This window comes from Typha angustifolia, chromosome 14, assembly GCF_048772165.1.
Source record: "Typha angustifolia cultivar Huaian chromosome 14, ASM4877216v1, whole genome shotgun sequence".
Lineage (NCBI taxonomy): Eukaryota > Viridiplantae > Streptophyta > Magnoliopsida > Poales > Typhaceae > Typha > Typha angustifolia.
The window spans coordinates 3,529,054-3,646,113 of NC_133252.1; the positions used below are offsets into that span (position 1 = coordinate 3,529,054).

Genomic DNA, 117,060 nt, shown 5'->3' on the forward strand with positions numbered 1-117,060 from the left:
AGTGCTTACCATTTCACTTTAGCTGCCAAAGCGCTCAACCTTTGTGAGGCACTTTACTTCCTCCACCGGCACAATATATCTCGCCTCATCATCGAAATTGATTCTCTTTTGCTTGTCAACATTTTGAAGGGTCACCATCCGACTCCTTAGGCTAAACTGTAATTATGGGTGATTGTTTGTACCCTTTTATCTTTCTTTTCTTTTTTGTTTATCAACTGTATCTACCAGAGATACACGAGACTATTTAGCTTGCTAACTATGATAAAAATATGACTCTAAGTTGTACCTGTGAGGGTTCTTTCCTTTGCTTATTTTGGCTGTTGATGTTGGCGACAATTACTGTACCAAGGGACTTTTCTTTTTTAAAACAAAAAAAACTATAAAAACCATTTTAGTCATTTGGTAAAAAAGCTTCTTAGATTTATTACTTTTTCATGTCACAATATATTATACACCTATACTAAGATTACAACCAAACACAATAATATTTTAAATCAGGATAATCTTTTTTTTACCAATGTAAGAAATGAGTATAATAAAATAATTTAAAAGTTATTCCACAATCAAAGGCCGTTTCAAGATTTTATTTTATTTTTTATTTTTATTATTTGACAAAAGTCGCGTTTTAAATGCAGCATGTTAAATGAGAAATCGATGCAACTAAATTTGTTTATATCTTTCTGTTTTTCTTTCCATTAAATGTTGAGAATCAATTTTGACAGCCACTGAATTGAAGCAAATATTAAAATAATGCATATGAGTCTAACTTAGCCTTTAAAAGAAATTTTTATGAGATCTATAAACTGAGGACCAATTTTTATAAATACAGTTATCTTAAATACATGAAACCAAAAGGCACCTCAGAGTTCAAAATATGTTTTGATGGTTTTGCAACCAATCACAGGCTTTATCAAATGCCCCAACACTACTAAATCCCAATATTTGGGCATCATGGGATCTCTCAGAACACAAGGCTTGCAAATTTTGTTCAGAACTCAGCTTTTTGCTTAAAAGAAAAAATCGAGGTTCATATTGAGATATGGATTTTTATTTACCCAAATGCACATATACACAAACAGAGCGAGTCCAATATAAATTTTGAATTGTTCGGGCCAAAATCAATCTCTAGCACACGATAATTCCACATTCCAATTTCCAAACAAAGCAAACCCAAATCAATAAGGATGCTTCTAAGACGAGGTATATCTGAATAATAGATTCACAGGATAAATATTGCATTGCGAGAAAAACAAAGCATATTATTAATAGGCTTTCATGTCAAATTGACCAGGCCTACAACCAAAGGAGAGGACAAAAAGATTTTCCCGCATGATCCAAGGCCAATATGGCCGACCAAGGCCTGAATAGACTGCATACAACTTGAATCACACTGGCCACCATCACCACCAAATCTCACGTGCTACCAAGACACAAGCTGACAGTGCGAGTGAAAAAATGACTACGCACAAGGATTAGATGGAGGCACCACAATGTGAGGTTTTTTATGAGAGTATATCAAGAATTTTGTGGAGTGGAAGGGAACTAATTGTAATGCAGCCCAACAAGAGAGAGAGAGAGAGTACTACACCTAAAAAAAAGAGTAATATAGTACTAACTAGTCATGTCATGGAGAAGGTAGGATAAGGGTAATAGGAAATAATCTCAGGGGTCTTAAGAACACAAGGTTTCATTATAGCCGCTGCGAAATGATCAGTGCTTGATCGACCGAGTCTTTTCGGCTCACTTATAAAATCCCCAGGCCCACATATGCCAATTCTAGCACTTATTTGGACAGCCTAAAAGGTCTGAGAGTGCCCCAAGCTTGGCTCTCCAACCTACATAATCAAAACAGAAACAGCAATTTTAAGTTCAGCATGAACTATTGAGATAGAACTATTTCGGTAGATTCACCAGCAGTGACCTACATTGCATTTTACAAGCACACCGTATGCTTCAAGAAGCTTAATTTACAGTTATCACTACACTTTCCGCTGTCTAAGACCTTATACTTTTAAGCTGAAGCTAAAGAGAGAACATTTTGTAATCTACTGAATCACATTCAGGTTGGCATGTAAAGTATAATATTAAGTGGCACAAGCAAAAGCAATTCATGACTAAAGAACATGCAAAAATGCATTTACTGCAATAGAATGATCAAAACATGAAGTTGTATGTAACATGTGAATAATAGGAGAGGTCATGCAAATCAGTGAAAATTCAAGAAAGAGCAGAACTCACCTGGAAATCTCAAACCTACCAGCAATTTTTCAAGATTATATCCACCTGCCTCCAGGAAAACATTGACATAATTCAAATCAATTTCAGGTTTAAGGAACCAACACTCATCAAGTCCCAGGAAGAAGAGAGTAAAGCTCCCTAGGGGAATATGGCCAGCCTACCTTAAGCTCCTCTATGATTACAACTTTGATGAATAGGAATAGTAACAGATTCTCATAGATCAAACTCTTAAGTGCAAATAACGAACATCTTTTCAGTATGGACGTGAGCGCTGCCCCCCTCCATAGTTTCTATCAGGCCCTGATCCTCCACCATCATTGAAACTGTCCCTGCGCCTGCCACCACCACCACCACCACCATAGCCACCTCTCCCGCCCCTGTTCCAGAACAATCAGATTAAACAAAGAAGACCAACAATCAGTATCGAGCATTAATGTGATAAAAATATAAAATGAGCAATACCATAAACAGTGAGATTCATAAATATATAGCTAATCACTAGAATCAAGACATAGCATAAAAAGAAAAGTGTGCAGTCGGGGGCAGGCAAATAAATAATGCTCTGAGACACCAAAAGAACAATCAGATGAAAATATCAGCATTTTCTGTGGAAGAGACAACACTCTGTCTGCTACATAAATGATTTTTTAGATGTGGTACAATAGGCTTTTTTATTTACTAGAGCTCATAAGCTAAATGGGTTAAGACAATACAAGGTTATCTCTCTCCTAATACAAGTTCTAAATGGGCTGCACCATCCATTCAACACCACCACCACATCCTGCAATTTCCACAGTCCACATAAACCCCCAAGCACACTTGTTGCAGGAGAGAATTTGAACACATGGTTGGGGCTACCCAGAACTCATGCTTTGCTATTAAGACGCCACCCTGGTGGTAAACATGACATAATACTTTATCTGACAAAATAATATTTAAGTTTTTAGAGACAAGACATCCAACAAATCTTCCTTAATTAGATCGTCAAACCATAACCAAAATTAATATAAAAACTAAACACAAAGTAAAGAACACTTTGCTACAACATTAGAGAGAATAACTTGCTCATTTAAAAGGATAAGACACTCATTGCCATAGTACCAAGTAAACTTATTCTTTTGACTAGTGGAAGAGATACCTGTGAGAAAAAGGTGGGGGAGCTTTAGGTGCAGATTTTGCGGCCATTGCAACACCTATCTTATGGCCCCTCAAATCATAATCTAAACAAAAATAACCATTTGTATACATCAAACTGAAATTTAATGAAAATGATTGGCAAGTAAAACATAACTACAGTCATAACAAAGATTACTGTTGTAAAATCCGCCAGCTGAATGTGCTGCAGAGGGATCCTCATAAGACAGTACAGCATCTCCTTTATTTCTTCCAGATTCATCGGTATATATTTTTATATTCCAAGGCCACTGATCCTTGTAGCCACGTTTCTGCTTGATCCTTCCAACCTTAGAAAGAATATGAATTTACTCAAAACCCATGATCAATCTAATCTGAAATAAAGTTCTGCCAAGATACAAAACAAAGTACCTTTAACAATAGTTTGTTTCTAGTTGTGGTAAATGTAACTAAATCCATATTCAGTGTAAGCATTACATATGCATTCTAATTCATATTTAGGAAAAGAACTCTATCAAAGCATTATGAGTAAATAAATAAGGGCTATGAACTGTGAAGGAAAATATTTAACAAAATGATCTTCAGACTTTAAATAAGATTCAATTTTATATATTTAATTTGATTCTACGAAGTGTAGACCACCCAAGATTAGATTTAAGCTGGATTCAAGCTTGATTTGAAATAAGCTTGAATTTATTTATCAAGCAGTTCGAAGTAGGCTCGAGCTCACTTGAACTTGAAATAGGCTCAAATTAAAATTAATCAATTCAAGCTTGATCTTTTGACTTAGGTTGAAATTAATTTCCAACAAAGCATGAACAAAGCTAGGCTTGATTCCCCCCCTAATTTTATATGAGACTATTACATCTGCAATTGACATTGGAGAAATTTTTCTTCAATTGACTTTCATAACAATGTCCATGTCAAGTGGCTCATAATTATAGTTCAAGTTCCAATTTCATTCTAAAATATGATTACAAAACCATCTAGTCCTGTAGAAAGTTTCAAGATTACTAGAAACTTCTAGTGCATGTTGTGATAGAGCAAAGCACCCTCACAAAAATTTCTAGTGAATGTTGTAATCATAGTTCCAAGTTTCGACAACCAGTCTACCGACTGATTTCGGCCAGATATCGGCCAATCCCACCCGATACGATCTCTCCCTCTCTCTTCTCTCACTCTATCTCTTTTCTCTCTCTAATTTTTTTTCATTTCTTCTCACTTATGCCCCATCTCTTTCATTTCTCTCTACTCTCTCCCTCTCTCTTATTCCTCTCTTTTCTCCAATCTCTTTCTCTTTCTGTTTGTTTCTCCTTTAATCTCTATTACTGCAACTAAAAATCAACTGCAGTAAGAGTGAGATAGAGAGACGAGAGAGAGTGGAGAGAGAGTGAGGAAAAGATTGAAAGGGAGTAAGAGAGAGAGAGGAATAGATTGAGAGGAAAAGAGAAAGGAGAGAAGAAATGAAAAAAATCGCAATAGTAAGAGAGAGGGAGGAAGAGAGATTAAGAGAGAAATAGAAGGGAGAGAAGAAATAAAAAAATTAAAATTTGTCTTATGACAATAAGAGAGAGCAGGTAGAGATAAGAAAGGAACAAAAATTAGAAAAAAGATAAATTTTTCTTCACATTAATTGAGAAAGGGAAGAAAAGAGAGAAGGGAAAAGAAGAAGGGAAAGCCAACAACTCGGTATTCATCAAAGTTTTAAATAAGTTAATATAATTTTTAACTTTTAGACTTCATATATAAATAATTATTATTTTTTTATCATTTTCTAAATTTTTAAAAAATTTCCCATATTTTTAAATAATATTTAGAATTTCTATGATTTAAAAATAGTCTGATTCAATATAGGCAGCCGATACCTATTGTTTTTCTGGATGACTGATTCCGATTCCGATACCGAGTTTTAAAACCTTGGTTATAATAGAGTAATATGACCTATTTACCTCTAATTATTTCAGTAACTACAATACAAGTAGCGATTGACTATAATACCAACTCAGAAAAAGGACAAGTAGAAAAGTTAATTTGACAAGAGAAATATGTTATACCGAATGTACCTGATATATAATTTATATTTCACTATATTAGGTAAACTAAAATATTAGAAGTCATTTTCAAAGGAGCTTCTAATCAAAAGGACATGATCATGCCAATAGGAATATAATGTCCAAAGAATGCCCCTACAAAAAAGGATGTAAAGTAAAGTGCCAATCACAAGGACACAATTTCCATATCATCAAACAGTATTTGTAAGGCAGCGGAATTATTATAAATTATTAAAGCATTGGATCCTAAAGCCTAAAATTATGAGACATGTTATATTCTAATTTCTAGATATAAGCTCATCAGGCCCAATCCTAACATAGAAAATATACAGCAGATCCTAGCTCCCCACATTAATCATTTTCTTAACCACAACAGAGAAATAACTTAAAACCTTTCAGAGATAAATTGAAGTCAATCATAATTCATTACCACATAAAGCTGAAGACCAGAACTAATACACAGGCAACCAATACTACAGTAGGAAAAGAAAGCCAAGAGATACCATACTTGTCCAATCCCTCCAAAAAGTTCATGCAGCTCCTCAATAGTCACATCTAGCGGCAAATTTGAAATGTAAATCCTTGAATTGTCACATGAGTCGTCACAATTTTCATCACACTGCTTAACCTTGACAGAGGGTTCAATAGAAGCATCTCCATAAGGAGCCGACGCACCACCACTGCCACCACCATCACGGGCACTAATTCCACGACCACCGTAACCTCCACGACCAATAGCAGCCTCACCACCATAAGAGTTTTGAGGTGGAGCACCATAGCTTGGAGGAAGAGAACTATTCCCACCATAAGAGTTTGGTGGAGGCGGATAGTTCCCAGCCGAAGGTGGAGGAACCTGCGAATAGCCCATGCCTTCCCTATCCGGATTCGCATAACCACGCTCTTCCCGCCCCTGGCTACTGTCGCCGTAACCCCCTCTTCCGCCGTACCCACCACTCCGACCACCACGGTTCTCATCATAACCCCGGCTTCCACCACGAGAATTATAATCTCCACCACCTCTATTATATCCACCACCGCCTCTGCCTCTATCGGAACCACCGCCATTGCCGCCCGGACTTGGAGCACCACACTTATTGCATTCTACTCTTCTAGCAAAGTTTACGTTCCCGCAACTGATCCAAGTACCAGACTTGGTTACAAAGCCGAAAGAAACTCTAAAACGCAAAGATCAAGACATATACAAAGATCAAGACATATTTAAAAGACTTGACCTCGAATTAGGGCAAACCCAGTCCCCATCACGGTCACCTCCACCGCTACGGCCGCCGCCACCGCCTCGATATCCGCCTCCACCTGTAGATTAATTTTTCTGAATCTACTTAGTTTGCCAAACCCTAATTCCAAGAGGAGAAGGGATTACGAAAGGTGGAGAAAGGCCGACGGACCCCGATTTCCGTAACCGCCGCCTCCACCTCCTCTGCCGTATCCGCCGCCTCCTCGCGGTGGCCCCGCGTAATCACCTCCTCCGCCGCCATACGCACCCGACATGGATTTTAGGGTTTTAACTTTTGAACTCCCGAAGAGAAAAAGAAGAAATTTTTAAGATCGAACAAGGAGCGGAGGGTTTTTGTATTAAGAGGAGTACTGTTTACATTATACACCCTAGAAAATTCCTATTTGCGTATGCATCCTTGTGGAAATTTGGTAATTAACCCTCGGATTACTGCATTCATATTTAGGTGCTTTAACATTCGTCCAAATATTACCTCAAATTTAATGAGATACACACTAATAAACATCCGTCCATTATCTCACCATGTAGATCATCAAACACACATCATGCACGTCCTTAACCATTACAAGCAAAAGGAAAAAAAAAAACCACTTGCAACTCCAAGAACACCAAGGATGTCAAATTTCAGTTCAGCAAATTCTTCTCAGTCCTGAGCCACCACCGGCAGCAGTTGACGAAGGCCCCAGTGCAACCGGCGGTACGCCGGAGTTGTTCACAGAGGAACCACAGTACCCTTGGAGTATGTCTCCTTCTTGGGCCGTGAGCCCAAGGCCCATGAACATGGCGTCAGCAGCTCAACAACGGTGTTGGATTACCTGAATGGCCCGACAGCAGCTCGGGCCGAGGTAGGTCTCGCCGTTGAGGAAGAAGAGGATCACCTCCCTCCATCAGAGCGTCCCAGCACTGCATCACACCGGCCGACTGGAGCCGGCCCACTAGGGTTTTTGGGCTGAGTCGGGCCACAGTTGGGGCGGCGCGGAAGAGAGAGTGCAAGCTAGCAGCAGTGATACAGAGAGGAATAGCTTGAGAGAAGCCATGAGAACAAGTGTGGGAAGAAATTGACCGAATGAGGTATATTTATAAGGTTTCAGAATTAATGATAATGTAAGAAGACTTGAGTTTAAGAATGTGGAAAGGTTAACAAGTAATAACCTGTTTAATTTTTTTCAGAGTGATATGAGAAGTGGCAGAGAAACCAATGGAACGAGTAATCCCATATGGAACATGAAAAGTTTCTATGCAGCATATCCAATAATGACTTGCCTTGTGAATCTAAAATGGTTTTTGGTTGGATATTTCAAAGAACAGAGGTTAATCTCAAGAAGATATATAAATGGTTCTCAATCCAAAGAATTCGAGAATATTAATTAGTCTATCTACATATGAATGGTAGAAAAAGAGAGGAGAACAAGCTTACAAACTCCACAAAACTAACAAGATTTGATCACACCTGCAGATATAAATCACAAATCATTAAGAAAAACCATTATGAAGTGAGAAGCAATACCCAGATCTCAAATTGGCCAAAAATTATCAAAATTTCTCTAGAGTGGAAATATTTCACACAAAACTTTGATGTATTTGTAGAAAGACAGGAAACCAATCGAGCAGAAATATATGAAATTCTTATTTCTGACTGTAACTGGAAAACAGATGTTGAAAATCCTAACCAAGAACAAGTCGCATATCGCAGCATGAATATCGTCTGTTAGTATATATCCAAGAAAGTCTTTTGCTTCTTCCAATAACAAATAGTTCAAGAGAAATGAAACTGATCATTAATCGAATCCCTTGGCATGACGATTCAAATGCTAAAATCTCTCACAACCAACTACAAGCAAGAAGCTTGAGAAAACGTAGTTGGGAGAATAAAAACAATCTGAAATGAAGTTGTAATACAGCTTCTACCAGTACAAAGGCTATAAAAAAGCTCTCGTTAGCAAATAACCCTGACGATCACAAGTAGTACTTGTCCAAGTCAAATCAGTATCATGAGAAAGTAAACAGATAAAGGGAAATAAAGGCACTTAAAATTATTGTAAAAAAAGGAAATTTCCCCTGAACAGAAGTAGATAAGGATGTGCGCAGTGTGATAGAAAACCTGCAGTCGCCTACAGATGGATCAACAGTAGTTATCAAACCTAACCCGCCAAAACTGCAGCTATCTTCACTTTGATCATGCTGCTGATAGTAGTTGTTGAATGCATAAGATACATTCTCAGGCCAACCTATCCCAAAGCAAGATCCTCCAGGTGACATAGCACTGCAGTCTGCCTTGGAGCATGCCTCTGAAGCACTAGCTGAAACATTTGACATATCCAAATTGTTGTTTACCACACACCATTTGGGAGCAAGATACTCCACATCATGAGCATTGACAAGACTTTTTGAACCCTGGCCCAAGTCCATATTATACTTTGCCTGGCCATCGAAGGTGAAGATGCCCCAGTGTCTCTCATAGTTTCCAGTTGCTATACTGCGCTGATCTTCATCTAAAAGACTGAAGAAATATGTTTCAATTGGAGGCCTTTTCGGCCTAAGTGGAGTACCAGATTTGCTCTGCAAATGATTGACTAAACCTTGCATAAAAGTCTGGGCAAAAGGAGACGTGGCATTTACTGCTCCATCTGTAGGCCATCCTACTCTCCCAACTATGATGTCCATGTTGCCAAACCCAACCTTAGACAAAGATGAGACTAATGCATCGATGCTTGCATCAAAATAGTTGTTATACTTATTATGACCATCAGTTATAGGACGTGACTTTAGTTGGAAGAGGACATAGTCCATGGAAATATTCTTCTTCTGTTGAAGGTTTGAAAAAGGATTGATGTCAACCACAAAGGGTGAACCATGTTTACTGAGAAAAGCAAGGAGCTCGATCATGGTCTTGTTAAGATCAGACCTGAAGTGACCCTTTGAAGGGAGATTAGATTCAGTCTGGTACACATCAGAACTGCAAGGTACAATAACTTTCATCTTGTCAGCTAACTTAGCAGCAGTCAAAGCTAGCTGAATGTTTGTTGCTGCACCAACTACAAAAGGTTGGAATTGTTGCCCATAGCTGAGGAAGAATGGCTCATCCCCGACAGCAATGTACCTGTAAATAGTTTGCTAGTCCACTGAAATGGTTCATTGTGTAGTAGTACTTTAAAGTTTGCATCCCTACCAGCGAGTGATGACATAATATGATACCTTCTATCAAACAGCATTTAACAAGATTATACTAGAAATGGAAATATGAGCAAACTGACAATGAACACATAACACTTCAACAGCAAAGATATATTGGTAATGGTCCCAATAGTGAATCATAAATAGCGCAAGCATAAGGTAACCACAACTATAAGCTGCTTAGAAACAAAATACATAAATCTGACATAACAATCATTCCAACAATGTCAACTGACAAACGTATATGCTGACAAGAGGATTTACATTTAATCAATACCATACAAGCTGAAACAGAATTACAGAAGAAAGAAGTTCCATAACATTAAAGCTATCTCCGGTCATTCGGTCTTACAAAAGATATACTACAATAATTCTGAGTTTGACATTGACTAGAAATTATATATACCAGAAGAAAATAGTTCATATAACACCTTCCAAATTTACGAATTTCAAAAACCCAGCCATATTCAGTTATAATAGCAGGTCCATGATCCAAGAGAAGTCTTTTATTTCCAACAAACTAGTAACAGAAACATTTGAATATCATTTTGCAGCAGTAATTGAAGTTTTACGGTGAATGAGAACAACATTGTCTAGCTATTAGATACTAAAAGCAGTGATGTTCAACTATGAAGAATTGTAATAAACCACGTTGACGTTTGGAGTGTCATATTTGCATCAAACTCTTAAAGGATGGCATAGATCTGGAGAGAAAGTCCTATCTATAACTGAGATACAAGTATATCGTGCAAACAAAAATCAAGAATAAACTTTTGAATATTCCATTAACATATCATTCTACATATATAACTAAGATCAAAAGCATAAGTCTCTTAGCCCAGAACTTTCTTGCATGAAGGATGTGTTTAGGAAGTGGGAGAAAACAAAGTAACAAGTAATTTTTTTCTGGAAAAATCGCACTTTTAACAACTGTAGAGCCATAAATACCAAAAGAGAAAATAAATAACCAAATTCTAAAGTGTCCTACTTCGCAGACATTTCAACATAAATTTAAATGACATAAATGCAAACAACGAAGGAATTTCTAAAGATCCAATCGAAACCACAAAGCCATTAAAATAACCCATAAATCTAACAAAGTGAAAACCGGAAAGGGTACAACCAAACAGGGAAGTAAAAAACCCACCTACCTTTTATCCCATTTCCCACCAAAAGCCCAAAACCTCACAAAAATCTTCAGAAGTTAAAAATAAAGAAAACTAAATGCCTTACTCGATCCGAACTCCTCCACCGGAGCCGCCGGGTGGTAAGTACCGGGTGACGTTATCGTGGACCCAGCTCGCGGCGGCCTTCTTGGACGCACTCAGTTCTCGGAGCACCTCGTTTCGGACCCCCACCGCGACTCCAATGCCCGAACCCGAGAGGCTCTCGAGAACGGCCGGGTCGGCGTCGGCGAGCTTGACACGAGCGATGCCGTTGGGGAGGAGGAGGCCGGAGACCACCTTCGAGGGGGGGAGGGGGTGCGAGGAGGCGGTTCCCCAGTTCACCCCCAGGACCGCGGATTCCGCGAGACGCCATGGGAATGGGGAAGAGAGAAGTAGGAGAATGCGGAGAAGGAGCACCGGGCGGTGAGCGGACCGCATTGAAGCCCTCCCCTTTCCGGCTTTAGACAGTGATGCTGCTGGTTTCAGACTTCCACCGATGTGCTCATGTGCAGTACTCTAGTAGACAGCAGTGAAAGGGTAAAAGCAACATTTGCATAGACGCTCCTGGAAATTTAAATATTACGATAAAGGGCTTTGTTTGTGAACCTAAGTTTTTTAACATAATTGCCACTGAAGAATGAATACTATTACAAAATTAAAGATAAATTTTATTACCTAAATAGGGCATAAAATAAAAGTACTTTAGTATCTCAATAAATACTTAAGCATCCTTTACTTCAGAAATAAAGTTAATTCAAAAATATATATTCTTCTTTGTTATTTTGAAAATAAAATTTTTATTTTAAGAACACGTATATGGTATAGAATATTTTTGATATGATATAAAGTGAATAAAAAGATTAAAAAATATATATTATTTTATTTTTTATGAAATTGGTATGAATAATTTTTGATTTGATATAAAGTAGATTGATAGAACTAATAAAGATAAAATAATAATAATAGTATTTATATTTAGAATATAATTATTATATTATTAAGTTGTTATTCTGAAATAAAGTGTTGTAGTTTAGAATAAGAAAAACTTATTTATGAGGCAAAAGAGAGATTAAGTATTTGAAGAAGAAAATGGTTGAATTTTTCACAGGGGAAAGCCAACCAAAATATTGATATGGATGTAAGCATCAGATCTAATCTTTGAATGGGAGATGATACTCAAGTGCAGGTACAAAGGTAAAGGAACTGTGTGCATCATTACAAAGTTTCACAAATATATCTAAGGACTCTTCTATCAATCCAGATAGAAGGTATGGTCATCTAAATTCTGGCAAATGATTTACCTTCAATATCAAATAGTAACAAATTGTGTGGAGTTTACACCTATGGATCTACAAAATGCACTTGGAGAACCCTTTTTAAGTTAGTAAATCATGGAGAGCAAAACAACTGCCAATGTTTTCAGTACATGCATGCAGACATATATGCACAGGCCCTCACTTGCTGGAAAAACTTATCTTTTATTATTCATTGAGATTATCTTCTTAAACATAATTTCGAAGCATTATTCTCTTACAGGAACCTCCTAAATTGGTTCAGTAATTAAATATTTTTTATTATTTTCATATCTAATAAAGTTTACTCTTTAAAAAATTAAAACTTAAAAAGTAAGATTAATTAATTAAGTTTGGAATTTAGTATCAAACCAAACAAACAAAGCCTAGGCTGGCAAATAAATAGAGTGCCAGAGTAAGAAAACATAGAACTATTGGAAACAACAAGATGCATGCTCAAAGACAAGAATTCCAAAGCCTATCTGTTAACTAGATTTGACACAAAGGCAATAGATGACAGAACTCCATATAAAGCATGGTATGGAAGAAAGCCTATGCTTATATACATGAAACAAAGGATATAGACTATATGATCCAACAAAAGAAAATGAATTCACTATTAGTCGAGATATTATTTTCAATGAAGATGATGCGTGGATCTGGAAAGACTATGATGCAGATAGTACTCATTTGATTATTAATAATGATGATGGTGATTTTATTCCTATGAATGAGCTTCAAGCACTGCCTTCACACAGAAAGTGATTCATCTAAATCACCTCCAAGGAGTGTAAGAAGCCTTTCTTGATGTTTATGAATCTATGTGGCTTTGTCTTGTTTTCTTAATATCCTCTTCTTTTTTTGAAGATGCAGCAAATAATACAGCATTGTATAAGACAAAGGAGGAGGAAATAAATGCCATTGAAACAAACAAAACATAGAGAATATATGATATATATACATGTACTTATTTGCATTATTTCCTGGGTATGCAAGTTAGTAGTGGCATATTTCTTTCTGAAGAAAAATTATTCTAAAGATCTTTTGGAAAAGATTGGTGTGTAACATTGCAACCTAGAGATAACCCTAATAGAAAAGCTCACTTTAGAAAATGACATAACAAAAGCAGATGGACAAGCCCACAGAAAATTAATTGGAGGATTAATTTACCTTATATACACAGGAGTAGTTGATATAATGTTTCTAATAAGCAATCTTATCTAGATTTATGCACAATCCAGCTAAACAACACTTGGGTCCAGTGAGAAGAGTCTTTCGATATATTTGTGAAACTTTGAATTATGGGATCAAGTAGATAGTAAAGTGAATGATTTTATTCTTGCCTATACTGATAGTAACTGAGCAGGTTGTTTAGATGATAGAAAAAGTACTCCAGGATATGATTTGAGATGATATCATGGGCAACCAGAATGTAAGATAATATTGCATTATTAATTTCTAAAGCTGAATAAATATATATATCTGCAAAGAGTATTGGATGACAAATAGTATGGCTAAAAAGACACCATCTTGTATGAAAGTGAACCAAGATCAACAATAGATCATATATCAAAGAACTATTAATATTTATATATATTATATGAAATGGTGTTGGGTCTGTGTATAAGTATTTCTTGTACGCGAACCAAAACACCATCTAAGATATCTTAGAAGTGTTGCAAAGCTTCACTCAAGGAACCAACCACCGTGACTATGATAATGTCCACAGTGATAGAGCAATAAAAGATCTTCTCTTAACATGCTATATATACCCTCTCCCTTTCAAGGTGGATATGACAAAGAAATAAACTAAAAGAATGGTTAAATATATTTTTACCTGGCCTCTTGTATTTTGAATGAAAATTATTTTATATTACTAATCCTCTTGAACTTTTTTATGACATTATAGCTACAAATTGCTACTAAGAGAGATGACAAAATGACTTCAATAATCTATGTCTTAAATGCTAACAATTTCCAAGATAGAAAAGCATAAACATTATTACTATCGTACCGCCAAGAGGCCACGGAAAAAGAGAGAAAAGAAAGAAGAGAAAGAAACTGTAACCAAGAATTAAAAGTCTTTTAGTCAAAAAGAATGCAGCGGTGCCATTTGGATGCTGCAGAATGTATGGTATATGCTGCACATTGCTGCTCAAGTACTTCATCTCAGACTCCAGTCAGTCTTCTTTTCTTCCTGTCATTAAACTGACTGTGCTTGTTGTCTGGAAAGACAAAAAATTCTGTTCGTATATCGCCGCCTACAGTCTTGATTTCTTTTAGTTTTAAGTGATAGAGATCCCATGAACTAATTCGATACATAAGTTAGAACATATAGATCAATCCTCCCAAAAAGATAAAAACATGGATGGATTACATTACTAACCACAACTAAAATAAACTCACAAACGTTTAATCTCGTAATCTCCTGTTATTGATGGATATGCTCTTGCCATTATACTGCAGTGGTCGTCGTTCCAGTCTAATCTTATATTTGTAAAATGGAAACAGCATTGAAAATTGATTCCTAAGTGTTTTTTTCTCATAAAGACTAGAAGGAAGAGGAAAAGAATATGACCTTAATGTTAGAAGAACTGAATATATATATATATATAGTAATTAAAAATACTTTATTGAAATATTAGTAGATAGCTTTTGACAAAACTAGACCTCCCAAATTTCTTTTACGTATCTAGTACACTTCAAAATGAAATACAAAACTAAATGTGTTTCGCTATGTTAGTAAAATCGTTGACCAGAATGATGACTTCTTGATATAAATCACTAATCAGGTTAGCTACTAAATAAAAATTAAAAACTATTAAAAAATTACTAAGTTGAAATTTCTTTCATACAATTCATTTTTCGATTCAACAACTTATATTTTAAAGCAGTTTAATAAAAAAAATGACATAGAAATTTCTTTTCTAAGACTTAGCATTTTTCTTAATAGTATTCATATTTTTATATAAACTACTCATTCGGTCAGCGGCTTATATTTAGAAGTTGCATCTCAAGAAGTAAAAGTTTGAAAAGAACGCTACTATAAAATAAGAAACTTATAAATAATATTTTGTTCGTATCATTATACATTCTAAGTCATGGGTCAAAGAAGTCAAATAAAAGACATAAAATATTATTTTTTGGTATTGTTAAAAATATTAACTAAGAGCGATATTTAATGATATATATGTAATTTAATCTTATAACGATCCAGTTATCTAACTTATATATTGACAGAGAATTAGACAGTAAAACTATAACAAACGAAGGCGACAAAAAAAGAAATATATAAATAAAACTCAAAAGAGCATAAGGTGAGCTAATGGAAGCAAGACAAGTATCCCAAAATCCAAAATGTCCAACCATGCCAAAGGACCTCAACAACCATAAACAAACTAGAAAATGGGTTGGATTCAGCAACTTAACAAACACCATTCCTCCCCAAACTTCCAAGTCGCCAATCATCCCAAGGACTTGAACTACACTTTAACAAAAGCCCTAACACCACGCCACACTTTGACACTTGGATCCAAGTATCACCTGCACACTTACATGTGGGGGACAAACCCCCCCTCGCCAAATCTAATACTCCAAATTCCAGACCAACCCCCCTCTTTCTTTGACTGTCATCCATCCCAAGAAACGAAAAGCCTACTTTCTTTAGGAATAATGTTTGGGGTACCCTAATCTACCCCCCAAAATGCTGCTATTCCTTTTGTACCCCCAAAGTTTTAGTTTTAATTTAAGGGTATTTTATAACTCACGGTACATTTTACCTAGTGTGATTTGCACCCTGCCTGCATTTGATCATTCTATAATTCTCGTTTAACACGCTGACGTTATTTTAACTAACTAATATATATCAAATTACTAGAATATCCTTAATAATATTTTTCATCGTCTTTGCCCATCTTCTAAGGAAGACATGTGTAATTAAGATATTTATAAATTATTTTATATATTATAATATAATATTTACTGATATTATTTAAATTAATAAAAAATATTAAATTATAATTATAAGAAAAAAAAAGTAGGCGTTAGGTTATAAAAACTTTAAAGACAGGATGCGAATAACAAAATAGATAAAATATATGGTGTGATTTATAAAATTCCTTGGATGCATTGAAAACTTATTCAATCATCTACAATTTTATTTAGATGGTTTATTTTTCTTCCGCTCTCTCCCTATTTCTTTTTCTTTTAAAGTTTTGTTAAATATAAAGGTTTATCTAAACAAAAGAAAATTATTCTTTTTATTAAAGAAAAAGTTAATATTCCAGAGCTGAACTTGTGGAGGAGTTTGCTTGGAGAATAATATGGGACTCCTTTTATTCATAGTTTGTAGTCATGCATAGTCTAAAATTTAGTATAAGGTCAACATCTAATTTATACCTATTTCACTATTCTACTCGGGCTATTCTACTTAGGCTTAGAATAAGAGAAAAATATTTAATCTTATTTCAGTTTAAAAATTACAAAAACAAATTGGTTTAATTTAATTCAGGATAGCTTGTGGACCTTGTGGTTGTTCCATTAATAATTTTTTATATTTAGTTCTATTTTTTAATTTAATAGTAAAAAATAAAAATATAAAAAGAAGTGGTACACTTTGGGGTATTCTAAGCTATATTAATCTTTTAGTCCAACGTTCCAAGGCCCATCTCCTCTCTGACCTTTCTCTAATTCCAAAGAGAGTCAAAACCCCGAGAGGGACAACCTGAGCTCCGCTACACTCGCGGAGCAACTTACCGCCCCCTTTCTCCTACTCCTCCTAAACTCTCTCTTTCCCTCACCTGTCTCGCAAACTACCCTTTTTTTACTCACTCCAATCACATCCCTACATCTTACCTTACCTTTCCCGATTCACATCGCCAACTTCTTCTTCTTCTTCTTCTTCTCCGATCACCTCGTGGGTTACCGTCGCCGACTTAGTGTTCCCCAACGTCGCCGGCGCCGATGAGCTGAGATGGGCTGCGTCCACGGGAGAGCCGCCTCTCCTCCTCTTCCCTCTCCTTCAGCTTCTTTAGATCGGAGGAAGGAGAAGCCGCATCGCCGCCGCGAGCCTCCGGCCGCCGTAGAAGCCCGCGTGGCGGATCCTGCCCCGGAGAAGGTACAGGATCCGGATCCGGAAAGCAAGGAGGTTGCGCAGCCTCCGAGGCGGCCGCGGCGGCGGGCGCCGAAAACCGACCCGAGACTCGGAAGCTTCGCAAACCATCTCCGCGGCGAGCAGGTAGCTGCCGGCTGGCCGGCCTGGCTCTCCGCCGTCGCCGGCGAGGCCATTAATGGATGGACTCCACGAAGGGCGGATAGCTTCGAGAAGCTCGATAAGGTAGAGCTTTCTCTTTTCCTGATACATTTCTGACTTCGTGATTTGGGCTTTGCTAAAGGTGGGATCTTGGTGACGTTTTCTTTTTGGTTTCTTTAGATCGGGCAAGGGACGTATAGTAATGTATATAAGGCCAGGGATATGTTGACCGATAAGATCGTGGCGTTAAAGAAGGTAAGATTCGACAATTTGGAGCAGGAGAGTGTGAAATTTATGGCCAGGGAGATCCTTATACTGCGGCGTCTGGATCACCCCAATGTGGTGAAGCTGGAGGGTTTGGTTACTTCTAGGTTGTCTTGTAGCTTGTATTTAGTGTTTGAGTATATGGAGCATGATCTAGCCGGGCTGGCCGCCAGCCCAGAGATCAAATTCACAGAGCCCCAGGTTAGATCGTACCATAATACACTATTTACATGGCATTTCTGGTTTTTAAGTTTTCATCTTGGAGTTGTTATACGAGCAGGTGAAGTGCTACATGCACCAGTTGCTGTCTGGCCTCGAGCATTGCCACAACCGTGGTGTGCTGCATCGGGACATCAAAGGTTCGAATCTTCTGCTTGACAATGCCGGTCTGCTGAAGATTGCAGATTTTGGGTTGGCAAATTTTTTTGATCCGAACCATAAGCAGCCGATGACTAGCCGGGTGGTCACTCTTTGGTATCGGCCTCCGGAGCTACTCCTGGGAGCAACTGATTATGGGGTGGGTGTGGATCTCTGGAGTGCAGGCTGCATTCTAGCAGAGTTATTGGCTGGGAAGCCTATAATGCCAGGCAGGACTGAGGTAAGCTGTAGCATGGCTCAGTTTTGCAATCAGCGAGTTTAAGATTCCTCAGGTAGCTGGCTTATAAAATCTTGCAGAGTCCAAATGATTGTAACTTTGCCGAGATATATCCTTCGATGACATATTGGATATTTTCTTCTTTCTTCTTCCAATTGTAGAACCTTATTTAGTGCGAGATAAGACTGAAGACAAATAAAATATTTGATGATAAGAACGTTATTAATTATAAGTTATTATCTAGATATTTTGTCAACAAAAAAGTTATCATTCTAGATCCTATGGTTGGGAATTATTTGACCGATGCTTGAGGAAGAAAAAATTGATTAAGGGAATTTAGTTTTGTAGGTTCTAGAAGTTTAAGAGGTTCATGTTCTCCGGGATAATCAATTTTTTTTATTCTCATTGGGGTAAATTTCCTTCACTGTTTGCAGACTGAAGGTAACACTCAGAAACAAATCAAATAGATATTACCTTCATTGTTGTATATTATCTCATCTACCTAGTGGTTACCTATGGAGAAGATAAAAGTTTTAATGGTGTTGGTATGAGATCCTCTTTCTCATTTTATTGATGTACAGTCTTTTATCATGGGATTTTATATAAGATAATGAGCAGCTTCTCTAATATTTTTTTTGTTATACATAGATTACCATGTCCTTGTGCTGAGAGAAAGCTTTGTAATATTTACTGAGTTATGAAAGAAGACCAGGCATAATAGGCTTCCAGGCATATTATGCTTCCAACTTGAATTAAGAAGTGCTTAAGTTAGGGTATATGGCAAAGAAAAAACAGAAACTGAAGATCTTTAGAATAAATAGCCCAAGTATTCATAAATGCAGCTTCAAAAACACTTCAGAATTAATATTTTCTCTGCAATTCACTGTTCCTCTCAAGCATTCTATTTGAGATCAAATACAAGCGATCTTGCAGAATTACTACTTTTCTTGTTTGGATCTATGTAGTGTTGTGGTCTCTTCTGCAGTTCAATTATGTGGTTCCACTCAGGCATTTTCCAATGATTCCAAAATACTCAAATCTTGTGACAGTCCCTGATTCAATTTAACTTTCGATGCTAAAGGCTGATAGTCAATAAAGTTCTTCATAATGGAATTTCTCTCATTACAAGTACATACATAAATTAACAAATCTATAGTATGTTTGTAACCATGTCTACCTCTATTAGGTGGAGCAGCTGCATAAAATTTTTAAGCTATGTGGCTCCCCTTCAGAAGAATACTGGAAGAAATCAAAATTGCCTCATGCGACAATATTTAAGCCCCAGCAGCCATACAGAAGGTGCATAGCGGAGACATTTAAAGACTTCCCTCCATCGTCACTTCAATTGATTGAAATTCTTCTCTCAATTGACCCAGCCGACCGTCAAACAGCCTCTTCTGCATTAAAAAGCGATGTAAGTTCTTTCTGATTCATCTTGATGTGTTCTTTCTATGTCTATAATCCATGAAATTAGGTGGAGTTGTGTAACTTTTGTAGAAAACGAGGTTTTACTTAGTTGTGGTCCAATGCAGTCATCTCTAAATTTCGTTCTTTGGGCTACTAGACAGTATAGGTTAACTTTAGAATAGGACCTCTTATGATTCTAAGTTATGAAACAACATTTAATATTCTATTCATGGCCTAAAAAGTTTTTTGTGGGCTGAAGTGGTTCATTTGAGTAGGAATAAGTTCATTTAATTATAGAAAATGTACAAAAAAGTTCTAATGAGCAATTGTCTGAGTTCTGACTGTCAAGTTCTGGTGGTTTCAAAAATTCATATTAAATAGATTTTAGTCTCAATACTTAGTAATATAGGCCTTATTTTGTAGTCTAGTTCATATTTTAACAGAACATGTGCAGCAATATTGAAGATAATGCTGGTGAGAAGAAGTTACCTTTTCTTGGTCGGTTTCATCATGTCTTCCAATTTCTTTTTTGTCCAATATTCTTCATATGTTCTTTTTCTTTCATGAATCTCCTTTTTCATGCTGAATCTTGCTTCACTCCCAACAAATCCTTCTCTCCCTTCCTATATCCCAAGTATCAGCTCTGAGTTATCAAGTATGAACATTTTTCATTCAATTCTCTTAATAATTGGGAAGTTTCACTTAATAACTCAACCTTTTGGACTCATTATAATCTAGGCCTTTCTTTTTCTCTTATCCAGAATGAGTAAACGACCATTTTTGTCTTATTTTAATTTCCAAAAAACATTTTGAGTTAAACTTTAACCACAATTGAGAAGGGCAGGTGATAAGAGAATATCGTGTCAACTTCAGAGGAGAAAGTAGGATTAGCCAACTGCAATTAGGTCTGTAAAAAACTACTGGTTGGGCAATCACAAGAGGATGAGGGTATACTTGACATTTCTCGTCCTGGTTAAATTAACACAACGTTTTAGTTAGCTTCAGTCTGATCTCTATGTCCCTCCCTTAGGCCTATGAGGGAGGGAAGGCATTGAACCAACCAAAAAACAACTAGCAGTAGCCACCGGCCACTGGCCATCAATCATTTAGGTTATATCAGTTTAGGAAGTACATTGTCAAATTTGGTTTTTGTAGCATGTTTTGGCACTATAAGTGAACCTGGGACTCTTCTTGTTAGTTTTGAGAGGATTGGCTTTTTGCATTTCATTAGATATATGCCATACTCTACTGAAAAATCTTTGGTTACTAGTGCTTCGGGTTACTTCTACATAAATCTAGTAGCAGTAGAAATAATAAATTTGGGGCAGTCAGGAGTCAATTCTTTTAGATTGCAATAAACCAGATTGTTTTTTAACCTACATGTTCTCTTCATAGAAGTATACAATTCATGTTTGCTTGCACTTCTTCACAAGAGCTTATTTTTCTCCAGATTTTTCTTTAGAAAACCACTCAACATGGATTGGGGTTGGTGAACACATTCCTAACTTTGATAGTGCCAACAGGTTAGGGTAGACCTATTAAAAAAGAATTTTACAAATAAAAGAGACAAGAGAAGAACCTCAAACCTATCATCCTATATATCCAGCAAACTGATAGATAGAAAATGGAGCCACCGACAATATAGTTCTTCACATCCACAAAAGACAGAAAATGTAATATTAGAATTAGAACATCTAGCATTCAGAGAAACAGATAAGCGACAATAAAATGTATTCCTCTTTGTATATTTGACCTTCGGATTAAAATGGAACTGTATCTGCATTGCTCGAAGACCTAAAAGCCTTGTCATGTTGTAGCACTAAGTGTTCTTCAACTTATCTGAATACGTAATACGCCAGTTCAAATTGTCAGTGGACTGAATAAATTCCTGTTACCAGTGAAAGCCCTGCTAATCCTTTCCTGTCACAACTTTCACTAAGTTGCCATTACTATTAAATGTTTTAAGTCTGATCTATCTTTTGTCTTTCCTACTCTCATCTCTCTCTAATTTGCTACAAATAGATGGACATCCTTTAATTTCAAAGTAGACATGAATGTTTTGAAACTATCTTAGCAAATTTAGGTCATCAATAAGACTTATAGATGTTCTGTGTAGATGAGCAGCCTAGAATAGTTCAGCATAAGTGCACATAAGCGGAAGGATAGTTAAGAAACTAGGCGGGATGGAAGTGATAAGGGAGGATATAATTTATTAATTGATTAAGGGGTTAATCATTTATTATATTAAAATTAAACAATTATGGACATATCAAGCTTGAAAGTGATTGTTCTGATTGAATGCTTATTGTCTGTTTACTACTACCACCCTTCTATTCTAAATCATTTACAGGACTTTCTCCATATTTGTGTGACTTTCTTCTTTTTAAATGCAGTTTTTCACAACCAAACCTTATGCGTGTGAACCATCAAGTCTGCCACAATATCCTCCAAGCAAGGAGATTGATGCTAAACGAAGGGATGAAGAAGCAAGAAGGTTCTCAACTGCTAACTTGTTTGGTTCTCTAATTGCATATTTACATGCTACTTTTGAAGTCTTGTTGGCTCTATCATGCTTTCTATATTTTATGCAACATCTTTAATAATCATCTATTAGCCATCTTGATGATTCAGGAAAATATATAATAAGGACAAAACATAGTATTATATTATAAGCTTAAGCAGTAGACTGTCTGACCACTTTTCTCTTGGGCATTTAGTTTTAATTTAATGGTTACGAACCATATACACCAAATATGTACATTTCTTACTACCCTTTAGTAGGGTACTTTGTTGTTTTGATTTATAGTACCTCTAGTAGGTCTTGACCCTTGTATATGTTTATTACTTGTAGACATGAATTTGCAAAATTTATAAGATTTTTACATGCTAGCCAGAAGAGTAAGCTGAGAACTTCAGAATAGAAAGATATTGGCATGTACTTATTGGGTATCTATATTTTTTATATTTGCAACAAATTATATGATTGTATCTGCTTAAAATGAATGTCATTGAATTATTTAGGTGTGTGAAAGGTAATTTCAAGGGTTTGAGAAGAATATATGCAGTTGTAAATTTAGGTGGGCTTGTATATAGTTTTGTCTTTAGAAGAATAAATAACTATTGAAAATTAAATATGCAAATATTTTTCTACTCAGAAGTTTGTTAACTTGGCTTAGTAAAACAAACAAGGGGAAAATGATAGTCAAGTGAAAAAAAGGACTGATCAAGTATAGAGTGGGGGCAGCAAAACGAATTACTGAAAGGAAATTGATGTAAAGGAAAAATAGAAACCCTGGATACATGCTTTGTACATAAGATTATAAGAAGTTAATCTACCTGATGATGAAAGATGGTACAAAGTTCAGAATATTGATACTCAAATTCAAGAAAGTAAATGATTAAAATATTAAATCGATATTATTCTCAATGTCTATGTTGAATGTCCACATTAAACCAGCCTAGGAAATTGCTGATTTATGTAATTTCTGAAGTTATTCTCTGTCTATCTATTGCATCCATGGCACTCGTTTAGTTGACTTCTATCAAAAGGAAGTGAGCTTCTCACTTATAGTAATAGCATGGTTCCAATTTTCAGCTGATCTCAATCCATAGCTAAAACTAGTCACTAGTTTTAGCCAGGTATTGGCCGATCCCGCCCAGGCTCTCCCTCGCTCTTCTCTCTTTTCTAACTTTTTTTTTTCATTTTTTCTTTCTCCATTGCCCCATCTCTCCAATTTCTCTCTGTAGCCTTTCTCTCTCTCTCTCTCTCTTTCTTCCTCTCTTTCTTTCTCTAGAGTTAGATAAAGAGATGAGAGAGATAGTGGAGAGAGAGGAGGAAGAGATTGAGAGGGAGTAATAGAGAGAGCGAGGAAAAGAGAGGGAAAGAGAAAGGAAAAAGGAGAAGGAGAAAAAATTGCCTTGCAGAGAGGGTGGGAGAGAGAGAGAAGAAGAGGAGGGAAAGAAGAAATAAAATAAAATAAAATTAGAAGTATGAGAGAGAGAGAGAGAGAGAGAGAGGAAGAGAAAGAAGAGGAAAAAATAGATTTTTTTTTTTTGTCTCGGCAGTAATAGAGAGAAAGAGAAGAAAAGAGGGGGGGGAGGGGGTAAAGAAGGGATAGCCAACTCAGTATTCATTAAAATTTTAAATAAGCTAATACATTTTTTAGTTTTTAGACTTTATATGTGAGTAATTATTATTTTCTTACTATTTTTATAAATTTTTCTGTATTTTTAAATAATATTTAGAATGTTACATAATTAAAAAATAGTCTAATTTTATACGGGCGCCTAGTACACCCGATATGTATTGTTTTTTTGAATGGCGGATTCTGATCCTGATATTGAGTTTTGGAACTTTGAATAAAAATTTATCCGGTTTTGAGAGATAATGATCACAGGATTGGAAATGATCTCAGTTTTGCGTAGTGAGAAGTGGGCGTTAGAGGCTTCAAAAAAAGAAGAAAACACTGGAAAAGGGTAAAAAGAGGTTAGAGACAAAAGGATGGAAAGATTTTCTTGTCTGATGTCTCACATCCAGCTCTCCAATACACTTCGGGTGATGAAATATGAGATAATAGGCATAATGAAGTTGCAGTTTTGTTTGTTCATCTTTCAGTTGCACCATTCTCTCCTTTATATAACCTATACGATCTAAAAAGGAGACAAAAATGACTAGGACAACAGAAATAAAAGAAAAGTAGCATGACAATCTTCATTAGCTCCTTGATATCTTCTGATTCTTCTTAAGGGTCTTTCTATGATCTTCTCTTTGTTTCTTTTCTCTTTTATCGACTAATTATTTTTCCTCTCATTTTGGGCATAACAATATTTGGTTGATCACAGCAGAACCTTTATCAACCTTATTCCACCATTTCCATCATCCCATTAAGCTCTGCTACGTGACAACATATTCTATGATGCAAGACCTCTCAATTAAATGATAAGCATAAATGTCAAGTAAGGACTCTAATAGATCAATTAATTTATGAATTATTCACCAATATATGGTATATATGGAAGGCACTCACTCCAGTTTAACTCAACGACTTCTTATTGCTAGAGTAATAATGGGAACAATAAATTTCTAGCAAATAAATGTTCAAACTAAGTAACTATCTTCTTGCTTAGCCTTGTTGAATTCATGCTAAGAGGATATCAAATATCTTATCTTTCTTGTGTGCCAATTCGGCGCTCACGGTTATGTCTGGTGTTGCTCTTGGGCTGTTCATGGTAGCAAGTGGCTTAAATGGTATATAGCATTAACTTAGAAAGAGTATGTCTAGATTTGTTACTTCCTTTCAATTAGATGACAAAGGATAGATAGGATCAAAAGGTTTAAGGATAAATATTTTCTTTATCATTCAATAGATTTGTTACTTCCTTTCTTGTCCACATTATAGGGATTATCTTTTGTCTGTTGGGAAAGAACTTGAATGACAAAGGATAAATAGGACGTCTCCTATAATGTGGAGAAATCTTGTTGTTTAAGGAACATGCCGGTAGGTCAAGGGCTATAGACATTGGGAGGCGTATAGACAATAAACAATTTTAAATTAGGTTTCTTTTTACTGGTATTTGACAGAAATTTAGATCATCTTGTTGTCATATAGTTGTGCAAAAATCATGTCATGTGATCAATTTGCTGTAGTTTGACCGTGTCATGCATACTCTTAATTTAGTCTTTGATATACTCCTATATTTTGTATTTATTAGCCATGAACTTTTTATCTGATTCTGAATGTCTTCTTGGAAGTGTGGTGTTTATGTTATCTGGGAGACATTTGTGCAAGAACCCTTAAGTTGCATATATATAGAAAATTAATATCTTGCAACACATGATATGTGCTTGTTGAGGTCATTATCAGATCAGAGAAATACTTATCAAAAAAATTATCGTTTCAGTTTCTTGCATTTTTGACGTGATTCTTACTTCTGATGGAGTTTGGCATATATAACATATATGAATGTACTAGGCTAATGTATCCTAGCAATGTAGGTTGAGAGCTGCTGGTGGAAGGGCTAATGGTGATGGAGCAAAGAAGACGCGGACACGCGATCGAGCTGCTAGAGGTGTTCCAGCTCCAGAGGCAAATGCTGAACTACAAGTGAACCTTGATGTATGCCAGATTAAACTTCTTTCCTTTTTTATGTTATTTGCTTTAATTTGCCGAGCAACTTACTAAGTCATTCCTTTGTTTTATACTTTTACGTGCATGAGCAGTTCTAGAGCTTTAGTTCTTATTTTCTTAAAACAGCAATCCTCATTAAGTACATTAGAGAAGGTCACAAAAAAAAAAGAACCACCTGAAGTAAAAGCTTACAAGTGGATCGGGCATCTAAAACCAAGATGCTTGCATGGCTCAATGGACTAATGGTTCTAGAAAGCAGTTGTTTATTATACACAAACATGCTAGATGCTTATTATACGAATGCAGGTACCATTTAATGTGATGGTAGGCTTTGCTACTGGGCAACCATGCAGGTTTAAGTCATGAAACTAGCTTCTCCAGCAATGCATGCACGTTGGCACACACCTTGACATTCCTAGACCCAGTATGGCCACATCATCGTCTGTTAAGACTTAAGATGTTCCTTCATGCAAGATTATGTGCACATGCTCTTAAGCTGGAGTATCCTCTTACCTGTCAGCTTCTACTAATAAAGATGATTGATTTCTTGCTTTTGTTAGTTGGATTTTAATGGAAAATTGATTGAGTGATCAATTAGAGTATGAAAATTTTCAAGGGCCCTGGTTGCAGTTTTGGGGGTTGGTGGGTGCTGTAGAGTGAAATTGTTTTTACTTCAGCTATATGAGAACTTGTGACTATTTTTGGTGTCAGTTGAATGGTTTGGATTATCTTGGCCCATTCTCTAGTATAGTTGATCATTTACGTTATGCCTTAGCTAACAGATGTATTCTTTTCCTTTCCCTTCCCTGAGCATATGCTGTTTTGTGTTAACTTCTTAATATCACTGTTTATTCATCCAGTGTATGATTTACACACTGACCTCGTTTCCTTTGTGTATCAACAGAGAAGGCGGTTAATCACACATGCAAACGCAAAGAGCAAGAGTGAAAAGTTTCCTCCGCCACACCAGGATGGCACCGCTCCAGTGGGTTCTTCTCATCATATGGACCCTACATTTGATCCCTCAGAAGGTCCATATAGCACAATATTCCCCTGCCACAAAGGCCCTGTGTCAACGTGGTCTGGACCATTGGTGGATCCAACGAAGCGGAAAAAATCTAATCGCTCATCGAAACAACCTGGTACTGCCCGTGTTCGATAAACGAAGCTATCTTTCAGTTGGCACAATTGACGTCAAATATATGCTCTGGAAGATGCCTTTCTTATGATATATTTCTCCATTTTCTCCATCCACACCCGGAAGCCTGTCAGCAGTTGGTGAGGTAAACATGATTTTTCAAGTAACTTCTTGTTTCCTTAACTTCCATGTACTATTTTTTGAACCGCAATGTATAGGCTGGATAAGAAGCTTAATTAAGTTATTATGTATATTAGATTCTCTTCTATATTCTTATAGGCAGTCCTCTAGGTGTTAGTTTGATTTCAATGTACAAACCCTTCGGATTATTTGTACTTGTGGACATCTTCCTGGTACCTTTCTGCAATTTAATTTTAATAACTGGTTAACATCATCCCTTTGTGTAAACAATTCCAACAAATTTGGAAATGGTTCTCTATTTGTCATGTTAGGGCTATGGAAAAGTCCCTTCTCTCAATTCACTCTTCTTAAAACACAAACAGGGTTACAAATGTCATTGACAGTATTATTTGTCTCCTTGATACGTATAAGACATAACTTGTGGTTTTCTTGTTGAGAAGAAGAGGGTTATGAGAATAGAATGTACAGAAGGAGAGAGTTGCAGAAGATAGGAGAGGAGAGTAAATTTCCACCTCCTCCTTAGATGTGCTAACACAGGGAAGAAACTTTTGGTATTCTATTGTGTTGCTTCTCTCTCTCTCTCTCTTCAAGTTTTCCATCAAATTACCGCTAATATCATGACATCACTTATGCTTAATATCTATGTAAAAGAAACTTTAAAAATCCTGCTACGAGCATTTCATGATTAATGTAACATGATTTTACTTAGACTCTCTAAACTATCAATATATTTTACATATATTTTATGAACAATATTTTATCACATATACTTTACGATTTAGAAAGGTTTTTGATGTAAATAACTATATAGTTTTTTTTTTCGTAGTATAAGATGTATATATGTATATTCTTTTTATTTAGAGATATATGTGGGTAATAAAAAGAGTGTATTTGTAAAATAGTGATAGTTTAGATGGTCTATATAGAATTATTTATTTTACCTTCAATTAACTTGTGTTTTGTATAGAAAATACTTGGGACCCTTTGTAATGCCCTTTAAACGGTGTCTTAAGTTGCAAGATTAAAACAATAAACATAGTCTTATTAACTCATGCACTGTACACTTGTAATCCAATTAAACTGATACCTATTGGATTTAAACTCGGATTGCTCAGCCTTTTAACTATCTAAGAATTGTCTCATTCATAGTAGACTCAGCCTCCTGTTTCACTTGGGCTGTTCACTCTGTGAAATAAGGGTGGAATTGATAACTATTCTAATTTTTAATACTAGAAAAAGAGAGCTAATATTAGTATAAGTTATTTTAATGTTTAGTTCAAAACTATTATAAAGAGTAATTATTATATTTAATGTGATATAATGTTGATATTAAAGTATTAAAGAATAATAAAATTGTATTATGAATTGGTTTTTAAATTAAATGATAAAATTACCTTGAATATATGTTAAAATAGTAATAGTATTTTTTTTAAAATAATATTATTTTTTATTAAAACTATAGAAATACTATGTATACTTACACTACGAAAAAATAACTATATGCTGCAAGATAATATAGGGTTATAAATCTGCACTATAAAAAAATATCCTCGCACTCTTTATACAAAAATAATCATGCATTAGATAAAGAGACACTACAGGGTAATACGGGGTTATAAGCCCACACTAAAATAACAATGCAATAGAGAACATAAAAATAAACTACGAGGTAATGTAGGATTATAACCCTACACTGTAGTGTTTTACAGGGTTATAAGCTCGCACTCTATGTAAAATAACTATATACTAAAGAAATAAATAGGCACTGCGGGTTAAAAAAGCATCATAAGCTCGCACTGCGATGTAATGTGAAGTTATAAGTCCGCACTTTATATAAAAGAACAATAAACTAGAAGAAATAAATATGCATTACAGGTTAATACAGTGTTATAAGCCCACACTACTATGAAATGCGAGGTTATAACACACTCGACGTAAAATAATCATACACTAAAAGAAATAAATAAACACTCTAGATTAACACAGTTTTATAAGCCGACATTATGGTGCAATGCGAGGTTATAAGTCTATACTCTGTAAACTAACTATGCACTAGAAGAAATAAATAGACGCTACAGGTTAATACAAGGTTATAAGCCCAAACTGTGGTGTAATGCGAGGTTATAAACCCGCACTGCGAGAAAAGTGTGCGCTTTTAATATTTTTTAATTTTTACTTTTGTAAAATTTACTAGTTCGAAAAAATATAAAAATCTCGAGTATAAGTAAGATGACTAATATCTAAAATAAAAGAGACGAGAGAAAACCTAATTTGTAGCTGAGATGACCAATATTTAATAGAAGAGATGGTAGAGAGAGAATCTCAATTATAGCTAAGACGATGTGTAATTAAATATTATTTAATCTAAGGGCAAAATAATAATTATAAATTATTATTAAATTATTTTTTAAAAGTTGTATGGAATAAGATAAAATAATAAATTACAATAACTTATACTATTATTAACTCTCTTCTTCTAGTATTAAAAATTAGAATACTTATGCTTATTTCACCCTTATTCTACGAGTGAACGAGAGCTAAGATAAAGATGTTATTTAATTACTACACCAGACTTAAACTTATATTTGCATAATTAATACATAAATCTCTCTCATCTTCTTTTCTATATGATACTTTTAAAATTTTAGCAATTACTATCTTACCTTTGAAAAAAATATCCCCTCAATCAACTAACATTTCGATCATTCTTTCTACTTTCTCTTCTCTCTCTTCCTCGTTTATACATTATAAAAAGTATTGTAACTCTATGGCAAACAATCATTCAACTGTCACATCAAATATATTATTACATACTAGCTTAATATACAACTAAACATTAAAATAAGTTATACTAAAATAAACTTTTTTATACTAATATAATAAGATAGAATAACTATACTAGTATTAGACTTATTCCACAAGAAAATGAAGCTTGCATGTCATCAGCTGCTCAGATGTTGCCCCTAAGATTCTGCTAGTAAATCTACAGAGAGATATGCTCTTTCCCACAGATAACACTGAGTTAGCAACCAGTAATTAGATTGTGTATGCCCATCAATCAGCCCATGATATCCATGTTTAAACAAATTGCAAACCAACTAAATGAAAGAGAAAAAGAAACATATTTTACCCTTCAAAATACCTATCAATATCCAAAAAAGGGAGCCCATGTCTCATGACTTATGGTAATATCCAGACATGGCAATGCACTAATTAAGGCATGGCAATGAAAACAACAATATTCCAGTTCTCCTCTACAAGTGTCTAATACTACATAATTGTGGAGAGGAGAGGGAAAAAAGATAAACACAAGAAAGACTAAACTAGTACACACAATTGTACATATCAAATTTCTTAGGGCAAATCAGCATTCAGATAAATATGTGAATTAATACATTACATAACCACACTACATCTATCTCTGTCTGAATAGATAGAGTACACTCACTCTGTCACTCAGACATGCAATTTCATAATCATTCCTAGTATTTTCATAACAAAAATTTTACAAAATAATCCAAATTTATTAGGTGGACTATCATATCAAATCATGAAAGCTCAAGGCGTTGGACCTATTGTGGAGGCCTTCAAAATCTCACCTCACCAAATTGGAAGAAAACAACTTCACGCCATATTTCTCAGTAACCCCTTTAACATAAGTTTTTACCCAGAATCTGGTGCAGGCATGCAGCATCAGGCTGGCTTAGTCCTCACGCTTCTTGAAGGCGAAGCTCTTCTAGATCTACTGTAAGATCTAGCCCCATGGTTAGCAAGGAAGTGACCATTCTAGGGATGTCAGTTCTTAATGATTCTGCTACAGCCTGGTCATATATAGAAAAGGACGAAAAGTTTAAGAGGGATTACGGAAGGAACTGAACTTTAAAAGTGATAAGCTCTTAAGCAGTACTCCCGATGCAAACTAGAGGAAAAACAGAAATACTATTCTTTAGTGTCGAGAATCACAGTTCTACTTTTGTCATTAGACCGAGTACATAGACATACTTACCACTGTCAATGTGATTTTGCTATCTATATCTAGAGGTACAAATTTCTTGGAAGCCAAATCTGTTTTGAGCATCCCTAACATATCAAACTTATTCAGGCATGTCAGTAAATTCCGGCGGTCACCATTATTCCAGCAGAAATCACCAGGGTTTATTACAAGCTAAGAAATTATGGATCAGACTTGTTGCAATTTATAACTCATAATTAGAAATTGACAGGAAGAATAGAGCCTCGCCTAATAAGCCATGGAAAGACCTAATAACTTAAAAAACTTCATTACTAGAAAATCAGAAGATAATATATGACTAACTATAAATAAATTTTCACAAAGTTAATATTATGACCGAACTTTTGGGGATCTAATTTGACATTACTTTGCAAATAAGTGGCATACCAAGAAGATCAAGTTGTACAGTGTCCTGAATTATGCTGTGGAATTAAAGTGCTCTTACTTCGTGTTATATTACTTGTAGCACTAAAATACCCAATCAAAGTTACCTTCCTTTCTTCTTTTTTCTTTCTTTTTACCACCTCCAGCGGCCATTCACTAATAAGCTTCTGAAGCTCATCTTTGACATCTGGTTTCTTCCGGTCAGACAGATTCTGCATCATATATCCATCGATTTTCACAAAACATGAGAAAACAAAATAAAATGCAAATGGACCTGACCCACCATATTTACTGAATTCTTGTTTTGTCAACAAGAGACGTCGCTTTCTTCTTTTATTTTTTGACATAGTAAACAATATATACATATTTCTAAAGCCACAGTCAGATTAAAAACACTACAGCCTTAACCCTTGCATTGACAGGAGTAGTTATTAGAACCTAAATGAAGACTGAAAAAAATTTACCTAGAAATCTAGTAAAATTTGGCGTTACAAAAATTGAAATACAAAAAGACTAGTATTATTCTAGGGTCAATCAGGGCTTAAGGAAAAACAAAACAAAATATGAGAAGCTTCCTTAGTTCTCCAAGGATCAAACCCAAAGCTAAGCAATACATAGACATGGTTATATGACTTTACGCTCAATATGTATGCTGTAATTTGTTGGATATAAAGATAATCAAGCATATGAATTTCAGGTATCACCAACAAGCATTTAACATATTAAAATAGGGTAAAATGATTCAACCTGGTAGAGAAGTTGAATGGTCGCAGCAGCATTCTCCGGGTTACGTTCTAGAAGAAATCCCTACAACAATTAAACAGAAGTTAGTTGAAGCTTATATAGCCTTATGAACTAATCGCTAATAATTTCTAAATTGATATGTGAAACTATATTGTTGCTCTTCACATAGGATGATGATACACTGTTGAGCAGATGGACTTTGATAGAGCATAGCATGAAGTCTGCAAAAGCTGCAGAAATGTCTAATCTTAAAATAAACATTCAACTATGTGATGTGACAGACATTGAGGAGACCTACATTCTAAATGGCAAAAGATCTGGAATAAATCAAGCTAATGTGTGGTAAACTCCCGAAATGAAGAGGAAATAATCATAACGGTACTCGAAAATGAACATGGAGTATGAGCAAAAACAGGCATTGCTACTTTATTCACTTACCCAATATACCATATCTTGTGCATAAGAACTGTATAAAGAAAAGAAATGACAACAAAGGAAGCAAAGGGAATACTTGCGATAAATGATGAGGCCATATACTGGCACGTGAAAATATGAAATGGCAAGGATTGTGCAACTATTCCTTGTGCAGAACACTTTGTCTCAACCTTAATTGATCAAAATGCAGTCTACTTCTATTAACCCGTGGCAGCAGTTACTATATTCATAGAAGAATGACATTACTAGCATAGTATCTCAAGTCAAGCCAAGTTGTCAGGTGCCTGATATGTCATAATTATCAGTCATATGCAAGTTTTTCTAGAGCCCATAACATTGACTAGTTAGGTTTTCCTAAGAGAAATTCAGAGTAATGTTTATGAATCTATATTAGTCATATGAAATTAATTTAAAACGACAGAATGGACAAATCCAAAGATCCTTATTATGTTATTGCAATAATAGGTCAGATAGTTAAAACACAATGGGCGGTTATAACATCACAGAATTGAGGAACATCATGAGAAGAATATCAACCTCTGGGATAACATCACTATTGGAAAAGTACATTAATAATCCAACTAGCTCAGCATTATGAGACCTCATTTGGGCAAGAATATGCATGGAACTGATGCCCCTTAACTTCCACATCTTAACTTCTACGGCACACCATTAACCTTAACAAGTTAATCTGGAAAAATACCAGAATATCTGCCCAATCACCTTACCTTATGTGATTTGGACACAGGAAATCATGGATAACCATGTCTAATGAATTTCTAATCCCCAGTCTTTGAACAGAGAGCAATTAAAAAAGTAAATGCTTTCTGTAATTACCACTTTGAATATATAGCTAAAAATCAAATTTAATCATGAAAGCCTTTTTAAGTTAACAGTGTGAAAAGTGAATGTGCTGAAGATGTGATGTGGACATAGTAGAACTATACCAATCATTCCTGAGACATAGTATTGCCGAGTATGCAAAAGAACACTGACCCTCATAAAGACAAACAATAAGTAGACATTCAAAGAGAAATGGTTCATCATTTGTTAGTAATCTCACATGATTTTACCAAGAAACAAGATGTAATATCTAGAATCTCGGTAGTAATGTGTGGATACTGTTTAGAATGATTACCTTAGCACATGCAAATCCAGTTCTGAGAGTATGCAATTTTACAGACTTCGATCTTATCACATCAATCTGCCATATAGATTGAGAATCTCCTGTATCACAACAGCAAAAGATAATTTATGTCTGCAAACTATATTTTCTGAAGTTTGCCTTTTATGATTAGGAATTCCTAACTGAGGGACATCAGAACTAATAGATGTAAGTATCTGTTCCCTGAAAACAAGTTATATATACCTAATATTTTATCTGTTAATTTATTGACATCAGCAATCCTTAAATTTTTCCTACTACATTCCAACACATGTTTTTCCCTTCAAATATACAAAAGTGCGTAAATATTAAATTCTCTATATTGCTCCTTTATTCAATTAGTTTCCAGCATGATCTACTTGAGGGTTGAGGTTTACAATTCACAGTTTAGACAAGAAAAGCTAAAGGATAAAAGAAATTAAACTTCAAGCAAGAATCAGAGGGCAAATAAGAATGAGGTTTCCAGATGTGACCACATCAGGAAGTTTTAAGCTGACTATATTTAGACAACTAAAGAACAATCACCAAAGCTTTAAAATCAAGTCGTAGTATGTGAGAATATAATGGGCCTGGACTCAAAATGTTCTCTATAAAGATCAATAGTAAAAACCAATAATCTGGTTCATGACAGAATTGTGCACTTTTTGAATCACTTGATGGCAACCTGCAGGAATTGCATAAAATCATGTAGCGCACTTCAAGAAAAATTGGTGACTTTGCTTCTTTCTTATATGCAAATAAGTAACACTGCTAATGAATTGGAAATAATATCATGAAAGAGAAAGACCCAGGTAGAAATTTCCAATTGTAACCGTACTTTCTCTAAGTATTGGTGATTTTGTAGATATTTGGATTGGAAGACTTGAGGGAACGTGGATCGATAGAAGCCCTTTAGAAAACTTTGCTTTAGATGATTTGTCTTGGTTTATAAATGAGAGAAGCCTTACCTTTATAAGCCCTCAAATAGCAAATCCACTACCCAAATTAACTTGACAATTACTCGTGAGTCTCTTTTACAAAGAAATCTTTATGTTACCTTTCATCCTTATGTTTCTCATGTATTTAATAGATAAGTTAGAGAAGTTTCTCTTGATGTGAGAGTTAAAGTGCACTTATTTCTAACAAATCTCACACTCACTATGCAATAGACATTGTTGAGTACTAGGAAATGTCATTTTCTTCCAGCTAAGGAATTAACTGTTTTTACCCATTTTTGCAGCAAACTCCATCCAAATGTCAAATGCAGTCCGGTGAAGTTTCACGCCAGCCTTTATAAACCTTCTTGCATATTTTGAGAGCAAATCCCATCTATCAGAGCTGCAACATATGCTGTAGAAGGCAGCATAGTATATGATTGCAATAAGAAAACCGATAATAATCTAGAAAGTATAAATAACTATGAAAATAGGAAACAAGAAGGTAACATATTACCTATTGCATTATGAAATCTAGTCGACAATATGAAAAGGTTTGGGAAATGATTGCTCTTAACATATACTGCCATTCAGACTAAACAAGTGAATATTCTTGTGGAGAGATTCACCTATATGAGTACAGCATTTTTAACCAATGAATCTACTTATATCGAAATTCTATCGTTCTTTCTCAAAACCGTTTTGAGTAGCATCATGCTTCCTTTATGAGTACATCAACTAGGGACTGGGGGCACAGGACATGCATTACCCTTCTCCATTTACCATTATGACGTTAATAATAAGAAAAAAGAACAAGGGTACTGATCAAACAAAGGAGGGTCCACAAACAAAATAACAATCGTCCTTTTATCACTTGCCCTCTAAACAATATAGACATGCCATTAGCCGTTATCACTAGGATGTTAGATAACATGTTGTCTCATTAGCAGCTTGAGTTCCACTGCTTTCTAGAGCTCTGACTTTGAGCTTGCTTAATAAAGAAGTCAACCTCAAGATTATCTCATCAGCTTATCAATACATATGAATTTGTTATCCCAATAAAATGTCAGTTAGAAGGAAAAACTTCAAAATTTGGCTATCTGCCTATATTGTACAAAAGCCGAAAAGCAGTTAGAATGTATACCTAGCATAGCAAGGACATTAATCCTGTAGCCTGTAGTAGATATGAGGTTAAATAGAATAAAGTTCACAAGCCAGTCAGAATAAAATAAAAATATATATAAAGTGATGGAGCGCTACTAACTAAGAAGCCACTCCCAACATCATCCGATTGGCTCCTAGAATTGCATTCGACAGAGTAGAGTAATAATTAAGGATGCAAAATAACTCAAAAGAACAAGGACATAGATTGACGGAATGAAGGAACGAGGGAGAAGGCAGCTCAAAGCAGATTCAAAAGGACTTGTGAACATTAATCAACTCAAAACTCAAATTAAAAAGCAACTTATTTTGTTAGAATAAGCAACACTATGATTTTAAAAAGAAAAAGAGCTATACTAAAAAGATTTGATATATCAGGTTTCATGTTCCTGTAGCTTGATAGGACACCAAGTTCATGGTAGTATTAACAAATCCTAATTCCTAAGTGAGTTGTTAAGTTTCTTCCTTTATAATGAAATCTCAAACTATAACAAATATAATCTCAATGCATCTCACATGAAAGCTAAGATTAATAATTTATATGATAAAATTAAATTACCCAAAGACTATGTCAGCTGTACCCGGTTGCAGTGGCAAGAAATTCTTCTGAAGAACTTGCATAATCCTTCCCATAAGTTTAGTGTCATTGTGCTCTTTCGCATATAACTGCATGAGACAATTAGTCACAACTTAACAAGAAAATGCCAGACCAACCAATATCATTAAGTACCAGTAAATAATGAGCAGAACCGATGGTTGGAGTTAATCCATAGACATTATGCTTCCATAAAGCCTTCATCCCTGTACATACGAAGTAAAAGCTACATTAAGGAAAAAGTCCTAACAATATAATAGGTCAAAATAGATAACAAGAGCTCTCACAATTACCATTATTATCTAATCCTCTCTATGTGAGCTATTTCAAAAAGAATAAGCAAAATTCATGATCTAATTAAGGCTTGTTGAGCCTTTTTATTATCGAAGATGTGTCCCCCCAAAGGACCACCCTCATAGATGCTCTTTCATGTGGAGAAGCATCATCAGATCCTCCAAGGCTTTTTTCACTGGGGTCATTTTCTCTCCGGCTGAAGGGAACTGGACCAAGTTCTGGATGGACGAGTGGGAAGGTGACTTCCCTCTTTCGACCATGTTCCCACGGGCATTCGCCGTGTCTTCCTAATAGGGCATCTATTTCCGGACAAAAGGTCTTTTCACTGGCCCAGAAGAGTAGATCAAGTGACTTCCTCAAATTCTGGCTCTTGAAGGTCTTCTAACGGTGCTTCCTTCTCCCACTAGGCCTCAGCTCAATCCTATGGAGGTTCGGTACTACCAATGCTTTCTTTTTCAAGTCCTTCTACAAAATCCTAAACTTTGGATGCACCCTGTTCCCTGGTTCTAATCCTTTAACGAGCCTTGTCCCATGACAAGGTTAGGATCTTTCTTTGGTAGGCAACCATGCCAAGGATCTCCTTGCCATCAAGAGAATACTTGCGCCCCTTGTTTGCCCCATGTGCAACAGGGATCTCAAATCGATTGGCCACATTAATTTCAATTGCTCCTACAGATCGGAGTTCTGGGCATCAATCCTCTCCAAGCTAGGGACCTCAGTAAAACTGGACTCACTCGTTTCCTATTGGATGGACTGGTGAAAACTAGTTATCCCTCGTTGCTTTACAATGGTCATAAATTTGCTTTGGTGGTTAATTTTGACTCTCTTTCCCTCAGCCTCTCCTCTTGACTTTAACTCCTCCCTGTTCTCTCTGTAAGTATTAGGGTTTTTGCCCAGATTTTCCTCCTTTTCTTTTAATAAATCTAGCTGGGCTAAGCTCACTTATTCTCAAATTCATGATCTAATTATACGTGCTGCAAACTTTATATCCATTTAAGCCAAGATTGCAAAGATGTTATGTTTATGCGAAAATGGTGGATTGAATAAGAAGAATGGAAGAAGAAGAGTTTTATCTCCAAAAGCTGCATCCTAACTAAGAAACCCAATGACAGGATTAAAGGCATACCAGATCTCTTATCAGAAAAAAAAAGTGCATCCCAACAAAGATGCACAATAACAGGAATGAAAGCACACTTTCTTATCATCAGTTCTTTAACTTCTCTAACTTCTCATTTTATCAACTTATCAAGAATCAAAATTTAGACTACAAAAAATTACAAGTAACGCGACTTACCGTAGTCAAGGGCACCTACACGTGCACAAGCCTCAGAAACTCTCATACAAAGATGACAATTAAAATTAGCATGTATCCGAAGATTTGATAGTCTCTGCATCCAAAAATTTCTTATGGTAATTATAAGTCCATTAATATGCAAACAGAATATTTCTACCTACAAATTTGCATGAGCTTTACAATGAAAATGCCATAATTCTCGAACACTTTCAGATCTAACAAGCCACAGATAAAAACAAGTGAATGATTTAAAAGCACAAGGAATTATGTTACTCATCAGCATTTATCTAGGAAGTATGGATACCTCTATATTTAGCCATATCATATCTATCGGAGACTATATCAGATATGACACTCGTTGGACACTTACAAGATATGTGTTGAATACTTCCTTTACATATCCAATGTTTCAGAATAAAATTAGAAAGACAGATATTCTTGGATACTTATAGGATAGTTGGATACTATTGAGAATACAAAGCTAAATCAAATAGGAGATTCCCTATTATGCAGGGAAGGAACTAATACGATAAGTAGACCGTAAATATAATTTTATTCTGGGTGACCTATGAATTTAAAGAAGACCATATTTGAATTTCAAGCCACATACAATTCATGATTTAGCAAGGAACAATTTGTTATAAATGGTAGCTTTGTCGATGAATAAATTGGAAATGTGCTTGGCATATACTATCACATGTCATAATTCAATGTTATACAAGCATACAAGAGTATATTCTTTTTGCAGAGCATATATGTCTGTATGTGTATGACATATCATTTGAGTATCTTATTCTTGTTTTCAAGATTTTTCCATATCAATGTACCTGTATTGTGTTGCATCCATATATTTGTATCTCTATGCTTTTATAGGCATCTATCCTCTCTTGAGAACGAGTTCTCACAGTTTTTATCACTAAATATATAAATTACACTGGTAGAACCAACAGACCAAACAGTTGATGGAACCTTGATATCATTGATGTGAGACCTAAGACACTTATATCCACCTTATTAAATGATCCCCTTACAATAAATTAATTTCTTGTTTCCCACCACCTTCATGGACACCAATAAAATTATAGTTAGCCAAAATTTTGAACTCAAATAATTCTGACCATGCTAATTTCTATTACAATTGGCATTTTAAATACAATGTATTTTCTGCATACATGATATTACCCAAGGTTTCGAAACTCCGTATAGGGATCGGCCATTAGAAAAAAGATAAGTATCGGCTGTATCGGTCGTATCGGCTGTATCAACTGTATCGGTTGTATAGGCTGTATCGGTCGTATCGGCTGTATCAACTGTATCGGTCGTATCGGCTGTATTGGCCGTATAAGCTGTATTGGCCATTCATATCGGATTGGACTATTTTTAATTACGTAAAATTCTAAATATTATTTAAAAGCAAAAATATTTCTAAAAATTTATAAAAAAAATAATAGAAAAATAAAAAATAAAAAATAGTCACATATGAACTTTAAAAACTAAAAAAAATCACTTAAAACTATAATGAATTTCGACTTGAATTAAACAAATTTTTATACTCGTAAATTATTACTGCAGAACAACTCTAAAGAAAGATATTTCTTCTCTATTGTTCTATGACAATAAGAAAAGAGGAATTAAAAAGTTGGTGAGAAAGAAGAAAACAAATAAAGATAAAAAAACTCATCCGAAATCACCAAAGTGTGGACTAGCCAAAGAGGCTCATCGGAACGGCCACCAAATAAACTCGATGAAGTGTGATAGTGAGAGGAGAGTGTGTAAGAGATAGAAAGTAAAAACTGAAAATTTAAAAAGAAAGCAATTGATGACATCAATTATTAATGTCTCCTAGGTTAGATACATTTTAGATTCTACTTGAATCTTAAAAAAAGTTAATTTCAGCCAATATTATTGTTTTCAGCCGATATGGCTGAAATTGACCGATACTGACCAAAGCCGACCAATTATCATGAAGTTGAAATACCGCTGTCTTTTAAAAAAGATATATCTCATGTGAGATGTGAGTGTTGTCACTCTTTGCTCAATCTGGGGAACTTGTGGCATACATATATATAAAAAAAACATGATATCAAGTTTTAAGTAAGAGATCAAGAGTTTGTGCAAAGAAGCATGGTTATACTTTTAAAGAAGATGGAACTAACAAATGTTCTTAGTTTCTGCAGTATTTGAAATAGAAGCTTTATGTCCTCCCGATTGGAACAGTTACTAACGAGTGACCACAACCAAGCATTTGGAGGCATGGTTCGGGCTTCAACTGATTTTAACATTTTTTGGTATAGCTCCTGTACAACTTCTGCATGATAATAAGAAAGGCATTAGCATTGTAACTGAAAACAATCACAGGATAAACCAAAAGGAGATACATCTCTGCAACAACCAAATATGTAGCAAATCAGCTTAAAATGTAAACCAGCTGGTGAAAGGATGCACTATTGATAATTAATCACCAAAAGAATAAGTTAACAATTAAGCTAAAAGTACTCAAATTGACTTCAAGGTAAAAACAGAGTAAAAGTAAACCAAATTAAAGATATTTCTTTTGATAGTCAAAAACTTCATATAGATAATTAGTTTATTATCAAGTGGTATGATCATAAGGATGACCTAAAAACTTCCCTAACAATAGAAAGAGCTGTCTGAAACACCGGTAAATAAACACTACTGTGCTACTGCGGGAAGGCCCACACTTAGGGGTGAAAACGGATCGGATAATGCTCAACGCATATCTGAATCTATATTTTTGGTTCAAATACAGATTTGAACACGGATATTGAACAAATAGCAAAATTTAAAATCATATTCTAACTAAATGGATACAGATAATTTTCGAATACATATCGGATAATTTTTGAATAGAGAATCAGATCTTAAACGGATGCAGATCGAATTTTAAAAAAATTATGACATTTCTTTTAGAGACAATTAACACAAAGTATTAAGAGTTAAAAATAAATAAATTTATTAAATGTCAAATATATATAAAGTCAGCAAAATCAATCTCTACAAATTATATATAATACATTATTAGTAACAAAATCAGCACTCACCATTTAAATAAGCACTAAAAATAGTAAATCATTCAAAAAAAAATATGCGAGTAAACGGATATCCGATATATATATCCATGTCAGGAAAATTATATTCGACCTGTATTCGTATCCGAATCTATATTTGATTTTTTTTTTCAAAAATTCTACTCGTATTTGCATCCGTATCCAAGTTGGTAAGAATTTTTACCTAAATCCGATCTGAATCGAATTAGATAGCCGGTCGGTCAGAGTTAATCTCACCCGATTTCACCTCTACTCTCACTAGTGATATACAGTGACAGTCTGACAAAACAGCAAACAAACCATTGTACATCAATAGTCATATTTGCATGAAGAATTCTACTATGCAAAAATTAGTGAGGTCAAATTCAGGGCTTCAAACATCAGTTATAGTTCAAGTCCAAATCATGCGTAGAAGTTGCATATATGAAAGTTAGCATATAGAGACATTTTGAGGAAAATTGTAGATAGCATGGTTCCAAGTTTCGGCCGATCCCAAGTAGGATTGACTGAAACCAATCTACGACTGGTTTTAGCTAGGTACCAACCGACTATTTTTTTCATTTCTTCTCTCATTTCTCTCTCTAGCTAGTCTTTCTCTATTTCTTTCTTTCTTCATCTGCATGTCTCTTTTTTAATCTGCTGCAGTAACAGAGAGTCAGATAGAGAGACGAGTAGAGAGTGGGAGAGAGGGAGGAAGAGATCGAGAGGGAGTAAGAGAAAGAGAGGGGGGGAAGAGAAAGGAGAAAGAGAAAAATTATAAAAAATGAGGGAAAAAATTAACTTGTGGCAATAAAAGAGGGAGGAAGAGAGAGAAAGGGGAGAGAGAAGAAATGAAAAAAATAAAACCAAAAAAAAATAAATTTTGCCCTACATAAGGGAGAGAGGGAGAGAGACAAAGAGAAGGGAGATAGAAGGTAAAAGAATTAGACTTTCTTTTTTGCCTTGGAAATAATAGAGTGAGGGAAGAACAGAGAAAAGAGGGTAAGAAAATGAAGAGTCAACTCAATATTTATCAAAATTTTAAGTAAGTTAATGCATTTTTTAGTTTTTAGGCTTCATATGTGAGTAATTACTATTTTCTTGTTATTTTTCTAAACTTTTATAAATTTTTCTGTATTTTTAAATAATATTTAAAATTTTACGTAATTAAAAAATAGTCTAATTTGATACGAGCAGCCGATACGTATAATTTTTTCAAATAACCGATTACGATCCTGATAACGAGTTTTAGAACCTTAGTAGATAACACCTTATAATGTTGAGATATCGTGTTTAAGCTAATCTATCGTGTTTGATCACCTTGAGCAGCTTCGCTTTCCACTCTCTCCAAATTGAGCCCTTTCTTCACCTATTTATTCTCAGGTTACCAGTAGATTAACATTGACTTAGCTAATGGCAACATTCAACTAATTCAGAAGTGTTGTATAGGTTGGGAAGACACTTTTAAAATGCTTATAATACCTTCACTTCTATATTCTATCACTCACATCCTTACTTGTTGACGAAGACAAAACTTCCGGTTATGATGATATCATGATATTACACTATTTGCAATAATTAAACAATGACAACCACAGACAACCTCCTTCATGATGAGGTAAACTTGCAACCAGTTAGGGTAGCTCAAATGGACTAAAGGCGGGTTAAATTACAAAGAATGAACGGCTACGCCTAAGGTGCCTTGGTTTGGCCAATTAGAGCTTTTAGGTGTTTCTTGCCCTTTGAGGCGAATTTGGACCTCGACTTGACTAAAAGATGAATCTAGGTCTTAGTAAGAGCAGTGTTTTCTAAAAGAGACCATGGTGAGGCGACGAGCCAATTGCCCCGCAATCAACCTAAGCGGATTGCCTTATCGTTTGGCGGTGGCCCACGCAACCCACTTAGTCGTTATAATGAGTTGGGTAATGCGGTAATAGGTTGGCTATCCAATGGATAGTGTTAGTAACTAAATTAAAAAAAAATCCACTCTGCCCTAACCCAATCAAGCCCTCTTCCCTCTTCATCCTCTCCCTCCTTTTTTTAGCGATGACAGCAAGAGTTATTGGCAGAGGCAGTGGGAGACGACAAGCGACGACGATGAACTTAAACAAGAGAAGAATGATATGAAGCACTACACTTATTTGTGGGCTGGGGAAGGGGAAAGGTAGTAGTAAGCACAAAGAAGAATAGCAATGGCATTGGCATCGACAGTGGGAGCAACAGTCACGACAAGCGACAGTGACAGTGAAATCAAACAATACCTATTTGTGGGTTGAGGAAGAGGAAAGGGTTTAGGAAAATGAGCAATTTGGTTTCCGTAAGTTTGGAGTGTTGGCAGCTGGATAATGTGATTGATCGGCTAGCCTAAGCACTAGGCTAGTGTGATTGATGGCAGCTGGCCTAAGCACTAGGTTAGGGTGATTGATTGCAGTTGGCCTAAGCACTAGCTTTATCTTAGTGCACCTATTTCTAGGAAAAAACACCCTCATTTTTTTCTCTAATTATTGAGCTCGCCAAAGAGTAGGATGCTGCAAATTTCTCTATATAAGCGCTGAATAGTGTGAATTTAATAGTATAATTTAATCTAATTAATATTAATTAGTCTGATAAAATTTACATATAGAATATATTATATCATATCTAAGTATATTTAATTGTTTTACAAAAAGAATGCTAGATCGCCTTACCTCCTACCTTGTCGCTCGCTTTTCGCCTTGACACTAGGCGGTGGGATGAGTGCTTGCCACCCACAGCCGCCTTTCAAAATATTGAGTAAGAGTTAGCCACAAAGGGCTCGAGGTTTAGGCTTGGACACGGGTAAAAAATGAGAAAGCCTTGGATTAAGCGAGCTAGCTCGGGTCTAGCAAGATCAGCTAGGGCTTTAGGCCGGCTCAGTTCTTTAGGGGTTGGAGTCTGAAGCTAAAATTTGATATGAAAGTAAGCTAGACTCTTACGGGAAATGATTTCTTTACCAAGGTTTCGATAGAATTTGGACCGTGGATCAAGGCGTAATGGGTGAAAACCCTAGGTGGCTCCCTAGGGTCTGCGTAGCTAGGCCTTGGGCCGGCTAGGGTTTGTGTTGCTCCTAGGTGTGAGGGGGACACATCTAGGGCAGGGCCATGGTCAACCAAGATGGAGACCCTAGCTAAGGTTTTGATTGTGGTGGAGCAAGGAAGATCGCAACTAGGCATTAAAATCAATCACTCAATAAGTGAACCAAGAAGGTTGCTAGAGGCAATGATGAATACGGCTAGGAGATGAAGGTGGTGCGGCTTAGGACTGAGGGTGTGGTGCGACGAGGGATGGCGGCTGGCCATGGAGAGGTGCTAGTGGTGGTAGGGCGATGGTGGCAGCTATGGTTGGCCAGCAACGTGGTGGGCAAGACAAGAGTATATATATATATTATAATTATTTTTTATTTTTTATATATAAAAAATACTAGACCGTCTTATGCCTGCCTTCTGCCATGGCGCCATGCGAATGGGGAGATCACTTGCAACCTGTGGCCGCCTTTCAAAACATTACTTAAAATTAAAAAAGTCAAACGACAATAAACATAAATGGCACCTCATCAAATTTCCAAAAAAAATTACTAAATATTAAGTGATTTTCTAGAACTGCTTCCGAAAAGATAATAGTAATTAAATCAGGAGTCCAAACTTTAGTTCAATAACTTTGATCCAAAATGGCTTTGAAGTGCACAATCACCATCCTTCTTGGTATGCAAAACATAGTAACATATTTTGAATTTACAAGACAAAAACTACAGACCTAAATCAGCTAGTCCTTGGCCATATATGCACCTTTCAATGCAAAGCCTGTGCAAGGAAATGTCGATTGTTGCACATGCTCATCTACTAATGACTTGACATAGGCTAACTTCATATTGCATTTTGATTCATAACTAACTTCACAAATACAATGCAAATGAAAAAAATTGAAGGATATGTCAGATACAACTCTATATGTCCAATAAGTTGATACTACTTTATAGCAGGAGCATTATCAAGTTATTGAGGGTACCGATAGAATGAGAAGTGACATCAACTGCAACATAGAAGATCCATAATAAGAAATTAACCTGTAGGATCACCGGTCTCATTACTCGCCACTGAAGAGAAGGAAGCCCCAATCACTGGAGAATTTATGGGATAATTTCTCTGTTGCCAAAATGCAATGGTTGGAAGAAGCAATTTAGCATGAGTAGCACCTAGAATACATAAATACATTGTTAATGAAATGCAACCAAGAGAAAGTACTTGACTAGAGGCTAACATAATCAACCTTTTAGGTTTCAAAATTTCCTGTTATCGCCATTTTAAATTAGCAGCCACAACTCATGCATGTGTTTTATTACAATATCAGGTGAAAGAAAAGTTACTTAGGTTTCATTATCTGATGATATCAAATAAAAGGAGATCAATAAAATGAAGATAAAAAAAAAAAGATTACATATGATGGATAAGAAAGGCAAGTACCCAAACAGAAAATATTAACAATCAAGTGGCAAGATTTCTGCTCAGTCTCTTTTACCTTCATTTACCTCAAGCAATGATACAATTCATTGAACTTCTACTCATTAGTTAGACCTCACTAGTATATTAGTTCAAGTAAAACAAGTTTTCTCGTTCTAACCAAGAGTAGTTTTGCCTGTGGTTTGTTTTTCAAAACTGCCTGGCAAAGAGAAATATTAAGGTGAACTATCTAACAGATGCAAGGTAAAGAATTTCTATAAATTCCACTATCATCCCAAAATCCTACCATTGAACTTGAATCAATATTGTAAGAGGATTAGATGCATGATCAGAACTTTCCACATAAAACATTATAAATAGACCATTTGAGAAAATTTATTGTACCCAAGAGAACAAAAGGACAGTAATAGAAAGTAAAATGACCGCTCAATGTTCAGAGAGAGAGAGAGAGAGAGAGAGAGAAACAGAAGGGTTTTGGCAGCCACAAATCACCAAACAGTTTGAGATCATGTAACCAGGGTGCACTCCCTAATATTCTTACTGCACCTCGAATTATTTCAGCACATGTCAGGAAGAATAGTAACTTGGTATATCAGAAAAGGAAGTTACTTTCCAATACTACACTCATAACTCATATAAAACTCGTCCCCGTAACAACTAATACACAAGAAATGGAAAAACGAAATGGGCCACAATTATTAGCAACAAAATCCCAACTTTGCAAAGAAACCAAGTAGATGGATTCAATAAAAGGTTCAAAAAAAGGACAGGAGAAGAGATTTACCGAGGGAATGGGGAGGCTGAGAGGAGAAACTCCTGGGCCGAGGACAATGCCCAGAGACGGGAAGGACGTGGAGGCTCTTCTCGATGTTGCCCGAGGAGACGGCAAAGTGGGGGCGGAGGAGAAGGTCGGAGAGTCGCGAAAGATTCACTGGAAAGCGGCGCGCGTTCGAGAAGGCCTTCATCATTTGGCGGCGGTCGGCGGCGGAGGAAGATGAGATCGGCGGCGAGGGTGAGGAGGAAAGAGGAGAGAGAAGACGAATATGAGAGGTGAGAGAGGTGAGGGAGGTGAGTACTGAGCGAGGGTTTTAGTTTGCGGGTCGAGGTGGGGGTTTTGGTCTATCGGTCGGGTCAAAACAGACCGTCACACCAAGGCCCGCCCGTACATATCCAAACCAACAAAGATCGAGTCAAAATCTGGCCCAAGCCTGCTTTTAGGCTCGGCCCGATTCGATCGGAAATTCTATCGAACTGGCTCAAATTGAGGGGTTCCAAAACCCGGTCCAACCCAACCTCGTAGCTCTCGACCCATCCATTAGAGCTCGAGCTGATCTCATATGTATTGGCCCCCTACCCTGCGCCCGTATTAGGACTTAAAAATTTTGAATTTCTAAAGATTTATGTAGATGGAAAATGGCAACGTATGGAGAGGAACAAAGTATTACGATATCTTCTGATATTTATTATTAGTTAATTTGATGAGAATTCTTATGCTTACAAACACTTCACAAATATTCTACGGATACTCTTTGATGTGGAATCATCTATAGTTTATCTTTCCATTTTATAACCATCACAATTAATAGTTATAATAATACCACGTCGTCTATTTTTAAAATTTTTGTAATCATAACATTTATTTTAATTTGGACTCTTGATTTATATGCTTTTATAGAGTTTTTAAATAAATTAGTTCTCATTTTAACTTTATTTATCAAAATAGATTGCACTCTAAATTTAACGGCAAAATAGATTTATTTTTTCTAGCATAGCATCTATGTCCATCAACCTAATAATAAAATGTTGAACTCATCGTAACTTTTCTTTTTATGAAAACATCTATAATTCAACGTCTCTATTTTTTTATTAATGATCTAGTCAGCATTTTATATGTGGCTCACTAACACAACATCTAAGTTAAGAAATTAATAAATTAGTATGTAAGCATTGTTGGGGTCAAACTCTTACACCCCATCTAAACCTAAGGACCGATCTATGCCGAAATATATTTGAATCATAAATAACTTAAATAAGAAACTTTACCTGAATTCATAGAAGTTTCATGAATCAATTCAATCTTTTAAGAAATCACCAACCGTCCTCGTAAGCACAGGACTCGTCTCTAATGGTAAAAGACTCCTTTTATCAAAACACTATAATAGATCTTTCAAGACTTTAAGATATTGCTATTGAGAAATTCTCTCCATATTTTCTTATAAATCTCTCTTCTCTCTCTTAGATGGTGTAAAAGGAAAAAAAAAACAACAAATCTTGTATATATATGAATAACCTTTCAGATTCTGTCTTTACATTATCTTGTGCTTTGGGGACCAATCCGTTCAAATATTAATCTCTTAAAATTATGAAAGTTGACTAAATTGATCATTTTATTTGTAAATCTCATAATCAATACATCAATAATTATACTTTTGTCCAAATAGGTTTACACATATATGAACTGCACCCTAATGAATACATAGAATGTCAAATAATCCTTAATCCAAATTGATCACTTTAGTAAGACAATCATATATAACAGTATGCAATTCATAATTATATTACATATTTGCTCGTTGGATACTATGATCCAACAATCTCCCACTTAGGCAATATGTTAAACCTTTTAATTATGCATTGCTTAGATCTTATGCATGCGCAAACTTTTTTGTTAATTTTATGTATTCCTAAACAAATTATGTCCATCAATTATATTAACAAAGAATCAAAGTAGTTTTTATTGTATTTATTCGTAACTTAACTAATAATGATCACATTACTGATATAAATGAATGACATGATTCATGATGTGGATGTGTAACATAGAAATTTCACAAAAATATAATGATGATTAATATACTTTTGTGTAAGGAGGAGTATATTGGTCCTTTGGGCATGATTATGAAATCGAATATAGAGTGTAAGGCATGCATAACGATCTAATATAATTATGATATTTAGAAATGACATTGATGATTAAAATATTAAGAAATGTATTGATTTTTATTATTTTTTAATATTTATGTTTATCAAATAGTTGTCCTGCATCATATATTATTATATTGAAAATTGTCTAAACTCGATCATGATTAACATGCATCATATGTTATAATATTTAATAATATTATTTATAAACATATATATATATATTGAGGATGTATTTATATGCTCATTCATACATTATCCCATATATATTTTACTTTCTATTTGACATCCTTAATTTAGAGTAATATTTATTCACTAAGTTTTTTAACTTATGTCTTCCCTTATTTTTATAATTTTCAAATATCTGGTACATGATAACAAAACGAAGTACCATGAATCAATATTGCATAGTAAAGATGATATAAGTTAGGAGTTAGATGATAAAGATGATAGTGATATAGAAATTAAGTTATACTAAAATTATATTTTTGTATCTTACTATATGAGACTATGATTTATATAATAGTGACATTATACATGTTGGGATATATTTTTATTCAACTAAAAGTCAAAGCAAAGTCATAATTGCCTCAAATAGGTATTACGTCAAAACAATTAATGCTTCAATTGATAGCTCTTCCACGAAAGAAGAAACTAGAGGATAAAGCTCAAATACTTTTTTGTTGTGATGAATGCTAATTTTGTAAAATAATAAATTATATTTGGAATAATTTAGAATATGTAGAATAATAAATTTTATAAATTCTGAATTTTGCAATTAATAATTATGAACGTTGAAAATAAAAGTTATAGATTAAATAACTATTAACTATATATTCTTAAACACTAACTAAAAATTCTAGAAATAATAACTCTAAATACACTCTGTTATAAATAATATAACTTATTTTATTAAACTAATTCTATATATAATGACTAACAACGAATTTCATAAATACTAATTCTGGACAATGGAATACGAATTCCTCTAACACAACTTGCAAAATGCCATAGTAAAGTACACATGTCCTGCAACATAAAAAATAAATATTATACAATACTTGTAAATATGAGTTCTAAACAATAGATATAAGGTATTAAAAATATATCGATAAAATATATATATACAAATTTAAAATTTTAGCTAGAGAGTTTTACTTTAGTGTATGCTTATGATTGTATATTTTAGTAAATCTAAGAATAAATTATAGACAGCATATATTAGGAATATGAAAATATATCTATGAAATTCGGAATTATGGCTATCAAATTCATAAATACATCTATGGAATATAAAACTAACATTTTACATAATCTAAAAATATAGAAATATCTTTAATTATATTAACTCAGTTTATATGTAAAATCATAGACTATTACGGATCAGATTTGGATCGATTAGAACGTAAGCAAATTATGAAGTTTTAGTTGGTGGTAGCCACATAAGATAAGATTCTAATAGCTTTGGTTTTATATCAATCGAATGTCTGGATAAAAATAGATAACTAAAATAGTAAAGTCAAAATGTGGTAGAACGATAAATATTCGATGTTGTGACAGTCGTTGGAGGGTGGTGGACAGCCAAAAGTGGTGGTGGACGATCGTAGGGTAGGGTGGCTACTGGAGGTGATGGTGGCTATGGGTTAGAGGTAGAATTAGAGTTTCTAACTTAGATTTACTCATAGAAAAATAAACGGTTATGATTAACTTAATTCGACTCTTAGATAGATTATTTTACTCTTAATCCTAAGATAAACTCGAGAATAAAATAATTTTTTAATACTTATATGCCCGATGAATAAACAAAGAAGCCTAGCCTCTTTATAAAGGTAAGGTATAATAAGTCATTCTTCAACTTAGCCCTAAAGACTTATACAACTTAAATTAGGACTTGCCTTAGAGGTTTATATGACTTAATTGAATTTATCTTAGTGACTTCAATTGATTTAATTAAACTTGTCTTAGTAGCTTACATGATTTAACTATATTTGCTTTAAGGGCTTACATAAGTATGAACTAATTAAAATATAAATAGACGATTCAACTTAACTCGACTTAACCCACATTGTTAGATTATAATATGGGACGCCATATGTTACAAAAGGAGCCATGCCCTCTATTTTGGATCAAAAATTATTTTTTTCGAACTTTGTTTTGTATCACTACTTCTCGTTATTCTCTTGACTAAACTAAAATAGTAAATATTATTAATAGAATAATAAAATAGCTTATTCGGTCATATTTCTGTTAAATTTATTAAATAAATATGTATATAGAGATTAGTAATATAATATAAAAGTTTAGATGGATAAGATATTTTTTTATTAAAACTAGTAACAATTTTAAATTAAAATAACATGAAATCTTTAATTTTGGATATAAAACACGTAATCACTAAAATTTAGTCAAAAAGTTTAGGGAGAGATACATAATAATTCAAAATAAAGTTCAGCAGATAAAAGTGATCACTTTTGAAATTTTTTTTCTAATTTAAGAATACAACTCCATTTTAAAATAATAGCTAAAAATTATAATAATGAATATAAATACTATTCATCAAAATTATATTTTATATTGCACGTACTAATCTAATTATTAATTTACTCTTAATTTGACTAAAAGTTTGCCTTCAATGTCACATCATAATTTATTATTATTTTTATTTATTTCAAACATTTTATTAAAATTTATCACTTCTTTCTTATCTCTTTTAAATATTATATCAATGTCTCGTCATAATTCATCACTCTAATTATATATATGATATGATATGTTTGTAATATAATGTTACTAAATATGATAGTATTGTATTTAATTAGACATACGATAGTAAAGACAATGTAAGATAAGAGTTAGGTGATATAAGTGATAATTATATATAAATTGAGTTATAGTAAAATTATATTATTGTCTCTTACTATATGAGACAATGATTTATATAATAGTGACATTACGTATATTGGAATATATTTTTACTAAAATGAGCGGTGATAACTAATCTAATGCTCACTAAGTAACTGACACTTTTCTCTCATATCCTTTTCTTGTGCATCATAAAATCATATCCATAATCTAATATTTATAATATTTTTTATTTTGGACTAAATATATAAAATTCAACTTAAACAATATGAATGTTATAATTTAATATTCCATGGAAGTATGTATTTTTTATAAAGTATTAATATTATTATTATTAAATATTATTTAAATATAATTATTTAAAGTATAATATTAATAACCAATATGTTATCAAATTAAATATTTATTCAAAGATAAAACACTATATTTACTAGTATTAATCTAACTAGATCTTTCTTTTTCTTAATAGTAAAATAAAAAATTTGGAAAAATAAATAAATACGTATAAGTTTACATATTTTAATGCTATTAACGATCTCATGTTTTAAGATAAAATATAAAATATATGTAATTTTCTAAATCACACATTATATTTTATTAATTTTGTGATTCCCAATCCATCTTTGAGTATTTTATAATTGACTATAACTCAATTACTAAAATACTTACACTGCCCTGATCTCCTCTCTATTTTTCACTATTTTCTTCATCTTCTCCGACCATCTCCACTTGTAGAATATATTAATATTTATCATTTATTCCATTAATCTTGAGGTATTTAAGTAATTTTCTCCACCTATACATTCTCTATTCTATATATGCGAAGGAGTCCTAATTCCTAAATAGGGGCAAAATATTTTTAACCATTATAAATTTCATAAGAGAAAAGGATACGTTTGTCATTATAATAAAAGAGCTGAGTGATTAAGTCCTTTCCCAAGTTTAGGGTTTATAGCTACCGCCGTATCACACATCGAAAACCCTCTCAGAAAGGTTGCTCTCTTCCTGGTAAGTGTCGCGTCCTCCACCTCGATGTGATCTCAACTTCGTTCATTTTTTATGATTTCTGTATTCTTATTATGATTGGTTTGAAGCCAAGGAGAAGTAAGAAAAGGATAATCCAAGGAGCTTCTTAGTAGTAGAGGAACCAATGAGGTATTGGATCTTATTTGTTGTCACTTTACAGAATCCTATTTTTATTATATTTCCGATTGATCTTTTTGTTGGTAGATCTGACTGTACGTAGTTACTTGCTAGGTATTGACAGTTTAAAATAATGATTGATTGGAGAAGGAGCTGGCATTCCCTCTAAATTAACTATCTAGTTGCATTTACTAGCTTGATTGATTCCTAAAGAATGTATTAGTTGTCTATCTCATGATTTTATGGTTTATTGTTGCTATTGTGAAAGTAATAACGCTGATGGAGGCACATTTTGCAGTCTGATTGGATTGCAAAAATGACCTTATTGATTGATCCTGAAAGAATTTATCACTGATTAAGTAATATGATTATTCAAATGCTCATATCTGTCTCACTACATAGTTGTTTTCACTCTTTAAGTTGATAAGCAAGCATTGTCACTGTTTTCTTTTAATAAATATGATTTATCTGACGAGGGATTTATTTAGGTGTAGCTTTCTTTAATATGATGCCAAAACATGGTACTTATGTTTCCGCTATCATTAGAATGTGAGTAACATGAAACATGATTATCATGTTTGTATTTCCTTTCATGGTAATTAATATGCTTCTTAACACCCTGTTTGGAATCTCCAAATTGGTGGAATCTAATTGATATGGAATTTCATGTTCTCCAAATTCGTTGTTTGGACCACTAAGTAATGAGATTTGAATGGATTTCAATACATGTTGTGAAATCCGATGATTTGAGGTTGGATTTGGATAGAATCTAGTTGTCACTTAAGTTACTTTTTTCAAATCTCAAAACTAACCCTGTAACCCTTATCTGGTTACATTCTTTTTATAGCCCATGGGTATAATAGAAAAGGAACGCAATGAAATGAATTCCTACCCCGTTCCAAACAACAAGATTAGATGAATTTCATTTCAATTTCATTATTTTTCTAAACAGCAGAATTCATTTCCAAATGAAATTAATTGAATTCTATCCGAATGAAGTCAAATGAATTATAGCTCTAATTGGTTCCAAACATATCCTAATTTTTCTGAAATGTTTTTGCTAGTCAGATGCGCCTTCATTGCTTATAGAAGTAGAAATTGAGGATATACTGCAGGAGTTTCAGTAGTTCAATAGAGTGGAACATTAATTCTAGTGGTTAAATAGCTGGTTTTTGTCTTTGTAGCAAGCTGCAGAGTGATGTGTTAAAAGAGGCTATCTCTCAGATTGCTAATGATTCAAGGGAGAAAAAGCGCAAGTTCACGGAGACCATCGAGTTGCAGATTGGGCTAAAAAATTATGACCCACAGAAGGATAAGCGTTTCAGTGGTTCTGTGAAGTTGCCTCATATTCCACGTCCAAAGATGAAGGTTTGCATGCTTGGCGATGCTCAACATGTGGGAGAGGTAATATGACTTGTAATTACATTAGCTGTTAAACTTTTTCTTTTATGCTAAGTTCTTATACTTCCTTTGTGGAGAACTGGACATTCATCGTTGCACCATATAAGACTGAATAAGAACAAAGGCACGTTGTGTTTCATTTGCTCTTCTATATGTCCAGTGTTGCAACAACTTCCTTTGTTGTATTCGTCCCAACATGAAGAATATTCTGCCCATTAGATTATTTTATGTTGGTCGGGTTCCTTTTCATTATTTTCTTAAACCTCACTATAGAAGATGTGCAAGAATGAGAAATATGAGTTACCATGTCCTTGTTGTCTTTTGTATGAGTCTGCTCAATCTGAAGGATAACTAATTGTAACTTAATAGATTTTGTTAATCATTCTTTGCATATACGTATATGATTTACAGAAAGAGCTCTGAGTTTTGCAGGCTGAGAAAATTGGATTGGATTACATGGACATTGAAGGGCTTAAGAAAATGAACAAAAATAAGAAGCTGGTCAAGAAGCTTGCAAAAAAGTATCATGCTTTTCTGGCATCAGAGGCTATTATTAAGCAAATTCCTCGACTTCTTGGACCTGGTCTTAACAAGGCAGGCAAGAACCTCTTTTCCTTGGTTTTAGTTATAGTTGAGTTGTGATTTGACATTTCTCTTAGTTTTAATATAACGATTGTATTTTGAAGTTGTAGTATGTTAGATTAAGCCTACTAAAAGTTAATCCATTATTGTGACTTGAATCTTACTTTAAATTCACGCCAATTAAATAAACTTTCTCACCAATCTGCAACACATTGATTCACATTCTGTGTTGGAAATGATTTCTAGTTGTGATACTAATTTAAACCTGATATATGGGGATTTGTATTAAGAATTGTCAATAGACTCCATTCTGAAGTTACTCATTCTTTTCTTAGAAGATAACAGAGCAGTGATATCATTCTTAATTATATGTATCTCAGTTCTCTTGAATCTAATTGTGATATTAATTTAAACTTGGTATATAGGGATTCATATTAACAAGTTTCAATAGATTCCGTTCTGAAGTTACTCATTCTTTTCTTAGAGGATAATAAAGCAGTAACATTCTTAATTATATGTATCTCATTTCTCTTGAATCTATATTCTTCTTAATTTTTATTTAATTGTTTCAAGTATCAATTTTTCTCTAAAACGATATAGTATAATTTTTTCATATGGTTCTAAGCTATTATATTTATCCTTAATAAACACTTTCTTTATAAATGTATAATCAATGATCACTTTCTTTATAAATGTATAATCAATGATGGCTGTGTCGATCAGCATGGGGTGTGCCAGTTGGTAATTACCGTGCCAACGGCGTACGGGCACGTGGCACAAGGGGTGCTACACAACACCCCTCCTAGTTGCGATCTGCTTCTTGTCGAGCTTTCGTCACCATCGACCTTGCCGCTACCATTGCCCGTCATGATGGAGAGCTCCGTCGATGAAGGCGTCGTTGCGTCCCATGCGGGGATGCCTTCATCTCCGACAGTGAGCGATGGCGGTGAGCGGCGATGACAAGGTCGAAGAGTGAACCGTTGCTAGTCTCCCTCCTCTTTTTCTCTCTCTTTCTTGCGGCACGACCATCCATGTGTATATAGATTTTAGGCTCACATATTTGCATGTCAACTGTCTCCCAATGGGTTTAGGGATACATGTCTTTTCAGTTGGCAATGCATAACCCTCATGAGCTCCATATTTTGTAACCAGCAACCTTTACAACCTTGTGCATTTGTCAATTAGTTATTTGTCCTGAGCCGAAATCGCTAGTTTCATGTGTCTCATAGGTCAATTTGTCCAATTTTGCACAAAGAAAATGAAAATTGTGAAAGGTGTTTAATTAAGAAGAGGATGGTTTGTACTTCTATGCTCAAAAGGTAAATCGAGCTGAGCCGAGCTAGAGTCAGCTTGCTTGAGCTCGACTCGAATAGGCTCGATAGATAATATGTGAGATGATATATATATATTGAAATAAATGTATAAATGTCATATAGCATAGTTAGCTAAAACAACTTCTATTGACCCAGCTGACCTGGGTTTAAATCTTATCCTATACCATTCCTTCTCTATTTTTTTTTCCATAGAGACTCTTAAATGTTTAGTCCCATATCGAAAATTGGGTAATGTAGATATGCCTTTATAATTATCTTTCCCTTAAAATGCAATGAAATTAGTTGCTAGATTAGCCTAATATAACACTTAGATTTTAGATCGAGCCGCTAGCCCACGTAAGCCCATTAGGCCCACGAGCCATCTAGCCGAGCTCGAGCTCGAGCTGAGTTAAGCTTTTTAAGCTTGAATTGAGCTCGAGCTCAAGTTGAGTTGAGTTTTTCCACCTCTTGAGCGGAGCCGAGCTGGGCCCAGCCCAGCTCATTTACACCCCCTAATTATGCTATTGAGTCATAGATTACTTCGAGGGCCTGTTTAGTTAGGTGGAATAATGCCTTATTTCGGAATAAAGCCTATTATTGTGGAATAAACATGTCAAACACGGGATAGGGTTTTGGAATAGGAAAATGGAATAAACACCTCTTATTTTGGATATTATTATTTTTTTGGAATAACTCACCCCATTTATTCCAAAATCTAAATAACTCATTTGCCTCTTGATAATATATTGGAATATGGTGATATATTATGGTATAGATTCAAGTTGAACAATGTACTTTGACTATAATATACTTGGTAATATATTTGTAGTAAAAAATATTTTGATATGAGATGCCTATTTATGATGCTATTTGTGATGATATTTATATTATGTAAATTGTGATGAATTAATAAAACATTTATTGGGCAAAGAATTGTAAAAATAACCATGTGAAGATAATAGAATAGTTGTTAAATAAAATTTATATTTAATTTTAAATCTATTCCTATCTTTCTTAATAAAAAGAAAAGAAATAAAAATGTTTACTTACATTAACGTACGAAAGGACAATAAGTTCAGTTTGATCATTTTTATTCATTGTTTCAATTATTACAACTAAATACTAACTTACCCCATATTTTTATTCCAGTGCTAATCCCTATTTTGGCAACCAAATATCAAATTGTAACTGGGGTATTTTTTTCCTAAATGAGTTCTTATTTTTATTCAATTCTAATTTTTCTTTATTCCGCGACCAAACAAGCTCCTATATAAATTTTTTGGTATAATGCACTATTAAAATTTCTATATATGCTCTATGTAAAGGCCCAAATACAAAGAGTGAAGGTACGACAACGCTTTTTAAAGCCCAAAGGCTAGGTTGGTAGCTAGGACTTCGATTCTTTCTTGCTTTTTTGATCTATGGAACCTTGTGGATCGTTTTTCTTGCCCTAAGATGAGCCTTGACCACTCTCTATGAGAGCTAGACCATGAAATCAAGGAATCTCAGCACACTCAAGAAAAGCCTAAGCTCGGGCTGAGATCGTGTTGGATTAACTCCGACCCGACACACTATTAGACCCTATTTGGATTTGATTCGGGTAAAAAATTCTTACCTGACTCGGATATGTATACGGGTAGGATTTTTGAAAACAAATTTGGATACAGATTCAAATATAGGTCAGATAAGAATTTTTGGATATAGATATCAAATATCTGTTTATCCGCATATCAAATAGTGAATATTTATATTGTTATTAATGATGTGTTCTATATTGTTTATAGAGATTGATTTTGCTAAACTTATATGTATTTGACATGTAAATAATTTTTTTTTGAAACTCAATATGTTGTGTTAATTGTCTCCAAAAGAAATGTCATAATTCGTTTAAAATTTATTTTGCATCTATTTAAAATTCGATCCTTTATCCGAAAATTATCCGATTCATATACAAAAATTATCCGTATCCATTAGTTAGAATATGGTTTTAAGTTTTGCTATTCGCCCAATATCCGTATCTGAACTAAAAATATAGATCCGCATATGGGTTGAGTATTATTCGATATTTTTTCACCCTAATCAGATATGATAGCAAGATAGGCCCTTAAGAGAGTGAGATTACTGCCTTGTTGTATCCCTATTCCCAATTTTATGGAATCCTCCAATTGTGGAATCATACTGCAACCAAAAACCTTTGGGATCAAAAGAGTTGTGATATGAACTGTTATATGAAATGCACTTGCTCGATGAGGATCCTTTTTTTTTTTTGTGAGGAATTTCAAATATTACCCTTATATGATATATAATTAGTTTTAATTTTTTATATATTAAAAATGCTAGACTGCCAAGACACCTGCATATGCGTTTGTATACTGCCTAAGCGCTATGCAGTATGGTGACCACCCGCATTCTATGGGTGTGTTTCAATACATTGGTTTTTATCCTATGTGAAGCAAACTTTTATGTAGTAATAGTGTTCTCATCTTGTTTTCTTTCAGGGCATCTTTTGTGGTCTGCATTTTAACCATTTCAATCATCATTTTGATGACCTACTTTGTTATATTATTTGAAACATAGGCAAGTTCCCTACATTGGTTTCACATCAGGAATCATTAGAGGCCAAGGTCAATGAGACCAAGGCAATGGTGAAGTTTCAATTGAAGAAGGTTCTCTGCATGGGAGTTGCTGTTGGGAATTGCGCAATGGAGGAGAAACAGATCCAGCAAAATGTGCAACTCAGTGTCAACTTCCTCGTGTCTTTGCTGAAAAAGAATTGGCAAAATGTAAGTTTGGTTCCGTCTTTCAGTTCATTATGATTTCTGGTAGTTACAACGTAGTTGCTTGAATCAGATTTTTTACCCCTTAGTGTGCTGTGTAGGTTAGTGATGTACAGAGAGATTGGGATGCTTTTGGGTATTATTACTATGATATAATTTCTTCATGTTTTTATTAATTTATATTTAACCAATTCATGGTTGTCCGCGAGGCGAAAAAAAAAGGGAACTATGACCATTTTGTATTAGACCGGTTGGATACTTCACTATGAGTTTCCATTGAGATTATACAAGCTGGAAGGTCACTTTCACGATTCATTTGCATTCCCTTTTCATCGTAATGGCTTTCATTAATCAATATTTGACTTGTTTTCCAAAGTTCTCACCAGATTGTCATTTGCTGTAAAAAAAAGAAAGAATTTTCCTTTTTGAAGGGGATAATGCTGATTTGGTTCGTGATCCTAATTCCTCTTTCAGTATATATGAGTTCTAAGTTTTCATTTTAATTGTTTATATTTTTCTCATATCCAAATCTAACTTGGCCGTGCCTATGAAGTTTTTTATAACATACAGTGAATCGAAAACTGATCTCGTTCCCATTGTCAAAATATCTCTTTTGAAATCCTGGGCACTTGCGCAACTTTAGACTAGTATAACTTGTTTTTAGTGAATATCTCTATTTGTTAACATGGAAAATTCCATGAATATACCTAACTTTATTTTCATGATCCAGGTAAGATGCTTGTACCTGAAGAGCACTATGGGCAAGCCATATCGTGTGTTTTAAGAAGCTCTGCTCCATTTGATAGTTTCAAGAGTTCAGAGAGGAACATTCGAGCTGTTTATTTTGACTGTTGAGGGTGTTTGGTCATTTTTCCTGTGTCAAAATTTCTTTTCATCAAATGTCAGAGATTGGTGTAGTTTATTTATTTTTTTGCTTCTGGACATGTTCAATTTTATCAATTTCATCACATCTGTCTATTAGTATAATACTAGGGCATATCAAACCGGGCAGCATTTACCAGAGAAATATTTGATGATCATATTTTCAGATGGAGTATATTAGTTTTAAGAGTTAAATATATTTTATCTTCACATACTTATGCTTAAAATTATTTTAATTTTTATATATTAAAAAGTCTTAAATTAGTTAAAAATACAACTAAAGAGAGATTGTTAGTTTTTCTATTCAAATTAATTGAGCTAGCGTAAAAAATTAAATAGCGAGCTAAATTTTTTTAATAAATAAAAATATAATTTTTTCTATAATTTTTACTCTTCAAAAATATTTATATGTTTTCTTCTCTTATGTTTTCACCAATGAAGTTTCAAAGTTGTGTTAACTAGCCACCTATATCATAAGTATTATTAAACCTAGGTTTTTATGAAGTTTAGTTGTTAGGTTGAATCTACAAAGAAAATGAAGATGTGTTAAGCAAAATTTAGATTAAAAATTTTTTGTCTACACAAAGCACTTTGGTCATTAAAAAATTAACAGTTTTATTTTAGTCATAAGTACAAAGATTTGCTTGAGATTTTTTAAAGTACGATAGAGTGATTTTAGGTATAAGTATAAGAGGCAAACTATATTTAACCCTACGTTCAACTTTTTGAATGAAAAATATTCGCCCACAAATATTGTTTTTGTAATGAAATATCAAAATTTAAATGTCTTAATTTTTGAAAATTTATAATTAAAAAAACACAAATTAAATAATTTTGTTAAAAATATCAAACTACAATTTAAAAAGCAAGTCAAAATAATCTCTTTTATCATTGTATAATAGCCAGGTAGGCATGATTGTAAGCAAATAGAAAAATATGAATACATGCCACTGTCCAAACTTTACAACATAAATAAATATATCTTATCATATTCAAGTTAATAAAAATGCAAAAGAGATCTTTGTAAATGTTAAACTTTTTTAGAATAAAAAATCTTACACTTTGCTTAGAAATGAAACAATATCATATCATATAATATTGTTATGCAATTAAATATATTAGCTAATGATGTTTAATCTAATACAACAATTGTAATGATTATGAGTTTTTTAAATTTGTGTAAAATGAATTAATAATGATGACAATAAAATAGTAATGGCGGCTCGGTACTATCCCACAACCTCTTTTAATCACTCATTTTGGACCCAATTGTCACAAAAGACAAGTGGATGTTTAAAATAGATGTTTAAAATGTTTAAAATCTTACACTTTGCTTAGAAATGAAACAATATCATATCATATAATATTGTTATGCAATTAAATATATTAGCTAATGATGTTTAATCTAATACAACAATTGTAATGATTATGAGTTTTTTAAATTTGTGTAAAATGAATTAATAATGATGACAATAAAATAGTAATGGCGGCTCGGTACTATCCCACAACCTCTTTTAATCACTCATTTTGGACCCAATTGTCACAAAAGACAAGTGGATGTTTAAAATAGTTGTAACTCATCCCAAAAAAGTATTGTAAAAGCAATCCAAGAACAAATGTGGAGTATCTTTCGAGTTTTTGTGTCACTGAGATAAAAAAGTCATAGGTAATAGGGAGAGCAACAATATAAGTACAGGTTCTTGGATTAACTTTTGTCACAATTTGAATGTTCTAAATAGTCCAATTGCATGTTAACTAAGCAGAGAGGGCAGGAAGGCATGCTAAATTGAGTAGGCCATAACTATACTATTATGGTTATCAATCTAAAATCACTCATCATGGATCAAATTAATATGCAAATGGATAGCAAGAATAATATATCAACAAAAAAAAAAAAGAATTATAGGATTGAACCACAAATTTAAGCGCTCATGATTTCATACACCATTGCAAATAAGTTTGATGACTCTTTTAGCACATAGATTACAATCCATATTGAAGTAGGTTGGTTTTAAGGCCAATGGATTCCTAGTTCCTTGGATAAAATATAAAATTAAAGAAAGAGGATATATATATATATATATATATATATATATATATATAAAGAGGCGCTACTTTGTTTTAATATAAATAAGTAGAAATCTTTGAGATTGTGGTGAGGAAGGTGGGGAAAAATTAGTTTTTTGTTGTCGTCAAGAATGAAATGTGAGAAATTTACCAACGGAGAAAGTATTTCTGAGAATGAAGGGTATATAGAGGTTAGGTGAAAGTTTAGAATTTTCTTTTTTTGCAAACAAGAAATACTTTAACATTAAGCAAATGAATGACTTAAGTTTACTAGAATAAAAATATTTAAACTTTTAAGGGTTGTTTAGTTGAATGCATTTCTAGGTGCTCATTAATATATGCAGTATTTAACTCAAAAGTTATTATTTAGTTTAAAGCATCCAATCCAAAATGTAGCATTTTAAAACAATTAATTAGACAGATGTAACATTTTGACACCAACTTGATCAAAGTGGATGTTAAAAGACTGCATCTGGCTAAGCCCTCACTTGTATCTCTTAATACCAAACCTAGTTACTTTCATCTCCAAGCTCGACGCATCTCACTTCTCCCGTTTTCATCACCAATCCAACCTTAATCGATCTCTCATCTCTTCTCATTTCAACCCTTAACCCAAACCCATATAGTCTCTTCTCTTAATTTTACTAGATTCACTCTATTTTCCACCACCGCCATTGTTCTTCGTCCCTCTTATTGTTATTGCTATAATAACTGTTGTCTACTTGAATTTTTTGTTTAATTAAAGAGAACGAAGGAATTTAGTCATTTGGGTTTTACTTATTTTGCTTTTATTTGCTCTATTCTCTTATAATCTCTATTTAACTTTGATGGTAGTGGTTGTTGGAGAGCAATGGGTTTGGTGGGATTAGTGTTAGTGGTGGTGGTGAGTAGTGGGATTTTTATTTAATTAAAGATAAGAAGGGGATTTGGGTACTTGTATTTTATTTTATTTTCTATTCTCTTTTTGTGCTTAATTTGTTTGTTTATTTAAATTCCATTACATACTTTGACTTCCTTATTCTTCTTGTGTCTTCCTTTCTCCTGTTTGATGATATTATTTTATCTACAAAAGAGTTGTAAAATTTGAATGTTTAATTTTACTCTGAATACTCTACTATTTTTTCCATTAGATTTCAAGACCAATTCTAAAAAAGTTTCACATGATTTTTGTTGGACTTCATGCATGAATCATTTCTTTCTTGACTTTATAACCGATCAAACTAAAGGGAGCCTAAAATATGAGATTAGATTTAGAATTACTTGAATTATAGCTGAAGCAAAAGAAATATGCTAGAAATTTAATAGTAATAGAAAGAAACATTCAGTACCATTTAAGACATTTGTTAAATACGTGAAAACGTATCAAGAAATTTAAAGAACTAAGTGGCATAGGGTGGGATGATAAGGAGAAAAAAAATAGTTATGAAAAAAAGAGTATGAAATATATATAGATGTATTTACATAAATTATTAGTTTTAAAATTACTTACTTTTATGTGATGTTTATCTTATAATGCAATATCTTAAAGTATAGGAAATAGTAAAGATGGGCGTTTATTTAACAAGCCTATTGAAGATTATGATTTGTTAGCTATTGTTTGTGACAATAATTATGTCATCGACTATTTTGATAAGCAACTATCAGATCCACTTAGTAGAGGATTAGAGAGCAGTAATATTCTTATTAATGATGAACCTATTGGAATTCTTTCAAAGCCTAATGAAGCTTATGCTAAAAAATTATATAGCATGGAAAATGAATCGATACAATCCGATTTCTCCGAAAAGAGCAAGGATTTGAAGAAATTTACATATGCTGAAGTAGATATAATGAAAAATATCGTAACATAAATTAAAAAAGTTATTATTGTTCTTGATAACTCAAAATTAATGTATTTTGCTGATGATCTACATTGAAGTAATGAAGCTAAAATAGAAAGGGTATACATGCTATATCTGTCTATAACTATTTGCTTGAAAAAGATATACATGCTATAAGATTTTTAATTAAATCAGTAAAATATAGAAAGTTGTGACTTGTTATAATTGTCATACCAAATTTTTTTTGAAAAAAAAAAAGCTTGTGTGAATGATAATTTTAAGATGCTACGAGAATTTATTTTGTTCAACACAGGACATGAGTTGCAACGATCTACTTTCTTCAATTACGCGGATATTTTTCTTTTTTTTTTGTTTTTATTAGGAAGCTGTTTATCTTAAGATGATTCTATTGAGTCAAGAGTTTTGATGTGTCTGTAAGGGCTTATATTAATACAGTACATATCTCCAAAGCAATTTATAGCTATTTTATTTTATAATATTTTTTTTTATGGAGTAGTATGTGTTTTATGTTCTAAGATAGTTTACAAAAATTTATATAATTATAATGTTAAAAATAATATTATGAAATACAACAAACCAAATACTTGTTTACCAAATATATTATTATGAAATACAACAAACCAAATATGTGTTTAACAAATATAGAATTATGAAAAATAATTAACCAAATAATTTATTTATTTGTTTAGATACAATATCTAGAAAAAAATATTATTTCTTAATACATATGTACTTATAAATATAAGAAATTAAATAATCTTTGCACTTTTAAAGATGCTTAAAATCTAAGCAACTTTATAATTAGTCTCCAATTTACTGTTACATTGAACACTTTCTTTTTTATGGGAAATAAAACCTTAAAAATATAAATAGTTTAGACCGATTATTAAAAATTAAAAAAAATCTATATATAGCGCATCTCAAGCTATTAGAAGTTTGGGCTGTAAGTCTAAAGAAAAAGTAAAATGACTTTAAACACTATTATACATCAACTTATTGTCATCTAATTCAATTGGATTTTGTCAAAATTGGTTAAATAGGCTTTTATTTCTTTTTCCATTTTTTTCTCTAATTAGTTGAGTAGTCAAAATTCAAAATTGAGAATCCCAATTTAAATCACAAACTCGATAACAAAAATATCAGGGAAATAAGTCAACAAAATATATTATATCAAGCCAAAGACACAAAAAGGATATTACAAAGCACACAGGCTACGTAATAACATAGGCACAAAAAAAAAGATTTTTACATATCACATCCTATATTTTATTGATTTTATGATTCATATCCTATCTTTGAGAATTTTATAACTCGACCCATTCTTTTTCCCTATAATTCTTATTTAATATCCTGACGCTATTTTGACTAACTAATGTCGACCAAGTTACTAAAATATCCCCACTATTTTATCTCATTTTCTATATCCCTCCACCATTTTCCTCACCTACCTCCTCCACCGTCGACACCATTCCTCATCTTCCCCCTCCTCCTCTTTCTCCTTCTTTTCTTTTCTTTTTCTTATTTTCTTCTTATTTGGGAAGAGAAAAGAGGATAAATAAGACATGGGTAATTTATGCATTTATAAATTATTTTATATATTATAATATAATATTTTTTTCTCGTACTGTCTAAGTTAATCTAAGGTGTTAAAAAGAATTAGAGGAAAAAAGGAGAGGTCTAGTTATAAAATCATTAAAGATGAGGTGTGAATCACAAAATTGGTAAAATATAGGGTGTGCTTTGTAAAAATTTCTATACTAATAACACCGCTAATAGTTTATTCATAGAAAGAGAAGAATAATGTAGATAAGAGGCAAACAAACATATATGCAACAAAAATGGGTACAAAAAACCTCCACTTTCCAAATCCAAGGGCAACCCAATAGAAGTCAATAAAACTCTTACGACTCTCAAACAACCGTTGCCTCTCTACTTATAAAGCCCATCCCTTATGTTAGAACCAGCAAGGAAGAAAATGGCAGTGCTCAAGCACCTAAGGAAGGGGGATTCCTCGTTAGACTCTAACACCGAGCACAATAAACTTGAATATAAGAAAAAATGAGAAAAAAGGGAGTGGACGAAAAATGCTAGATAGACCTCATAGGAGAGGAGGAATATCTTTCCCCTCCTCCTAGCTAGAGTGGCTAGGGAGCATATATGAAGGACGACTTATGGTGAAGCGTGAAAAATCTCTCACAAGATTGGGGAGAAATGAAGCCCTAGCGCTTTGCTGTGACCAATGATTTGTAGAAATAAAGGAGCTTAGAAGTCCAATTTCTCAGATCGACAAATCTGTATTACCTTTGAAATCAATAGAATAGACTTTAGCCATATTTTATTTAATAGATTATAATCCTATAGGCTAATATAAGTTAGATAAAGAGGCTAGGCCTCTCTGATATATAGATTGGATAATTAATTCAATCTTTTCAAAATAAATCATAATAAATTCAAACTATGTGTATATAGTGCTCAAGTAGAAAATTAATTAAATACCAACCACAACATCTACATGGGTAATTGAATTCATAACCTTTGTCATGGTTTGATAAGACTCAATCACCACGTGACAGTGGTGAAAAACCTCAAATCCATCTTGCAGCCAAATTACAATTAGACCAAATTGAATTCTAAATAGTGATAGGCTAAATTAACAATGATCCTCTAAATCCATCGAATCATTCAATCATGCAAATCATGTTATTGGCCAAAACTAGTAAATCAACTTAATTATAAACCATAAACTAGTACTTCATGAATAGTAAATCAACTTGATTAGGTTTGAGATGCCAAATTAAATTAGTCTAAATACCAAATAATAAAGTATTCGGTATTTAGACAAATTTAATTTAATTTGACAATATCCAACTCTTGTTGGAACAAAAGAGTAAACAATTTCACATTACCACATTGTAACATTAGTTATGCCATGAAATTTGTGCTATCATCTTCTTCTTTGTCTAGTAGAATTTGAAGATGAAAAATATAAGATGTATATTGGATTTGTTGCCTTCTATTTTGTATTTCTTTTATTGGGTGGGCGAGGAGGGAATAAGAGAATAAGATAAATGATTTATCCTACTACCCAAATTACCATAATTTTAGCAAGACATATATGTAACAAAATCCATGTCACAGATAACCAATTACTCTACAACTCAAGACATCAATGCTCATATTTTGGTTCTTCTGGTTCAACTTCTAGCAAGAACCAACTCTACATAGTGCACACCACGCCATAGAGAAATGGAATTAGGTTAGTAAGTAAAAATACAACCTAATATCCTTCACATAATTATTACTCTCTCTCTCTCTCTCTCTCTCTCTCTCTCTCTCTCTCTCTCTCTCTCTCTCTCTCTCTCTCTCTCTGATTGTGATCTGATTGATTATCCTTGGTATCAAAAGGGTGGCCCACCTGGGCCAGGTGGACCTGGAGGCCCACCAAAAAGTGGGCCACAGCATTCTTGTAGCAAGCAACAGCAGCAGAGGAAGTAGAAACTGTCAAAGAAAAGAGAAACTCATGTTAGTTCCTCAAAATGATAGCAAATTCCAATCAAATTGCAGTAAGATGTATGAAATATATACAAATGATTCATGCAAAGGAAACATGAGTTTTGACTAATCTACATACAAATATCAAATTTATAAGAACCATACTCATAAGTATAAAGAGAATTCCAAGGAGTATGCACACAAAAGGCCCTCATTTAAGCACCAAATTTAAGAAGAAACCACACAAGAATTTAAAAACAAATTACTGGGTCAGCCAACTCTTTCCCTGTTTCCCAGCACAAAATTAAGAACTCCATGCTTGCTGAACCAAAAATGAAGTCTTCATGTCTTGAGCCTAAAAAGAAATAATGATAATACAAAAATCAAATGAAACTAAGGTTCAAAGAGAACAAACCATGATGGAAAGAATCCACCAAATCCTGGTCCCCAGAATGGCCCTCCAGGTCCAGGCCCCCAGAATGGTCCTCCAGGTCCAGGCCCAAAGCCAGGAGGACCTCCAGGTAGAGGAGCCCAGCCAGGTCCTCCAGGTCCTCCAGGCCCTCCGGGTCCTCCAGGTCCCATTCTAGCTTCCAACACACTACTAACCAGAAAGAAGAAAACAAGGAGAAGAGGAACTCGGTGAACAAATTTGCTTCGGTGAACAAATTTGCTCTCAAGTTTCATCTATCCTTGTGAATATTTATATGCCCTTGTGGATGAATAGCACTACCATTCTACACCATCCAAAGCCTAGCTGCTGTTCTACAACTAACATTCAACAATCTTGCCACTTAGTAGTAAAAGTGGCAAAAAGTATGGCACAGTTGCAAACTCTATTTAATTGGGTATGCATCCTTTGATTATAAATATGTAGGATGGAAAATTAGAGAGCATCAAGAGTTGCTATCACACTAGAAGATGTTGAGAAATGAATGAAGTGTCTGGAGATTACCTACTATTCCTAGAAGCCAAATTGTCAAGTACACATATCCACTAGAGAGATAGATCTAATCTTGCTTTCAACTCCTCATTTATTTTTTGTTTCATTTTGACATCCTAACTGTCTAAACTCACCTAAACATTTTAAATTTTTAATGGAGGACATATTATGTGGCTAATTTTATGCACCACTGGAACCATCCTATCCTTATTTTAGAGGAAAAAAGAAAGGATGATAAAATGGTCCTTAGATTTTTTTTAAAAGATAAATTAGAGGAGTCTAAATGTAATTAAATCTGATATAATTATGTTAGATAGCTTCTCACCGCATGCATAGAGCAAGCTAAATAAGATGCAATAAAAAAAAGAAGCTGAGATATGAAAATTATTTAATCAAATATTACATAAGCATAAGAAGCTATGTTCATTTCTCCTCAGAAATTATTTTATAAAATTTTTATAAATTCTTTGTATCCATGTTATAGCTCCAAGAAATAGCGTCAAAAATCAAAATTTGTAGCCTAAGAAAGTTGATTAATCTTATTTCATGAAAAAAAATATATCACGAGTGTATATTCAGCCTAATATTGAGTAAAAAGTAGTCGACTGGGGAATCTTATTTCTCCGACTATTTAAATTTTTTTAACTATTAAACCATGATGGAGTTGTATGCTAACTTTATACTCTTTTGTGTCTATGAATCCTCTAAAGTTGTCTGTGCTTTATATTTTATTTTATTTGTACCATAAATTTTAATATCTTTTTTTAATTTTAGTGATGTTTCATTATTATAACCAAACAAGCTTTTTTCAAAAAATAAAAATAAAAAAGATAAGTGTAGGTGTTTGTGTTAAAAGAGTCGTCGCCCTATTTCTCCTCTTATTTATTTATATATCAAATAATCTTTAATCCATTAATGAAACTATATATCCCTACGGTTCCCCTTAAAAAAAGGAAAAATAATTTTGACATTTTGTTCTCGGAAAATATTCTAAGTTAAACTTTATGAATTGCTACACATAAATATCATAATTTGTGAGTTGTTATCGGAGCTTTTTTACTTGCCTACTTGTCGGATCCATAATTTCAGATCCGTATTCGTTTTCAATCGGATTATGGTCTAATCCTCTTTATCCAGATCTTTACCCGTCTCAAGTCGAAGTCCTTTATTAGAAATTATTACGACTTTACCGACCCATCAATGTTCTTTGGCTCGCTAGTCTCTTGTTTCTACTCCAAGCTCGTTGCTTTGCCGCGATCCTCTCTCTCATGGCCATCTCCTCCTTCTCCTCGACCAAATCCATCACCATCCCCTCCCTCCTCCTCCTCTCGGCTGCGTTCTTCGCCCTCCTCCTCTTCCTCCTCCTCACCTCTCTCTCCCCGTCTCCTTCTTGCTCTTGCCCAACCACGACTTCCACTTCCACCACCACTACTACCATCACCACCACCTCCTCGCCCAACCCCACCCCCGTATCTACTACCCAAGAGGACATCTCCTGGCTCAAGTCTCAGCTCTCCCTCAACTCCCTCCGCGACCCCCCTTCCTCTCCCGCCGCTTGGCATTCTCTCCGGAAAGGCATCAATCCCCGGACTCGATCACAGCAGCTCGAGGATCTCCAAAGGTTAGATATCCAATTCGTTTCTCTTTCCTTTTGATCCTACTCATCTGTAAATTTTGGATCTTGGACTGTTTTCATAGATTTAGAGCCATTTCCCGCAATCAAATGGGAATGATACTCCTTTCTATTTCATTTGGATCGAACCTATCTCGAAAAAATTGATCTTTTTTCTTTTTCATGGATTTAGAGGCATATTCGACTACGAGGATAGTGACGGCGCTCGTCTCTTTCTTTCATTTTAATCAAACACCATTAGATCTTGGGCTTGTCTGTCTTAGATTTGTAGTCATTTTCCAGCATGCTGTTCCACTCTCCTTTTCTTTTTATCAAACCCTCTCTAAGAATTGGATCTTGGCTTTGTTTGTTGTAGATTTAAAGGCATTTCCCACTATGAGGATGGTGTTGCCGTGAACCACACTGCTCTCCCTTGCCCAGGTGAGCTCCTGGTGGAGGAACACCACAGTAACTATGGGGAGCCGTGGGCTGGTGGCCGCGATGTCTTTGAGTTTCTTGCAAGCGCTTCCCGCATTACCCCTGCTGATCATGTTCTTGAAATTGGCTGCGGCACACTCCGAGTCGGTCTCCATTTTATCCGATATCTTGATCCTGGCCGATTCCATTGTCTGGAACGTGACGAGCTGTCTCTCATGGCTGCTTTGCATTATGAGTTGCCTTCGCAGGGTCTTCTTTACAAAAGGCCGCTGATTGTCAAGGGGGAAGATATGGATTTTAGCAGATTTGGCGATGCGGTTTCATATGATCTGATATACGCAAGCGCAGTGTTCCTTCATATGCCTGATAAGCTTGTTTGGTTAGGGCTTGAGAGGCTAGTGGGTAGACTAAAGCCTGAGAAAGGTCAGATCTTTGTGTCCCACAACATCAAGTTTTGTTCCAGGTTGGGTGGGGAGGAATGCACGAGGAGGCTCACAAATTTGGGATTGGAGTATGTGGGAAAGCATACACATGATAGCTTGCTGTTTAACCACTATGAGATTTGGTTTCAGTTCAGAAGGCTTAAAGCCTAGATTTTGGTTAGGTGGCTGTTAGATTTCTTCTCTCTCATTAATTTCTCGAAAGTTAAGAGCTGAGTCAGCTTCAGCAATATTCTGTAGTTTGGACCTTCACCACAGACATCAGGTCGCAGTTTCACTTGCTTTGTGGATTATGAATTCGCTTTGATCTAGAAGTTGTGATCTTCAATGGAAAGAAAGGGAGAGCATTCAAAACTCGTCCAATTTGTTGCAAATTGCACTTGGTGAGAAAGTTGATCCTTGATCTTTATCTTGTTTCTTCCTAAACATTCAGTCAAATGTAAGTTTTGAAGTGTTATTTTCTGTTGCATGAAATATATGCAGCAGAAACTGATATGATTAATAGTGGATTTAGCAATTTAGAGATGTTGTCTTCTTGTGGCTGTGAGGGATGGATATGTTCACTATGAATTCGCTTTGATCTAGAAGTTGTGATCTTCAATGGAAAGAAAGGGAGAGCATTCAAAACTCGTCCAATTTGTTGCAAATTGCACTTGGTGAGAAAGTTGATCCTTGATCTTTATCTTGTTTCTTCCTAAACATTCAGTCAAATGTAAGTTTTGAAGTGTTATTTTCTGTTGCATGAAATATGTGCAGCAGAAACTGATATGATTAATAGTGGATTTAGCAATTTAGAGATGTTGTCTTCTTGTGGCTGTGAGGGATGGATATGTTCACTATGAATTTGCTCTTTATTTCCTAAGAAAACATAAGCTTTCTTGGGTGTGACTATTACCTGGTTTCTCCTTCCATATGTGGATATTCAACTTAAGAATTCTGGTTTAACATGTAACAGTTCACAGCAATGTTCTTTGCTATCTTAGCCTGTCCAATTTTACTCAATGCCTTAATAATTTTATGAGAGCATCATAAAGTTAGTTATCCTGTAGCAGTCAGTTCCAATTTAAATACTACAGATTGAGAATGGTATAGCTTGATAAGTATAGAGCTTGATATGATGATCTTTGTAGCATAAGTTCAATGGAGGGTACTGTTGTCCATTCATGCGTGAATCTGTTTATACTTTTGAAGTTTCTTTACAAATATATGTACAGATATAACTTTTAGTCTTCCTATTCCTTTTTCAGTTTCAATAAATTGATCTGGTTTTAACGAGGAGATATCGCAAATTTGTTCTCCAAGGTCCAAATTGTTTCTCATTTTTGGTCTTTTTCGTGGATCGACTCCAAAACAATATAAACATACTTCTTTTAAATTCTGTTCTTCGAAGATCCAAAGTGTTCTTTTATTCATGCTATTTTTAAGTGGACCGAGTCGACCAAAATATAAATGATGATTTTGTTTTTATATTAATGTATGTTCATTTTTGTCAGGTCTTGTAGAGTGTAGAGATATTTTTCAGGAAGTAGAGTGTAGATATTGCTGCCCTAGATTATGATGAAAGCTATGCTTTCTCTATTCAGCTCCATTTCCATCTTGGCTAATGTCATTTGTCAAAATAAGCATTTATTTTATCACCATTTTCAGCTAAATTAATGTGTCCTACCTCTCCTTTGGAACGCTTGCCACCTTAATTGAATCAATAGTCCTAGTTCTCTATTCTCTCTTTGTTGGAAGTGTCTGATGTATATTTTCTGGCTTTTACCATCAAAACGTGGGTTCTTTCCTACCCAGAGGTAGAGAATAGCTCACAGGAGAACAAAGAAATACAGTCAGAATTGATTAGCCTCGTAGTAAACAAAGTGGATCTTGATGATATTCAAATTAGAAATCGTAGTTTGGATATCCTCAATAATGATGTAGAGCCACCGTGCAAGATGCATCTGTCTCCATTGATGATGTCAACCAGGGCTTTGCAATCCGATTCAATGACAGTGGAGTGGACATTCTTCTCCAAGCATTGCGAGGAGTAGTGAAGCCTCTGCTTCAGCACACAGGTAGGGCAGCCGCAACCACCAGAGCAGCACCAGCAAGAAGAGGGGAGCCGCTGGCGGACAAAGCCAATCCCACCGCGAGGACGGCCATCAAAGTGAGCTCCGTCACAGTTGAGCTTAGTTTGATACCTCTCAGCTATCTCAACTTAATATTCTTTTGGTATCATTCTAAAAGACAACTTGACAACCATACCAGTATTAGACCACAATTGCATTCTTAACCATTATAGAAGTTTAGAGGGCTTGTGCATATATGTTTTTATAGTCGATGTATATTTGATTATAAAGAGAGCATAAAATTTATATATGAAATGCACCGCTATTAGGCCCCTTTGTCTGTGAATAAGAGGTCCATTATTTGCGATAAATGCTGGTCAAATTCCTCCGTAAACTTTACACTCCCTCATGATCCACTGTAAGCGATTTTCTTGTTGTGCAACCAAACATAATCTCATTAAAGAAGCAACAGAGTGAAAAAAAAAATGTTGCTAGGGAAAGCTCTCAGACTACTAATTCATCAATCTTTTGTGAACCTCTACTTCGAATGGTTTTCACACTGACATATCATGATTAATTTTTCTTGCTCGATTGAAACTTGTTAGTTGTAACCTCTCAAATATATACATCAATACCTTTTGGTTGGAGTTATATACTGATAAGTTTATTAGATTGCATCTCTCTTGCCTCCACCATTGTAACTCTGAAAACCCTTTCAGTCTAGGAGGATTTATCGGTAGCATTTTTCTTTATCTCCAAAGAGTTGTATTTCTTGATGCAACTACTATCCCTATTTAAATACTTTTGATGGAAGGAAATAGATAAGTTGAAGAGGAGACCGACATAAACAAGAAGTTAACATCTCAATTAGTGACATCTAGGAGCTGCCATGAAATTATCATTTGCCCTGTCATATTGCTATTTGTTTTCCTCAATCTTTTTTCTCAAAACCTGTAAATCTGAAATAATAGCACAAAATCGTATAATTTAGCTCGATTGGATTAATGACTCCGTAATGCAGTTCGAAGAAATAGTTTTATTAAATAATAAAAAAAACTCTTTAGAAGAAATTAATTATTGAGTAAATGAGTGTTGTAGCTTTATTAGAAGATGGTCTCGACCAGGCTAGAAGATGGTCTGCTCTCCCAATTCTTGCCCAGCCATCCCATCTCTTATCACCTTGGAAAAGAAATCCTCCAATGTATCCTTCCCGTAGCTCGGCGTCTTCTCGGCGCTGTACTCCCCTGTCTCAGGGTCCAGAACAAGCATACTCTCTGCGGCGTAGTACCTCCCGATTTTCCCAAACTCCGCTGCATCCTCTAACGAAGGGAACGCCTTTGCGAGGAAATCAAGCACCCCGATTGCGAAATCCATCACCCCGATTGGCACTTTCAAGAACTTGGGCTCCCGGCCTAGCAGCCGGAAGAGGATCTCCCCCTGTTCCATTGGCGTCAGCGCCTTCCCTGGGCCCCCAATCGGCAGGATCTTGCAGGCTTTGTCGCCGTCCATGACGCAATCCACAATGAATGCCGCGAGGTCTTCCTCGCTTATCGGCTTGCAGGCGCAGAGCCGCCCGTCCCCGAACATCACGTAGGGCTTCCCGTCCTTCACTGACTCCACCTGCCCGCCTAAGCTCTTGAAGAATGCGGTTGGCCGGACGATGCTGTAGGTGAAGCCGGGGTCCTCCGCCGCCTCCTTCTCGAGCTCGGCTTCGAACTTGAGCTTCGCCTTTTGGAACTCGAGGAGCGGCTTTTGGACGCAGATGGCGGAGAGGAGGACGAAGTGGGAGGCGCCGAGGCGGCGCCCGGAGACCAGGCTGTTGCGGGTCGCCTCGTAGTCGATCTTCCACGAGTCCGAGATACCGCCGTTGCGGCTCGCGAGACAGCAGACGACGGCGTCGATGGGGCGGCCGATGGCGTCGAGGGAATCGTTCAGCGCGGCGGCGTCGGTGACGTCGGAGAAGCAGACCGTCGCGCCCGCCAGGTGTTTGACGGTTTGCTCCCGGTCGTTGCGGCCGCGGATGCCGCTGCGCTCGCGGGCGACGGCGATCACGTTGAAGCCCCGGCGGAGGAGCTCGCCGACGACGAATTTTCCGATGTAGCCGGTGGAGCCGGTGACGAGGACGGTGACGTCGCTTGGGTTTCTGGTTCGGAAGGAAGGGGAGGAGGAAACGGAGGTGGGTTTGGGAGTGGGAGGGGTTTGGGAGCTGGAGGCACGAATTGAGAGGCGTACATTTCTGAGTCTGAGTTTAGAAATGGGAAGAGTTGGGATGAGGAGGGAAGAAGGGAGAGGAGAAAGGAGAGAGAGGTGGGTGGTATGGTAACGGAGGAGAAGGGGGTGGGGGTAAGAGGAGAGGGACATCATCTGGTGTTCGATGAATGGCCTGAATGAGTTTGGAATCCGAAGGGGGAGTGAAAAGGTTTTGCTTCTGGCATCTGTGGTGCTTGTGGCTTGCGAAATCTACTTGCGTTTGTCAGTCCAATGGATCCTCCACAGCCACTAGACTACAAAAAAAATTCCTATTGGTAAATGGAATCGTACTATTTGCCCATCAAGTGTGATAAGTTTAGCATTTTTACTCCACACCTCTACGTTAATCGGATAACTTTCCTGTTACGGAAAATTCTGGACAAGGACTATCATAAACTAGTCGATTCGAAGAACTTTTCTGTAAAATAGATTTATTTTTCAGACTCGCTTTGCAAATAAGTGACTACTCACCCAAACTATTTGCAAAAATTAGTAAACGGCTCTTGGTGAAAGATTTTGGCTCTTAAGGTAAGTGATTTTATACACATAATTATAAGACAATAACAATATAAAACAATATGAAGAGAATATCCAAGCACCTATTTGCCCATTTAAGAGAGTTCTCTAGAATCTTAAAATTCATTCCAAAATCAAAATCTTACTCTCAAAAATTTGTTGGAAAAATCTCTACCAAGGCATATCTAAACTGCCTCAAAATAACTAGTGCAATCTGTGCCCTCTGTGCTCCTTGGAATCGGAAACCATCCCCCACTTATTTTTCTCTTATAGGGTTGTTATTACCTTATGGGAGCTGTTGAGAGCAAATCTTGATGTAAATCTCAATTTTTAGGATGAGTAGGTTAATAGTTTCTGGCTCTTTGAAGAAGATATTTCGAAATACTGTAATAAGGTGATCTTTAAAAATGAAAGGGAAAATATTAAATAGGTATAGAAGCGTTCGGTCCATCTGAGGTGGGGGTGGGGGGTTTGTGATCTAGTAGGCTAATTGCTGCCTAATCTATGTAGGGGTTAGATGTGAAAAGTATGGATCAATTTTGATAATCGAAGTTGCTGCTATGTGGGAGGTTTTGTTGGTTTTGAAAGATAAGAATTTCACCGATATTTGATTGGAATCTAACTCTCTCCTCTTCATCAACATCATCAAGGGCATCTCTCCGGCCCTGTGGTCGATGGAATCCATCACTAATGATATCCTTCTATTAACTAGCAATTATCATAATTGTGAAGTTAAACACATCTTTCGCGAGGCCAATTCCGTTGCTGAATGGCTCGCTAACTTGGATAGATCTTTAGGTTATGGCTGTACTTGGGATGGTGGTTTTCCTAATGATTTTTTGTCTATTTTGGTCTCTGACTCTAACGGAGCTTTTTGTAACCGTGGTTGATCTATAAAAAGAATTTCCTTTTCAAAAAAAAAAAAGTTTGAAAGAATAAACATAGTATTCTAAAAACTTCAGCATTAGAATCAACGATGATTCATACAGTGTGCTTATCGGTAAATACATCATCAACATTTTCAAGAAAGATTTTGCATTTTATCACAACTTTTTTTGTGGGAAAAAAAGGTTGAATGGATGATGCAGGATGGCAGAATGCAAATCGAGTACTTATCTATTATTTCTTGGGCATAATATTGTTTTCAATTTCATAGAATTGCTCATTATAGTTCTAGTTTTACCACAAAGAGACAGTATTAAGCCTTATAAATTTGCAACTTCTAAAATTACTCCCTATGACCTAAAGCTATCAAGAGTAATAATTGTGGTAAAACAAACTAGATGCAATGTTCCTAAGTTTGCAGATCCTATAGATCTCTATTATAAAAATGAAACTATAAGAATCAACTACAGAAAGTTGCAACACACATGGATCTCTACAATAAAAAGAGTAATGATATACCCAAAAACACTTTACAAATGTTCCACGAACAAGATAATGTGGCAATATTTTATCCATTGATAGTTTATCTCTTCATCTCATAGCCATCACTATTGATGGATAAAATGATGCTATATTAAAAGTGTTTATATACCAATCAACTCTAATAGAGTTGGTAGGTACCTTCCATATGACCAATGCAATTATGAGTTCGACTCCAATCCCAAATAAAATATTGTGAAAAAATTATTTAATGATTTGACTCGATTCGGTTGATGACTCGGCAATACGATTAGCTTGAAAAAACAACTTGACAGCGTAACAACTTAAAGTAATGATATACTTAAAAACACTTTACAAACGTTCTATAACAAGATAATATGACAATATTTTGTCCATTGATAGTTTCTCTCTCCATCTCATAGCCATCGCTATCAATAGATAAAATGATGTCATATCAAAAGTGTTTATATAGTATTTATGAGCATAGCATTATCTTAATAAAAATATAACCATATGAAATAGTTGCGAAAACCTGTAAAACCACATGGATTTATTTACTATTTTTCCCTTTATTGCATAAAAATTGCTTTTGAAAATGTTATGGGCGAAGTCACTGCATTGATCATCAATATCATGGTTAATCATCAGTATCAATATTTCCATAATCTTCCTCATCATCAGTATCAAATTCACAATTCACATGGGCATCATGAGGGTTGGCCTGCATCTCTTTAAAATGGCCAATTACATTTCTTGCTTCAGAGATGAGAGCAGCCTGGGCAGCTCTAAGGACTCCAGCTTTTGGCTCGCGGTTGGCCTTGCTCGGCGTTGGAGTGATCAATAATTTCCCAGTCTTAGCATGAGTTTTCCTCCTTGCTTCTCTACAATGCAAGTGGTCAATGTATTTCTCGTGCAGTGTGACGTTCTTGATCTGCTTCAGAACATCAGGACTGGGGTCTGTTTGGTTTGTTCTGAATCTTGACATCACTTTCTTGTGGGCTGACGAAGATCTCTGGTTGCACTTCTGGAGGAAACCACAAGACTTCAACACAGAGCCGGGTGTTCCTGGAGAATCCAGGAGTGATGGATCTTGCGATGTTTCAAGCACTGAGAAATGGTCGACCTCCTCACTTTGATCCATGAGGCAGTGCTTCCTCAGTATATGCCTCACTGTTTTCTGTGCAGCAAGAGTCTTTTGTTTAGTGCTCCTATTCCTTTTGGGTTTTGAGTCCACAGGAGCAGGATATTTACAGTCTAATAAGGTGGCATTTTCTGCTGGAGATATCTCCACTTTACGTAATCTTGTACGAGGTCGAGTTGGAGGTGGAGTCACATGGTCTTCATGGATTCTGTTAAAGCATTCTTGCATAGACTTGCCAGGTACCTGCAGATGTTAAAAAACTGTCAGAAAGTAGCTCATTACTTGAACAAATCTAAGATTAGTACTCATTTATGGAGTGCATGCACAAGTACTGCAGCAACACAAAATATGCAGTAACTAAACTGTTTCAAAAGTCCACGATGCAACCAGGCTGCTCTGCCAGATCATCTAATTATAGAACTGAAGTCCCAATACTTGAGTAACATGTCACCATATGGTTCACTCAGAGCTGCACAACAACACAAGTTTTAGAGTAACAACATAGAGTATAAGACCACAAAATGCATTAATGTTCACATCATCATATTGTTACATTTTATGACAAGGCAAGAATAGCGCTGACAGAGTTATTCAGGCAGCTATGGTTGTTTGGTCATCAGGAAAATGACTGTCTTTGATAATAGAAGTGGACCATGAGGCGACAATCTCATGTGTGTGAATAAAGTGGTGAACCATTTAACGGATCTACCATCTCAATCACTTTCTTTGCTACATATATTGGAGACATACATCTTGATGAAGACAGGGAGCAGCAGGATCTCATGTACTGCATGAATTGCATGCTACCAGAAGCACATTTATGTGGGTGGCTGCGGATCACATGGGCCAATCAATTCCCACATTTGCATCTTGATACAAAATAAATCAATTCCTTCTCTAATAAAACATCTTGAACTTAAAATACTGCCCTATTTAAGTATGTTATATGACTATATTTGTATGTCAGTATCTTTGTGTCTTTTGTGTGCATGCATGTAGCAAACATGCATGAAGAATATGAGGTCTACAGAACATGCATACCAATACAAAAGAATATGCAGACATCAGTATAAAAGTCTTTGAAGCATATGATACAAATCTGCAGGTATGTGATTTAGTTGAATCTTAAGATAGTAAAATTGAATAAACCATTACTTGTTTGTTCTTCATCAATGAAGTAAAGTGATAATCCACAGGAAAATGTTCACCACACTATGACATCAATAAGATGGAATATCATACACGCAAAAGCATCTATAAATCGTGAGAGTTAACTCAATAGCAAAAAACCCAATTAGGAGCATTCAAAGTCATTAATCATATATCTTTCAATGACAACTAGATTCTAATGTTGATAAGAAATGTAAACTGACATGACATCATGTTCAATGTAAATGATGATTAATCAGATGAATGGCAAGTCCATTACCAAAACACACTTTACTCTTCTCACTTAAATTTCACATTTCCAAAGAGATCAGTATAATCACCATTACTTTCATGGTGAAAAGTGAAGGCAAGCCTTTACTGTTGTACATTGGACCATTTCCCCAAATATCCAATATGGCAAAAGGAAACTGTCCCTTGAAGTGACCGACAAGCTGTGCTTAATCATCTTTCAAATGTACTCAATCTACTAATGTATCAGTACCAGATACTATATATATATATTTGATTTGGATAGCATGTGAGTGTCCATGTTTCGTAGCACCTAACAATTTACAAAACGAGATCTGGCAGAGAACAATGACAAATTGAGATCTTCTCCTATGGTATATCAGCCAAAGCTCCATAAAAGTGCATCTCTGAAATACAAGGTTTAACCAATTAATTTGAGGACTTTCTCATGTGCCTCCATGCAGGAGAATATCAATTTAACTCTGATAGCAACACATGGACAATCCTATAAAGGAGCAAAAATGTTTGAGGCAAAACTCCCTGTAGGAAAAGTATCCAAAGTATCCAGTACCGGCCTCTTTGTGTAGGGGGACCTTTAAGGCAAGGTAAGTCATGAAACTAGAATGATTTGATTCACTAACAGTACATGAATGCAGTTTCACTTTTGTATGGCATATCTAAACCATATGAGACATGGAGCACTTGGTTCAACTAAAATCCACCTAAACTAGGTAGATCAACTCCTGCAAAGTTATGTAGTTTGGTTGAATAGTGTTCACCAACAGTTGCAAGTCTGGTTGAGTTAGATGCCTTAGATCAGATTAATCAGGTGATCAGGTCAAAATTAAGATGGACAAACTCTTACCAAGCATGGCTCTGAACTTCAGATAAATGTGGCAAGATTTCGTACAATGACTGATTCATGGAATGATAAATGCTTGTTGGGTAATTGTGAAAAGGCATGATGTAGGGAAAATCTAGGCATTATGGTAGGAAAAGGGCAGCGATATTTTTAAGTCTAGCATATAAGATAACAATTGTACTTTGAAAGTCCAGATACAATGGTGTAAGGTATATTTGTCCAAACTTCAGTCCTGAATATACGCATGCTTTAACATTAAAATAATTCATGTCCTAGTGTAATCTGCGTTTACTATAAAATGCAAATGACAGTTCAACTACATAAACCAATATCTTTAGAGTTTAAACATGTTTGTTTGCTCTTCAGCATGTTGCCATGTCCTCATAAAGAGGCATATATCTGAAGCTAACCTTAGTCAGATAAAGTCTTCTCTAATAGACACAACAGTGAGCATAAAGCTAGTGAAAGTTCCACGAAATTTCCGACATCCTTTTATAAACATCCCAACTTTAATTCTGTTGAGAAAGAAAGAGAATGCTGCAACTTCTCTTTCTTCCAACATTATGGACAAAGTACAACATTTACATTTATATTGAAGATCACAAAGAGCATATTAAAATAATTAGTAAAGTTTTAGCGAGCATATTAGCCTGTTCAAAAATAATGAATGTGACCCTTATCATAACTCTCCAATGTAATGCCATAATCAAGTATAGAGACATTAAATGCCACTATGTCAACATAAGGGAAAACAGGCACTTTATTTGGATAATAGGTTAGCTGGTCCCCAAAAAACATATTGAAATGAAATATCAGATATGGCAGTCTGTATTATCTGAATAAGACAGAGCCTGAAACAAAAATAATTAATATTTTATAACAAGAAGGAAAACAAAAATATGACAGTGGCGTAATTCAATCAAATGAAAATATGACAAGCTCAAAAATTAGTAAGTAGAACTTGTAAGACACTTATGAAGGTTTGATAACTTCTAACAGAGATCAAACACTGTTAGGAAGCTATAATACTTGTAATAAACAAAGATAATTATGTGAAACATGTAAATGATAAAAGGGACATCTAGAAAAATACCATTTTAGAAACCTTCTTCCAGAAATGTGGTGAAGGCCTAGCTGAAAAATAAGCCTTCTGCAATGCCATGTCTTGCTCTTTTGTCCATTCCTCAGGAGCACAACCTCGCTGCATATCTCTTGTTTCTGTCTCAATCTCCTCTTCAGAATCTGCCACTCTCTTTCTAACCCTCTTCGCATTCACTTCCCTGTTCACCAAAATCAAGGGGCTACCTTCATTTCCTACTTCTTCTTCCTTAGCCTTCTTACTATCCAACCCATCTACCCTGACCTCCACTTTGTCCACAATTCTAGAGCAACCTCTCCTATCTTCAAATTCTATTCCACAACCGGTACTTCGGCTGAAAACACAAGATGAATCAGAAGTTAACCTTTCAGATCTTCTTCGATTAATGCCGCAATCAGCAGCACGAGAAGATGCTAAATCAGCATCTTTCTTAGAGGCCAACCTCGCAGATCTTCTTTGAATCCGAGAGCGTTCATGACTAGGAGCCAAAAATGCCTCTTTTGTGACCTCATAAAACTTAGATGTCGAAGTTTCGTGAACCGGAGAGCATTCTACTATTTGGGCATGCCTCAAATCGTCATGAGAGGCATTAACCAAAACAGTTGGCGGGCATCGCTGAGAATTAGCCTGAGTTTTCTTGGCCATGTCAATTTCTTCTGAATTAATCGATAATGTCCTACAAGCTAACCTTAACGACCTCCTTCGGCTAAAACAACTCTTGCTACTGCCCGAATTTTTGGTTTTGATACACTCCAAAGGTTTCTTCTTGCTTCTTGTGGAGAACCCATGTCGGGTTTTCTTGGCAGTTGGGGTTTCTTCAGGATTTGGGGAAAAGGAGGGTGATTTGATGTGGGTCTTCTCCGAAGAGGGTCTTTTATCCTGCTGCTTCTTAGAACTGGGTCGCTTCTCGACGGGAGTCTCACCCTTTTGAGATTGGAATCGCGGAGACCTTCGAACAGCGGTCTTCTGGGACCGGAGGCATCGACCACTACTACTACTACCACCATGAGCGGCGGAGTTGCTACTAATAGGAGCTTTCTTCGACATCTGAGTTGGTGTTTGAGGGCGAGAGATACCAAATGGTTGGAGAAGAGGGAAATTTGCCTATGTCGTGGAGTTCAAAATCCTTAACCCTCAGAGGAATCGAGGGTGAAGAAAAACAACCGGGTTTGATTCTGGCAAACTGAGCCAAGTAAAACCGGTTCAGGATTTACTTTCTGCTTGCATGATAACTTGTTGGATATTTTTCTTTTTTATATATAGTTAAATACATTTTATCCCACTTTACCTTTATAAAATAACTTAAATGGCTCAGATTTTTTTCTGTTAAATAACTAATATATTCAAGAAAGTTTAGAGTGGCTTAGTAATAAAAATATATACGTATGAAAAAGTAGAATTAAATTTTGTTCAAACTGATAAATATTTTTTTAATTAAAAAGTCACAACACTATTAATTTTAGATGGAAAATATAATAACTATAACTTAGTTAAAAATGTAAGGAGGCATAATGGTACAAAATAAAGTTAGATAAGTAGGTTAATTCTCCTAGTCATAATAAGCTCAAAGTACATGCATATAGTACGAAATAGACTAGAGAAGAAGATAACTCTTTTATCACACAATAAGCACTTAAAGTTTACTCCACTGTCCATTGATAAATTATTTAGAGAGACATTAACTTTCCCCTAATACTGTGAAGCTACACCAAATGGAAGTCCCTAGCTTAAATATGAGCCAATCAAGAGCACAAAGTTTCTTCCTTTTAAATGAAAAGTCAGTTAATCATTGAGAAATGGCCTAACTCATCAATCACTTCAAGAGATATAGTCTGTCATAATGGACCGAATTTAATCTTATCAGGCTGAGCGTAATTGTCTTTTGTAAAACTATACATATATATTAATATCTAATTTATTAAATATATTTAAAAATAATTGAAATAGACGTGCAGACACGCTTTCGAGTCAGACTAGACAGACAAAGGCTAGCGATTTCGTTTGAAGACATACTCTCTTAGACCCTCCTCTAGAAGGGCTAATGCGTTTCCAACCAGCACACTCTCGTAGTTATCCAAAACAATAATTTATCCAGAATGAAAATTAGTATGGATTTGATGGCTCTAATTATATTTTAAAAAACAATAATGGAGCATACTCCAATCTGCCGAAGCCACGCCAACTTTCTAGATTAACAAGCGGACAATTTGGTCCTGTTAAAATGAGTGACAGATCCATCGTTTTAACGGTGAGAATGGTAGCTCCAGAAGAGCAGACGTTGAGAGTTTTGGACTGGTAGAAGGGTTATCAAATCACCAAACAGGGCCTCTCCTACCTACTCCATTCCTCTATATATTAACATAACCACCTCCTAATATAACATTTAGTTTCTCTTAGCAAAACGCACACACTCACACACACTCGTACCGACAGAGAGAAATGGGACCAGGAGGGCCTGGTGGTGGGCCGGGACCCGGCGGTCCGCCGGGCTGGGGGCCGGGACCCGGAGGGCCGCCGGGCTGGGGACCTTGTGGCTGTCTCGGCTCTTGGTGTGTTTAAACTCTTCTCTTTTTGTTGTTTGTTTGTTTGTTTGTTGTCATCTCTCTCCTCAAGGATTGGTTTTTGGTTATTTGATTCTTGTTGAAAGAATTGAGATTTGTGAGCTGTTGTTGCTGTTGGTATTTGTGGTTGCAGCTTCTACTTCCTGTGCTGCTGTTGCGTGCTGCGGGATTGCTGTGGGCCATTCTTTGGTGGGCCCCGCGGACCACCAATGTGATGGGGCTTGCTGGGCCGTTTGATCGATGAGGCTACGTACGTAATATGTAATAAAGGGATGCTTAGTGCTAAGTTTCATTTGAATGTCTTTCTTGGCCATGTCAATTTCTTCTGAATTAATCGATAATGTCCTACAAGCTAACCTTAACGACCTCCTTCGGCTAACACAACTCTTGCTACTGCCGAATCCTTGGTTTTGATACACTCCAAAGGTTTCTTCTTGCTTCTTGTAGAGAACCAATGTTGGGTTTTCTTCGCAGTTGGGGTTTCTTCAGGATTTGGGGAAAAGGAGGGTGATTTGATGAGGGTCTTCTCTGAAGAGGGTCTTTTATCCTGCTGCTTCTTAGAACTGGGTCGCTTCTCGACGGGAGTCTCACCCTTTTGAGATTGGAATCGTGGAGACCTTCGAACAGCGGTCTTCTGAGAGCGGAGGCATCGACTACTACTACTACTACTACTACTACCACCATGAGCGGCGGAGTTACTACTCGTAGGAGCTTTCTTCGACATCTGGGTTGGTGTTTGAGAGCGAGAGATACCAAATGGTTGGAGAAGAGGGAAATTTGCCTATGTCGTGGAGTTCAAAATCCTTAACCCTTAGAGGAATCGAGGGTGAAGAAAAAAACCGGGTTTGATTCTGGCAAACTGAGCCAAGTAAAACCGGTTCAGGATTTCCTTTCTGCTTGCATGACACCTTGTTGGATATTTTTCTTTTTTTATATATAATTAAATACATTTTATCCCACTTTACCTCCTAAATTTTGTGATCTTATAAAATAACTTAAATGGCTCAGATTTTTTCTGTTAAATAACTAATATATTCAACAAAGTTTAGTGGTTTAGTAATACAAAAATGTAAGTATGAAAAAATAGAAATAAATTTTGTTCAAACTGATAAATATTTTGTTAATTAAAAAGGCACAACAGTATTAATTTTAGATAGAAAACATAATAACTATAACTATATCTTAGTTAAATATACAAGCAGACATAGAGAAAGTTAGATAACTAAGTTAATTCTCCTGGCCATAATAAGCTCAAAGTATATATGCATATAATACGAAATAGACTAGAGACCGAAGATAACTCTTTTATCACATAATAAGCACTTAAAGTTTACACCACTGATAAATTATTTAGAGAGACATTAACCTTATCAGGCTGAGCGTAATTTTCTTGTAAAACTATGCATATATGTTAATATTTAGTTTATTAAATATATAATATTTAAATTAAAAATAATTAAAATAGACATGCATAGAAAGTCAGACTACAGACAGTCTTTTGAGTCAGACTAGACAGACAAAGAGTAGCGATTTCGTTTGAAGACTTACTCCTTTAGATCCTCTAGAAGGGCTAATGCGTTTCCAACCAGCACACTCTCGTAGTTATCCAAAACAATAATTTATCCACAATGAAAATTAGTATGGATTTGATGGCTCTAATTATATTTTAAAAACAATAATGGAGCATAGTCCAATCTGCCGAGGCCACGCCAACTTTCTAGATTAACAAGCGGACAATTTGCTCCTGTTAAAATGAGTGACAGATCCATCGTTTTAACGGTGAGAATGGTAGCTCCAGAAGAGCAGACGTTGAGAGTTTTGGACAGGTAGAAGGGTTATCAAATCACCAAACAGGGCCTACCCACTCCATTCCTCTATATATTATCATTACCACCTCCTAATATAACATTTAGTTTCTCTTAGCAAAACACACAGTCACACACACTCGTACAGACAGAGAGAAATGGGACCAGGAGGGCCTGGTGGTGGACCGGGACCCGGCGGTCCGCCGGGCTGGGGACCGGGGCCCGGAGGGCCTCCGGGCTGGGGACCGGGACCCGGGGGGCCTCCGGGCTGGGGACCGGGACCCGGAGGGCCGCCGGGCTGGGGGCCGGGACCCGGAGGGCCGCCGGGCTGGGGGCCTTGTGGCTGTCTCGGCTCTTGGTGTGTTTAAACTCTTCTTTCTTTGTTGTTTGCTTGTTTGTTGTCATCTCTCTCCTCAAGGATTGGTTTTTGGTTATTTGATTCTTGTTGAAAGAATTGAGATTTGGTTAATCTTTTTGGTTGCAGCTTCTACTTCCTGTGCTGCTGTTGCGTGCTGCGGGAATGCTGTGGGCCATTCTTTGGTGGGCACCGCGGACCACCAATGTGATGGGGCTCGCTGGGCCGTTTGATCGATGAGGCTACGTACGTAATATGTAATAAAGGGATGCTTAGTGCTAAGTTTCATTTGAATATGTCTTTGTATAAATCTTGAATCCTTTCTCTAGGGCCAATTTGCACACACACAAAAAAAATTGCAGTAAAATTAAGCTCTTATAATTGACTGCGTTTATTTATTTATTTATTACATTAGATGCACATCTTTTTATAATAATGAGTGTATATAATTTAATATATTTTTATTATTTTAAAAACTAAAGAATTCTTTTTTTTTTTTTACAAATGCCTCCTTTTTTCAGTGCCTGTTTAATGGAGGTAGAAGTCTTTTATTTATTTTTATTAGAAACAGATCTAATATCAGATATATCTATATTTATTTGGTGAATGTATAAGAACTTATTATATAATTAATAAATTATATAGATGATCAGTAAGTAAGTATATGCAGTAGATTAGAAATTGATATAAAAGTATAAAAAATATTTTATATCACTATTTTAATAATATTTTAAATTAAATGATAAGTGGATATATTAATTTGGATATTATTTTTCAACCCACATCTATGTCCGCGTAGACTATATGGATATGGTACAAATTCAGATATCAAGCCAGATAGAAAAATCTGAACTCATATGTAGCAAAAGTCCAGTATAAATCTAGATTAAAATTGAATTTAATATGACTTGTTTTCACTTGTAGTCCGTAGTCTAGGATGATCTACATAGTAACTATAAACATGATTTAAATTATTATTATTATGATTTACTATCTTCACTAGTATTATGCGCTTTGCCTCTCCTCATTTGGGTCAAGTTTAGATCTATTTTTAAACCATTTTAGTGAAGACTAATTTAATTATGTATTCAAACACTAGTTTAAAGTAATATGGCTTCAACACAACCTAATTAAATACATTTTTATCTCTATTCTCTTCTTCTATCCAATTATGTTTTATTTACCAATATTATATTTTTCTTTGAAAAGACATCACTTCGATCAAGTATTATTTCAACCATTCTCTCCTCTTGTGTTATCTTCTCTCTCCTTTATTATGAAGCTAATAAAGTGTGTTTTAGTTGTTTGACATAAAATACTTCCTAAATTCTATCTTTCATATCGTATTACTTGTATTATGACACCACTTGAATTCTGTATAATCAAACACCTAATTTTTGGAAGTAGTTTAAGGTTAACTAGGCCAAAACAAGTTTTCATTGGCCTCTTTATATACTGTTATAAATTATATAAGCACCGATGAAAACTTACACTAGCATTTAAATAAATATTAGATAAATCTAAAATACCCGTCTCTAAATACATGTGTTTTTCACTTGAGTAAAACTTACGTTGTTTCCACAATATATATTAGTCAATATTTATATATAGTATATAAAATAAAAGCTCAAAATTTTTACAAATAACTCAAGTAAAAAGAAGCCCAAAATATCATAGATTATAACAAGCCCAAAAATACATATACATACACTCCATTTGATACTAATGCCCGCGCAAAGGGCTACATTCCATCAGCTTAATTTACAAGAATAAAATAAATAGTTGAGTTATAAATAATCCTCACCAGCTCCTCTACGAACTTGAGATTATCTACTAATTTACACATTTTACTAAGGACGCATAAAGCCAAGTAAGTAATGCATCCGTACAATATGCCCATTGTCCATAACTAAATGTTACATGTATTAATAACAATAAACATGTTATGCATTATTCCAAACTATCAAATTCTTTTTGACTCAAGCTCGTGGAGAGCCACAACTATAATAACATTAAATGCTCATATTGAGCAACACAATCGAGGAGGAAAGACATCTAATGGTATTATCGTCTGTTCATTATCTAAAGAACAACTAACTAACTATCTATTGTTGTAGACTAAGTATCTCTACTATAGGCTCACCACCATCACATGGATCAGCATCACACGCACCCAAATGTTACCCACACAGGCCTCAACTCATCATCATAATTGTGGAGCACTAGGATCAACATAGCCATAGAGCACTGAGCTCACACAAGCGCCCTCACTTTGCACCCATCGGGTACCGCTAAGTCCAACAACCCCTATCCCACAGATATAGTTTATATATCATCCACTGTCTAGTTTTAGTACTCAGTAGTTTCACGCCTGCTTAAACTAGCATACATGATGACTGATAGTCCTCTCTAAGACCTAACAACCTCAAACATTAGTTAATATAGATATAGGTAGTAGATACATTCTACCTCCTAACATCTGGCTGAAAGAGTAAAAGACACTACTGAGGTAAAACTTAACTATATGTTGATGTGTAAGTGGTGCAGAGGTTAACATCGGCAACCATGCAACATATAAATCATAGTTATCATACCCCAAGAATGTATTTAATATTTCATCTATAATTGTAAAGCTCTAAATAAATATAATTATGTTGACTAGTATATAAGTATCTACACATGCATAATATGTATGTGATAAAACTATAAAATAAATATTACCTCAATAGTAAGTACTCCTAGACTATGGATGATTTACTTGTTTGACACCGTTTCTCAGTTAACTTGTTTCTTTTTCGCCACAAGATTATCTTCATATAGTAATAAAAGTATAAGCATAAGATTTTATCTGAAACTAATTATTTAAATAATCCACAGGCTGTCGCTATAGGTTTGAGTATGCCCACTTGAGAATTTTTTTATTTATTGCTCAGGTAAAATTGTTATAGTAATAATAACGATTTAACATGTCATTAAGTGTAATGAATACAAATACATTCATATTCACTATTACACTAATTATCGTCAATTAATAGTAAATATAATATATAAAATTTAAGGGCCTAAGTTGACATGGTTAATTAAATAAAATAAATTAGAACAAATTAAAAAGCAACTAACATACTTTGGCCAATATAGGCATAAAACATTGGTTGGGCTGCAACCAACCCAAAGACCATAACATCACCCCCATTAGGTTGGTAAAAAAGCCCAGCCCAACCTAGGCTAGGTCGCAACCAAAATAAAGGCAAAACTAGGTTGGGCTAGCTACAACAAAATCTATCCCACCTTAGGTTGGATCTCACCTAACCAAAGTCAACTTGGGCTAGGCCTCACCCAACTTAAGCCAACTTGGGCTGGGCTACTTGTAGCCCCACTCGCCACTTGGGTTGAGTTGCACCCAACCCAAGCCCAACACCATCCCCCCTCCCCCCATCCTCTCTCTCTCCATAGAAAATAAATAGCTAAGTTAAGAGAGAAAGAGGTGGCTACTGGCAATCACTGCCACCAATAGTAAAGTCAGTCATCGACGACTTCTTACATGCTAGGGAAGAAACAACGAGGCAACAACTCCATCAGATGTGAAAAAAGGGAAGAAACAACGAGGCAACAACTCCATCGGAGGTGAAAAAAAGGTCTCACCTCAAAGAGGAGAAGCTTGATAATGAAGAGAGTTGTCAAATAATTTTTGCCATCGACTATCCCAATCAACGATAGTGAACCCATTTCCACCACCATAGCAACCTTCACGAGGTGTAAAGTGGCTAATTGAGGTGGTCGTCGATGCTCGACCCTACTCCACTGTCGATCGCCATAGAGATGACTTGCCCAACAAACTAAGTAGCAAGGGCACCAAAGGACGACATTAAAAGCTTCCTCATGAAGAGAAGAGCTCTTGACCAGGCGAAGAGTGAAGATGGTTATGACGATGGTTAGATTCACCCTCGAAAATTGACAAGAAGGAGCCACTCGGTGTGGCCGCTCCCAGGGTAAGGAAGAACCCAAGAAGGACAACAACCAATAAAAGCCTAGCAAGATGAATCTCCTCAGACCGGCATGATGTCGAGATGAGATGATCAGACAGCCATCTTTTCCAATGAAGGCAAACAAACTAAAGGTAGAGAGATAAGACTATTTGTGCTATTAAAATAAAATTAAATAAAGAGGAAAATTGAGGAATCTCCCACAGATCATTTGACAACACTGGCACGCTCTAGCAACAGCAATTGTGCAACGAGAATGAATAGGGAAAAAAGAGGTTGTAGGGTGAGAGAGAAAGAAAGAAGAGAGAAGAAAAAGGGGAAAAATGTCAAGCACGTGCTCAACACTTGTGCTGTTTTGTGGAATGTTACAGAACCCAAGCGGTAAAAATTTTTACCATCATTTGTTTGTAAACATTTCTTTACTAGTGCTTTTACACATCGGCCAAAATGCTTTCCCTAACGGTTAACTACCAAAAGAAATTTATTAGCTAACATATGTATACATCACATAAGGTACATATTTCGACACTAAGATATTTACCGGTGCTAATTGATTTCCCTGGTGGTTAACTATCGAAAGAAATCCATTAGCCGACACATGTATATACATCGACATAAAGACACACCACCGTATGTTGACCGATGTTTATTAAACATAAAAGATTTTCCCAATAAATTTATATGCTATAGAATTTATATGTCGATATATAAATATGATAACATATGTTGCTTGACAAATATATAAACAATTCAAGACAAGTTTTGAATTTTTTTCTACATAATTAAACCAAATATAGTACTTGGATAAATAATTGATACTTCACGTTACTTGCTAGATCAACAAAATAACTAGTCACTCTTAATTCTAACAATTTGTGTTGACATTTTTATACAAACCCGTTATATTCTATACTTTCTCATGGCATTTCCTACATACTAGCCCGTTGTATTTTAGTCAGGACCACAAAAATATTAAATGCTTATATTAAAACTATTAAAAAAATTATACTAATTGAATTAAAGGTTAAATATATTTTACAGTTCCGTACTTATGTATAAAATTACTTTAGCCTTTGTACTTTAAAAAATCTCAAATTAGTCTTTATATTTATAACTAAGGTGTTAGTTTTTTTTATTAAACTTAATTTAATGATGCCAAAATGTCAATATCTTGTTAGTTAAAGACAACATACAGATTTTATAATGATATAGTTAAATGACCAAAATAGCCATAACGACTGTATTAAACTAGATAGACTGATTTGAAATTTTTTGAATTAAAGGAGGATTAAGTGATTTTAGACAATAACTACATGGGTCAAAAATGCACATTAGCCATTCAATTAAACTGCGAGACGATAAAATGAAATTAAGCAATTCTATAATTACCGGATGCGACACGTCGAGCCAAAGCCTAGTCTAGAAACGGGGACAACACAGCATGGATGAGATTCTTTAATGCCACCATGATTGCCCAAGTTGCGTGCCACCTCAACCATTGGTGACTCTACTGCATTATCCATAAAAAGAGAGACCCGCACTCCACCTCCTCGGCGGGCGGCCAATTGGATGTTCGGGATCTACAGAAACCACACTGGATTATATGTGTGGTTCGCGGATCCAAGCAATCAGGCCGGAGTTGTCAGATCTTACTGTCCCTCCGACATCCCTTCTACATGACAACAAACCAACCCTAAGTTTGGACTTGGCTTCTTTTTTCCACGCTCCACCATCTACAACAGCCCGTTTGGTAGAGTCAAATAAAAGGGGTTAAGTTATTATTATCCACAAAAAATATTCTATTTCATTCTTGTCGAATGAAAGGGGTTAAGTTATTATTATCCCCCTGGATTTAATAGATAAGATCAATAATTTGGATATCTCTTCTGGATAAGCCAACACCATATTCCATGCCCCAAGGTATCTAATAGAATTTTTCAAAGCATCAAAAACGTGGCTTCAGTATTCCAATTTGTACTGCCAACCGCTTCTCGGTGTGGTCCAATCTTTCAACTAAATCCATCATCATGTCGGACTGCCACCTCATCCTCACGTTACTCTTAATGTCGCGAGGATTCTTGAACAACCTGCAACAAGTAAATAGCCACGCGTAGGCTAGCCATCGGGCCATAGCTTAATTGAGGCCGAGTAGCAGATCCGCGGTAAAAACCTGTCAGAATCTCCATGTTATCCTCCACCGTCCAAGAACCACTTCCCACGACGAACATAATACAAAACAAAGAGATGCTAATTACCCAAAACGCCCACGTTCTCTAACAAGAGGAATAGTGGTAGGACCCGTTATTAAGACAAAGGATGAGGGCATAAAAAGAAATAAGCAAACCTGTGGTATTAAGTGGAACGCAATACCATACGAGCCCTTTGATTTATTTGCAGCTAAGGATGAGCATGCCACGTGGCCTCCCATTTTACTCTTTTTTATATCCGCGACCTCTTCTTCCTGGCCTCTCCAAACGCAAACCAAACTACCAAATTCCCCAAATCGAATCGAATCAAATCAAATCAAACACTTCCTCTTTCCCCTCACCCTCAATTTTTATCTTTACATCCCCTAATTTTTATCTTCACGTCGCGTTTTCTATTCTTCTCTCTTTGTTGGAATCCATGGAGGGTGTATTGATGAGGACGACGGAGACCGTGGCGAAGCCGGGAGCTCTTCCGATGAGGAGCGTTGGCTTCTCCGAGTCGATTCGGGTCGGATCGATGATTAGGCGAATTGGATTCGGATCCGCAAGGAGAAGGGCGACTCGAGTTGGGCTCAAGAGCGTTCGAGCGGAAATGGTGGTGGAGAAGAAGAAGTCGCCGCCGAAGAAGAACTTGGTAATCCCTCCCTTCCTTATCACATCGCCGCCTATATGATAATAGATTGTGGGAACCTCCTGTGAAATTTAGGTGTTAATTTGTAAAAAGCCCTTCTTTGTTTTCTAATTATTTTGGATTTTTTTTTATTAGGAAAAAGGTACTCCGATCGAACTCTTCGTGGGCCTTCCACTAGATTCCGTCACCACCACCGTCAACCACCCCAAGGCCATCTCCGCCGGACTCCGAGCTCTTAAGCTTCTGGGGATCCACGGCGTCGAACTACCAATCTTCTGGTCCATAGCCCAGCCCGACTCCTCGACCCAATTCGAGTGGGCCGGATACCTCGCCCTCGCCGCCATGGTCCGAGCCGCCGGGCTCCGCCTACGAGTCTCCCTCCACCTCCACGCCTCTCGCCGGCCCAACATCGCACTACCCAAATGGGTCTCCCGCGCTGCCGCCGTTGACCCGGATATACTATTCACGGACCGGTCCGGTCAGCGCCACATGGATTGCCTCTCCTTTGCGGTCGACGAGGTCCCGGTGCTTGAGGGGAAGACTCCGATCGAGTGCTACAACGGGTTCTTCCGCGGATTTCGCGAGGCGTTCGCGGAGTTCTTCGGTTCCACCATTACGGTAATTTATCTACCTTTTAACAAAAGGCGTGTCTTTTTTATGTTCAATGGAGTAATTATGTGCTTTAGAATTTTGCTGATTGCTTCTTGCTCTTTCATCTCTAGGAAGTTTCCGTTTCCCTCGGCCCCAATGGCGAGCTCCGGTACCCATCCTTCCCACCGACCACCACCTCAACCCATCCCTTCACCGGCGTCGGAGAATTCCAATGCTACGACAAGTACATGATGTCGCAATTAAAGCGCCATGCCGAGGAATCCAACAACCCACTTTGGGGACTCTCGGGCCCCCACGATGCTCCGGCGTACCATCAATCTCCAGATTCCACCGACTTCTTCAAGAACAACGGTGGCAAGTGGGAGACCCCTTACGGTGACTTCTTCCTCTCCTGGTACTCCAAGCAGCTCCTTACCCACGGCGATCGCGTCCTCTCAGTTGCCTCCAAGGTGTTCGATGAACTGCCTGTTCAATTATCCGCAAAGGTGCCTCTTTTGCATTGGTGGCATAACACCCGGTCGTGTCCCGCCGAGCTAACCGCGGGGTTTTATAACACTGATCGGAGAAATGGGTACGACGCCGTCGCGGAGTTGTTTGCACGGAATTCTTGTACGATGGTCATCGCAGGGATGGACTCGTCGGAGTCACCACCGCTGCTGTCTCAGATAACGAGAGCGTGCGAGAAGCATGGGGTGCGAATCGCCGGTGAGAACTCTTCGCTCGGAGGTTTTGGAAGAATCAAGGAGAATCTCATGGTGGAGACTCTGAGCGTGGGATCTTTTACCTATCAGAGGATGGGTGCAGAGTTCTTCTCTCCGGAGCATTGGCCGACGTTTGCGGAGTTTGTGAGGAGCGTAAAGCAGACAGAGCTGGATTCAGATGATTTGGTGAGCACCGACAACAAAGACAATGGCTTGTCTCTTCCGATTGGTTCGGCGGCGCCGGCAGGAAACGATCGGGAGATGCAAGCAGTTTGAGGAGTATGTATCTATATATCTATATCTATATATATATGTATATAGATATATATAGATATATATAGATATATATAGATATATACATACATATGTTCTTCTTTACTGTTAATACTCGTATGCATTATTATTATTCATGGACTGAGAAATACTCAGAGGCAGTAGTTATGGCTAGATACAAATGTAGACTCTAGATATAAATGTAAAATAATTTGTAGTAATGTGTTATTATTGAGGCATCTGAAGACATGGCTTTTATTTGTACTTCATGATTCCTTATAAAGTTGATATTTATATGTATTTCTTTTGTAAAATATTTAGTATAGTTATGTTTACATATTTGCAAATATTTTAATACCCCTCTAAAATTTATAATTTTAATTTAATAGCTATAATAGCTAGTTTTTGTATGTGATATCTATTTTAAAAATCACATTACGTTAAAAAGTGGCACAAGAAGATTTAATTATGTGTGTCTAATTTTTAAATTATATTTTTTTTTCTGTTAAGATTTTTTTCTTTTAGATATGACGACAATCAAATAAATCTGTATCAACATCATAATTTTATCCACAATATCTAAACTAAGAATAACTCAAGTCTGACTGTCAATAGATAACCTTAATAGGGTCCCACACAGGCTACAACATATCATCAAGAGCATTTCACTATTATATACACACAACGGTGGTATATACATAATTATACAAGTACAAAGTCACCTACTAAAATATAAAATAAGGATAAAGACACTTTGAAAGATGTCAACTGATACATCATATAACATAACGTATCTAGCGTATAACACTAATCACACTCTACTTATCATCCACTGGCAAGACCTCTAAGGAAGTATTCTGCTTCACTTATTCACTTGAGTTTTTAGAAAAAAGAAAACAAAGAGAGTCATGAGCTAAAAGCTCAGTGAATAGGTCTTTTCCTGAATTAGTGATGTCAAAAAGAGAGTAAATCATGTACTAGATAATATGAATCAGAAATAAGCATCATGCTATGAATGAACATATAAGCAAGTCCTCGATAATCCTAGATTTATAGTAAATGTCATGTTATAATTGATCAAGAATACAAACACTTAATAATGTATAAATAAACCTCTATGTCAAACTATCGTCGTATCACTCTCAAATATAACATATATGATGTATGCCGACCATGTCATGATGTTAAATGCAATAGTATCTAAATTATGATAATTACTCAATAACTATATGCAATTCTCAGTATCACAATTATCATCGACATCTTGGTATAACATCATCATACTATACCACTGTGCACAGTCAACACTCGGTACCCGGTCTTATAATCCAACCCGAAAGCTCAGAACAAACCTTGCCAACTGTTAATGGTATCTCAATCATATAATCATACCTTGCCAACCGTTAAGGGTATCATCATCATCCAAACCTGAGTACTCAAACCATATAAGGATAACTCTCCGTATATGTTCTAGCGAACAACATGTGTACGAATGTCTGTTGTACACATAGACTACTGACCTCGGGCGTAAGGCCACAATATCGCGACTATGTCAAGTGATCAATCAACTCCAAACACGCCCTAACTCTCGTGCCCACTTGGTATCCTCATGCTTTTTACCAAGTATCCTATCCATGAGAACTCATGCATTTCCTTCTAAATGATACATCACATGCATTTTATTCAGTATTATAACAAGTCATGTATATCAAGAATTTAAGTGGAAGAGGAGTCAAAAGAAATCTATAATGCGATGAAATCTCTACATGCTACATATCATCTCGGCATTATGTCATAACAGTATAATCATCTCTAATCATCTCTATATATCATCAATATACTCATATCTAGGATCAGTCTACTTATATGAATGATAAAATGCTCGATCGAAATCATCTCTAGATAATATCATATAATCATGTTGGAGGCCAAAATATGTATATACATAACTATATAATATATTCTAATTTGATAGGGAATAAGACTATTCACCACAACTGAAATTATAAAACAACCACTCATTCACGTTGCCACAACAACGATCAGTCCTCGATTGGGGGGGGGGGGGGTCAAAATTTGAAATTATTTATAACATAGAATGTCAGTCTTTTCACTAATTAGAACTAACTTGACTAGAATAAAATTTTTCGTTGTAATCATATACTGTTAATTCCTTTATTTTGTTATTTATTAACTAAAATTATATTATCTAATAATGTATATAAAACATAATTATGTGCCTATTATTCTCTTTGATAATTAAGAAAATAAGAATTAAATTAATACAAATAATTACATATGAATATATGTACATAGCTCTAATAATTACTATACCTAGTTAGGATTAATATAGTAATTTATATTACAGGTATTTTGCTAAACCTGATATAATTAGATTTAATTCATGTAAATTAAATACATTAGATTAACTACAATAGTTAAATAACTAATAACATAATCAAATATAATTTAAATAGTAATTAATAATGTCTTAAAAAAAAGAAACTACACATAGTGCTGGGCTGGGCCCAGCACCTTGCCATGCAAACAGGGCAATGCTTGAGGAGAGGAAAGAAGTGGAGGAGGAGAAGAAGAAGGAGAGGAAGATGGAGAAAAAGGAAAGGGGAGGGGGCTTGGGCCGCAATGGAGGGGAATGGCCGCTGGTGGCCACTCAACGACCGATCTCTCGTCGGCAACCCTAAGAGGAAATCGTGAGAACGAGAGAGAGAGAAACTCATCGGCGGGTAGAAGGGTCGATGCCCTTCCCAGCAATCGATGGCTGCTGGGGAACTAAAGGGAGAGAGAGAGAGAGTTAGAGAGAGTTAGAGAGAGCGAGAATGAGAGAAAAGGCAGGAGAAAATTAGAGAGAGAGGAAGGGAGAGAGATCGGGGTGGTCACGTGGCGACGGCGGAGTGGCAGGTGGGCTCGGTCCCACCTCCACGCGTTACCGTGACGTGGAGAAGAGTAGCTCGAAATTGTGTGGCACCTCCACCACTGCCACAGCATGCAAGTCATGCTGTCGATCTTCTACTGCCATTGGATTGTGGCATTTGAATGTCGTTGGTCGGATGTTAAATTACACGATCCTAATGCATACTACGATAAATAGATTCTATCTAGCAAACCCGATCTCCCTCGTGAGGTGGGCCCACAAGGCTCGGATCACATTAGTTAAAGGGACTCATAGTTTGTGTACATCGATTCAAATTATAACAACATCAATCCAATTTTAAACAAAGCACGCTTTCATTAATTTAAATAAGAAAAACTAACGGTCTCACTTTAGTCGTAAGTATAGAAATTAATTTGAAACTTTTTAAAGCAGATAGGGTAAAATAATTTTGGACATAAATATAAGAGGATAAAATATATTTAACCCTAAAATAATAATATACATTTTTGTTATTTGACCTATTAACTGCTTCATATTTTAACATATAATTATCAAAAAGTAACTAGAGAATCATGCAAAAACAACATATTTTGAGGGATATTCATACAAATACGAAATCTAGAGTCGGGTTATACAAGCAAATAGGGAGCTTATGAGGGGGTATACATGTACAAATAGAAAACCTTAAACAAATTCTTGTCACTTCTCAGTGAGGTTGCAATTAATTTTGTTGGCTTTGTGAAGATAAAACAGTCATCTTGGTTTTGATCAGAAGCAAGCATTTCTCAGCATGTATAGATCTTGGACTACAACTATAACTCAACTAGTAATGAAATTATACAACACTAAATAGCAGGCAAAAGATGAAGGAACCCAACAAAGTAAGCCTACATAAAGTTAAGTTAGGTCTGCTACAGAAGCTGAATTTTGTTGCTACCAAGTAAACCCAACATCATTTGAAGTTTGAACACATTGATGGCTAGAGAAATATAGCATCTACTATGCAACCAAGTTTTAAACATAAAAACATAACTAGACATCCAGAAACTAATCCTACCCTGCTAGCTTGAATGCTTTGAGTATCTTAACACATGATGGCTTGAAAGAATAAACTCTCTGGACTACCAATATCTTGGGCCAAAAGAGCGAAAACAATCACTCAGGATTTACACGATCGACTTCAAATTTACTAGTACATACAATGCAGGTATCAATTCAAACAAGAACCTGACCGTTAACATTTGATTACAATTAATTTACACAAACCAATACTGAAAGATTACTTCAGTTATCAACCAAGTTAAACAGCAGCCACAACATTACCTTGTAACATAGTGACAAACTGATTCCTCTATAAAAGCCGTGAAATTGCATGGCAGCATTTGCATGTTTTGGTGAAATAAGTTAAAACTGGTCTATCGTTCTAGTTGTCCTCACACAGGTGAATGACCCAGGTATGTGAGGATGACAAACAGGATTGAGCACACCTTCAGAACAGTTATGTACAGAATACATTGATTTCTAACAGGTACAGGATATCAAACTGGCTAAAATCTTCTACTTTTGCCTTAGTCCTCAATTTGTGCCGTCTTGCTCTTTCCCAAGCTTTATTCAGACGGTCCACCATTTAGAAGTGCCTGAGGATAAAAAATGCTTAGAATGGAACACAAATTCACTATAACTTTGAGAAGTTTGAAGAAGTGTTCCTAGGAAATATCCTTGATTATGTGTGACAGTTATCGCAATATCATTAATCTCAAGTGAAATTAAATATCTCTAATGCAGAATGTACGATTATTTTTATCTTTCCTATGAAGTTGGTCTATATATATGTAAATCAACAAAGCAGGTAATGCAGAGAGATTAGAGTTCAAGACTAGCCACATTTCTAGATTTTCTGAGATTTTCCGATGAGCAGACAAATATATATATATATATATATATATATATATACTTATGAAGTCATCACAAGACTTGATAAAGTACCTCTACTTTGGTTATATCTGACTTTACGAGAGAGACAATACAAACTTGATAAAACATCAAAGAAGAGCTAAACTTTTTAGTGACGTTCTTGTTTTCAATACATGTTTACTTTAGCAGTTTGAACTGTTGAATGTGTGCTGATTAAATAGATAGTTCTTTTTCTTATTTTCTTTTCCCAAACAAGATATGTCAATCACTTAAAAAGTGTTCCTGCCAGCAAGAAGCTCTCTATAACCACATGCGTAAAACTGGGTCTAGTAAAATAGATACCCCTAGAAGCCAGCTAGTTTACTAATTTGACTGCAAATCTTTCTTGCCTAACCTGCAATAGTTTCAAAATTTGATGCACTCATTAAGGATTGGCATCAAGCTCAAAGAACATTAGAAAGATCAGCTGAAACATTAGCTAATGCATGATTGCACCTGGCAACCTGATATCGATGGTTAAAGGACATGAATGTTAAAGCTAACAATCATGATTCATGACAATGATATACATTAGTTAATGCACAACTGCACCTGTAGCGACCTAATATTGATGGTTAAAGGACATGAATTATAATGCTAACAATTATGACAATGATATAGTGCATGCTAAGTTGCTAAATAATGAATACAGTGAACTGCTATGGGCCTACTTTTGAGTTTTGACTTGTTCTGAAGCTGACTCATGTTGATGTCAGAAGATGATGGTGAGAACATTGGTGCAGTACTACAGGATAACTATGTAAGAATTGGGAAGCTAACAGCATTCTGATAAGCATTGACTTGTTTTGACCTGTACATTCGCCCAATTAATTTTGCAGAGAAAGATGTGCATCCAAGAAATGAGATTCATACCTCGACTTATTCACAGGCTATTTTGGTATCAAAACTACTGAGGCAGATAGCAAATGCTTGAAATGCCGACAACGGGTAGCGGTAATCCATGGTGAATAAGTCCTTTCCCACCTTTCCAAACTGGAGAATCACCTTATCATGCTCTTGATTGGCTTGCCCATTCTCTTCTGAAGCCACTAGCTGGAAATTCTTCACAGATGCAACTGTCACTCGTCCCCGGAAATTCAGGCACCAGCACTGAAGCTGTTCATGCCACCTTGGAGCTTTGTTCTTTAACACCAACTTTCCTTCCTTTTGACCAGCAGATGGTAATGGTAACTGTTCCACATGAGCTGACTTGGATCTGAAGAATGGAATCGAAGAGAAAGAATCAAGACTGCCGATCGGGAAGTCTGTCTGTGTGGGAGCCACCCCTCCTGGTTCAATTGCAGAAGCAGGAATCGAGTCCATCAAACATTGCATCCTTCTAGGACCCCTGTTTCCAAGACAATGCAGAATAAATCATATCACAATGCCTGTGATTTATCTTGATTCTTGATAAACCATACTACTATGCTAACCTGAGGATTTTGAACAATGCATGACTTTATCTTTACATGGATTTTGGTAAAGTTCACATGATATATACTACCTAAAAGCCTCTATGCTCATCAGATTGTTTTCTTATATGATGAAAGAACAAAAAAAAAAGTTAGCTAAAGTTCCTAATTCAAATATGCCTAATTATAAAAAAAAACAACAATCTAAGGGATCTCCAATGCTTAACCTGGTAAATTATATATGAAAAGGTAGCAGTTAACTTGGTCAGAGAGACAGAATTACTGAGAAGGCAAAATCTCTAGTTGAAATGAGGTGAACTATACTTAATGATAAAAATTGTTATATCCCTTGGTCAATAATTTGTAAAAGTAGTAGCTTTGTGCATGCATATGTGTGTACATGCCTGTGCTTGAGCATGACTAGACGTATGCAGGTCTATTGGACATATGCACTTCAAAGTTCAAACACACATGAAGTGAAGGGTCATGCAAAACCAATCATTTTCTCTACTATCAATTGGACTACCAATATTCCCTCTTTGCAGAAAACCATTTCCAAAAGGAGATGATAATCTCCTTTGAGCCCTTTCTCATATTTAAAGTCTAAACTGCATGGTGCTATGTGAGAGTACAAACTTGATAGTCAACTAAAGTACTTGCACAAGGGAGAGTATCACTCCCGTCTTCCTTTTGAAACCGACAAGCACATAGAAACACTTTAATCAAACTTATCATATCAACATCTTCATTCTACTGGTCTTGCCTTCCTAGGTAAGTCCATATTATGACATCGAAGGTATTGATAGTTATAGTTACCAAATAAAGGAGAGTGGTACAAAGTACAAGCAGGACTTGCAAAGTGAGAATTAGGCAAGGGACACAATGGCCTTTAACATTTTCTCTTGTCAGAACTACCATTATAACATTCTAAAAGTGTTGTTGACTAACCTCCAAAACATAGTTGACTTCTGAAAGTGCTAACTCATGGTTTGTGGACTAAAGGAAGTACTTGTATTTCTTTACATTGTTGAAAAAGCTCTGATTTTTTTACTTTGAGTTTACTGAATGTTGGGTATCTATTAACCTATCCATAATATATATATAAACACACACACACGTCTACATGGCATATATATATATATATATATAAGCACACGCACATGCACACACCAACACTAACACATCTACATTATATACTGTGTGTGTATCTGGAGTGAGAGAGAGACTAAATATTTTATGTTTAAACATATCAAAAAGTTTTAACACTCTTTTAGCACTGGCTGTTCCTTGATATTGTAAACATTTATCCCAAGTGTAGACAGATGATACTTTTACTTTTTCTCATTTTCTGATGAGTGTGTGTGACCATATATACATCTTGCTCATTTCTGCAATTAATTCCAGACCAACATGAACAACAGAATGAAAGAAAGACTATATTGATGGAAGTGTAAGAATCTGAGTTCCAACACAATCTTACTAGAACAGAGAATAAGCGGTGGTATTGGTACACAGTACATGTATAAAGTAAAAAAGCTAAGGTGGAATTGCTTAAAATCTCTGAATGAAATTTGTGAAGCAGAAAAGACTCAGATTGATGGAAGTGCAAGAATCTGAGTTCCAACACAATCTTACTAGAACAGAGAATTAGTAGTGGTACCAGTACACAGTACATATACAAAGTATAAACTAAGGTAGAATTGCTTAAAGCTCTGAATGAAATTTGTGAAGCAGATTCATCACTTTAATAGAACAACAAGCAAGGGAAAAAATCAAGCTACAAGCTTAAATTTTAAGAGGTCAATATGAGTACTTGGTAGTAATTGAAAGCTTTAAGAGTACAGATAGCACAACCACAAATAAAAGATTATTTGTACCTTGAACCCAACACATTAGATTCATAAGCAATGTGTGCAACAGGGTAGTTTCCAGGAGGAATTCTGGGGGAGACCTGCTTGGAACCAACTAAACGTGTGGACCTACTTTTTGAGACCATGGCTCCAGCATAAGGAGGCTGAGCATCATAGGCTGTAAATTTGGTTCCTAAAAAGTTTGATCTGCCATTAGTAGAGAAAGAGAACAGTTAGTTCGTCTTACAAAATTCAATTTTTCACAACCTTTTCAGATTACAAAATGTAACACAAAATTCTCCTACTGAGAAATCCTAGTATTTCTTCTATGCAAGCACATTATATTGTATATAATTTCATTCACAGTAACTTTTATTATCTGTTTACTTTTCAGATACAAAAGTATAGTTTGTACAGGTTGACCATATAATCTGTGCACTGTTATTCTAGCCAGCCAGGTTTAGCTGCAGAGAGTTAGCACATTTAAGATGCTTTAAATTAAGTATATAGATTAAAAACTACTGCCAAATTTTCATTTATATTTACAAGAATTCAAGACCCACTTATCAATTATCTTTCCTAATGATGAAGCAAAGGAAACCCCTTCACAAATTTATAGTTACTTATTGGAGCTCTATTTCTAGAATTAGAGGGTAATTGATAATTCACTGTTAATGTCTTCAACTTAGAGAATTCTGCAAGAACATTCATTAGAAAAGTAGAATAAGGAAGATGACTATCTTCCTATAGCACTTCAAGTTGTGCATCTTTTATTTCCTCGATATAAACATCAACCACTTTAAACACTCAGTTTGGTGATATTTGATTTGTGAATAAGAGTTACTTATTCATGAATTAAGATTTTTTAAATATATTTTGCAGCCAAACATTCGCTTCTGCATATTTTGGTCAAACTTTGTATAAGATAGGTCACATAGCAAATTATGCATAAAATATTATCACAAGTAGAAGATGTGATAAAGTTATGCGAATTTTCTAAGCAAGACTTTTAGTACAATTAATATACTTATTCATAGCTAGTAATTAAACACAAGTTCTTATATAAACTTATTCATGGTAATCATTGTGCTTTACAACCAAACAACAAAACGTGAGTAAAATTATAGATGCACCTAATTTATATTTAAGGGGTGCACATAAAGTTATCTTTATAAAACTTTATGCATGAACAAAACGAGGCCTTTAAGTTTTTTGCTTATATTTTAAGTTGTTGGCAGGTAAACATTAATGCAAAGATCAAATTTAAAATACTGAAAAATATGACTCTCAACACTCAGAAGCAAAAGCCGAAAATATTAGAGCCACAGCTCACCTTAGCTTCCCGATATAGGAACCACTTCCCTTTGACATGTTCTCCAAATCAAGGGAAATAAGATAGTCAGTGCAAGTAGGACGTCGGCATTTGCGAGCAGCAAGAAGGAACTTCCCATCATCTGTCAATGCTGGAGAAGTAATTACCCAGTAAATAGTAAGAACATAGAGAAATAGGAGAGAGAAAAGGTCATGTAAATTCCAGGACTGCATAGCAAATGTAAAAAATATTTGACATGCCAACATACATGAGGCATCGCATTGCATGCACACTTACATGGATGACTTAGATTCTATAAATAATGAACAAATACACGAGAAAAGGTTTTGACATACCTTCTGTAATCAAATGGCCTAAATTAATTAATATGACTAGGTTTAAATAAACATCTTTTCCCCGGATGCCTTAATTCCTTAACAAGAGAAGGATCTAGCTCAACACATTCTTCTAAACAAGCCAAAATTCCAATTTCCAAATCTGATCCATTGGATTTTATTAAATTTATGAGATAATTCCACTTAAACACTCTAACCTATTGTCTATTTCCACGTACAACCATAAACTTTTTTTAATACACTTAGACCTCTTAAACTATTAAAAACCTCCAACCCTCCTTGACATCATTAATGAAAAAGATGAACCGACAAAAATGCCACTCTACTTTTAATAAAATTTAAGTATATTAATATTTTTTTGTCTTTCTTCCCTCCAAAAATAAAGGTATAAAAGGTCATAAATTTAGTCATGTAGATCATGTGACCACTTACGGACAGAGAAATAACAAAAAAACTAACATCAAGGGAATTTGAGAGGTTTTCAATAACTTAGGGGGTCTGTGTGTAACAAAAAATAAATCATTGGGTGTATATAGAAATGAGCGATAGTTCAACGAGTCTAAATAAAATTATCGCTAAATTAATATAATAGGATGTAAGTATACATTTTTTGCTCAATTGCCAAATCTGATCCTTTCATTCTTGGATTACCTAGAACTTGATCTGTTCAAACACTCACTGCTTACACTACAGTAAAAGAGTGTGACCTGCCACAACCCTAATAAGACTATGTCAGATAGAGTGCAAGGCCTACAAAACACATTCCACTATATTCTGTCTATAAATAATGATACAATAACTGAGTTTTTTTCCCAAGTGAGCTAAGCATAGTAACCAAAATTTCAAACTAATACGGCAGCAAATTTAAGCAAACTTCTGTACATGAAATAAAATTTTGCTATAATATTTACAGCAAGCCAAATGTTCTATACAATGTCAGAAGCTGCGGTTCTTGAGATACACATACAAGCCACACGTTTCTGATACCTATTCTCAATGGCAAGTTTGTTGACTAGAACTAGGATCTCTAACAGGAACAAAAGGGGTGCAATCAAAATATTAAAACTAGAGAAGACTGTATTAGTCACCGCCTGTAAGTTCTTCCATACGGTGCTTGAAGACGAGAAGGAGGCTACTGACTAACCGACCAAGAGCTTTTACAACTGTACCACAAGTACCAGGGGAAGACCAAATAAAGTAAAGATTCAATAATATTTAAATTACCATATAAATAACCCGAAAAGTTGGAATAGTAGCTTTTCATTATTGTTGTAGTGTCCGATGTAATAGGCTAGTAGCAATTCAATAGTCATGATAATTATCCTGCCAAGTGAAACTAGTAGACAGAGCACTTCACTCACTAAAATATTTAGGGCTTTTGAGGAAGCATATCCTTCTTAGCATGCATAATGGTCATAGAAAGTACAACTACCAGTTATTGTTTAATTATGTGCAAACCATCTTTATAAATTCTACCTCTCCTAGTGGAAACTAACTCAGTTGTTGCTGTTAATATATGTCCTAGTTTCCAATCCTTTTGATGACCAAAATTTCCTCTATACTAGCTATCAAAAGATAAAACATTAAGTGCAACAAATGGAGCATCTATGATGAAAAATGGACTTTAACCCCCCCCCCCAAAAAAAGACAATCTTACCTACATAACAACAATAGTACACGTTACAAAATGCAACAACTATGTGAAGGTCAAGATAAGTCACTGTTGCTCTGGAAAACACAAAGAAAAATGAAAACTGAAAGTACTTATTGCAGAAGGAGGCAGAAGGAGGGTTACAAGCATACCTTGGGTGAGGCCAAGATATAGGTAATATGTCTGCGCAGTTCGGTTCCTCTTAATGAAGCACTGAAGAGTAATATCCCTTGGGCCAGGCTGCATACATGCAGAAGGCTTCAAAACATTGTGCTAAAACAAAAAAGATGATTGGATAGCGAAAAATCTACATTGAAGAAGTAATAATGGACATATTTCAACCTAGATATTGAATTCACGACGCCTACAAACAGAGAACCTAACTCATTCAGAAAGAAAAAAAAAAACATTTCCTAATAAAACGTAAAGAGGAACAATCTTATTCCTATAAGATTGTCTTAAGGATAGGATACCAAATCAAACAACAAAGGCAAGACAAAGATTTCTGAGAACACCACATAATCAACAGTGATTGAGTAGTAATCCAAATTCCAAAAGAGAGTAATTCATAATTGGATATCAGAAAACCTGCTTCAACGAGATCGGAAAAGTCAAGTTGTTGGACAACTCCGGGGTCTTCACGATCTCCTTCATGATATTCCTCCAATTCCGGCACACACCGGCGCAGGCCACCACATCCTTTCGAGGCGGCCAAGAGTCCGACGTCTCCTCTATCCTCATTAGAACATCTCGCAGGAGCTCCGGGGGTATGTTAGCCCAACAACTCTGCTTCAGAGCATCGACCAGCGGCAGCCCCGACCCATCGTTCACCGCCCGATGCGACCTCGATCGCAGTCCGTATCCAAGCTTCACCTCAAATCCCTTCCTTGATATACTACCAATCTCATCCCTCATATCCTGGATTATACTCCTAAAAGACATTGCTTTCCCCTCCAAAATACCCTAATAATAAGCGAAATCTAATCTAGAACCAGCCAAAATCTCAGTATCTACAAACTGGCTGCTGATCCTTCCTAATCCAGTAGGGAATTAATTGCTGCAGCCCCCAAATGGAAACTACCCAGTTCTACAAACTATTGACATGGATCTACACATCTACGGGAAAAGCTCAGACCTTTGTCCAAAATAAGGGATGGGTATTACCACCGTCACCTTCACCATCGCTTCAAAGCTTCAATTGACCAAACCGGAAGCAAATGTGAACGAGTATTCAACCTAAGCTTCTCACGAATTCAACCCAATTGAGAAACTTCCAGATTGCGGAGTAGGTCAAGAAATTTCCACGGCAGAGAGAGAAAGAGAGAGAGCGAGAGAGACAGACAAAGACAGACAGATATTCCGTCATTTATTATTTCATCTTTTTACCTAATTGCCACTGAAAACTTTTAAAATTTCATATCTGCCATTATAGTTATCAAATATTATAATATTATAATTAGTTTTTAATATATATATTCCAAACAAATTATTATTAAAGTCAATAAAATATTTCTTTAACGATTTTCTCTCACAAAATATTCTTTTTTTTTTTGTTGTTGTTGTACTGCAATAATAGGTAAACTATTAAATAGCTTTTGAACAGTTTTAACTAAGCAAAATAATTTGATGATAATTATAATATTAAGTAACATAATGGTAATTATAATATTTTGAAAGTTATTGAAATTATATAAGGATCTCATTATTTATGCAATGGTTGGAAAAATGAGGGCAATTTTGTCTTTCTCTCGTATCTAATCAAAGAGTATAAAATCTTATCCAATTCTAATAAATGCCAAAGCGGTGTCCATCTGCCAACAAATCTGACGACTTAGGCTTAGCCCAATTCGGCTCATCTACTTTGAGCTAGACCATATAATTAAATGAAATTTTTTATATAATTATCACTTAAAACTTTTAAATTATCATAATTACCACTATATTACCTCTTTCAAAATTAATTAAATTATTATTAAAAATAGTTTACAAGCCATCCAACATTATACCCAATACAATAGAACTACAAAATATATCTTATTATATATTAGATAAAAATTTAAAAAAATTTAGTTATTTATATATCTTTAACAATTTTAATAATAATTTGTTAAAAGATTATTCGTAATAGAAATTCTAAAAGAGTCTAAAGGGATTAACGGCAATTCTATTACTTTTAAGAGTTTTCAATGGCAATTATGTAAATTTTCAAAATTAGAATACAATCCTAGACTCGAACTAATTAGATATATATATATTTTAGAATATGATTAGGAGTTGAGTAGGGAAAAAGGTTTGTGGAAAGATAAAAGGCACTATTATTTAAATGGAGCACTAGTATAAATATTTAATGAATGGGGGTGTTTTATAATATTATTCTCTTGGAATATATCATGGCTTCCTCTGACTGGGTCAACGAGCAGTCAAGAGCTTTTAAGATGCAATTATGCTGTTCTTATTAATATAACTAGATATGTGAACAATTGGGATTAGATTAATAGTCTTTCTGGAGACTCTCAAAAAGCTTCTTTCCTATACTCCATTCCTATTAGTTCTGGTGTCACATATACCTTTATTTGTCATTTGGATAAATTACTCGTTTGCTTTCTTGTGATTCGGATCAATTCTTCTTTTAGAGAAACTTAAACCCCTGTAATTCAAACTTCAGTACTTAATTAAAACTTAATTACCCTCAGAGATATGCAATCTAATATAAGAATGGTAGAGATAGTTTAATCATTTAGCAACTTATTTTTATGGCAGAAAATTTTATCATATATACTGAACCTGATTATGGAATTCTAACATTTGCATAGTTAGTTGTGGATCAAAATTGGATCCATGAATGCAGCTTCAGTCTCACATATATCAGCCAATCTTTCTGAGAAGGAGATCAGTAGCATCCTTTGAAGAGATTGAGATGCCATCAAATAATAAAGCACTACAGAAATCATGGAAATTATATGCCTGATGGATTGAATACTTCCTGGATCAAAACTAGTAAGCCACAAATTAAACTGTTCTCTGATTGATATATTTGCATACTTTTGACACTCAAAAGGAAATACAACTTACAAGCCCCCAAAAACATTACCTAAAAAAACAGAACAAGAGATCACCGCTGGACTACAAAATTTTACATATGTGTCAGACCTCTCTGATACCTGAAGTTCTAGACATAAACATCAGAAAAGGAGAAAACAAAATTACATCACCTGTATAGAATACACCATTTGAATCAAAGCTTGATACAAAATGTAAGGAACTATATAAACACGCATAGAATTAACAGCACTCAGATCCAAGAATACCAGACTAGGTTTCTTTCTTTCTTTTTTCATCGTTTTGTACTACGTCGTTATTTTCCCATTTCAGCTTATCGCCAGCCGCTTAGGGAATCTTCAGTGGGTGATCCAGGCACAAATGGAACAAAACCTCGGCCACCAAATACAGGTCGCATAACTGCATCATCAAACTTGCGCCAATAGTAGTGGACTGTGTGAGTCGGCTTGCTCAGGAGCATTCGAAGGCTAGAAGGCCGAGATATAATACTTCTACCGACTTCCACTCCAGACTCCTGGTCATTTTCGAGGAGGGGAGAAAGGAGTGATTTTGGTGTTGTTGGCTCAGAGGACAAGGTGCTATATTGCTTTGAAATGGGAGGCAATAAAAGCCTTATCAGAGGCTTTGTCATCAATCCAAACACCTAAGATAGAATTACAATGGTTAGTACATAGTACATACATGATTGCAAAAATAAAAGCTAAGCTCTCACTTATTTCAGGATTATCTTTTTCTATTATAGATTGGAAAAGAAACATTAATTTATTTTCTACTCTAGATTTGAAACATTATTTAAATTATTCTACACACAAACCCAATTACAATTTTATTTTTTATTTGACTAAAGTTATTTTAAAAAATCATCTCTTATCTCTCCTATCACACACCTATCTCATTCTCCAAATTAAAAATTATTGCCCAATTTTTCTGCTCAATTTTCCCACCAGTCTCCTCTCTCCTATCACCTACATATCTCATCTCATACTTATAAGTATGTATTGTATATCAATAAGAAATAAGAACATTTTATTATAAATTTGTATGTCAAATCAAAGGTATATAAGTTTAGCTTTCTTCTTATTTGTACTTTATCTCAATTTTATGTCACATCAAAAGTAATTACCGCACCACTATTCTAAATTACAAGTGAACATAAGAATACTCTTCTCTATATTAACGGTACAACTTTATAACTAAAAATCAAGAATAACTATTTTAGATTTCTCTAAATCTCAAAGAAAACGAGGCCTTAAAAAACAACTATGGAAAAAAAGAATTTGCAAGCAATTATTTGACTAGGTAGCTTCAGATCTTCTATTTCAGACTTTCAGGTGTGTTGGTATAACAGATCATATGGTGCAATGTGAATGCATATGAATATCCATTGGCATGAGCATTCTTACCACAGTGCTAAATAGTACAACCGTGATAGTACTAGTGATCATGATCGCATTGCCTGGCAGTTGCGTATGACCGCCTCTTGTAAACTGCAAATGTAAGTCGAAATGTCAATTATAGGACAGCTATGATAATATTCCAATAACAAGAGAATTATAATGCAGGAACTTGGAAACAACATAAGAGAGAGATCATATGATCAAGGAAAAAGTCTAGGAAGAAAACCACAAATATGAGAAACTTCAGATGAAAAAAAATATTTAAAATGCTTTAGGTTGGACATTTTTTATTGTCCGAATAAGTTTCAAGAAAACTAGAAGTCTTTAAATCTATACAACTCATCACATTCTTTCTTGGAGATTATTTCCATGGTAAATCTTTTTTTTTTATATATATAACTTGTGAAAAAGAGCTGGATTTAAGTTCATATACATCAAACTTGATCCTCCTGTGACTCTAGTGTCATCAAGGTAAGCAACCATATCCTAAGCAACTTAGTAGGTACTTAACATGCTTTTAAAACAGCAATGACAAGGTGAATGATTTTCTGGGAATCAAATTATTTCTTCAAAGGTATAAAGAATTATTGTTGTCTGCATGTTAATAAGTGATTTTTGGAACAAGAAACAGTCATCTGGCTGATCACGGAATGGTGCCTTAGACTACATATGACATAGTAAAGTTGACGAAATAACATCATTCGGGATAAATCTCAAGCTGACCTGGTTGTAAGCAAGAGCAATTGACACTGCACCTCTCATAAGACCTGCCCACCATATTGTAACCTGACAAAAGAATTGCGTCAATGTTTTGATAAAGAAATTTTAAGAAAAGTAATAATCCATGTGTTCGAAACTCACTTGCTTCTTAAACGTGATTCTTTCATCTGGGGACTTTTTTGTTAAGTTGGATAAAAAAGAGAGTGGGAAAACAAAAGCAGCTCTTCCAACCAAAACCAAGCCTAGCAAAATTGAGCTCACACCAATTGATTTTCCAGGGCTGCAGAGAAGAAAGAACAAAATATGATACTTTCAGAAACAGTAGAACCTATCAAACAGTAAATGTAAATGTAAATGTAAATTCAGTTAAACCGAGCTACATATAAGGTTCAAAATGACTTGTTTTAATTCTTGTAATGCTTCCAATGAACAACATTCACCATAAGTTTTAGATTCGACCTGGATTTTCTACATGTGATATCTGAAAGTGTGCTTCAAGAGTTGGAGCAAGATTTAATCAGGATACCGATAAAATTGGCTGAAGATGCACAATTGATATGGTGCTCCCTGACACTGCCTCAATGGCCCATACCATTGAATCTACAATTATATCTAGTAAAGAAGGATACCTAAGAAGTAAAATCTTCAATAATGCATATAGATGAAGCTAAATAATCTGGTTGAGTACTTGAATCAAGTATCTATTTGAACCTAGAACACTGAGTACTAGGATTCCTCTGTCTCACCAGCAGTTCCCTACCGTCCTTCCCTGAAACACCCATTTGGCCGAGGATCTCTACAATCCACATTTTTAGGATATTAAAATACAGGCAAATAAGCAACCTAAAACCACATTATTCCGGCATAATGATTTTGATGGCTGTCTATAGAATGTTCCTGTTCATGCATAAAGTTACTTCTGTAAACCTTCTACTCTGGTATTCAAGAGGAAATGCTACTTTCTATTTGAATCGCGAAAGCAGCAGTCATGCATTTAGCAATAAGTTATAAATCCCATGACACAATATCAGCTAAAATAAGATGACAGGAGCTTTCCTGTCTTACACCACTAGTTCTGTTTAGAAGGCAACAAATCTGTTTTATTAGAAAGTAATTACCGATGTTAAGAAAAAAGAAAAAACTTATACCTGTCACTGACAAACTTCCACTTTTCAATGTCTAACGCATCCATCCCAACATAAAGGAAGAGAAAGATCTCAGCAATAAATGACAAAGTCGCAAAAGCATGCCTGCAAAAAGCAAGTCAAATGAAGACAGGAAAAATTAACTGTACTGAGATTAACAGGTGATACTGCAGCTCTATGCACAAAAGCACTTGAATAAAGTCAATCGAATAACATACTTGGTAGTGATTCTTGAGCTCTCTGTCACATTATGCCAAGTATAATGTGACATAACTATCCCGCAGAAGAAGACTGTAAGAATACCACTTAAATCTAGTAACTGCAACAAACATAAAAGTCATTATAAGTTTTAACATGTTCAATTCTGCAAGGTTTTTTAACTTAATCAGATAGCCTTTGAAAGTTGCATACGGAAGGCATCAAAATAGATAAAGAATGACACCTCAGCCAGCATATATGAAAGGTAAGCCATAAGTATCATGAGTGCGACTTCACGGTCCGTAGAATGTCTGCATTTAAATATTACTCGGTGAGTAAAACTTGGCTATTGGCTGCGCACAAGTAAACTATGCATCATTAGACATTGAATGAAGGTTAAGTGCTTTTATAAAACGAACCTTGCAAAATACAATTTTTTGACAATGTATGCACTAAGCAATCCAGCCTGCAGATGATATAGCAGATATCACCAATAGAACATTGACACATGTATTACAGAATAAATGAGAAAGCATCTGTCAAGATAAGTTCTAATTTCTAATGTCATCAGACTTGTAAGTAAATCAACTTACAAATGCTCCAAGGAAGGTGCTTGTCAGAAATAAATAGAAGAAGTTCCCCACAAACTTAAATACAAATTTTGCATCAATGTTAACAAGATCAAAATTCTGGAGTGCATTAAAAAGCACAACTGATGTGGCATCATTGACAACACCTTCACCAAAGACCAAGCTATATAGTAGAGGTGTTTCATCCTGATTAAGAACCTATTTTTGAATTCATCAAAAGAGAGAAATAATGAGTATCGCTGTTTATAGAATAAAACAAAACAAAAGGTTCTGAAGTATTTAAGAACCTGCAATGTACAAACAGAATCTGTTGCAGAAAAGATCGCCCCAATTGCTGCAAAGATGGAGTACGTATAAAAAGGAGGACCAAAATTGGAGACAGTAATAATATAAAACAATTTATTTGGATGCTGAAAGTGGTGGAGAAAGGATAACATGATCCCGAAAAGTTCTTACCAAGATAATCTCCAATATCTAGGGAGCCAATATCCATTTTTCTGAATAAGCCAATGGCCCCTGTATCACAAAGAAATTTTACTTTAGTCACATGCAACTACCATTATGACAGCATGATTTATCCAACAAACTTGGTTTTGACATCCAAAATTTTGGACAAAAGAGTAGGTGTTCTGATAATGTGTTGCATGATTAGACACTCTGTCCTTATTAAATGAATAAGCACAGTATTCCAGTTTGATGACAAGGGATTCTGTAAATTCTATTAGAAGCATATCTGTGCTCTTAGTTTCTATAGCTGGTAGCCGTCCACATTAAACACATAAAATATATCAATTTTGTATAGAAGTGCTGAACATTGATTTTCATCAAATACATAGTTTAGAATTTGTCTGGCATCTGTAAAATTAGTCAACCAACATAAGTTCACATAATCTTAAAAATTAATCATCATGCCCAAACATCCAGTATTTTTCTGCAGAAATTTGTTTCCTGAAATTTCCAATTTTACTTGGTAATGTCATGACATTTTCTAAACAGCTTAATAATGCTTCATTGCATAACAGTCAGGAAACAAGTGAATGGACATAATATGCTCACCTAAATGTTAATAGGACTGTTATGGACATGATGGATCAAATCAGCCCAAAATCCTAAATGGAGAAGATCTTCAGTACTGCTGTTATATTGGGCCTTCGGCCCAGTTTAAACCAGCATTTAGTATCTCTATATATTTTGACACTACCAACAGAACCCTAGACATAGACAATGTGGAAACTGAATGAGTTGTGAGTTGTGACCGGTCAACTTGTGTACTTGAGATGCAAGTACACCAAATGATGAACACAGCCAGTAAAATTTGCATGTACAACTCACAGAGTGTGACAATTTCTTCAGTGGGTCTACCAAGCAAGATGTTCATAAAATCATAGAACTTACCAAGAGAAATTATGAAGAATGATATTAGTGTTCCGACAGCACCAAACAGTATTATTGTCATGAAATTGCGGAAGAATTGCTTCTTCTTCACCTGGAACCTGGTGTAAAAGAAAATTGAACAATCAATACAGACCTAACACAGTACTTTCAATCTATCTTTTCCAAAGAACTAGGTTATTAGCCAAGAGATAAGGATATTAAGCATCACTGGAACAATGGTATTATGGTAGCGACAATATGACTGATACATGTAATTTTCTGAAACGAAGCATCACACAGGCAAACAAGATAGAATGATGAACAATTGGCAAGTGATGTGACATTAGCTTATGCTATAAGACTACAATATTCCTTTCGTGCTTGTGAGGTTTCATAAGGCACGGCATTAATCTCATTCATGCTTCAACATTGTGTAGCCATGTACAAAATTTGATAGTAAATAAAAAATCAAATAGCTGCATGTTTCGCGAGTTGTTCTTAATAAATTGAACTCTAAGAAAGAGACATAAAAATCAACCACCGATATTTAAAGAACCTGAGAATGACCCATGTATCAAGCTTCACATGAAAACATAGTAGTCAAGTCAATGAAGATGTCAACAGGGACTGCTGTCGCCAAGAAAGCATGACTATAAAGCAAAAGGCTATAAAAAATAAATAAAGTTAGCTGCTTTTCACATATCCAAACACACCTTAAGGTGCTTCCACAGTCTTTGTGATTTCTGAAGCATTTATATCACTTTATTTGACCGTTACGAAATATAAAAGCATATGCATAGGAAACGCCATTGAATAAGCTTTTCGCCTTTTACAATCTAGAAAATTTCAGCTTAATCTAACAAAAATAGAGGAACTATAAATTTGATTCTTCCAAATAGATATCATGCTAAAATTGAAAGCCATCTTTCCCATCATAGTTCCATCTGTTAAAGATGAAGGGATTCACATGTACACCCAGATGCAACAACCAACCAAACCATTAAATAAAGTATCCACATGCACAGAAAACTGGGAGAAATATTTAAAAAATAAAAGGAAAATAAGCTGCTACAACTAAGCTTAGAGGATTTAGAATTTACCCAGCGTTAAATATAATCGGCGGTAAAAGGTAAATGAAGAAGAGGTCCTCGCTGAACACAAGAATGTGCGAGCTCTTCCCTTTTGTTGTCCACAAAATAACCACCCCTGTACACAAACCCTGTCACAGAAAAGATACAAAAAAAAAAAACACTCATTTAGATTCGAGAATCAATTCTTTCGTCAAAAGATCTCATTCTCCGAACTTGGTCGAAGAGAACTCACAATGGTGAGAGCCGTAATGGATTCATTCATCCATCTCGTCTCCTCCAACAGGTGGCCTAAAACGATGCAAGCGCAGAGGAGAGCCACGAAGAGGTTGATGGAGACCACCGACGCATGATCCGAGGTAGACGAAACAATCCCCAAACGAACAAGCTGAGCTCCCAAATCGAAGCCCATGGCCAGCTAACTGTCTTCCTCTCCTCCTCCCCTCCAAATATTAATCAAATACCACTCTAAAAAAGCGAAATTTAGCAAAAATTAAAGGATACCAAGATCGCTTGTGACACTTAAGAGCGCATTGCCAACGATTTTACCAAAGATTACAGGGATTTCGAGGGAAAACAATGGGAAATTTAGAGAAAAGATCCAACAGAACGAAAGGTAGGAAGTCGAGAGAGGATTCCAAGCCAAGTTTGATCAATGGCGTTTGTCTCTGCGATCTCGAGAGAGAGAGAGAGAGAGAGAGAGAGACAGACAGAGAGAGAGAGAGAGAAGGAGAACGTATTAAAGCTTCTTGCTACTCTCCTCTATTTCGCGGTATCTGCTCGAATAAACCGGGAGTCCTTTCTTCTTCACCCCTATGCCCCTATCGTATTAGTAGTTCAGTAATAAAAGAAAGGGATTTAAAAAGTTATCTTTTTCTTTCCTCTCAGTTAACCCAACGTGAAACGTGGGCCGCTCCTACTGGCTAGGCCCCGTGTTCGGTGTGATTGGGGAATCCTAGACTCGGTTCTAGGTATGGATTCGTGTCCTTGTTGTCGAAGTGTCCCGCGACAGGACAAACAACTCTACGACTGTCCTGGTGCGGCTGCCCGCAGAACAAATCTCTGCGGCTAAGCCGATTCAATCTATAGGTACGCCGTACGCCTCTTGGATATTTATAAGGTATCTATTCTATTAACTATTAACTATTCACTATTCACTTATTATTCAGTAGTAGTAGTACTAGTACTTGAACTCAGGAGGCTTAGCACGCCATCGACGTAGAAAAGGACTTCTCATATTAAAATATTTTTATATTATAATCATGGTGCATTTTGGTAATTTATGTTTTAGAATAACTTGGTAAGATATTTCCAATTTTTATCCTAAAAACTAGAATAAAGATATTTATGTAAATGATACTTATTCGCTCTATTTTTTATACTTTTAGAACATCGTCCTCCTTCTTAAATTCAACCAAATTAACAAATTAATCGTCATAATTTCCAACATAAAAATGAAACCCATATGGTTCTGATTACCAAATGAAACACAGTTTGCTTGTTCCAACTTCCAAGAAAGCCTTCGTCTTGCATTAAGTAGTAGAATCGTGTGCGGATTAATATTCTCCCATTTGGAATTATGACTACCCTACCTATGACCGTAGAATTTGAAGTGCACGCCGGACCGTTGAAGCAAAATCCTCTGCGGACCTCGTTGCCTCGTCCATATCCCATAAAGAGTATCTTGACCAAACTAGCTCATCTCCCTTCTTTTCTTTTTCTTTTTTTGTTAATAAGAAATCTAATTTAAATATCTCAGCTGCT

The 117,060-nt window shown here is 35.3% G+C and overlaps 11 protein-coding genes and 2 long non-coding RNA genes across 18 annotated transcripts; 5 read left to right on the forward strand and 8 right to left on the reverse strand.

Moving 5' to 3' along the window:
• Positions 1–1,231: 1,231 nt before the first annotated feature.
• On the reverse strand, positions 1,232–6,985 carry LOC140776169 (transcription initiation factor TFIID subunit 15b). 4 transcript variants are annotated; one of them, XR_012106843.1, is made up of 8 exons: positions 6,830–6,985; positions 6,656–6,737; positions 5,932–6,556; positions 3,551–3,701; positions 3,377–3,458; positions 2,400–2,615; positions 2,239–2,283; positions 1,232–1,835 (listed from the first exon to the last, which is right to left on the reverse strand). XR_012106843.1 is itself a non-coding variant. In XM_073119782.1 (6 exons), exons 1-6 carry the CDS (start codon positions 6,930–6,932, stop codon positions 2,492–2,494), a joined length of 1,167 nt encoding a protein of 388 aa, XP_072975883.1. In that variant the 5' UTR covers positions 6,933–6,985; the 3' UTR covers positions 1,232–2,491. The 4 variants fall into 4 exon arrangements, 1 of the variants encoding a protein (XP_072975883.1); XR_012106844.1 differs by having other exon boundaries at positions 2,239–2,287; XR_012106842.1 differs by having other exon boundaries at positions 2,239–2,615.
• Positions 6,986–8,425: 1,440 nt separating this feature from the next.
• On the reverse strand, positions 8,426–11,522 carry LOC140776153 (glucan endo-1,3-beta-glucosidase 9). The gene is made up of 2 exons (XM_073119765.1): positions 11,086–11,522; positions 8,426–9,778 (listed from the first exon to the last, which is right to left on the reverse strand). The coding sequence occupies exons 1-2, from the start codon at positions 11,454–11,456 to the stop codon at positions 8,668–8,670; spliced, it is 1,482 nt and encodes a 493-aa protein (XP_072975866.1). The 5' UTR covers positions 11,457–11,522; the 3' UTR covers positions 8,426–8,667.
• Positions 11,523–17,099: 5,577 nt separating this feature from the next.
• LOC140775917 (probable serine/threonine-protein kinase At1g54610) lies at positions 17,100–27,487 on the forward strand. The gene is made up of 7 exons (XM_073119411.1): positions 17,100–17,645; positions 17,742–18,026; positions 18,106–18,423; positions 19,607–19,834; positions 22,221–22,321; positions 25,823–25,943; positions 26,860–27,487. Exons 1-7 carry the CDS (start codon positions 17,283–17,285, stop codon positions 27,115–27,117), a joined length of 1,674 nt encoding a protein of 557 aa, XP_072975512.1. The 5' UTR covers positions 17,100–17,282; the 3' UTR covers positions 27,118–27,487.
• Positions 27,488–30,569: 3,082 nt separating this feature from the next.
• LOC140776339 (uncharacterized) lies at positions 30,570–46,845 on the reverse strand. The gene is made up of 11 exons (XM_073120002.1): positions 46,539–46,845; positions 45,361–45,489; positions 40,389–40,540; positions 38,233–38,326; positions 36,780–36,850; positions 36,609–36,715; positions 35,182–35,303; positions 33,948–34,036; positions 32,378–32,437; positions 31,738–31,842; positions 30,570–31,055 (listed from the first exon to the last, which is right to left on the reverse strand). The coding sequence occupies exons 1-11, from the start codon at positions 46,720–46,722 to the stop codon at positions 30,945–30,947; spliced, it is 1,224 nt and encodes a 407-aa protein (XP_072976103.1). The 5' UTR covers positions 46,723–46,845; the 3' UTR covers positions 30,570–30,944.
• Positions 46,846–52,489: 5,644 nt separating this feature from the next.
• Positions 52,490–59,722, forward strand: LOC140776542 (large ribosomal subunit protein uL1-like). The gene is made up of 6 exons (XM_073120279.1): positions 52,490–52,546; positions 52,633–52,693; positions 53,866–54,085; positions 54,515–54,680; positions 58,555–58,760; positions 59,485–59,722. The coding sequence occupies exons 2-6, from the start codon at positions 52,689–52,691 to the stop codon at positions 59,536–59,538; spliced, it is 651 nt and encodes a 216-aa protein (XP_072976380.1). The 5' UTR covers positions 52,490–52,546; positions 52,633–52,688; the 3' UTR covers positions 59,539–59,722.
• Positions 59,723–66,616: 6,894 nt separating this feature from the next.
• Positions 66,617–67,844, reverse strand: LOC140776150 (uncharacterized). The gene is made up of 2 exons (XR_012106838.1): positions 67,452–67,844; positions 66,617–67,042 (listed from the first exon to the last, which is right to left on the reverse strand). It is a non-coding gene; the product is annotated as an uncharacterized lncRNA (long non-coding RNA).
• Positions 67,845–69,190: 1,346 nt separating this feature from the next.
• Positions 69,191–71,320, forward strand: LOC140776072 (uncharacterized). Its single transcript, XM_073119630.1, has 2 exons — positions 69,191–69,597; positions 69,965–71,320. Exons 1-2 carry the CDS (start codon positions 69,245–69,247, stop codon positions 70,617–70,619), a joined length of 1,008 nt encoding a protein of 335 aa, XP_072975731.1. The 5' UTR covers positions 69,191–69,244; the 3' UTR covers positions 70,620–71,320.
• A 2,213-nt stretch (positions 71,321–73,533) lies between these two features.
• LOC140775889 (divinyl chlorophyllide a 8-vinyl-reductase, chloroplastic) lies at positions 73,534–74,923 on the reverse strand. The gene has a single exon (XM_073119372.1). It carries the CDS (start codon positions 74,879–74,881, stop codon positions 73,643–73,645), a length of 1,239 nt encoding a protein of 412 aa, XP_072975473.1. The 5' UTR covers positions 74,882–74,923; the 3' UTR covers positions 73,534–73,642.
• A 2,216-nt stretch (positions 74,924–77,139) lies between these two features.
• On the reverse strand, positions 77,140–82,449 carry LOC140775381 (uncharacterized). Of its 2 annotated transcripts, XM_073118646.1 has the most exons (3): positions 81,612–82,449; positions 81,164–81,503; positions 77,140–78,053 (listed from the first exon to the last, which is right to left on the reverse strand). In XM_073118646.1, exons 1-3 carry the CDS (start codon positions 82,214–82,216, stop codon positions 77,307–77,309), a joined length of 1,692 nt encoding a protein of 563 aa, XP_072974747.1. In that variant the 5' UTR covers positions 82,217–82,449; the 3' UTR covers positions 77,140–77,306. The 2 variants fall into 2 exon arrangements, with proteins under 2 accessions (XP_072974747.1, XP_072974746.1); XM_073118645.1 differs by having other exon boundaries at positions 81,164–82,449.
• Positions 82,450–83,455: 1,006 nt separating this feature from the next.
• On the forward strand, positions 83,456–86,271 carry LOC140776396 (uncharacterized). Its single transcript, XR_012106880.1, has 3 exons — positions 83,456–83,718; positions 83,864–85,893; positions 86,020–86,271. It is a non-coding gene; the product is annotated as an uncharacterized lncRNA (long non-coding RNA).
• Positions 86,272–92,308: 6,037 nt separating this feature from the next.
• On the forward strand, positions 92,309–94,597 carry LOC140776331 (inactive beta-amylase 9). Its single transcript, XM_073119996.1, has 3 exons — positions 92,309–92,714; positions 92,847–93,329; positions 93,434–94,597. The coding sequence occupies exons 1-3, from the start codon at positions 92,499–92,501 to the stop codon at positions 94,298–94,300; spliced, it is 1,566 nt and encodes a 521-aa protein (XP_072976097.1). The 5' UTR covers positions 92,309–92,498; the 3' UTR covers positions 94,301–94,597.
• A 3,758-nt stretch (positions 94,598–98,355) lies between these two features.
• On the reverse strand, positions 98,356–107,038 carry LOC140775949 (tubby-like F-box protein 6). Its single transcript, XM_073119451.1, has 6 exons — positions 106,313–107,038; positions 105,877–105,964; positions 103,739–103,868; positions 102,433–102,612; positions 100,017–100,491; positions 98,356–98,827 (listed from the first exon to the last, which is right to left on the reverse strand). Exons 1-5 carry the CDS (start codon positions 106,664–106,666, stop codon positions 100,023–100,025), a joined length of 1,221 nt encoding a protein of 406 aa, XP_072975552.1. The 5' UTR covers positions 106,667–107,038; the 3' UTR covers positions 98,356–98,827; positions 100,017–100,022.
• A 1,684-nt stretch (positions 107,039–108,722) lies between these two features.
• Positions 108,723–116,105, reverse strand: LOC140776370 (sodium/hydrogen exchanger 1-like). 2 transcript variants are annotated; one of them, XM_073120049.1, is made up of 15 exons: positions 115,846–116,105; positions 115,532–115,764; positions 115,309–115,427; positions 114,230–114,327; positions 113,291–113,350; positions 113,122–113,168; positions 112,838–113,032; positions 112,664–112,710; positions 112,489–112,555; positions 112,265–112,365; positions 112,050–112,151; positions 111,043–111,181; positions 110,905–110,967; positions 110,188–110,271; positions 108,723–109,427 (listed from the first exon to the last, which is right to left on the reverse strand). In XM_073120049.1, the coding sequence occupies exons 2-15, from the start codon at positions 115,706–115,708 to the stop codon at positions 109,098–109,100; spliced, it is 1,629 nt and encodes a 542-aa protein (XP_072976150.1). In that variant the 5' UTR covers positions 115,709–115,764; positions 115,846–116,105; the 3' UTR covers positions 108,723–109,097. The 2 variants fall into 2 exon arrangements, with proteins under 2 accessions (XP_072976150.1, XP_072976149.1); XM_073120048.1 differs by having other exon boundaries at positions 115,532–116,105.
• Between the last annotated feature and the right edge of the window lie 955 nt (positions 116,106–117,060).

What these genes read in the sequence shown, in the direction of transcription:
- LOC140776169 (XM_073119782.1), bottom strand. Translation starts at nt 6,932, where the DNA reads ATGTCGGGTGCGTATGGCGGCGGAGGAGGTGATTACGCGGGGCCACCG. An exon ending in TGGGTTTGCCCTAATTCGAG is followed by an intron (nt 6,557 to 6,655) that starts GTCAAGTCTTTT and finishes TACTTGGATCAG; the next exon opens with TTGCGGGAACGTAAACTTTG. An exon ending in CCCCCACCTTTTTCTCACAG is followed by an intron (nt 2,616 to 3,376) that starts GTATCTCTTCCA and finishes GTTCTGGAACAG; the next exon opens with GGGCGGGAGAGGTGGCTATG.
- LOC140776153 (XM_073119765.1), bottom strand. Translation starts at nt 11,456, where the DNA reads ATGCGGTCCGCTCACCGCCCGGTGCTCCTTCTCCGCATTCTCCTACTT. An exon ending in GGTGGAGGAGTTCGGATCGA is followed by an intron (nt 9,779 to 11,085) that starts GTAAGGCATTTA and finishes AACTATTTACAG; the next exon opens with GTACATTGCTGTCGGGGATG.
- LOC140775917 (XM_073119411.1), top strand. Translation starts at nt 17,283, where the DNA reads ATGGGCTGCGTCCACGGGAGAGCCGCCTCTCCTCCTCTTCCCTCTCCT. An exon ending in CTTCTGCATTAAAAAGCGAT is followed by an intron (nt 19,835 to 22,220) that starts GTAAGTTCTTTC and finishes TTTTAAATGCAG; the next exon opens with TTTTTCACAACCAAACCTTA. An exon ending in AGGGATGAAGAAGCAAGAAG is followed by an intron (nt 22,322 to 25,822) that starts GTTCTCAACTGC and finishes CTAGCAATGTAG; the next exon opens with GTTGAGAGCTGCTGGTGGAA.
- LOC140776339 (XM_073120002.1), bottom strand. Translation starts at nt 46,722, where the DNA reads ATGATGAAGGCCTTCTCGAACGCGCGCCGCTTTCCAGTGAATCTTTCG. An exon ending in TCAGCCTCCCCATTCCCTCG is followed by an intron (nt 45,490 to 46,538) that starts GTAAATCTCTTC and finishes TATGTATTCTAG; the next exon opens with GTGCTACTCATGCTAAATTG. An exon ending in ACAGCTGACATAGTCTTTGG is followed by an intron (nt 35,304 to 36,608) that starts GTAATTTAATTT and finishes TGCCTTCTACAG; the next exon opens with CATATGTTGCAGCTCTGATA.
- LOC140776542 (XM_073120279.1), top strand. An exon ending in ACCTGGTCTTAACAAGGCAG is followed by an intron (nt 54,681 to 58,554) that starts GCAAGAACCTCT and finishes TTTGAAACATAG; the next exon opens with GCAAGTTCCCTACATTGGTT. An exon ending in TGAAAAAGAATTGGCAAAAT is followed by an intron (nt 58,761 to 59,484) that starts GTAAGTTTGGTT and finishes TTCATGATCCAG; the next exon opens with GTAAGATGCTTGTACCTGAA.
- LOC140776072 (XM_073119630.1), top strand. Translation starts at nt 69,245, where the DNA reads ATGGCCATCTCCTCCTTCTCCTCGACCAAATCCATCACCATCCCCTCC. An exon ending in CAGCTCGAGGATCTCCAAAG is followed by an intron (nt 69,598 to 69,964) that starts GTTAGATATCCA and finishes TGTTTGTTGTAG; the next exon opens with ATTTAAAGGCATTTCCCACT.
- LOC140775889 (XM_073119372.1), bottom strand. Translation starts at nt 74,881, where the DNA reads ATGATGTCCCTCTCCTCTTACCCCCACCCCCTTCTCCTCCGTTACCAT.
- LOC140775381 (XM_073118645.1), bottom strand. Translation starts at nt 82,216, where the DNA reads ATGTCGAAGAAAGCTCCTATTAGTAGCAACTCCGCCGCTCATGGTGGT. An exon ending in GGAAGAAGGTTTCTAAAATG is followed by an intron (nt 78,054 to 81,163) that starts GTATTTTTCTAG and finishes TAACATCTGCAG; the next exon opens with GTACCTGGCAAGTCTATGCA.
- LOC140776331 (XM_073119996.1), top strand. Translation starts at nt 92,499, where the DNA reads ATGGAGGGTGTATTGATGAGGACGACGGAGACCGTGGCGAAGCCGGGA. An exon ending in CGCCGCCGAAGAAGAACTTG is followed by an intron (nt 92,715 to 92,846) that starts GTAATCCCTCCC and finishes TTTTTTTATTAG; the next exon opens with GAAAAAGGTACTCCGATCGA. An exon ending in TCTTCGGTTCCACCATTACG is followed by an intron (nt 93,330 to 93,433) that starts GTAATTTATCTA and finishes TTTCATCTCTAG; the next exon opens with GAAGTTTCCGTTTCCCTCGG.
- LOC140775949 (XM_073119451.1), bottom strand. Translation starts at nt 106,666, where the DNA reads ATGTCTTTTAGGAGTATAATCCAGGATATGAGGGATGAGATTGGTAGT. An exon ending in TCCTATATCGGGAAGCTAAG is followed by an intron (nt 102,613 to 103,738) that starts GTGAGCTGTGGC and finishes TACTAATGGCAG; the next exon opens with ATCAAACTTTTTAGGAACCA. An exon ending in TCTAATGTGTTGGGTTCAAG is followed by an intron (nt 100,492 to 102,432) that starts GTACAAATAATC and finishes TCTTGGAAACAG; the next exon opens with GGGTCCTAGAAGGATGCAAT.
- LOC140776370 (XM_073120049.1), bottom strand. Translation starts at nt 115,708, where the DNA reads ATGGGCTTCGATTTGGGAGCTCAGCTTGTTCGTTTGGGGATTGTTTCG. An exon ending in TGGAAGTTTGTCAGTGACAG is followed by an intron (nt 111,182 to 112,049) that starts GTATAAGTTTTT and finishes TCTTCTCTGCAG; the next exon opens with CCCTGGAAAATCAATTGGTG. An exon ending in TTGCTCTTGCTTACAACCAG is followed by an intron (nt 110,272 to 110,904) that starts GTCAGCTTGAGA and finishes TTACATTTGCAG; the next exon opens with TTTACAAGAGGCGGTCATAC.